The following is a 144,179-nucleotide window of genomic DNA, read 5'->3' on the forward strand; positions in this document are numbered from 1 at the left end:
GCTCTGAGTTCTTGAGCCATGTTTTGACCTGTTCGTGCCTGTTACATATGAGGAGCAGAGCCTTAGATGTTCACCAGGATGAGGCTACCCAGGTCACTGGTTTGTGATGCTGTATGTGGGAGTGGGGTCAGAAAGGGACAATGGTGGTCCCCTCATCCACTTCCCACTGCTGGGGCCTGGGCAGTCATCTCACTGCTAGCTCTTTCACCAGTTTACGGTTTATCTGTGAGAGAATGTGTGACCGCCATCAGCCTGTCCCCTTGCACCCTCAGTGGGTCCACCCACTACTCCACACCTGGCATCTTCCCACGGCTGTCAGAGTGCCTGGGTCGCACGCCCTTGTTGGTCTGCTAGGTCTTTCCTGCCCGACCCCACTCTGATGTTGGCTCTGCCCCTCTTACCGGTTTGGCTAAAGGGTTCATTGTTGTCAGACTTCCATTTAGTTCAATTTTCTGTGGTTTGGCTGCGTTTATTGTTGCTATAACTTTGTTGTTTTTAGATTTGGTTGGGCAAAAAGGTAAAGTGTTTCCACCTAGGCCTCCATCCTGGCAGAAGTCCCTATTGATGAGCTTCGATAAATATATATAACACACAACCAAAATCAATACATTGAAAATTTTCATTGTCACAAAATTTTCTTCATGATCCTTTGTACTTAATAATTTTTACCCTGGGGACTTGCAACCACATATATGGTTTTGGTTTCCATATTTTTGTAATTTTCCCAATTGTACATTAATGGAATTATACAATTGATAGTTTTGTGTATCTGTCTTATTTCAGTTAGCAAAATACTTTGAGATTTGCCAATATGATTGCATTTTTTTCTATTCTATGTATTATCCTATTGAATTAACATATGAAAATGTGTTTATTCATTAATCACTTGATGACTATTTAAATTCTTCCAAATATTTGGCTATATGAATGAGTCTGCCACAGATACTGATGTAGAGGTCTTGTTGTGAACATGTGTGTGTTTCTCTTGGACATAAACCTAAGAGTAGACAGAACTGCTGGATCATATAATAGATGTACTTTAAACTTTAAGAAACTAAAGAATTTTAAAATTCTTTTTTAAAGTAGATGATTCACTTTGCATTGTCGCGCACAATATATGAGAGTTCCCTTTGCTAAATATTTTGTCATCTCTTTTTATTGTTAAGTTTGATTTTGCTTTTATTTATCTTTGGTTTTTATTTTTATTTTCTTCCTTTCCATTAGTTATATAATAGTCTGACAATGCCGATAAATTTGTATTTCCCAAATGACCAATAATATTGAGCATCTTTTCTTGTGCTTAGTTATTATTGCTATTTATTCAAATTATTAAGTCATTTAAAATTTTTCATTATATATTTTTGCCCATTAAGAAAAATTATAAATTTTCTTAATGTATGATTGTATGATTTCTTTGATGTCAGCTTGATGTATGATTTCTTTGTGTATTATAGAATATCTTCTTTCTCAGAAGAGTGTTTTGAATTATTTTCAGTCTGTTTTCTGCTTATTCATTTTCTTAACATGATGTTTGAGGAAGTTGTTTTATTTTTTCCTATGAAGTGTAACTTATCATTATTTTCTTTTACAGTTCATGGTTTTTTACTTACCTACAAATCTTTAACCTAGTCCACAGAGATTTTTGTATATATTTGTTAAATCCTAATTTTTCAGATGTTACATTTAGACCTCTGGGTCATCATAGCAATTTTGTTTAAGGTTTAAAGTGGGCATTGATTCTCATCTTTACCCAGGCTTATCCGGGCAGCCCAGGATGAATTTTACCTTTAAAGTAATCTGTTGGCACTGTGTTAACTTGACACCTTTGTCACTGATTAATCGACAATATATGAATGTTTAGTTTTGTTCTGGGCTATGTATTTTGTTTTATTGATCTATTAGTTTATCTATAAACTAATTTCACACTGACTTTATTGGAATGTTTTTTTATTTATTTTTAGAAAGAGGAAAGGGAGGGAGAAAGAGAGGAAGAGAAACAACGGTCAGTTGTCTTTCACACATACCCAGCCAGAGAGAGACCCACAACCCAGGCATTTGCCCTGACCTGGAATTGAACTGGCGACCTCTTGCTTTGCAGAATAATGTTCAACCAACTGAGCCATGCCAGTCAGGGCTACTGGAATAGCTTTTAAATCGATAAACTCACTAGTTTTTGATAGCTCCATGTGCATTTTTTGAAGTGTTCTAGAGTCATTATGATGTTTCTGTATTGATAGTTTTATATGCCATGTAACCTGAAATATCCATAGGTTTTAGACAATAGGATATTGACATGTGGGGAGCTGTTATATTTTCTACTTTAACTTTTCAATAGAAAAAAACAATTAAAATATAATGTGGTTATTGTGGACATAATAAAAAGGACTAACCAAAAGCTAAAAGCCATAAGATAAGAATGCTAACAGCAAAAAAAATAAAAATACTTAAAAATATTATAAATTGAAGAGGAATAGAGAATGTGAATCACTGGAGAAGCATGAAACACATAAATGAAAACACTTTTCAGTTTAAGTATTATGAAAGACTTAAAACAGTTCAAATTATGTCACATTATATACTTTAAATATGTATAAATATTTGTATGTGTATATATATATATATATATATATATATATATTTACCTTTCCGTGAAGGCTTAGGAGTAAATGCTAATATAAGAATAAAGATGACCTAATAAACTCTTAGGATTACCCTTTTTTATTGCTTTCATAATGATAACATTTATTCAATTATCTTTTAATTTATAACATTCTACATATTTGCATGCTATTGGCACTCTGACTCTCATTCCATGACTTATTTCTCAGATTTCATAAAAGCTCCCCCCCAAATAAAGGAAAAGTATTTCCTATAACTGTCATTCGTATTGTATATTCATGCAAAAGATATGGCACTCTAAATCCGTGCTCCAAATTTACTTTCACCAAATTACAGAACTTAAACAAATCCCTTAATTTCTTCTGGTTTCTGCTATTGTATTTATGAATAGGGGACAAAGTAAATTCTTTTTTATTTTAAATCCCCACCCGAGGATATGTTCACTGATCTTAGATGGAGGGAGATGAGGAGAGAGAGCAAAAACAAAAAATAAATAAAACAGAGAGAAAAGGAGAGAGAGAGTGAGAAAGAGAGAAACATTGATGCAAGAGAGAAACATTGATAAATTGCCTCCGATATGCACCCTGAGCAGGGAATGAACCCACAGCCTAGGTATGTGCCCTGAGTGGGAATCCAACCCACAACGTTTTGGTGTACAGGAAATCACTCCAAACAACAGAACCAGCTGGTGAGGACAGTAAATTATTCTTGAATCAATGAAGTTATAGGAAGAAACTCACTCAAATTGGGTAAGTCAAAAGAGATTAATTCATTGAATAGTTGTCAACAGAGTAGATGGAAACCCAAAGTATCCTATGACAAATACTTGGCTGGGGGAGGGGGTAGCATTGGGGAAGCAGAGGAATCTTTCTTATTACAGGTAGGCCTAAAGAGACCAGATGGCACAGCAAACTGACACATAGACAGAGCTGAGGTGGAGAGGGCGACCTGCCACAAATTCCAGAATGTCCTTTCAGTCCACAGTCCCATCCAGCTCCCAGTAGATGGAGAACCGAGCAAATCTGCAGCCTCGCTGCACTCCTTACCTTCTGTCTGCCGGCCTGCAGATGCTCACCACCTCCAACACATAACAGGTTGTGATCTGTCCAATCCACTGCCAATTAACCTCTTTGAGACCTTAATTTTTTATGGTAAGTTTACTTTGAGTTAGCTTTAAATGTCTTCAAATCATTAAAACTATGTTTGGCATTTAATAAAAGCTGAGGAATTGTTGATCACAATTTTTATTAGTATTATTATCACATGCTTATTGGTTGTGGAGAATTAATTCAGAATAGAATAATAAAATTGGCATGGTAGGGCAAAAAATAAAAAAAGTGGTAAATAATTAAAAGTAAATTAGTTTATTTGGCACTGAGTAGTTAATATATGCTGGGAACTTTTCTAGGCATTGGAGTCAGCCCATGGCAGTAGGTATACCTTATGTTAAAATTCGAGATGACAGAATGTGACAAAATTGAATTTTGAATAAAAGCAGTTAAACTGGAATATAAAATAATCAATTTTGTATTTTTCTAAGGTAACTGCAGAAGCAGTTTATATGATGAATATAATGAGGGGGGAGTGACTTGGAAGAATCAGCAAAATATATGAAAGTCAGATCACATTTCTTTCTAACAAGAGGACAAATCTTCGACTGTCTCCTATCTGACAGTCAGCATCTAAAAGAAAGCATCAGAAAAAAGTTAATCAAAACAAGTGTCATACATTTTGAAAGTATAGTTTTTTTCCTTCAGAATTACTAAAGCTGCTCTATTGCCTTGAGACTCCCACACAAAATGAAAACACAGGAAGAATAAGATATAATCCTTGATTTATTTTATGACTCATATAATGGGGAAGAAACAGTTATATGGACATTGTATCATTTTACAAGTTGCTCATTTGAACATTAAAAATAAAAATGGAAAATTTTAATTAAATACTCTCACTTGAAAAGAAATGTGAGTAATATATGCTATTCTTAGCATTATAAATGATCTATACAGTTTTGTATAAGAAAGACTGTCCTTGAGCAAAAAGAAAAATCATAACCAAGTGTGAAAGGGGAGGATTTTCCTGCTTCACTCTTTACTTGGCTTCTGCAGTTTTTACATGAAACCAGGTCACATATATGTAACATAAGTTTTCTAAAAGAGACACAGTATATATAATTTTATTTGGAAGATTCCATATAATCTGTGAAATGTTATAATGACATTCAAGGGAAATAATTATTAGATGGTACAGTATAAGTCAGTATTATGTAGTGTGGAATAGTGAAAGCAAAGAGGTGACTTGATATAATGAAGGGTGTAGTTATTGTTGGTGCTTCAGGGTTTTAGCCTGTTAGTTTAAATACATGGACCCCCAAGCTACATGATGGAATTTGAATCGTGGCTCCACAGCATGCAGCCCATGTGTGACTACCTGGGGGAAGTCACTCATCCTGGGTGAACCTAGTAGCTCCACCACCAATATTGGTGTCACAGTCAGAATTTAATATAAAACACATAAAAGAGTGTTTTGAAATATTTAATGTGTCTTCCATGGTTGATCTTATTGTTGTTATTATTAATGTAAAGAATATACTGTCCTACTTAGCAGTTAAGAGTTACAGAATGCCTCTCACCCTTTTACGTCCTATCTCACTCTCTGTTGCTCACTGGCTTTGTCTTCTTAGACACATCACATAACCCTTAAAGCATGCTTCTTCATCTGTAAAGTACGTGTGAGTGATTGATAATGTTTACTGTCCTTCAAACTGTCAAACTCTCTAATGATTGAAAACTAAAATGAAAAAGAGACTCTTTATCAGCAACATTGTTGATACTCTGAGAGGCACTTGTAAAGAATTTGTGAATCTAGGAAGACATCTAAATGCTCACTGAGGTTGGCAAATCCATTTGGACTTCACTGTCTGCTCAGAATAAACGCTGCTTTTCTGGCTTCCTGTGTCATGGTATGCACCTGTTGATGGGCAACCCAATGTTAAATGGTAATGCCATTATGCAGCCATTATGCACACACACACACACATGTACACATACACAAAAGAGGAATGCTTTTTTTCGGCCTTTGCTGAGTCGGGAGGTTTTGTAGAACCCGCCCTATTAAAACTGAAAAGTTAAAGGTAAAATGTAACAGTTTGTCACAATTATGTTTCATATTGGCAGGTGTTCTGAACTTTCTGTTTGATAACTAGACATATAAATTTCAGTTCTTAAAGCTTTGCAGCCAATTTAAGGGCTCATTTATTTCGCTGACAGCAAGATGTATGTGCAGCCCGGCGTACTCGATGTCTGGGGCCAACACTGGCACTTTGTTGCCTGCTTGTCTCATGGGGAGTAAATAGTAGCAATTTTTCAGCCTAGGCATAGGAGCACAAGGTGTTTAGCAAATAAACGAGCATAAGATGACCTGTGGTGTCCTGAAATTACTAAAATTCATGAATAATAAAATGATCTATAGATTGTTAGCAGAGGGCTACAGCACAGGCTAATTTGCAGCCAGTGAAGCTTTGCAGGATAATTTATAACTTTTGAAAATTTAATGACTTCATCAATTTTTACCTATTTTTTATCAATATAATCTCCCTGAATACCACTTTCAGCTATGATTTCATGTACGAACATGGCTAAGGTAGCTGCATGTCTAGGTTATTTACATTAAGGTTGCTATATTTAGATTTCTTGATTGGTTTAAATATGTAATTCAGAAAATAATAGAGACAAAACTTTAGGTTGTATGTGTTTTCATAAGAAATTTTATGAAAAGAACCTCAGTATACAAAATTAATTGTGTATTTTGATGCTGTTAATTCAAGGGCGTTTCATTTCCCTTTTGATAGGTAAGTCTTTCACTTTAAATTCAACTAGTAATGCCAATTCATTTTTTTCTTTACAAATGTCATAGAAAAAGTTGTTACAGAAATATAAAAATACACATACATGCCTTGTTATAGTCAAACCACTTGGAGAGTATTTTAAATAATTCTGTAAAAATTTAAGTAATGCTTGAACTTTAGTTTGATGTTCTCTCATCCAAAGGCAAATAGTTTCTCTTTTTTTAAGATTTTATTTATTTATCTTTAGAGAGGAAGAGAAGGAGAGAGAGAGAAATATCCATGTATGGTTGCCTCTCATGCATCCCCTGCTGGGAACTGGCCTACAACCCAGGCATGTGCCCTGACCTGGAATTGAACCATGACTCTTTGGTTTGCAGGCCCTCACTCAATCCACTGAGCTACACCAGCCAGGGCCAAATAGCTTCTTTAATATCCAAAATATATCTGCATGTTTTCTCTTATAATACTTTCACTTTATAATTGATTTACTTAGCTTGATTATTAGATTGTATTTAGACTATGGCTTAATAATGCTATTTTTTCCCTGAATTTTCTGATGTTTGGAATTAAGAACTTTATATCAATCTGTTGTATATGTATGATGTAACTTTTTATAGACATCCACATTCTTTAGATTTTTCTGAATATTGTTGAATCTGTTTATTCAGGATGATCTGGTTATTAGCAAAAACCAAACCTATTTTCTGTCAGTGTTTAAACATTTAGTAAGCAAGCTGGGTTACATAGGCACTTTCAAAATGGAATGTGAACATAAAGTGAGAAAACAATTTTCATTTAAAGTAGAGTGCAATTCAAGAGGAAGTATTGCAACTGCATTTGGAATAGTGGTATCATATAAACCTGGCATGATTATGATATGTAAATCCTTTGAATTTTAGTGATTTTTATGAAAATATTTATATATTTCTTATTACATTACTTTTATTACCTTATTTTTAATCTATCTAGATCAATAGAATGTGTATTTATCCACAATGTTTTCTTACTGAAGGTTTCTCTTCTGTTTCACAAAACTACTTCCTGTGAAATAAAAATCAAATCATTTGTAGTTTTTGATAAATGTTTTATGTCTTGTTTAAATAGAAATAGTAGAATTCTACATTGCATGAAAGTTTAATGACTAGAATTTTTATTCTAATCTGTATCAGTATACATGTAATTACTAATAATATGTTATTGCTACTATTACCTATAAACTATGGTAAACTACAAGTAATACATATTGTTTCATTGGCTCCTCATGACCTTGCATTATATGAATTAATATTGTAATGCACATTCCAGCTACCTAAGACTAATAAGTAGAATAAATGTTTCAAGGCCCCGCATATCTTGAATGAAAGAACCAACATTCAAATTCAGTAGGAGTGTATCTAAGTTGTGTGCTCTTTTCAAAATACCTCAAGTTGTTCCAAGATCCATCTGAAATAAACACGAATTTATTTTAATGTGGTTTTAGGATGTGTACTAAAAATAGTAACTTTTTTGAAATTTAAATTACCTGATTCACAACTTATTGTGGTAACCTATGATTTTATACTTATTTCTCAGGACACTTTTATTTATCTCAATCAATTCTATTGTGCTTCCCCAATTTCCCTCTTATACTATTACTTGGTACAATGGAAAGAATATAAGGAATAAACTAGTTTATAATCTTGTCCATGTTCCTGCTATTTAATTCCTGAGCTTCTATTTTTTCATCCATAAACATGACAGGCTAATAAAATTTATCACAACAATCCTGGTATTGGTGAGTACTGTACATGATAGCTTTGAAGTACTCCAACTGTAACTCCTATGAAATGAAGAGACTCAGTGAGAATTAGAGGATTGAAATATAACTATGTTGCAAAAATATTAATAAATGACTGAAATGGAGAAAGTGAAAGGGAGAAGAAGGGAGAGAGAGGTCAAGAGGATGGGAAAACAGGAATGAAGAGAAAGGAGAAACATGCCTATCTGGAGATAAAATGATTCATTTCAAATGGAGTTAGAGAAAAAGCAATTAATTTCAAACTTATTTGCAGTTGCCAAAAGTTGTGTGTTATAAATGTGGCATCAGAAAAGAATTTTAGAACCAAGAGGGTCAGAGTGAATCATCAGCAGTCAATAACTTACTTAGTTTGGATATTTATTTGATCTTAGCTCATTGTTTTCATGGGCAAGCTGAGTCACTACAAGGTTCTGAGTTGAGATGGACAAAAAATGAATAATGTAATTGAGCGAGTAATACATATTGAGAAATGTATTCTGTAGGAGGAGTGGGCATGCTGATGCACTAAAATGAAAATGTGCAGTGAAAAAGAAATGCTGTCACAATCAATTTGACATATAAATGAACTATCATCAAACACAGTTTGGTATGTGGGGACCCTTAAATTCTCACCTGTTTTTCCTGTCAGTAGTATTCATTTTCCTTCTTTTTGTTGACTGACCATTAAACTATATGTTTAGACATTTTCTATTATGCAGGCTCCAGCACAAGTAATGCTCTTTTTTATTACAATTTTTATTACAAAATCATAAGCATGTAATTCTGTGGCATAACAATACCACATTCAAGCACACCATATGACATTTTATGTGAAATGTTCAAATTAAAACTATAAATTATTACACCTATATTATTACCCCACCAACCACATTCAAGCAGACATCACTTCTGCTGGAACCTGTACATTTCAAGCATTTCCTGTGACTAAATGAAATACTAAAATGTTTCTCAGATTGAAGTGAGAAAGCACTTGTGTGTGTGTGTGTGTGTGTGTGTGTGTGTGTGTGTGTGTGTGAGTGTGTGTTTGAGAGAAAAGGGAAGGGAGGGAGGAAGGGAAGAAGTGAGAGAGAATGTATGTTGATTTTTGGCTTGGAAGGTGTGGTCAATGTTTTGACATCTAGGCAGGATCTTGGTACCATGCAAACTTATATCTAAGAGCCATTTAAATTCTGCCTTCTCTAGAACTTGAGAGAAGAAAACAAATCTGTTATTCAATAGGCTGAATCTAGTATTTACAACATGATTCTTTGCCTGAGCTTTGATCCTGCTATTTTGCTCTTTAAAATTCTTGGATAGAAGGTAGGATAATTCCAATTGTAAAGCTTGGATGAATTTTCTGTTTGTTTAATAAACTTTTTGATTATGTGTTCCCTTTTATCACCTAGGCATTTGGTCACTTTAGGCAATGATAAGATTACTCTTAACAATTTGATATGTGTAAGAACTAAAAATGAATTAATTGATTACCCCCAGAAAATTATCAGTGTTCCTAGGGTCATCCTTAGGGAACATTCAGTTGTCTTCATGCAGGTCAACCACATTGATGACATACAGGTACAAAAAATACATATTTTTAATTTTTATATTATTTGAAAATTAATTATAGATGTTCCAAGTGAGGATACATGATCAACTCTTCCCTTAGCCACAGGTTTTGATAATCTTCTTCATACAAAATGATGTTGGGTCCCCTTGTCCCACCTATGACGCTCTTCAATGAAATTCATTTTCTATATACAAGTGTCTATATGCATTTTATTAACTTATAATTTGAGTCCTTATGTTAGAATTCACTCCTGATATCTGAGAAACATGTGATTTCCTCCTACCATTAACTAGGTGCCATTCACTGTTTATGTATCTCTCTGCTCTGGCAGAGGGTTATGGAGCAAGTATAAACGTTCCACTACAGTCCTCCCAACATAAGAATTATCCTTGTGTTTATACATTTTTATATTCCCACATCAGAAGTCTCCATATGGCCCTTCTCACTCGGCTTGAAATGAAGCAGTGGCATTATGTTTCACTTCCATTAAAGGCTGCTGAACATTACACTGATGATTGTCTAAAACAACTGCACTTTCTTCAAATTTTCGACTACTGTTTTTTTATATGAGATCAAGAGGAAAGTGAAATTTAGTATAGGTGGATAGACAACTATAATTTCTTACTATGTCCTCATGATTACAGAGGGTGGGATAAGATGAAACTTGCTACCTAGTTATTTTTCTCAATGCTTTGTCTTTTGCTAAAAGTGAGACTGTAACTGTTACACACATACAATGATAAATTATACCATATGACATTATGCTATTAATATTTAAAGGCATTTTAATGAATTGTATATAGTTTTAGAAACATCTCATGCTATTTCTCTTTTTCTAAAATTTGCGATTTCTCATGTACCTAACAAAAGATCTTGACCTTGAGATCACTTAGCTATTACAGGATTGAAAAGAATTTTTAGTTTAGCTGAGAGTCACTTCCTGGGGATACCTATGTCCAGTGAGTTTTGTATAGGGTGCAGGAGGCTGGTCTCCTTGTTCCACTGAAGACGGTTTTAACAGGCCTCAGCTGCAGAACTTTGAGTCACATCTGAGAGCTTTTCAGAGTCCATGATCTGCTCATTCCTCATTCTTTCCCCTACTGTTCTCAGAGGGAGGGGAATACACAGTACCCTCCGTAGTAAACATCTCACATACTAACCTGAGTATCAGAGTCAGCTTTTCAGAGAATGCAAACAAACTCCAGAGTTAATGGTCACAAAACACAATCCATGTAACTTTGAAAGAATATTTGAGATTATTAATCAAAATGAATACTGTGACAAACGAATTCAATAAACCTGTCTGTGTTAAAAGCTTAAAATGTTTTTTTCCCCTCAAAAAAGTACACTAAGCAAGCATGAACAATTTAATACATGAAATCTTCTGGGAGATAATGTTGCTAAGAGCCACCAGTATTGTAATACTAAATACATAAGAATACATTTCCTGGTATGAAATTTTTAGAAAAATTTTAAGAGTCACAAATGGCTTATCAACATAAAAACTTATTCCAAAAAACAATTGAACACATGATGATTTTAATGAATAGCCTTATATTAAGTGTACAGTTGTCCCTTAAATAACATCATTTAGTTGAAATATTGATTTGAAAGAAATTGATTGCCAGGTCAGTTGTGTAGTGTTTGAACTTTCTCCCACTGTCTGTGTGAGTCTTCTCCAGACACTTGGTTCCTCTCTCATCCCGGAGATGTGCACGTTAGGTTTTTGTCCATGTTTTGTCCTAGTTTTTGTCCATGTGTCCTTTATACTAGTTCCTGTAAATCCTTCCTCCTTTTTCCCCTGAAATTCCCTCCTGTCTCCCCTCTGGTCACTATAAGCCTGTTCTCTATTTGAGTGTCTCTGGTTATATTCTGCTTGCTTGTTTTTTGTTGTTTAGGTTATGTTAAAGGTGAGATCATATGGTATTTGTCTTTCACCACCTGGCTTATTTCACTCAGCATAATGCTTTCCAGTTCCATCCATGCTGTTGCAAAGGGTAGGAGCTCCTTCTTTCTTTCTGTTGCATAGAATTTGTTGTGTAAATGTACCATAGTTTTTAGATCTATTCATTTACTGATGGGCACCTAGGTTGCTTCCAACTCTTGGCTATTGTAAATTGTGCTGCTATGAACACTGGGGTGCAGAGGTTCTTTTGGATTCGCGTTTCAGGGTTCATATAATGCTAGCAGTGGAATTGCTGGGTCAAAAGGCAGATTCATTTTTAGTTTTCTTAGAAAATTTCATACTGTTCTCCATAGTGGTTGTACCAGTCTGCAATCCCACCAACAATGAACTAGGGTTTCCTTTTATTAGTCTTTCTTAAATGCACACATAGCTCACATGCATTTCAATCTGTAATATTGGAAGTGTTGGGGTCTTTATTCAGAAGTTTGGTGATGATTCATGACCAAAAACTTGGTCATGATTTGGTCATGAATCACCATAGGAACTTAAATTTGATGATTAACCTACGGTATAATGAGTTTTCTTATATATTGTTTTGCTTAAAGTCACAGCTTTCAAGAACGTATTAATGGCATTAAATGAGGATTTACCATATACAAAGAAATTCTACAATGTTTAAGATGGTTATTAAAACTATAAAGAAAACTAAAGAAGGGAAATGGTGAGGGTATTGGATATCTCATATAGTACAGTAGGGGTCTTACCCTCTTTCAAATTTAGTTTGAATGAGAGTTTAATTTTTGTTTTATTTTTTTTATTTTCATTTTTTTTGCTGTTCAAGTACAGTTGTCTCCACTTTCCCACCACCACTTACCCCCACCCCAACCACCCCCACCTCCACCCTCAATCCCCACCCCTTTGGCTTATATGGATGTTAGGGGAGACCTAACCTGAAAGACACCACTGAGTAAATACCTAGAGATCATGAGTGCAGAAACCATGTGAGGATCTGAGGGAAAGATATATTTTGAGGGCCTAGGAACAAGGCTATAGAAGCTTTGAAGCAGGAGCAGGCCTGTAATTTATTATGAGAACTTGGAATTAAAAAAATCGATTCTAACTATTACAAACCAATATTAATGTAAAAATGGTCCTCAAAGTACTACTTATGCTATTTTCATGCTTAGGTTAAGCTATGGTAGGGATACATATATAATCAGATATACCTTTTATAGTGGACATAATTTTCTGAGGAAATAGTATTTCATGAAATTTTACATGATTCAGAGATGTTTAATTTTCACATATTAAAGTTCTGTAAGAGGTAATGATTTTTGGAAACCTAAGTATTTTTCATAGGTTCTCTCATTTCTCTCTCTGCCTCTCTTCTGAGATAGGAGTGAGAAGTACTTACACCATATACCTACTTTATAGTCATGGTATTTAGATTTGTAATTTTCTGATCATCACTTCATAGGATTGTACAATATGACTTAAAAGTGAACAATGTTTATACATTTATATTGAAATGTAAGCAATGCATAATATATCAGATAAGTGTATTGGATAAGTCTTTTATTAGTCCAAATAGCATATAACCTGTCTATGCTTGTGTCCTTTAGGATTTGATATAATTTAATATACAGTTATGATAAAACCATAAGGATAATGCTACTTTCACTCATTATTTGTCCCCTGATGTTCAGTAACAGCAAAATTAAGTCCTCACAATTTTGACAACTGTAAAAGGATGTGGTTGGCTTATCTACAGCAAGCGGTAAAGGTAAAAATGCTAAAGTAATTTTCTACCACAAAATGGTTTTTAAGTCATTTGCTTTTATATGTAAAATTAATTAAACAAGCAAGATTGAAAGTTGACACACTTAGGATTTTATTGCTTTTGCCTAATGTAGCATATTATTTCTGTCTGAAAAAAGAATACTTACTTGTAATTTTTCTTCTCTTAAAATATCTGAAAGTTTAGTTAATGATATTCAGTATTATGGGGAAGAGTTTTATTCTTTTTATCTTAGTGATGTGTGTGGTATACAGATCAGGTACTTTTGCACATCATATAAAATGCATCTGTCATAACTAAACCAGAAAGATTCTTCTATGATAAAAACATGCTATATGCAGTTGAAATTTTTGCAGACATTAGAGGGACAATAAAAATGAATTTAGTTGTAAGGCATAAATAGCTTTTATAGGAACCTTGAAGGTGCTATTAAAGCAGAGGAAGAAAAATAATTTTCTGTGACAGGTGTTCTAATGTTATTTGCACTGGAAAATATTTATTCATATATCATTATTTATCAAACTTTAAGCTGATAAGCACAGTTAGGGCAGGATACCATAACTAATTATGCAATTTAAAAGAAACATGATTTATTTTACATTTTATCATTGTAAAAACATTTCTTCTGCTTGAACATTGTTTTGTAGAAAATACAGGGCTTTTGCTGATAAAATGATTTGCTGTTAAAGCATTTGTTTTATTAGCTAATAAAAGATGTAGTCCTATATGACTATCATATTGTTTTACAGATATACGTGTTTTGGTTTTGATCATTTATAAACATATTTATGGCTATTTATTGAGGTCCAGCAGCTACATAAATTACATTTAATTAATATGCAGAGGAAAACATGTGTTAAATTCATAGAAAAAAATTAAACAACACTAACACTTTGCATTTATTAGGAGATACAACTTCAGATAGCTCTTCTAAACTAAGAAATAAAAAAAATTTCCACAGAAAAGAATTGTTATAGATATCCAGAACTCATTTATATGAGTTTTTAAAATAGCAGATTTTATTTTCAGCATTGAATATAAACCTTTATAGAGAGATCATATAGGTATATTTTTAATAACTTCATAAAGCCTTTGAATATCATTTCAGTGATCATTTTACTTTTAAACTTGCTTTGTATCACCACTAGGTGGAACCATTAAACTTTATAATTTCTATCAATGCATTTTTGTCATATATATGCTTTAAAACCCTTCAACGACATGGCCTTGAAATAATTCAACACGTAAATTTCTTATCTCTGTGGATGGGCATCTAAAATTGAATAATTACCAATTCAACAATAAATACTGTCAGCAAACACTAGTGCAAAACAAACAAGTGTTGTCAATGACAGCAAGGAATCTGAGTAGTTTAAACATATCAAGGGAGAATATGACGTTTTCTTTTAAATAAATAGGAGAAAAATAAATCATAAGCAGAAACTACAATCATGTCTGATGATAAATATTAAATTGTGTCTACATAGAAGTCTTTTAAATATATCACAATAGCTATAAACAAATTTTTCAACTGTTGGTAGTCATTGGGACCATTAAATCATAAGTACAACCTATTTGAAATGGTTCCATGTAAAAATTATTGGTAGTGATTAACAATAATCAGCTAATTGGCAATGTGTGGTACTTTATTTCTCAAATTAGTAATTTTTATCTTGTTCTTTGTGAAGGACATAAATGAAGGAGCCGATAAGAAATGCATGGCTGTCTTTACATCATCTTATACTGTGCATGTTTGTGTCTATCTACAAATTTCCCCCCTGTATTAGAACATGAGTCATGTCTTGCTGAGAATTGGTATTGTACCCTCGACTTGATTGTCTGTAAAGGTTTTATCTTCAAGTAATGTCATAAGTAGGAGAGGTTAGAAATTCAACATGTTTTGAGGAAGGCATAATTCAAATAATAATGCCATATTTTTAAGTAGTGCTACAGCAATATTGTGCATACCTATAATGGAAGAGTGTACTTAAAGTTGTAGGCTTAGTGAAATTTGTCAAATGCCACAGATTTTCAACTAAGGGTAAACCTAAAGTATCTCAGTTAAATTCAGCAGCAAGGTTATTGGTTTTAGTAAGAGTTGTGTTGAGGAGCAAAGTATATCTAATAGAATCCATTTTTGTTAGTTGATTATTAAAAAAGATATTTTCTCAGGAACCTTGATTTTAAATGAAAGACAACATTTCACTGCTTAATATAGGAAAGATTTGTGCAAGTTTAAACTGTTATAGGAAAAATATGAGCAGAGAATATGTGTGCACATGCTTAATATTAATGGAAAAAAACTTATTTAGTGAAAGTACTAGAACAGTATGAGGTCACTGAGTCAAAAACAAAGTTGAATTGATTTACCTTTATTTTACACAGTCTTTAGAGAGTATGAGAATGGTACTAGCACATCAGGTGTTCTAAAACTATAGTGAACTTTGGTGTAATAGATAATGGTTATTTTACAGAAGCGTATGGTGGAATCAGCTTTTGAATGGAAGTAGATATTGGAAAGGACATGGTTGAGAAGAGTGTTGACATTTTGAATTATTATGGTGGAGAGTAAATGAGATAGGTGACCAGAGAAATATGATATGATTGCTCTAAGTTTCCAGCAATATTGGCCATTTTTTTACAAAGATACAATTATATTCAATAACACAAATAAAATTTAAAAAATCACAAAATTAGAAAGATTGAGGTTAGGCCTTGAGGGTAAATAATGTAGCTAATAATAGTTTTCTGGGGTGGTGACAGAAGTAAATAATAAGACTTAATCAATGGTGACAGGTATACATAAGAAGGAAAAAAATACAAGAATAGAAAAAAAAGTTATATAGTTATATAGTTAAATAACATTAACCCCTTTTACTCTCTGAACATTTAAAAAATCAAATTGAAACATATCTATTCATGCTTTAAATGAAAGATTTTTAATATAAAAGTATGCAGATATATCCAAGTGAAATTTTGGTTTTGTTTCAAAATAATTACACAAATTATTGAATCATTTATTGACTTACAGGTTTAGATCAATAAACATACTATTTAATTCTGAGTTAAATGAGGAAAAATAAATAAATTGGAATTTGGGACTTGTGGCTTTATTAAACATGAAAGAATATGAAAATTTTATTTTTCTTTAAAGTTATAATTTATGAAGAAAATATCCAGAAACATTATTAACTATTTTTGGTTTCAATCAGTATTTACAGGCATATGGTCACAATAGAGACATGTAATATTTTGTTAGGATTCTCAGAGTATGTAAAATAGGACACATTAATCATAATAGTGAGTTGGTCTGATGTGCTAAAACTGGAAAAGTTAATGGGTTCTTCATGTAAAATAGTGTTGATAAGACATAGTGTCTCCATTTAAGCTGAAAGGTTTATCTTTTGCTTTCTTCCCTTTTTTAATGAAAATGTCAGCCAGCTAGAAGTTGACCTCAGCACACAAAAGTTTATCGACAGAGGTGAAACTTCGACTTCTTGTTAAATTTGTAATTATGTTTAGGCATCCAGAGACAAGAACACAAGTAATAAGAGGCAAACTCATTATTATCACTTGCACTACTAGCCCTGCATTAAGGAACTACAGACTTTAATTATGAAACCAAGATATCATTGTCACAACGGGTTGTTCACGGTTCAGGGAAAAATGCAGAGGAGATGGCTATACATAGTAAATATAAATAAAAACTTAAGAGATAAAAATGAAAGAGACAGCCAATAATCTTCATTTATCAGATGAAAATAGAAAGCAGCAAAGCTAAGGCAAATTCTTTTTTGGTATGGCATTTAAGGAGAAGGCATTATATTTAACATTTCAGAACTGAACATAAAACACTCAAGACTTCAAACGAGATATTGCAGTAAGGTTTGTAGATTTTAAAGGAAAACAAAACACACCCTTCCTCCCCCCCCCCCGTTCTCAATTCAATTCCAGTCATTTAAAAGCGCATTCCATGAAAAAATATTTGGAACATGTTGAATAAGATATAATTATTTGTCTTTTAAGCATTTATGACTCCTACTTTTACAAATATCAGAAAACATAACAACCCAAATCAGAAAGTGATGGATTTATTATGACCTATATTGAAAATCTGGAGGTATTGCTGGCATTAGTCAAAATACATTAGGGTCTGGTTCTATTTCTCCGTGGTACTTTCAACTGTATTTTTCTCTCTTTTGAATTGACCCCATTACTTTACAACAAAGCGGCTGAGACAGCCCTAGCTGGTGTGGCTCAGTTGATTAGAGCGCTGTCCCATAAGCAAAGGGTTGCCGGTTAAATTCTGGTTGGGGCACGTGCGTGGGTTGTGAGTTTCATCCCCTGTCAGGGCACCCATGGTCCCGGTCTGGAAGCACATGGGAAGCAACCAACAGATCTTTGTCTGTCACATTGATGTTTCTTTTTCTTTGTTCTTTTCTCTCTAACAGCAATGAAAAAAAAAAGGATGTCCTAGGGTGAGGATAAATTTAAAAAATCAAACAAAATGGCTGAGGCAGTTGCAGGCTTCATGTCTGCAGACCCCATTACCTTAAGCAAGAAAATGGTACTCTCTTCAACACAAATTCTGTTCTTCAGTCTCACTGGATCGTCCTGGGCTGGTAACGATACTATGCAAATCAGGACGGGATCAATTTGATCTTCCTAAACCAAGATGGTTCTGACTCCTTCAAAGCAGAGGTTGATTCAATCTCATCCTATAATGTTTTGTCCTCCACAAGAGTGATAAATCAAATGCATGTGGGATTATGATGTTAGAGTAAAGATATACTATGCAGTTCTTTGTTGGTCATTTCAAGAGTGGGAGACAGAGATGAGCTCTGAATTTAATCTTAGTAGAACTAACGTATTTATGGCAGTTTACAATTGAAGAAATCTGTGCTACATCTCCTGTATCAACACTTATCATTGTGCATACCTCCATTAACCCAACAACATGCTTATTGCATTCTAATAATTTGATCTAACGCTCATCAATGAGAACAGATAGTAGCACACATCTGCATTTGTGTGCTATGAAAAGTCTTCAATTGGTGCAAAACTCTCATGTTTTCAGTTCTCTGCTCATATCCCCACTACTGGCTAGTTTACCCCCTGCTGTTACTAGGGCAGTGGAGAGGGGGGGTATGTCTGCGGAGCAGGGATAGGTAACAGGAATTACATTGTCTCTAAATAATTTAAGAACAATTATGAAGCCAATTAAAAGTTTCTGTGCTTCTCTTTACAATCACGCTCTGGTAATTCAAAATAGTATCAATGTTAAAATACCAATCCCTGAAAAATCTTCTTTTTTGATCTGTCTACATTTTATTTCAACATGTGTGTCATTTACATACAATAAAATGCACATATTCAAGGGTACAGCTTGGTGAATTTTGACACTGTATATAACTACATAATCACTATGTGTCTTCATGGACACATAGACCATTTTCATTAACTCTCTGAAAGGCCTCTTGTATACCACTTATAGTCATTGCTGAACCTCAAGAAACACACACTGTTATAAGTTCTATTGCCATAGATTAGTGGTGCTTGCTATTGAACTTTACATTAAAGGACTCACATAGTGTGTACTCTTTTTTGTCTGGCTGTTGTGTGAATATCATATTGGTGACCATCATCACTTTTTAAATTTGATTTCTGAATAATGTCCCATTGTATGAATACAGTGCAATGTGCTTACCCATTTTGTCTTTCAACATTTGATTTTTAAAGCTGTTTTAAATATTTTTGTATGATACTTTATGTAGATATGTTTTCATTTTCTTTGTGCAAGGAAAAAGTACAGCATAATTGCTTGACCATAAGGGAGGTTGATTTCTAATTTATGTAAAAAAAACTCTGGCTATTGAAATTGAGCCAGCCATATTGTACACATGGATACTTCACTGTGGTTTAAATATGCATCTCCCTAATAATGAAGGATGCTGAACACAATTTGGATCAACCTTTTGGATATCTTCTTTTATGTGGAGACGTTTTCTCATTAATAACCCCTGAAACTCTACAAGTGAGGTTTCCGTAAAATAAAATGAATGAAAAAAGCGAACTCACCTCCATTCTCAGGGGTTTCTTTTTATCAGAATCTTGGCTTTTTGACTTGTAGTTGCTTGAGCAACTTTCTAATGATTTTAATCATGTCTTTTAAATTTTAGTTTATTTGCTTACTTGTTAATATTAGTTGGTGAGAGGAGATGGAGTAGGGAACAATTTATTGCCTGTGATCTTCCTTGTCTGAAGTATTTCTTCCTTCTTATTTTCTAATTGTTAAATTTCCAGTTATTTTTAGTTTAATTACAGAATGTTTTTCAATTTGGATCTCTATGCAGGAACAAGTATAAAGGACCCATGGACAAAAACAAGGGGGTGGAAATGGGAGGGAGGTGGGGAGGCTGGGGGTGGGCTGGGATGAGAGTTAAAGGCAGAAAACTGTACTTGAACAACAATTTAAAAAATAAAATTGTGTGCATTTATCTGTTCTTTCCAACTGTTCTATTTTACTACATGTGCTCACTTGCTTTAAATCTCTTTTACTATCACTTTATCAGAGAAAATTTAGTTTATTTTGTTGATTATATTCCTCTTATAGGTAAGATCATATGGTATCTGGCTTTCACCAACTGGCTTATTTCACTTAGCATAATGCTCTTCAGTTCCATCCATGCTCTTGCAAGAGATAGAAGTTCTTTCTGCTGGGTGGGCATGAGCTCTGACTGAGACTACAAGCTGCACTTCTTTGATTCGTGGGCTGGCACTCAATTCACTAAAGCCATGCCAGCCAGAGCTGCTGGTCTATCTTTATTCCAATAGCGCAACATGTTTTTTTCTTAGTTTTATTTTCTTAATGACACGTTATGTTCAATATTATTTTGTATTAGTTTCAGGCATGTTGCATAGTGATTAGATAATCATATATCTTATAAAGTGATCCCCCTGATATTTCCAGTAGTCAGACTGCACAGTTCATAATTATAATATTATAGACTATGTTACTTACACTGTACTTTATATCCACGTGATAACTTGTAACTACCAATTTGTACTTATTAATCTCTTCACCTTTTTCACCCAGTCACCAAAACCCCTTGCCTCTGGCAACCATCAGCCTATTTTTTGAATCTATGAGTCTTGTACATTTATTTATTTATGTTAGTTTTTAGATTCCACATTGAAATGAATTCATATAGTATTTGTTTTTATTTACTTTCACTTAGAATAATACCCTCTAGGTCCATTTTTGTTTTAATCATTTTAGCTTTGTGGTATACTGTAGTTTGAAATCAAGAACCAATAGTCTTCCAGTTTTGTTCATTTTTTTCAGGATTGCCCTAGTTATTTGGGTCCTTTAAGAATCTGTATGAATTTTGGGATAAGTTTTGCTATTCTGCAAAAAACATTGTCAGGTTTTGGAAAGACTATGAAAAAGTTTGCATTAAATCTGTAGATCACTTTGGGTTGTATTGACATTTTAACAATATTAATTCTTCCAATCTTTGAAAATGGAAGTATTTATATTTCTTTAATTATTTGTTTGTTTGTTTAATTCTTCCAGCAATATTTTCTTTTCATTAGTTTTTTTAATGGAATATCTTGGTTCTAACAAGAATCTCTTGTAGACATTGTAGACTATTTGGATCATGTGTTTTAATTCATTCTGCCAATCTCTGACTTTTGATTAGAGAGTCAAATCCACTTATACTTTAGTTACTAATAAAGAAGACTTTTGTCGTTTTGCTATTTTGTTCTAATTCCCTTAAATATTTCCCCTTATTTCCTGTATTACTGTCTTCTTTTAGGTTTAGTTGATTTTTTGAAGTGAAATGTTGAAATTTCTATTTTATTTCTTTTTATGTGTATTCTATAGCTTTTTATTTTGGGCCACCAAGGATATTATAGTTAACACTCTAAAGTTAAAGCACTCAAATTTAAATCTACATCATTTTAACTTTAATGATTTATTAGTCTCTGCCCCTTTATAGTTTCATTTCTATACTTTTGTTTACTGATATCACAGATTTCTATTTTTAGATTCAAAACATAAGTTAACAACTTTTAAAAACATATTGGTTTCTTAAATTAGTGTTGTAACAAATACATTTACAGTACTACTTGCTTTTGGATTATTAATCTTTTTAAAAAATGTCAGTCTTTCATATTACATGGACCAAAAACATAGCATTGCAAATCATTGTTACAAAAACACTAGCTTTCATAATTGCTAATGTATTAACCTTTATTGAAATATTTAATCATTTGTATAGCTCAGTGTCTTTGATCTCACCTTGCAGGACTCCTTTAGCATTATTTGTTGGGCAAGTCTACTGGTAGCAAACTTCCTCAGCTTTTGTTTCTCCGGAACAGCTTAATTTTGGCCTTATTTTCTAAAGACAATTTTTCCAAGTGTAGGATCCATGAATGAGGTTTTTTTTACTATTACTGATACAGGGTGCAGCCAGGGAGGCCCCCAAAAAAGATTTGGAATGGTGTCCAGAATTCAAAGTGTATAGGAATACTGGAGAGACATATAAAGATGTCCTCATACCCCCCCCCCCCCACCCACAGGGGGAAGAAAGAATGGAGCCAGGGCCATTGAGAGCTATTTTGCATAGCAACAGTTTTGGAGCTAACCTCGGGAGGAATGGTTATTTAACATATCTATAACCTTTAACTGGTTTCATAGATATGTTAAATAGCAGTGGCCAAGTTTGGAGCCAAGGAGAAGGTAGTGGATGGGGACTCAAGATGGAACTAGCAGGGACTGAGGATGGAACTTGGGGGACTCAAGATGGGAACTAAGGGCTGGGCTCCTGAGGGAGAAGGGCTTGGACTCAGAATGTAACTAGGGGCTGCGCTCCGGAGTGAGAGCGCCTAGGTGAGAGCTTGGAAAAGACTGGCTCCAGGACATGAAGGGTCCCCGCTTGGCCAGATGGGAGAGAGCCACGCGGTTTCAGCAGAGTGAGGACCCCTTCTAGGTGAGGTGAAAGAGGGAGCCACGTGGTTTTGGCAGGGTGTGGACCCCCTCTTTCCCAGGTGAAAGGGAAAACCACGCAGCTTTGCCAGAATGGAGATCCCTGCAGCCAGGTGAAGAAGAAAGCCACATGCTTTTGGTGGAGTGCGGACTCCTGCAGCTTTGGTAGAAGAGGCCCACGCGGCTTTGGGGTGCCCCCTTTGGCTGCGGGGCCTGAAAAGCAAGAGAGACTTTGACTGGGACTGGGTACAAAGAGACTCTTGCCAGTGGACCATGAGAGGGTACCACAGTACTTTGGATTAACTCGAGATCCTGCACAGTGACACAGCTGACGGTGCCAGGCGGCCTGAAACACAGACGTGTGCTCTTTTCCTGATTTACGGTACCCGGAGTTGGGACAGTGGGAGAAGGGAGCGCTGTGTGGGTGTAGGTGTATACCCTAAAGGACTTTGATATTTTAGTGGAGGCATTAAGGCTGAATAGCATTAAATAAACATTTTGTTTCCTTTTCACAAATCTCTGGCATTAAGAGATGTCTTTCCAATTGGCGGCGGACAGAAGGGCCCAGTAGATATCAGTATTTTGTTTTTGGGAGGGGCCCCTGTTGTATAGCAGTTTTGGGCATCCCTAGGTGGGCCAAATATTGTATTGCCCCTCCCTCGGACCTCCTCTTGTTCCGTAACATTACTTTGAATATATCAAAGCCCACTGCCTGCTGCTTTCAGTTTCTGATGCAGAATTGGCTGATATTGAACATTGTTATATGTGATGATTTTCTTCTCTTGCTATTGTCAAGATTCTCTTTTTTTATTTGTCTTCTAGAAATTTTTATTATAATGTGTCTGCGTGTGGGCTTCAATCATTTAATCTTGGATTAAGCTTAGACTTTGCTGAGCTTCTTGGATGTTTGTGTTCATGTATTTCATCAACTCCAGAAAGTGTTTTGCTATTATTTCTTCAATTATTTTCTCTGCTCCTTTCACTTTTTTCTTCATGGTTTTTCCACAGGCCTTTTGGTTCCTGTTACTTCATTTTTTTTCCTTTTTTAAGTCTCGATAATATTTATTGCTTCATCTTCAAATCTGCTTCTTTATTTTTTACCTGGTCAAATCTTGTACCCCTCCCATGACTTTTTAATTTCAATTATAGTACTTTTCATATTTAGAAACTCTCTTTAGTTTCACTTTTAGGTTTTCTATCTCCTTATTAATATTTTCAGTTTGTTCATATGTACTATTTTCTTGACTTTCAAAAATGCATCATTTTCCTAACTTTCCTTACATCCTCCTTGTTTTAAACTTTTTATCTAGTATTTTAACATCAGGTCTTTTATAGAAAAAAATCGGGTTGATTTTTTTTCCTCTTTGAATACAGTACATTTTTCCCTTTGTACCCTGTGATTATTTTTTTGTTTGTTAGTTTAGAACTGGACATTTGAATTCGATAATGTAGTGGCTCTGGAAATCAGATTATCTTTTTCCATGATTTGCTGGTTTTTGTTATTATTTTTTTATCTTCTCTTCATTGTTATATGTTATCTCTGTGTCCAGGATCAGCCTGAACTATGGAATTACCTTTCCCTGTGCATGCACAATCACTTTCCAATTTTCTCTACATAAGAATTTGTGGCTATGCTAAGGGATAAAATTGATCAAAAATAATGGTTTACTTTTGAAGCCTTACACTAGAAGGTGCAAGTCCTAAATAGACTTCAGGGATCCATAATGGTTACATTAGGCAATTCTACAAATGTGTTTGTTGTCTTATTAAAGAGACAGTCCGGGTGCATCCTACTCTGCCATTCTCCCACTATAAATATTATTTTGATGAGAGAGTGATATCATATTGAGGGTAACTTTTAAAACATGAAGGACTCAGAGCATGTCATGAAGGACAACTTACCAATATTTTTAAAGTATTACATAGGGTCTTCAAATTAACAAACTTGAGATTTTTGCTGTCATAACCAAGTCATCACTGTGAAGAACACAAAATATGATACTGCAAGGGTGAATTTACTACCAGTATTTATAAAAAATTCAAGCTCTCATTGTTTGAATATGTATTAAAATAAATTAAAAAAGGAATTGCTGGAACTCCACATCTAATAAGGCAAGGAAGTGTCTAATAATAATAATAAACTAGATTTCAGACTATTGTTGCAAATTCTGTTATTTTTATTTTTAAAGTAAACTGAAGTTTTGTTAGCACATTTAATAATAATATAAATATAACCAGCAAGGAACACAGGAGACACTTTTTAGAACAAAATCAGAAGACATCTCAATTTGCAGTAAATTAATTATGTAAATTTGAACTAGTTGTCTTATTTTCATGTTCCATGACATCTTCTATCAACTTGCAGAGAAAAGTAACAAAAGTTGAAAAGAATAATTTTTATTTTTATATATTAAATTACTTTTAGTTTAACAGTCAATGTCATTATTTTGTAATTAAAACTTTTATAATCTACTTGCCTAATACCACAATGATGCATAAGCTTGCTTGGTTATTTGAGATTTTTAATTTAGGAGTTTGTTTTAATGTTATATTGTTTAAACAAGGTAAAAATAATATTTATATCTGCTGATGACTATAAGTAAGTGGTGAAAAATTTTAATATGACTTGTAATTTTTAAATATTTATAAAATTTTTCTACTAATAAGAAGAGGTGTTTTGGGTTCTGACGGCTTAAAAAGCAATACATGAATAACTATACAGAGAGTAAAGCTACATTCATAAGTATTTTATGATGTGATATAAGAACATCTATCCCAAATAAAAATATCTAAATTTAATCATATTACATAACATTATTTTCCATATAATTGTATTTATAGTTCATTATTTTATCTATATACAAAAATAAGTATAATCTCAAGATACAGTACATTATTATTTTCTGCTGGTGCTCCTTTAAGTTCTTATTACATATTGAAAAATCAACATAAACATAATTCATATTTCAAAGCTGTTTTCCATCACTATATGCTGGAACACACATTGCTCAGTCCATCAAAATCTCAGATATGCTCCTTAAAAACCAAATTATTGGTTCATGATGAGACTTAAAATATAATCTTACAAGATATGAGGAGTAGTATATTTTAAGATCAATTATAATTTTATTATAATTCTAATATATTATGCTAGAAATATTTTCAACTTTGTGATTGAACTTATAGCATGCTACAAAAATATCTTTAAATTTTTTAAATTATAATTTCATCTTAAGTGCAATAAACACCTATTTTTTTAATCTACAAGTAATCATTATTATGTATCTTATAAGGCTATAGTTTGAGTTACTACAAAATAAGTTAACAAAAAATAAAACACATTTAGCTACACGTTTAGAATCACATACAAAAATAAGAAATTAAGAAATATAAATATCTAAATTTTACTTCATATTTTTATTTATATATACTTAATTTTGCTATATAAAATTAATGGTATTAACATGCATGAATTAACTCAAAACCTATATAAAAATGCAAGACTGTGAATTAATGGCCAAAGAACTTGATTATTAAAATAGATCACTATCTCTCTGGAAAGGTTCATTATTACTCTACAGACAAGTAATTTAAAATGCCACACCTTCAGCATAAAAGTGAACTAGTAATTTTACCTTTTCCAAGCCTGATTGGCATAACTATTTGTAAAAAGTCAATATTATTAAACTTTCCCTTTTTATCAAAAAACATTGAGACAGAATGAGATTTTCAAAATGTAAAATCACTGATTAGTTCTAATATCAATCATCTATTAAAATTTTAGCAAAGTATAAATGAAAATTCATTGTATAGTTTTTTATGAAATCTCAATTTGAGATCGTATCATATATATATAAATCTTTATGCTTTTTAAAACTTTAAAAAGAGACAAATATTTAATTTCATAGCAAATTACATATTATTCCAAATGCATTTTATGACACATTCCAAAAATAAGCTCTAAATAGCTATATATTGAGCCAGAAATAATATTTTATTTTTTATTTAAAGATATGTAGTAATGTACCATTATTCATGATAAAAATGTCTAAAATCTAAGAGAACAAGGAATAGAACAGCAAGTCATTGAGTCATTATTTCATTTATAAATTACCTTTCTTCAATTTTCATTGTTTGTTATTAGACAGTTCTTAGAAATAACCCTGGATGATCATTTGCTATCATTCATGCAAGGCTCTATGCAGAGCAGTTTGGTGATATTTGTTAGGCTACTTCCACATACAAACCAACTAGCTACAAACTTTTTTCTAGAACCTAATTGTAATTAAATCAGTGTTTATTTTGGATATTTGCCAATTCCATCTTTACCCTAAGAAGAACATTGGTAAATATTTATTGCTGATTTAATTTGGTTTAAAAAGTGTACAGTTTATAAGTATATACCATTAATTATGAAATAATAGCCAGGATTTAAATTCAGCACTTTGATCAATAAAATGTATGTCCCTATTAATGGCAGATTATTCTCTACAGATTTCACTTAGATCATCTTCAAGGACAAATGGGACCAAATATACAATATATTAACAAAGTTTTTCAAAGTGCAAAAATATATAATGTATAGAAATTTTATAAATCAATATAAAGAAAACATGAAACTCAATTAAAGATGGATAAAAGATTTGAGCAATTACTACGTTGGGGAGAATTCTACATAGCATATCTACATATCTTCTATCAGCTTTTGCTCTGGATTATATTTAAACATATTTAGATGGTAAAAAGCTTACAGTTGTGCTTGTCTTAACCTAAAATGAGTAGAGTAACTGATAAATGAATATCCTCTTATTATTACATGTGTATAAACTCAACATTAATAATATGTTTTATCATATTTGCTACTGCTTATAGTTTATTTGCATATGTGTATAATATTCTATTATATGATTATACCTTAATTTGTGCTTTCTAATTTGAAGGGAAATTAAATTATTGGTCTCTCTGGGTGAGAGGAGTAGATTTGTTTCCTGCCAAGTACTATAAAGGTGTTTTTGTCCCAGAGAAAGCAGGGCAGCCATGCTGGTAACAGTGTACAAGAGTGTGAGGTTCCTGGGCTGTGATATACAAGCACGGTGTGCTCAGTATCCATCCCGGCCTGTCACTGCATTGCCTCGAAGGTACAAGGGGAACAAATGCAACCAAAGCCAACATGAAGTCATGCTTTCTGTTGTGCAATAAACAATATAGTCACTTTCGTATGATCCAGGAAGCTTGTTGTCTTTTGCCAGAATCTATGAAACTAAGACACTGAAATAGAGAACAAGGGGATAGTGACCAGAGGGGAGAAGGAAGGGAAGTTAAGGGGAAAAAGGGGGAGGGATTTAAAAATAGAAGGACACAGGGACAGAACTAAGGGGGAAATGGAGAGGGGACAAGGGGCAGGGGAGGCTGATGGGAAAAATAGACAAAAAACTGTACTTGAAAAATAACTAAATAAAATTTAAAAAAAAAAAAAAAGAAGTGAATCAAAAAAAAGATTATTTATTAATCATTCTACTCATTTAAAGTTAAAACATGTAAAACATTCTATAATATGTATGTGGTATTTAACAAATTAAGAAAAGAAATATCTGAGCCACTTGAATTATATAGTGACCATCATATGATATCAGGGAGAGTAAAAATAGAAGAGCTGATTATCAGTACCATAAGGGAAAACACCCTGGGCTGGGTATAAAATGTGGGGTCATTAACATATATGTAACAAGTGACACTATGAGACAGAATATCATCATCAAGAGAGTATACATAGCGAATCCCTGACCCCCAGGGATTTTCAACAATAACCCTCAGAGCAAAGAGAGAGACCCATTAGATAACACTGACAAAGACTGAAAAGTGTGGTCCACGGAAATCAGCAGAGTTGGGTATCCAGGAGTCAAGTGAGAAATGTTAACAAGGAATAGAAAGTGCTGCTCTTCATCAAATGTAGCTAGTAGTCAAGTGAGATGAGAACCAGGTATAATATGTAAATTATAGTCTAAAATATAAAAACTTCATATTGACCATGATAAATGCCATTTTGGCGGAGTGCAGAGAACAAAAGCCTCATTGAGAAGATAGAAAGAGAACACTTTGTAACAAAGTATTTGGAGAAGAGCTACCCAGATAATGGATTCAAGAGAGTTTATGTCATAAGACGGGGTGGGGGAAACACTGCAGGTAATTACACTGAAGAACATGAGGCGGTAGAAAGCAAGCAAGCGCAACAATGGGAGTGACAGCATCAAAGGTCCTCCGTAAAACTCTTGCTATAGAAGCAACATAAACTTCTAAAAATTCCTCAAATTTTTCAGAAAACTAGAAATTAACCCAAAATCTTGAAATTAAACCAAATGAAGACTACAGAGAGGTAGAAGAAAAAATGCTTAAGTCGCCTAAAAACACATAAACTTATAGAAAAATATGTAAGGCGCAGAAAAAAAGTAACAAAATGGCAAACAACTCCTGTATTGTGAGTAATGGTATTACATGTAAATTGATTAAACACTTCAGTTAAATGCACAGTTTGGAAAAATGCATGAGAATATATGATCCAACTATTTTATGGGATATAAATGTGAGATTAAAAGCATGAAATAGTTTGAAAGTAAAAGGATGGATAAGGATCTCATATGCAAAAAATAAACAAAAAACAAATTAAAGTGGGTATATGATGAGACTGCTAGACTTGAAAGCAGTAGTTGTTACAAGAGACAAATAAGGGCATTTACAATTATAAAAGCACCAATTCATCAATAAGATATAACAGTTATAAACATATGTGTAACTAACAACAGAGTCTCCAAGTACATGAAACAAAAGCTGAGACAAAGAGAGAAGTAGACAATTTAACTGTAAGTTGGTGACTTTAATACCACACCTTCAATAACAGAATAAGTATAAAAAAGAACAACAAAAATTTAAGGCACAAGCAGCACTGTAAAACAACTGAACCTCATAGGTATCTATAGAAATATTAATGAACAACAGTACAATGGATATTTTTCTCAAGTGTACTAGAACATTTTGCAGGATAAACTGTGTGTCAGACCAAATAACTCTCAAAATATAAGAAGGATTGAAATCATAGAAAATATATTATGTAGCCAAAATAGAATGAAATTGAAAATCAATAATAGAAATTAGAGAAATTTATATATACCTAGCATTTTTTAAAAATCTGAAACAACCAAGTGAAAGAAGAAACCAAGGGTAGTAAATACTTTGAAATAAAAGGACTGAAGTTGAAAACACAATATACTAAAACTTATGAACTGAAGTGAAATATGTTCTTAAAGGAAAAAAAGTATAGCTGTAAGCATTTATTTAGCTAATCTATTTATCTATCTAGAGAGATTTCTCAAAACAGCAACCAAACCTTTTTGCCTTAACTCATTGGAAAAAGAAGAAACCAAACCTAAAGCAAGAAGGAAACAAAATAAAAGTTAGAACTGAGATAAATGAAAAATAAAATAGGAATGCAATAGATAAAATCAGCCAGAAGTTGTTTTTAAAAAATATGTTCTTTGAAAAGATTAACTACAATAAGTAATGGTTTAATGATTTAAGTAAAGTAAAAGTTATTAAGATGAGTTTCTCTTATCCCAGTTAATTTCCCACTGCCTAGCATTGCCTTATATATAATGTGCATTAATTATGTTGTCTTGTTAAGTTAATAGCTAAGTCCTTAATATAGCTAATTGCATAGTAATAAATTGCAAACATGGCCCCAAGTTTTATTTTTTCACCATCATTTCCCATATAACTTTGTAGTACATTTTTATACTGATTCTAGGTTTGGCCTTGGGACATTTTGATCAGTGAGATGTTGGCAAACAGAACATAAAATAAAGGACTAATTGACATATACTTGATTAAGTTGCTCTCATTGCTCCTTATCAGGAAATTCTGCAAGAATTTCCCTAAGCTATCCCGATGGAGAATGAAAAACATGAAGGGAACAGACATGTAGTCCAGGTGGTCTCAGACAAAGCCATCTTAAATTGGACCAGAAATAGCTCACTGACAGTATGTGAGTTAGCTTAACCAACAGCAACAGAGCTGTTTAACAACCATTCTAGACATGGGATCAGTAGATTTTACTATTGTACCATGCTGAAGTTTGCAACTGAAATATTGTGATTAAATATATATGAGGTCAGTCCAGAAAGTATACATCCATGCGCTATTAAAAATAGAGACATTTAGTGAAGACTATACAAGATATAAGAAAGATTGCACATTAGGCTAATGACACCTCAGTCCCCTTCAGAGTAGGCACCTTGGGACCTCACACACTTCTCCCAGTCACCATCAATTGCCACTTCTCCCAGTCACCATCAGTTGCCACTTCTCCCAGTCACCATCAGTTGCCACTTCTCCCAGTCACCATCAGTTGCCCAACTGTACTTTCCTGAATCTCATCAACAGTCTGAAATCTCTTCCCTTTCAAAAGTGATTTTAGTTTTGGGAAAAGCCACAAGTTGCAAGAGCTTACATTTGTTATTTCCCCCATAAAACTCTGCAGGAGACATGATGCATGAGTGGTTACACTGTCATAATGAAGTTGCCAATCAGCAGTTGCCCTTAGCTGCAGCTATTTTTTTAAAGAGGGAAACAGCCACCAAGACCATTTAAAAGCAAGGGATTTGGACTCTTCCAATTCTAAGCCATGTGGCTCAATTCCTTTGAGTAACCTTGATTAAATTATTTAGCTTCTCTAAGCTTCAGCTTTCCCTCCCTGTAATTAGGAAACCATTACAATCTATGTGAATGAATGAGTTAATGAATTACCACATGAAAATGCTTCACACAGCTCTGGAAATATAATCAGCTTTACATAAACATTTTCTCTCTTTATTATCCAACCCCAACACTCTAAAGTTTCTTATTGTTTTCCATTATTTGTTTTGCTGAACTTTAAGATCCTGCAATTTTTACCACCCATTCGTATATAGATCTACAAATATGTCTTCACCATAGAGAAGACAACCAATGTGATCAGTAGATAGTAGCTAAATGCTGAGAGTGCATACTGAAAATAAAAGAAGCAGCCCTTCTGCAGGATAACATGTGTGAAATTTTAGCATCTAAACTGAAATGAAATTATTTGAGACGTTTATTTTCTGTTTAATAAACTATGTAAATTGAGAGATGTAGCTTTTACAAAACTAATACTCACATAAAATTATATTAACTTCAGATGAGTCATCCTAGAACTACTAATAGTGTTTGTTATATAAGCACACCTCATGTACTTCAGAGTAAAATATTCAGATATACCACTCTAATTTTCTTGTCAGATGTATCAAGCTGTTGATTAAATTTCAGGTAACTGATAAGCAGTAATTTTTTAAAAGCATTACTTATTTCAGTAAGAGAGAACAGCAACATATCTGCAAAACATTTCTCTGTACATTTTGTTTATCCGGGTGGCAATAGGTTGTTCAAGGTTTAAAAAATAAAAGCATAAGAAATGAGATAAATTTGGAGGAAAATTAATCATTGAATCCTTAGTTGGGAAGACAGTGAATGCTTCACAAGTGTTTTCAGCATGGTGAGGTTCTGGTGGTACCTCTCAGTCATTTGGCAGTGTCTAACAGCTATGTTTCATTGACTTGTACTTCATTTTTGTTGTCATTCCCACAGGATTCCATGTTATATCTACGGTATAAGGAAACTATTTTAATTTTCAGTGAGGATTATGAGTTTGAAAATGACATGGCTGGAGGGTGACTGTCTGGGCCAAGCCAAAGCTTTGAAGAAAAACAAACACATGTAATAGTATTGAGTTAATTTACAGTCCACTGGATTAGGACAGTTCCTTGCCAATATAACATTGTTGAATCTCTTTCAAAGATTATCAGAAATAGTTTACACACCATGACTACTTTTAGCTTCTTTATTATTCTTTACGCACTTTAAATATTAAAAATTCTGCAGGATATTTTCGCTAAATATATAATGAGTACAGAACAGGCAGAACAGTATTGAAAACAACCAGTACATGTAATCATTCATGGTTATTACATTCTTAGTTCAAGTGCACACCAGTCTTGTGCAACTATGCATTAAAACTTTATACTGTCCTTTCTATACTTTCTGATGTACTACCTCACACAATTTTCTATGTCCTACATAATTAAAATACATTATTCCACTTTGGAGATAGACTGATACATTTGAGAAAAAAATAATGGATCTACACTTAAGGAGCTCATATTGGGTATGCAGTGGTAAGAAGAATCTAAGGATAAATACACCAAAACAATTACAATAAAATATATAACATGGTAGGTAAATAGTGAGAAATGCTATGAAATTAAGGAGGAAAGTTAGCCCTGGCTGGAGTGGCTCAGTGGTTGAGTGCTGGCCTGTGAACCAAAAGGTTGCTGGTTTGATTCCCAGTCTAGGGCCCATGTCTGGGTTGTAGGCTAGGAACCCAGTAGGGGGCATGTGAGAGGCACCCACACAATGATGTTTCTCTCCCTCTCTTTCTCCCTCCCTTTCTCTCTCTACAAAATAAATAAATAAAATCTTTAAAAAAAAAGAAAGGCAAAATTATAAAAAAGCGATGGGGGTGTGTACTTTTTTTGTAATGAATGTTGATCTACTCGTCTTTCTAGAGCATCTGTGTCACCTGTGAAACTGAATGGAGAAAAGACTGATGAAAGTATTGCTGAGCACGTGACTATCAAAGTAGAAGAGTGTTCCAGAAAAAATCAAAAGTAAGTATAAAACTTTAGTTAAGGATGTGGCAGTGTCTCAGGAACAGCCAAATCCTGATAAAGGTGAAAAGATAGGAAGGGTGTTAGGAGAGGCAACCAATTAATAATCAGCATGAACAAAGGAATATGGACAGATTTTTTTTAAGTTTTCTATTTCAAGACATATTTTAGTGTGGAGATCAAATGCATTAAAAATAATAGGTAACGTTGAAGAAGCTAAATTTGTAATTAGATAGATATTGGTGCTTTAAAACACCAAACAAACAAGGAAAGAAACCCTATGATCAAGCAGACAGAAATAGAGAAAGAATGAGGTTGATGGTAGGCTGTTCTGCACCACTAAATGTCAGAAGACAAGGGCTCATTATCAGCATTAAGTGAGAAATGTTTGCGTGCCCCCTGTGACATAACCCTTCAGGCTGTCTTTCACACAGAAAGACAGAGAGAAGGGCATTCATTGACATGCAAGGAGTCAGAAAGTATGCTATTTCTATACTCTCTTTAGGAAAAAATTAAAAACCACAGGATATGAATCAGCAGCAATGGGGAAGAGATATTGAAAACAAACATAGAATATCAATGACTGTGGTAACATTCGCAGGAAGTCTAAGTGGTGCTAATGCAATTATGAAACAGTAAGATGATGAAAATCCTTAAAATACAAGCTATAGTAAAAATTTCATTAAAGTTTGAGGAAAAACATTCTGATAAAATTTTGTAGATTATAAAGGCATGAATATGACTAAAAACATATGCAACTGTGGGGGAGATGCTATTTGTTTGTAACAACAATAATAAATAATATGAACTGTAGCTTTATTGCTGTGGTCTGGCTAAAATACATTTTATTTAGGAACACATTTAAATCTCCCAACACTGTAACATAGTGTTGCCTTAAATCAAAATTTTAGTTTTTAACCAGAACTGACTTATAAGGAAGACAAATTACTTTTATAGAGGAAAAAAACCACATTAATTGGATAGCAGTTCATACGTTCAATATTTTAGCAATGATTTTGCAAATGCAAAAGCGATTCTTGGGCATAGTTTGAAAGAAAATAAACTTAAAGGTGAGTAAAGGAGAAATGGATAGATGGTAAGGGATGGGAAAGGAAATTTTGGAATTATAGTGAGAACGTCAAGACCAAGAGGAGTAACATACTCAGTGAATAATCAGTGATCAATATCCAAAAAAGACCCCCAGTGATAGAGATGACAAATACTCAATTTTAAGTTTTGATAGCCAGTATGATGGCTATCAAAGCTGCATTTGAGATGATGCAGCTTTCAATGTCATGATTACAAGGGTATAAAGTTCTATTACACATAGCAGGCTTGAATTTCTGATTTCTTTGGAATGGGATCAGTGTGCAAATACAATAGTGGAACAGTTGAGAAGAGCATTGCAGTGAATTGAGAGGCAGGCGACCTTTGGACAAGAGGTGACTGACAATTTGGTAGGAACACTGGACTGTCTGCTATACAAAAAGAATGGAAACTTAGGTCCGTTTTGTCTGGATATTAAATTGAGAGAAATAAATGAATCATGGTGCAAATAATTAGTACTTTTTAATTAAAAATTTTTAGTGAACAATCATCAATAAAGATGAACAATCACTACAGCATCGTTTATAATGGAAACTTCCAAATAGAACTTTCACTACAAAATAGGAGATTAGTAAAATAAATTAACCAATATATATATATACATATATATATATTGGTTAATATATACATATATATACATATATACATATATATACATATATATATGAAAATTATTCAGCCATTCACTTTAAAGATCATTATTATCATGCTAAGATTTTTCAAGGTGGATTAAGAAAATAAAAAGAGTTGCAATACAGTATGATATGGTATGATAGTACCAGAGGGAGATATAGTACAGATAATACCACATCTGTATGGTTTAAGTATATCAAAAAATTGTATTGTTTACACTATCTGATTCATTTTCTCTGGTGGATATGTAGGAAACTGAATTTCTCAGCCCCTTTGCAATTGGGTGGGGCTGGATGATAAATTCTGGCTAATTGGTTATGAGTGTAAACAGCTTCTAGGCCAAAACCTCATTTCCTAAACGTGGTGTTTCTCTCCTGGAGTAATCCTGTAGGATGCCATTTAATAAAGGGCAGTACCACGAGCCCGTATCCTCAAAAAGTTAGCTGGAGTCACAGACATCTTTGCATGGATAGAGAAATAAAACTTTGTCATAATAAATAATTGCCATGTATTTTGGTTGTTATTGTTATTTGTTCTTAAGCCTTGACATAACCTTAGTCTTCCAGAGTAACATACAGAGAGAACCAGCAGTCTGCTGCATGTCCTTCGTTAAAGTTCTTCCATAGGAGAAGTTATCTTAAAAAGACCATGTCATTTCCACTTCTAAGATACATTTTAAAGTTTAAAAATATTTGTAGTGTTACTTTTGAATTATAATATATATTTATTTTCATTTGTAGTATGTCTCAGCTTTAATTTTCTGGTCTTGCCTCTGCATTCTCCATCTGTGCACTAGCTAAACTATTGATTAGTTACTATGGAGCTCTCAGAGAGTTATTTATCACAATATTACCTATCTATTGGCTTAATCTTAATACCTACCTGACTATTTTTACTGCCTTATTCCATTTAGTCACAAGTTTAGCAAGAGCAACAAACTTGATTCCATAATAAAATAGAATAAAGTTATTTCAAAATAAAGTTAAATTCCTGTATATCTTGAAGAGATTCATATTTCCTCTGCAGATTAATATTTTGTTTTTAAAAAAGGCAAAGCACAGAAGAACTGTTACTTTTTTATTTATTTAAAAAGTTGAAAATAAACAAGGAACAAGAAAGAGAAACGTAATTTCAGTTATATGAATATATGTAGATTGTATGTATGTCTGCATGAAGAAATGTCTATCACCAAATTTTCATCATTGCTATTCTAGAGGTGGCACTGGAATGAAACAAGGCCATTCGTGAGAAAATGGTGATGGTATGTTATTAAACAGGAACTAGGATAGTCATTTTCAGTAATTCTGGGTACTACATAAGAGGGGACAAAAGACTGACAATTTGATGGAGCATTATCTTACTATTTAGAAGCCTGGAAGACATAAAGTTTTTTAGTACATAAGTCATATTTATGGTCTTTACAGAAGTTAGCCCATATTTTTAAAATATCTTTTCCAAGAGTGTTATTTCACTTCATTCTTGGTCCCTGTACATGCATAGCTTCCCCCATTAACGACATCTTCCACTAGAGGGGTACATGTGTTACCATTGATAATCCTACATTGACACATCATGATAACCCAAAATATTTAGGAAGATGGATATGTCAGTTTTTTTATTTTTAAAGTACATTTTATTGATTATGCTATTACAAGTGTCTCATTTTTTTCTCCCCTTTATTCCCCTCTGCCCTGTACCCCCAACAGCTTTTTTCTGCCTCTCCTGAGTTCATGTTCATGGGTTGTACATGAAAGTTCTTTGGCTTCCACATTTCCTATACTATTGTTAACCTCCTGCTCTCTATTTTGTACCTACCAATTATTCCCTGTAGCTTTCCCCCATTCTTCCCCCTGCCTCTCCCTGCTGATAACCCTCCATGTAATCTCCACTTCTGAGATTCTGTCCCTGTTCTAGTTGTTTGCTTAGTTTGTTTTTGTTTTTGAATTTTTTTTAGGTTTGGTTGTTGATAGTCATGAGTTTGTTGTCATTTGACTGTTCATGTATTTGATCATCTTCTTTTTCTTAGATAAGTCCCTTTAATATTTCATATAATAAGGGCTTGGTGATGGTGAACTCCTTTAACTTAACCTTATCTGGAAAGCACTTTATCTGCCCTTTCATTCTAAATGGGAGCTTTGCTGGATAGAGTAATCTTGGATGTAGGTCTTTGCCTTCCATGACCTTGAATACTTCTTTCCAGCCCCTTCTTGCCTGCAAGGTTTCTTTTGAGAAATTTGAGAATCTTATGGGAGCTCCTTTGTAGATAACTGTTTCTTTTTCTCTTGCTGCTTTTAAGAGTCTCTCATGTGTAATCTTGGGTAAGGTAATTATGATGTATCTTGGTGCGTGCTTCTTTGGGCCCAACTTCTTTGGGACCCTCTGAGCTTCCTGGACTTCTATTTCTTTTGAGATTGGAGAAGTTCTCCTTCATTATGTTTCCAAATAAGTTTGCAAGTTTTTGTTTTTTCTCTTCTTGTTCTGGCATTGGTATGATTTGAATGTTGGAATGTTCAAAGTTGTCCCAGAGGTTTCTAAGCCTCTTCTCATTATTTTGAATTCTTGTTTCCTTATTCTGCTCTGGTTAAATGCTTATTTCTTCCTTTTGCTCAAAATTGTTCATTTGAGTCCTGGTTTCCTTCCTTTCACTGTTGGTTCCCTATATATATATATTTTTTTTATTTCACTTTCATAGCCTTCACTTTTTTCTCTATTTTGTGACCATACTCAACCATTTCTGTGCACATCCTGATTACCAGTGTTTTGAACTCTGCATCTGATAGGCTGGCTATCTCATCATCACTTAGTTGTTTTCTGGAGTTTTGGTCTGTTTTTTCATTTGAACCGTATTTCTTTGTCTCAGTGCACCTGTTACATTGCAAGGGGCAGAACCTAAGATATTCACCAGGGCAGGGCAACACATGTCTCTGCGTTGTGATGCTGTATGTGGGGGAGGGGTCCTAGAGGGAACAGTGCCACTTTCTCTACTCTCGGCTGGCTTTCACTCACTTCCCTCACTGCCCACAAGCAAATTGGGCCCTTCTGGTGCTGATTTCTGAGTGGGTAGTTTTGTGTACATTCTACCACCCTGTGGGTTTTTCCAGTGAACTCTCCTGTGAGGCTAGGCATTTATCCTGAAGGTTTTTACAGCGAGGGATTTTGAGGCTTTCTTTTCTCATGCTGGAACACTGGGATGTTTGGTCTATCTTGCTCCCCAGTTGTTTTTTCCAGTTTATCCACATGTGAATGTGGGACTACCCAGTACTCCATCTACAGACTTGCTGTGTGTCCTCTCTTTCTTGGGTGCCCATTTCCACTCCTCCTACCCACCAGGTGAATGTTTCTTCTTCAACTCCTTGGTTGTTGGACTTTCATACAGTTCCATTTTCGGATTGTTTTTTGTTTTTAAATGTGTTCTTGTCCTTCTTTCAGTTGTGTGAGGAGGCAAAGTACATCTACCTATGCCTCCATCTTTGAAGATGTATGTTTTAACAGTAGATGTTCTTCCATTCCTTGACTATAAGATGTTTTCCCATTGATTTGTATCTTTTTCAATTTCTTGCATCAGTTTTTCATGTTTTTCAGTATATGTTTTTTCACCTCTTTGGTTAAGTTTATTTCCAAGTATTGTATTCTTTGCAATGCTATCGTAAATGAGGTTGTTCTTTTAATTTTCATTTTATATAATTCTCTTTTAATGAGTAGAAATGCAGTGAATTTTTATGTGGATTCTGTATCTTACAACTTTGCTGAACTACAAATTTTCTGATTTTTTTTAGCATAGCTCTTTTTTAATGGTCTTTTGTGCTTTCTACATACAGAATCATGTCATCTGCAAACACAGATAATCCTATTATTTTCTTTTCTATTTGGATTCCTTTTATTTTATTTTATTTTTCATTTTTATTTTGTGTGTATATGTACATGTAATTGCTTTGGTTAGGACTTCTAGGACCAAGTTATATAGAAATGGTAAATAGATAAAACCAATAAAATGGCTGTTATCTTATTGTTGTTTTAATATGGGGGTGACATTCAATTTGGAATATGATTGTTTTCCCCTGGTGAAAACTCTGAGGATTAATTTTATTCAGTTCTGAAGGAAAATCTGCAACCAACCAAAAGGTCTCTGTCCATTTATAGTTAAGGAATCTAAGGTGCCCTGGATACATAAAACATGATACTGTGTTAGGGCTGACATTTTAAACACTTATGTATCTTATCATTTTTATGTAGTATGTGGTAAATTATATGTACCTATCATTCAAGAAGGTTGTTTTTTATTTTTGTTTCCTCAACTATACTATTGAATATTATTTCACTTCATTTTTTAAAAATCTTTATTGCAAGAAGTTCCAGTGATGAAAAAATCTAAGCTACTTATGTAGGTCACAATACTCATAGTCTTTATTTGTACTAATAAATTTTCTTGTGTTATATATTTTATTTTAAACTATCATAATTGTTATTTGCATACTTATATTTCTTTTTCATTTGTCTCTTATGAGTTAAAATTATGGCTTTGTGACATTGGATAAGTAAGTTCATTTTTTATGAAATATAAGAATTTAGCCCTGGCTGGTGTAGCTCAGTGGATTGAGCACGGGCCTGCGAACTAGACAGTCGCGGTTCGATTCCCAGTCAGGGCACATGCCTGGGTTGCAGACCAGTTCCCTGCAGGCCAGTTCCCAGCAGGGGACGCACAAAAGGCAACCATACATTGATGTTTCTCTCCCTCTCTCCTTCCAAAGATAAATAAATAAAATATTTTTTAAAAAGAATTTAATGTAGAATTTAATACACATATGGCACATATATGTACATAATTTTTTAAATCAAAAGTTCATTTTGCAGGGGAGGAAATAGAGGTGATAATAGTGACTTTACTGAAGGTAATCATTGGAATCCAAGATACAGTGTCTATCTAGTTTTTAACTAGTAATCATTAAGTTTTATACTATGAAGTAGATATAGCTGTAGAAAAACCCATGATAAAAATCAAATGTCCCTCCCAAAAAAACAAACAAAAAAGCACTACTGGGCTTGACTGTTTTAGATTCCTTATGTAAGAGCAGATTTGTTGCTCTCAGAGGCAATTGTGGGTGGATGGTGGGGAATTGTGTGAAGGTGGTCAAAAGGTACAAACTTCCAGTAATCAGATAAATAATTTCTGGGGATATAATGTACAACGTGATAACTGTATTTAACAATACTGTATGCTATAGTTGAAAGTTGCTAATAGACTAGATCTTTAAAGTTTTCATCATAAGAAAAACAATTATAACTATATGATGTAACTCTACTATGGATAATTATTTTTCAATCTCTACATATTTGAAATTATATTAAACACCTTAAACTTACCTAATATTTCATGTTAACTCTATATTAATAAAATTTAAAAAATAAATAAAAGGTGGAAATCTCACTACATGCCACTTTCTGGACACACTTAAGAAATAGACCCAGAGCACTAAAAAAATAAAAGACTTGAAATAGAAAACAAAACAAACAAAAAAAGAAACAGAGCATAGAATGGTGACCAGAGGCTGGGAGCAGGAGTAAATTGGAAATATTATACATTGCATGTAAAATTTCAGTTATGAAAGATGAAAAAGTTATAGAGTTTACTATGTTGTAGCAGCTCAGGTTTATAGAACTATATTGAGTAACTAAATTTTTACAAAGCGGATAGATGTTTTGTGTTTTCACAAAAAAATAAATAAAGAGAGAGGGGAGGAAATCTTGGGAGGTGATGGATATGTTTATGGCATAGCTTTTGGTGATGGTTCATGAATATATATTGATCTTCAAGTTCATTAAGTTGTATACCTTAAAAATATATGGCTTTTAGTATCTCAATCATGCCTCAATCAGCGATTTAAAAATTATTATTGGTTTGCTGAATGCCAGTGTTATCATTTTAGCATCACTCAACAAGAATAAATTTGTCCAAGTTGCAACATTTGTATAATAAAAAAGAAATCAACAAATGAATTTCAATCCAATAAACCAAGCAAGATTTCAAGTGTACAACATCCAGTTCATAGCTACCAAACAAGAATCACATCTGTGAAGGATCAGTTACAATTTTAATCTACTATATAATGTCTCTAGGAATTGTTTCACGGATACAAGAGCATCTCCTCCCAGGAGTGATATGATAGGTGGTCTTAAATGTTTGGCTGCCTGGCCTACTGTGGTCTTCGCCATCTCATATAAAAAGGTGTTTGTTTGTTGAATAATGAGTTCAGAAATCAACTGAGTTATTACCAGGTACTGACGCTGAAGGAAAGCTAGTGGATCTAAAGGATAGTGGGTGAGAATTCAGGAGTCAAAGCCAGATTTTACACCCAAGCCAAGAAATGACTAGAGATCCAAACCAGAGTATTAATAATAGAGGCCTTACTGAAGCATAGTTAATGGACGATAAGTGACTGTCAGCAGGTCAGACACAGAGACAGAAGAAAGAACTTAAAATTTCTATGAAGAAAAACAAACAAGATCACATGCATCAAAGCATGAGTATCTGTGGTATTAGTCATCTGTATATTGTTCACATCTTGAAAAAATGGTGTGTACTTCATACGATTATTCAATGGTATGTAAAAAATGCCAAAAAATTTACTTTTTTGTTATTCAAATCATAATAAGTGATAAAATGGTTAAATATCTGTTATTGATACTGAGTTTTAGTTTATTGATGATTTAGATCTTTGTGGTTGTATATAGTGAATTAAATTTTCATGATTTTATAGGATAGACATTAAAATTTTTCCAAATAAAGAAATCTCACTATATCAGTACTTTCTATATTGTTTTATGAATGCAAAAATGCTAAGTAGGAATAATAATTTAAAGTTCTATATATATAGTTATATATTCTCAATATTTTAAGGAAGTTAATTAAAAATAGAAAATAACAGAAAAATTAGCTATTACTGTCTTTTTAAAAATTGAAAATGAATGTTTGCTTTTTTAAGTTGAAAATACAAGTTAAGGGTACATTAAAGTCATTGATGTAACTTTTCTTAGATTGGCCATTAGTAAATTTAACTGTCTTTGCTTATTTCATTTGTTTGGATAGCAAAATACTTGAATAGTATACTGTTACTTATTAAAGTGTAATGAACCAAGATGATATGAAAAGGCTATTTGAGAATATTTTTGGCAAGAATCAGGGATTACATACATTCTTTTTATATTAAATTTGTTCCTGAAATTCCTAAATATATACCCAGAAAAGAAAGCAAATAAAATTGCTGTTAAATACAAACTGAAAATTTTGTTATCAGCTCCAGTGTAGGATTCTAGTAAGCTAGAAAACTTTGAGACTACATAATGATTAAAGGAGCAATCAACAAAAGGATATAATTTTTGTAAACATTTATGCACCCAACATAAAAACACCTTAATATGTAAAGCAAAACTCAATGGACACAAATGAAGAGATTGACATTAATACAGTCATAATAGGGGATTTTTACTATCCTGCTGACATCAGTGGATAGATCTTCCAGACTGAAAATCAACAGGGAAACAGCAGCCAAAAATTACACATTAGATCAGATGGATTTAATTGCTATCTTCAGAGCATTTTACCCCAAAGCAGAATATACATTCTTTTCAAGTGCGCATGGAATATTTTCTAGGGTAGACCACATGTAAGAACACAGAACAAGTCTGAATAAATTTAAGAAGATTGGAATCATATCAAGCATCTCCCCTGCCCATAATGGTATGACACTAGAAATGAATCACAGGAAGAAAACAGAAAAATGCACAAAGATATGGAGGCTCAACAACAACATGAAAATACAAATACAACAACCCAAAATTTAGGGACCATGGCAAAGAATTCATAAGTGGATAATTCATAGCATTAGCATTGATATAGATATCTATTTGAGGTAATCAAATAGATTACCTCATTTCTTTTGGATATATACCCAGAAGCATGATTGTTAGATCATAAGATCACTTTTTAATTTTTTGAGGAATCTCCATGTATTTTTCCATAATGATTGTGCCAATTTACATTCCCACCAACGGCAAACTAGAGATGCCAGATCTGCCAATATTTATCGTTTTTGTCTTTGTGGTAATAACCATTTGAACAGTTGTGAAGGGGTAACTCATTGCAGCTTTTATTAGCATTTATGTGATGGTTAATGATGTTGATTTTGAAAAGCTGCTTGCAATGTTCTCAAAATTTAAATGTTTGTGGATGACATTGTGGATGGAAGATCCAATGAATGCCTTGACTGTCTTCTCATTGTTGAATGACATGCATAAAGGTACATCATTGTCAGACTCAGAATGACCCAGAAAGACAAATACATAATATTTTCTTTCAAGAGTTACTATTGATCATTATGAGCTGATTGTGTGTATATATATATATATACCTCCAATGGAATACTCCTAAGGTATTCACAGAGATGGAATACTGACACTTGTGCCAATGTGTATGCATTTTGAGAGTACATTTTTAAGTGAAATAAGTCAGATGAAAAAAGTTAAAAATCATATGACTTAACTCACATGTAAAATGTAAAACTGAAAGCACCGTATAAACAAACAGGACAAACAAAAACTGATAGAGAATAGTATGGTGGTTACTAGAGGGAAAAGGTGGTGAGGGACTATAGTAAAGGGTAAGGGGGGTCAAATATATGGTGATAGGAGATTTGACACTTAGTGGTAAATCCGCAATGCAATATACAGATGATATATTGCATATAGAGAGACAGATGATACATTACAGAATTTTACACTTGAAACCCACATAAATTTATTAACCAATGACACAACAGTAAATATAATTTTTTAAAGAAAATAAAAACAGGGTCAAGTTTTTGCAAGATTTAAAAGTCTAGCATATACCTTTTGTATCAGAAGTAAATAGCTTTTCACTTTGTGTCTGGTGGGTTAATAGTTAATTATGTTGAGGATGATTTGGATCCATACACCAATTGGTAGCAAGCAGCCTGGGAAATGTAGATTCAGTCAGCACTTTGACTCCATTTGATTTCATCAGAGGATGAGCTTTTACTATGAATCTATAGGACTGACCAAAACAATTCACTCAGCATCCTTGCCTTGTTTACACAGTATATGGCCCCAAAGATTGGTGTATTTACTCTGACCTTATATCAGACAGATAGGTCATTGGCAATACCCCAAGGTCACTACAAATATCACAAATCCATCATGAAAAGTTTTAAAGAAAGCAAAAAGAATGACCTTACTATTTTCCCAATGAATGGAGCAACTACCTCTGCTTTCAATTCTATGTAGTGGCCACTGAAATTAAACATGAGCAGAGTCCCATTTTGCACTATTGGGTTTCAGCTTAGTTGAACCATCAGTGAACAAAGCCAAGTTACTTAGAGAAACCTTTGAGAATGGGGCCTTCATTGAGCCACTGTATTAGCCTAGAGATTTTCTGTTTTAAAAAATATATTTTATTGATTATGCTATTACAGTTGCTCGATTTCCCCCTTCATTCCCCTCCACCCTGTACACCCCCTCCCCCACCATTCCCCCCTTTAGTTTATGACCACATATCTCAAGTTCTTTAGATTCTATATTTCCCCTACTATTCTTGCCCTCCCCCTATCTATTTTCTATCTATAGTTTATGCTACTTAATTTCTGTACCTTCTCCCCCTTCTCCTTCTCCCACTCCCCTGTTGCTAACCCTCCATGTGATCTTCATTTCTATGGTTCTGCTCCTGATCTAGCTGTCCTTTTAGTTTGCTTTTGTTTTAGGTGGTGTTGTTAATAACTGTGAGTTTGCTGTCCTTTCACTGTTCATCTTTTTTATTTTCTTTTTCTAAGTCCCTTTAACACTTCATATAATAAGCACTTGGTGACAATGAACTCCTTGAACTTGATCTTATCTGAGAAGCACTTTATCTGTCCTTCCATTCTAAATGAAAGCTTTGCTGGATAGATCAATCTTGGATGTAGGTCTTTGGATTTCATGACTTGGAATACTTCTTTCCAGCCCCTTCTTGCCTGGAAGGTCTCTTTTGAGAAATCCGCTGACAGTGTGATGGGAACTCCTTTGTAGGTGACTGTCCCCTTATCTCTTGCTGCTTCTAGGATTTTCTCCATTTTAATCTTGGCTAATGTAATGATGATGCGTCTTGGTGTATTCCTCCTTGGGTCCAGCTTCTTTGGGACTCTCTGAGCTTCCTGGATTTCCTGGGAGTCTGTTTCCTTTGCCAGAATGGGAAATTCTCCTTTATTATTTGTTCAGGTAAGGTTTCCACTCTTGGCTGTTCCTCTTCCCCTTCTGATACCCCTATAATTCAGATGTTGGAACGATTAAAGATGTCCTGGAGTTTCCTTAGCCTCTCCTCATTTTCTTGAATTCTTGTTTCTTCATATGTTTCTGGTTGGTCATTTTTTTTCTTCCTCTGGTCCACTCCCTTAATTTGAGTCCCAGTTTCCTTTCCATCACTACTGGTTTCCTGTTCATTTCCCTTCACTTCAATTAGTTTAGCCTTCATATGTTCCTCTAATTTGTGACTAAAATCAACCAGTTCTGTGAGCATCCTGATCACCAGTGTTTTGAACTGTGCATCTGAAAGTTTGGCTATTTCTTTGTGGCTTAGATTTATCGGCCCCGGGGCTCTGAGTTGTTCTTGAGCCATGTTTTGATCTGTTCGTGTTGTTACGTATGAGGAGCAGAGCCTTAGGTGTTCACCAGGGTGGGGCCACTCTGGTGGCTGGGTTGTGATGCTGTATATTGGGGCAGGGTCAGAGAGGGAGCAATTGCAATCCCCTCTGCTCCTTCCCATCGCTGGAGCTGGCTCGGTCTGTCTCACTGCTGGCTCCTTCCCTGGTTTATCTGTGCGAAAATGTGTGAAGGCAGTCAGTCATCCACCTTGCATCTTCACTGGATCTACCCCTTGCTACCTCACACCTGGGATTCACCCTTGGCTGCCTGGGTTGGGGGATCTTTTTTGCCCGACCTGCTCTGCTGCTGGCTCCACCCCTCTTACCGGTCTAGCTGAGGAGTTTGTTGTTGTCGGACTCTGTATTGTTCAATTTTCCATGGTTTGGCTGTGTTTATTGTTGCTAAAACTTTATTATTTTTAGATTTGGTTGTGTGAGAAGGTAAAGTGTTTTCACCTATGCCTCCATCTTGGCAGAAGTCCCCAAAGCTTGCTATGTCTTAATCATTCATTTCTTCTCTGGCCTATTCAACATTCTGCCTTGTACATAATAAATAGGCTCTAAATAAATATTTATTAAATTTAATAGTTAAAAGAAGAATAGTTAAAAAAAAGAAAATAATTAGAATCTTAGCACTATTTATGCTTTCATTTATTTATGGCAATTTTCAATGAAAATATCACCAACAAATTACCTTATTTCCATCCCTCTAATAGATACATGAGATGTGGAAAAGAGTAACAGATGGGATTCCCAGTTTTTACTTTAAAACTAAAGATCCATGTAAAGTTTGCAAGCATCAGGTTCCTCTGGTGTTTTTATGCAGTAAAGAGAACTAGTTGGAACAGCAACACATTTGATTTATTTTCAGAAGAAAGCAAACTTCTCTCAGAGAAAGGTGTCAACATGATTTGGAATCGATAACAATCACTGAAGAGTCAAAGTTTGCTCTAGCATGTCTCTCATGAGGCCACTGGGGGGAAAAGTTTCACTAGGTCGTGGAGATACACTGCAAAAAACTTGGGAAAAGTTATCTTATTTGTTTGCATATTTTAGTGGATTGTAAGTGAAAAATGATATTGTCATTTCTGAGGTTTAGCTAAATTAATGTCTTGTATCCTATCACTTGCTCTACTATGTAGAGTTTGCAAATGAACTTTCACAAGTTGTGTTCCACATATGCTTCCATGCTTTTGATCATCTATGTAAAGTGACCGACCAGGAGTATGCTTCTGCACAGTATGTCCCTGAGTGACTGTACACATAAGTGGATTGTTTTGAATATCAAACTGAAGATTATTTTCTCTTGGGAGAGCAAGAAGAGAAGGTGACAGGTTATTAGACATATGGGAAAAAAGGGTAGATACAGGTCAAAGAAAAACTTTATCCAATTGCCTGATTAACTTCACACTTCTTTGAAGTAATAACCTCACATCAATGAAATTGTTTGATAATACACAAAAATCAGCCAGATAGGTACCCAGCAAAACTGAATTTATTGGGGAGCAACAGGAATTATAATCCAATACCTCCAACAATGATGAATCATGTGCACATCAGCTAAAACACGGAATAAGTTCCGTCATGGAGGGGAAAGGAAACTGAGAAGGGCTGTTATGCACACAGAGTTCTCGACTTGTGCTTTGAGACCAGCATCCAGTGTGAGAGCTCAGCTTTATATTCTTCCTACTTTTCTTAGAACCAGATTTCTGTTTACTCATTTTTTTAAATTAACCTCATTTCTTAACAATCCAAACAAAAGACCTACCTTTATGGTGTTATGGTGACTAAAATAAATGTACATTTTAATACAATTGTATAGAAAGCATTAACTATTATTTTGTATACCTTCGACAACATATTTCCTAGGTGATTTGTGTATATTATTTGTTTCTTAACAATGATCCTGTAAGGTCAGGATAATGAGGTGGAGGTGAAAATAATTTTACAGCATGTGTTAGTTCAAGGAACCAAACATGGTCCACCTTTGACTACAGTTTATACTGCCTCAGTAACATGACATTGATTTTCAAACAACATGCTTATATTTTACCTGAAATATGTATCTCAGTGTACATATTTCATGTTATCCTTTTATTACTTTACTATAGACTAACAAAATTCATCACAAATTGTTTCCCATTATTTCCAGGCATACACCTTAAACTAATGATACTGTTGAGTTAAACATATGTTAATGCAATTATTTTCATTACAAATTGCTTTTCTCTTTCTCCTATAGGAACCTGAGCACAATGATTAAATGATCTATACTACAAATTTTCTATCTATCTATCTATCATCTATCTATCAAGATGTGTCCATTTGTTTATCTATCTACATTCCTTATTACCTTTAGTGGAAATAATTATGTATAAAATTATTACAATAATTAATTAGCATAAAACTAGGTATTCTGATGCATTAAGGATGGCTAATACTAAAGTAATTATTTTGTATTATTTACTTTATGCTTAATAATGTGATCACTTTTATATATTAGCTTATTGAATTCCCCAACATACCCTTTAAAGTCAGAAGCATTTATTCAGAACTTAAATCAAAGGAAATGTGCACAGATTAATAGATTGAGGCTAAGGTCACACACAGTAAATGAGAGATGGGATGTGAACCTATAGATCAGTTTTCAAAAATGTATTCTAACCACTAGACTATAAATTTTAGTTGACTTTTTTCCTTCCTAAACTAACAAGTAATTTGATATGATACTCAACCTCATATCTACAACTAATGCATAATATTTTCTGCCTAGTCTAGCAAATAAATGTGTTGTAAGAATAAATGTGAGGTGGCTAACAATAAATACAATTATATTCTAGGTACAATATTGAATTCTTTTCCGATTGGAAAGTGAAATTTGGGGAACTGATGATTTTTTATGCCACACATGTACTCAGGGACATATCTGATTCTAAAGTCTATACCACTTCTTCGAGTACCTGTCGCCCAGTAAAATAAAGCCAGGTATTATGTAACATGAAATATAAATATGACATATCTTTAAAAGAATAAGAGAAAAAGGAAACTTACATTTTGTGAAAAATGATGAATTGCAGCTGTCGTAACCCATATAGCAGTTGTCAAATTTTTTTCTGTTAAGAGCTAGAATGTAAATATTTTAGGTCTTGTAGGCTGTAGTCTCTTTTGCAACTTCTCAGTTCTTCTGTTATAGTGCAAAAGCAGTCAAGATAATACAAAATGAGTGAGCATGATCTGTGTTCCAGTAAAACTTCCAGTAAAACTTATTTCACAAATACATGATGAGCCAGATTGGACCCAGGGCTGGTTTGCTGGGCTAAGTAAGTATCTCACATTTCAAGTCTGTGAAGAAAACAACATATGTTAAGAAAAACATCAGATAGAAAAGCATTTTCTTTTCCTGAAAATAATATTTTCTAAATAATAATACTAATAATAGTTAACATTTGCATAGCACCTTCTACTTGTCTTAAAAACTCATATAAATCTAGTAAGGTTTTTCTGAAGCAGGTGCATTTTATCAGTACAAAGTTAAGTGAAATTTCCAGAGATACACATCTAATCATCAGTGAAGCTAAAGTCTGAACCCAGTCACTGTGTCCCCTGGTTCTGTCATTTTAACTATTACACTCTCCACTACCTTTACTAGGTCTATTGACCTCTTACTTCAACAGGTAAGGTTGGTTAAACATTGATCTCAGCACCACAGACATTGTCCAAAGGAGAGCACCAATATAGTCCCCACTACCACAAATTATGCATTCAAGTTTCCCACATTTGGGGAAATCTCATGGGTGTGTACATCCAGAGTGCAACGGATAACTCTTGCCCTGGGAAGGCCACCTTTGTGATCATGGTATCTCCCCTGCCAAGTAAGTATCACATCTTTTTTTTATGGCAGCAAGTTTCAACTGGTGTGCTGCAAGAATTTTGAAACAACCAATACCTGAGTCTTTAGTCATAGGCACTGACCTCTTTTCCCTCATGGTCAAAAAAAAAAAAAGACAGCCAATGCAACAATAGCCATCAGGTGTGAATGAATCAAAGTTATAGGCAAATTTTTTGTGAGGTTGGCAAAAAATATATATTTTGTGTGTACAGCAGAATTTCAGTAACTAGTTTATAAGTGCTGTGAGAAGAAAATGGTTGAAAATCACTGCTTTATGGCATACTTTGCTTTAATGAAATAAAGAGTATTATATATATGAAAATGTTGTTTTCATAAGGAAGGATCAATAGTTAGTCAATAAAACTAAGTTTATTGACAAAAAGTCTTAATTTACATTGTAAACATTATAATGTGTAAAAGATACATAGCTTTAAATTATTAACTCTGAATTGTTAAGTTCAATCCTATAAATTGTTCGGCGTTTAGGTTTCATAGGTCAATACCTAGGTTGCACAGTGTTCGTTCTTTACTGTTCTATGTAATGGTGTAATCATGAATAAAATTTACCTGTAGGATAAAAATAATCATTTGATCCTTGTGAATATTTTTCCATCTTCAAATGAAGTTTAGTTTGTATCAGTTTATATACAAAATAAGACAAGTGAATATTATTATTATTAAGGTTGGTAACAAAAATTAGGTATTAAGAAGACATTTTATATGAAAAGTATTAAACTTAATATGCTTTTAATATTATAATTTGTATATTAATATATATTAAAACACCAAAAAAAGAAACTCAATTAAAATATGGGCAAAGGACCTGAATAGAGACTTCTCCAAAGAGGACATAGAGATGGCCAATAGACATATAAAAAGATGCTCAGTGTCATGAATAATCAGAGAAATTCAAATTAAAACCTCAATGAGATATTATCTCACCCCGGTCAGAATGGCTATCATCAACAAATCTACAAACAACATGTTGGTGAGAATGTGGAGAAGGAGGAACACTTTTGCACTGTTGGTGGGAATGCAGCCTGGTGTAGCCACTGTGGAAAGCAGTGTGGAGATACCTGGAAAAAGGGAAAATGGATCTGTCTTTTGACCCACCAATCCCACTTCTGGGATCTTATCCAAATAAACCCAAAACACTAAATCAAAAGAACACAAGCACCCATATATTCATTGCAGTGTTATTTACAATCACCAAGATATGGAAGTTGCCCATGTGTCCATCAGTAGATGAGCAGATAAAACAACTAGGGGACATTTACGCAACAATGGAATAGTACTCAGACATAAAGAGAAAGGAAACTTTTACCTTTTGTAGTAGTATGGGTGGACCTAGAGAACATTACACTAAGGGAAATAAGCCAGTCAGAGAAAGACAAATACCATATGGTTTTACTCATATGTGGAATCTAATGAACAAACTGAACTACCTAGGAAAATGGGAACAGACTAATAGATAGAGAGCAGGATGACAGCTAGTGAGAGGAAGATTGGAGGACGGAGTGATTGAGCAAAGAGGAAAAAGGACTCATGAACATGGACAACAGTGTGGTGATTGCTGAGGGGTGGGGGGTATGTGGAGACTAAATGGTAATGGAAAAATGCAATACCAATTACTATTTCAAAATTAAAAGGGAAAACATTTTCATCTGCAATTGGCATGGATTAACATGTTTTCTTTGCTAGATTCAAGAACAATTCAGTTTTTGTGAAGGTTTTTAGTAAGTCATGTCCAAATGTATAATTTATATTTTAAGAAGGCTACATAAAAATGTTTAATTTAATATCAACACATATTACATTTAATTGAAAGTCCTGTAAAATTGTAAGATATTCTAAAATATGTAGCCTTAGAAAACAATAATGCTTTATTTCAACTCGGATCATGAACTAGCAATAACTAAAATAAAAAAAGATTTTGAATTTCTACTTAATTTTATCAAATTAAGTGATGTAAAACCTTTAAAAACATTTTGTCACATTACTCAGTATTTTCTAAATACATGTTAATTATGCAATTATGTTAAAAATTCTCAACACATTATGCTGGAAAGGCTTGGGGGGAAATCCAATAACCTCTCCTCAGTTTAAATCACCATCAAGGGATCAGAAATGTGTGTGTCAGTGTGTTCCCCACTGTAGCCCAGGGGGACATAACACTTGCTCTGTGTGGGGAGGAAACAGCAGGACTTTTCAGGAGACAAAGGGAAAACTTGTGATCACAAAACAGAAAAGTATATTGCTGATAAGACACAAGTGTTAGAAGTTTTCTACAACCTCAAGCTGTGCTTCTCCCAACTAAAATCTCATTCTAATTTACACAAGGCAATTTTAGTTGCACAGTTAGAAAGAACTGTGAAAAATGAAATTGGTTGTTCTTTTACTAGGGATGATTCATTGCAAGCTTTTGAAATGCTTTTATCTTTTGAACTCTTAAAATAGCTGACTCTAGAATTGTCTTCTAAAATTATTTATTTTTAGAAAGGGTCAATTGTGTTTTCTAAAAATACATCTGGATGCATTGTCACTCTTCTTTATAATAAAAAATTCATAAAATTTATATACCTGGATGAAAGGAAGATTAACCCAGATGTGTGATTTTGCTTAAAACTTACAGCCTGAGCCTTGTTCTAATGAAATGCCACTATCACCTGCAGAAAGAAAGACAATTATCTTTTGTTTATTCTGGAAGTGGGGTATAAACAAGAGAGCTCATGAAGGAAGTAGAGTGTAAACAATATATTACATCCAAATCATCTCATGGCTTGGCTTATCATTTTTCTGTTGTTTCTTGGCCCAGAATAAATAGATTTGTCACACTGGCATGCAAAGAAAAGCAGATGTTCTCTTTCAAAGTCTATGATCTTTGTAACATTATGAATTTAAATTAAAAGGAATAAAAACATCGAATTAAACCAGTTGGGTTAAAATAACCCTATAGACTGCAATGTGGACTGTTTCTACATATTTATTATTTCCTGGAAGTGATTTATGATTGGCTACAGTAGACTGACATAGATTATCTGTGGCTCATCATAATTCCAGCTAGGCACATTCTTTCCCAAGGCCAAAGATCCCAGAGAAACCTTTTGTCTAGGTAGGTCAGAAAATTGAATCTTTTAGGTTTAAGTGAGTTCACAAGAGAAATCAGGGGGTGCTATTTGCTTATTCATTCTACTCAGAATAAGTTGTATTAATTGTATTTTTATTATTAGAGTTTCAATTGCACAGGATTTTTAAAGTGAAGTTCTGCACCCTTATGTACATTGTAGCATTTGAAAGCAGCTCAAGTGTACGTTAGTAGATGAGTGGATTAAAAAAAAAAGTGTGGTACATTTACACACTGAAATACTACTTGGCCATTAAAATAGAAGGAACTCTTACCCTTTGAGACAGCAGGATGGACCTGCAGAGTATTGTAATATTTTAAGTGAAATAAGCCAGTCAAGCACCATCTGATTTCATTCATATGTATAATTTAATTAACAAAATGAAGTAACAAGCAAAATTGAGACATACTGTTAGAGATCAGGCTGACTATTCTTGGGGGGAAACAATCTGGGGGGCTGGCTCAATGTAGAGAGATTGAATGAAAAATAATTTTAAGAACTCATGGACATGGACAACAACGTGGTGATAGCCAGAGGGGAAGAGGAGTGGAGGGAAGCGGAGGAGGGTACAGGGGGATAAATACTGATGGACAGAAACTTGGCTTGGCGTGGTGAGTACACAAGTAAATATTTCATGATGCAGTCTTTCCTATAAGTCAGCCCTTGATTCCAGCTCGGATCTTCTAACCTGGGTCTCAGGAATGGAAAGCACCTGGCCACCTATATGGCCACCAGCCCTACCAGGAACACACACCGGGACCAAGGAATAACAGTCAACACAGGTGGTTATGCCATTCATTCAGCTTTTATTAATGCAGATTCAATCCAAATTTATAATAACCTAGTAACAATAATAATCACTCAGAAACAACAATAACATCCCTTAAAAGAATTAGGGGATAACAAACCAAAGTCCCAAGAGTTCGAATCATGCCCACACAGCTAGGAGGCAACTGGTTAACACATCTTGCAAAGTCAAGGGGATGGGATGGAGGAGGAGTTCTTTCCCACAGCGCAGAGGGTGCAAAGTGCAGGACATCTCAAGGAGCCTCGTTCTCCCAATGCATCACTCATGGTCTGAAGTCCTTTGCTTTTGTGCCTATTTCATTACAAAGTCATGCTGTTTTTGCACAATTTCTCATACACATGTTATTTTTTCAGTTTCAGTAAATGCATGCTGTTTTCCTCAGCCCAGAAAGGCACGTGTTGTTTACATCAGCTTTTAAAGCCATGTGTTGTTTGCCTCAGCTCCGATAGGACCATGTTGTCTATGTTGCTCTCTGAGAGGGTGGTGCGCCCTTCAGATAGGCATGTGCTGTTTGACATACTGTACCGTGCTGTTAGGGGTGGTACCATCCCTCTGCATCATGAACCACCGTACATGCTCTAGACATGGCTTCCTGTCCTGTGATCCACAAGTGTACAGATGTGTTGTGGAATTGTGCACTTGAAACCTGTGTAGTTTTGTTAACCCTAATAAATTTAATTAAAAAAATAAAAGTTCTTGCTTTTCCTTGTAAACTCTTTTCCTCTGCTATTTCCATTATTAATTTTGCACATTTTGCATTTATTTAGATAATATTTTGGGGAGAATTTTTTCTGCCACCTGGCGATTTTGATATCTTAGCTCTAGACCTGACTACAGTTACATCTCTTTATATGTCTAAAAGACACTTCCTCAGTAACAGTCCAAAGATAAAAGAAGTTTGTCTTTTCTCTTTCTTCTTCTTTTCCTTATTCATTTTCCTCTCCCTTTCTCCTCGCATCTTGTTTTACTCCCTATGTTCCTCCCTCCTTCTGTCCTTCCTTTCATTCATCACTTTTAATTACTGAGGCCCATACTGCAAATACTTTGGTCAGAAAAAGCATGTTTTCACCTGTTAATTCTAAGTAAATCGCATTAGGTCTTTTGTTCAAAAGGGGGCAAATTTTCTTCTTCTACCCCTTTGCACTTCTAATGGCTGGACTAGCAATAAAATAATAAAATCAACATAACAATCAACTAACAGGAAAAATCAATTTATGTAATACATGTCACCAGAGAATCACACTCTAAAGCTCAGATCATGAAGTGAGCCTCAAATAAATTATTAAACTAGGCAACTTTTAATACTTGTTTAGACAAAGAAACAATAATTGTGTGAGAAATTACACAGGACAAAAAATTAGTGCTCCTTAGAAAGGAATCTAAGCAAGGTTTGGATATTTAGCAATGAGGAATTTAAACAAAATAGTAAATTAGAAAAGAGATAATAAGATTTAATTACATAGATTTTGGGGCTCTGAGTTATTTAACTCTAACAGTAAGGGGTGTCTTCTAAGTAATAAGGATGGCACCTTTCATATGGGAGATTTACTTCCTGCATTCAGAAGGATAAGGGAAGATCGAGGTGTCCTTCTGGCACTGACTACTGTTAGGTAACTTTAATTCAAAGCAGTCACTCTGTCATTGTCTCATATTCTGGGGCAGCCTTCTCCAGTCTTGGGCCTCAACACTAGAGAAGCCCTGATACAAAATAGCCACATGGTGAGGGGAACATGATGGTAGATTGAGGGAAATCACAGCATGTGTCCAAATCAAAATAACAATGAGATATGATGGCCAGGAAGTTAAAAGACAACCTCACATAAAGGCAGCACAGAAGTACAGTGATGAAAATATCTTTTTAATAATTGATATTAGTTAGTAGGACATGGAGAGATGAAAAAAGATGAAAAAACTGTTCTACCACAACTATACACAAAAATTAATTTCAATAAAAATGGAGATTTAAGTATGAATGGTGAAATAATAAACATGTAGAGGGGAAACAATTTTGTCAAGTTGAAATAGGCAAGGGATATTTAACAGGATAAAACATACATAGGGGTGATAGAGATGAAGTATGTAACATTCATACGTTGCTAGTTAGCTTGCATATTGATAACACTTTTGGAAAACTCAGTGTCTGACATAGATGATATATATACATAAATGTTTGCATGTGTGTGTCTTTTGACTCATTTCACTTCACTCAGTCTTCTGTGTTGCCATCTGCTAAAAGGTCTTTTTCCTTTTACCAAACTGTCTTATTTTTCTACATTTTTAACATTAATACTCTTGAGATGGACTTCTTTTTTCCTGTGTATACACTGGCTCCCAGAGTAACACAATCTATCTTATGTGGGTAAAATTAGATGTTTATGTTCCATCAGTAACCTCTTAACACCAGACTATTGCTGAGAGTTTACTAAGTAGTGTAACATATACACATATATCTGCTTGTCTAGTACAGTCCTGCATTATGTTTATTATCCTAGTGTAATTATGAAGTTATTGTGACCATATTCGAATGCTTTATTATCCTATGCAAATTTCCTCCTTCTAAATGACGTCATATTTTAATAAACAACTACTTCACTAATCTTCTAAGTCATAACCTAATTTTGACTCCTTACATTCTCTCAATTCTTTTTTATCTAATATGCCTAAAAATTCTGTTCACTGTATCAATAAAATATAAATGAAATATGAATATTATTCTTCATATTAACTTCTAAGATGCTGATCTAAATTATCATTACTTTTTACTTAAAATATGGAACTCACACCTTCTTTGATCATTCTGCTCTCTTTTAATTCCATAGAATCCATTTTCACTCAGAGGCTAAAATAATTATTTCAAAATATAAATCTGAACTCAAAATGCTTTTTAAAATATCTTACTTTTTAGTTTATTTTTAGAGAAAAAGGAAGGGAGATAAAGAGAGAGGAGAGAAACCTCAGTGTATGAAAGAACATTGATCAGTTGCCTCCTGCACACCCGCAACTAGGGACCTGGCCCAAAACCCAGGCATGTGCTCTGACTGGGAATCTAACCAGTAACCTTTTGGTTTGTGGAATAACATCCAAATCCACTGAGCTGCACCAATCAGGGCAAGAACTGGACTTATTAAATGTGTACAATTTGATGAGTTGGTATATATGCAATCACCCATGATACCATCATTGCAATCAATATATATATATATACAATAAGTAATAGATATATACAGCACATCTCACAGTTTCCTCATTTATTTATTTATTTATTTATTTATTTTTATGTGCTAATAGTTAACATGAAAAAAACCTAATATATAGCGATATAAACAGTCTTCATTCTAAAGTGTTTCACAAGGCCCTTATTTTTAAATATAGTGTTCAAACTCTTGCCCTTGAATAGTAATCGCTACACAGGAAAAGAAAGACATTAATAATCACACGCAACTTGAAATCATTTGCAAGTTCAAGGTGTTCTAGGCTAATGTTCTTTGATTAATCAGAGAAGTCAGTCTTGGTTTTCTTGAGGAAATAATTATTTAACTTATATATGATTAATATTTAAGAGTTATTAATGCAAAGAGGTAGAAGAAAAACAATTCTGGTTAAAATGGTGGAAAGAAGGGGAAGGGACTAGCCAAAGAACATGTATGAATAACCCATGGACATGGACAACGGGGTGGGGATTGACTGTGGGAGTGGTGGTTAGGCTGGGTAGAGAAGGGCAAAGGGGAAACAATTGGGACAAGTGTAATATAATAATAACGAAAATTAAAAAAAATAAAAGGGTGGAAATTTGAGATGTTCTGTGATTTTTTCTCACTTCAGATGCTCTGAATTCTTGATTGAGATGTGGAGAAGGGTTCATTGAAGGCATAACATAAGGAGCAGGCACCAGGCTAAAGGAGGGTAAACAAGTACAAGTATTTGTTGGCGAGACTAGGATTTGATGGCACTTGTTTCTCATTCTAAAGTCCATGTGCTGGTGGGATGCCTGTACCCCTCTTCACCTTAGTATTAGATCTTTGGGGTTATGGACTGAGCTTTGGTCATCTTCGTTTCTCCAACTTCTAACACAGTGTCATCACTATATAGTAGGTACTCAAAAACTGTCCACTGAATAATAGTATAAAATATGAGTCTCTTAAAATCCACCATTAAAATGTGTGCAATTAGTTTCTGGTGGTACTAGATCCAAACTTCAGGCTCTTGGCAAGAATTAAGGCAAATTTTGAAATGCACAAATAAAACTGGTATCTTAGTCCTATGCTCTAGCATTTAAGTTCTTTCTACTTTGCTGCCCTGTATATGAATGTTTAATAGTATTTCATGTCTATAAATCAAGTACTGATCTCCAGTAAGTAAATGATAAGATTAATGTCACCGTTATTAAAATAGCCATATATATCCCTTTACGAGTAAAAATTGACTTAATTTATACAGCTCAGAAGGAGACATGATTACATCTTAAATTTAGTTTTTAATTATATAAACATATATAAATCTTATATAAACACCTTTCTCTTACTCTCTCTTATTCTTTCTCTCCCGCCCCTTTCATCACCCTTAGTCCTCAGAGCAATACCTACCACAGTCTGTGTAATAAAGAAATTTAAATATAATGTTTTTTAATAGCTTCTTTATGAAAATTTACTTTTCTCGTACATTCTTATGTGAGAGCAGAAATTCATATATTTCCAAATGGTAACATAAAGTAATACAGCTCAGCAGTATCTGTGGTGCAAAACTTAAATGACTATTCATTTAAAATATTTACTTGAATTCCTTCAGTGTTCAAATTAACCTAGCACTCTGTTCACCTGATCTATTTTTTTTTTTGGTGCCAATCCTACAGGTTAATCTAAGAATAAAAACAATACATTAATAGCAAATAATATAAATTTTATTTATATCTAAGAAATAATCCTTGTTGACATCCACAAAATAGAGATCTGAGTTTGTTATTAATTAATTCAACATTTAAAAAATCACTATTTTAAAATCTGCACTTAGTGGGGTATATTATTTCAAAATAATTAAAACAGAAAATTGAAGTTGTTTGAATAGTATTGATTTTGAATAAGTTAATTTTACCAGGGCTCATTACAAAGATCATTCTTCATTTTCCAAGAATCATTGAATTATTGCATATATGTTCAATATATATATACTTACATTGTGGGAATTTTGTCTTCACTAGTTAAGCATAAAGTATATATGGTATTTGAAAGAAGAAAAAACAATGAAATATAAGAAAATCTCACTTTTTAATAATTTGTATTTTAATTATACTTTCAAAATTAAATTTTTCGCTTGGCTTTGATTTTAAGTAGATTATTTGGTTTCATGCACTGTACCTTTGGTAGTGAAATTCAAAAGCTCTTATTCACTAAAGCTCTGTGTACATAAATTACCTTGATTAAATAGGAATGCAATATTCCTCTTATATTATGTTTATGAGTTCAAGAAAACAATGTATGGTTTAAGTGTAGCCAGTAATTCTTCCTCAAAGTCAACTAAACTAACATTTACCAGGATGATTGTAAATGAGCATAGTTGAATAAAGCCCATATATGATAAAAAATCAATTTCTGACATGAATTATGGAATTACACTGAATTAGTACTGCTGTGGAGATGTTACATAAAAATATAAACTTGAATCATTGTTACTTTGATTTTACATTTGTTTAAAAAGGTATAAATAATAAAAGACATTGAACTGTATTAAAAATGGCCACAAAATCTCTGCTTATACTTTCATCAATTGATAAAATTTATTTTTTCTTTTCAGATCAGAGTGGTCCCTCTGGTTAATGCAATTAAATGACATTAGGTGATTTCTGAGGCTCAGTGACAAGGAAACTCCCAGTATTCACTCATGTCATTTTGAGACTCCGAGACTTATGTATTTATAAGGCCCAGACTGAAACTTCACACGGGAAAAAGGCTCAAATTGTTCTGGCTGAGGCTACACACACCTGCATACAGAGTGAAACCATCTTAGACATCTTGCTGCACCCAAGTGCAAGGCGACCTCAGCCAGAGAAATGAACTCAGGCAATATTACCAAAGAGTCACGTCACCAACTGACAAAATTTTGAGAAATATTTAATATTTATCATTTTAGGTTCATTAGTTTTGGTGTAGCTTGTAAAATAGCTATATATATTACATATATGATATAGATTACATACTATAGATTACATGTATACTATGATAAAGGGAAAGAAAAGCAACTGACATTGGAGAAAATTTAACTAAGCAAAATATATTGGAAAGGAGAAAAATTTCAAAAATAACTGTTAAAGAAGAATATATAATTTAGCAGAGAAACTTTAATGGTATTAAACATTTAATAAAAACAAATATACTGCTGATTGTTTATCTTCTTTTTTTAGTGATGAGATTATGTTATATGTGCTATTTATAATGTAATACTTTCTACTCAGTTAATTTTTGTAAGTATTTTTTTCCATTTTATTGAATTTATTGGGGTGGCACTGGTTAACAAAATTATATAGGGTTCAGGTTGCACAGTTACACATCATCTGTATACTGGATTGTGTGCTTGTCTCCTAAGTCCAGTCTCCTTCCATCACCATTTACACCCCCTCTTACATCTCCCTCCCCATTTTTTAAATCCCCACACTGTTGTTTGTATCCATGAGTTTTTTCTTTTTCTTCTTAATCCTTTTACCAATCTTCTAGCCCCTACCCCTCAAGAGTTGTCAACTTGCTATCTAAGAGGAGGGCACCCCTAAAAATCACAGAAGTATCTTCTGGAGAGCAGGCTTCTTGTATTTAGGCTCCCTACACAAGCGAGTGTTCTAGGAACCCATCTTTATCAGTGTACTAGCTGGTGGTGTTGTGAGAGGCTGCATTTGGCTTCAATGAATTGTTTTGAAGACTCTTACAATGTATTTGTCCATTTCATGAGAGTGCACCTGCCCACACCATACTGAGTGTTCAGCATTTTTGACTAAAAAATAGAGTGAACCCTGTGCCCTACCCTCCCTATTCACCCAATCTTGTCCTGAGTAACTGTTTTTTTCCTAGATTAAAAAAAAGTCCTCAAAAGGAGATGTTTTGCTAATGTGGAAAAGGTGAAACAAAAAAAATGGCAGAAGCAATAAAAGGCATCAAAATCTAAGAGTTAAAAAACTGCTTTGAGCTATGGGAAAAACATACTAATAAGAGTATTGTATCAAATGGATAATATTTTGAAGGTAATGAAGTTTTAAAATGTAAAAAAAAATACACAATTTTTAATAAATAAATAATTCCCCCCACCCCTTGTATGTGTCTGCCTGTATTTTGCTTGCTAGTTAATTTTGTTCACTAGATTCCATGTGAGTGAAATCAAGGAGAACTTGTCTTTCTGTGACTGGCTTAGTTCACTTAGCATAATGTTCTATAGGTCCATTCATACTGTTGCAAAGGGTAGTATTTTCTTCTTTTTTGCATTCAAGCACTATTTCACTGTGTAAATGTACCACAACTTTTTTGTCCACTCATCTACTGAAGGACACTTGGACTGCTTGCAAATGTTGGCTATTAAAAATAATGCTGCAATAAACATAGGGGTGCATATATTCTCTCAAATTAGTGTTTTGTGTTTCTTTGGATACATATCCAAAAGTGGAATCGCTAGCTCATAATGCAGTTTCATTTTCAATTTTTTGAGATAACTTCATATTGCTTTTCACAGTGGATGCATCATTCTTCGTTGCCAACAACAGTGCACAAGGGTTCCCTTTTCTCCACATCCTCACCAACATTTGTTGTTTGTTGATTTATTGATGATAGCCATTGTGACAGGCATAAGGTGATATCTCACTGAGGTTTTAATCCCCATTTCTCCAATAATTAGTTATGTTGAATAGTTTTTCATATGTTTATAGGCACTCTGTATGTCCTCTTTGGAGAAGTGTCTATTCACATCTTTTGCCCATTTCTTAATCAGGTTTTTTGTCTTCATGGCATTGAGTTGTATTAGTTATTTGTATATTTTGGAGGTCAACCCCTTGTCAGATGTATTGTTGGAGAAGATGTACTCCCATATAATGGGTACACTATTTGTGCCATTAATGGTTTCTTTATGCACAAAAGCTTTTTATTTTGATGTAGTCCTATTTATTTATTTCCTGCTTCATTTCCAGTCCCTTAGGATCTATAACAACAAAAGTATTTCTATGATGCATATGTGATTTTTACTCCTTATGTTTCCTTCTACGATTTTTATGGTTTTGCAACTTACATTGAAGTTTTTTATTCATTTTGAATTTATTTTTGTGTGCAGTCTAAGTCGGTGATCTGGTTTAATTTCTTTGCACATATCTCTATACATTCTTCTCAAACGCACATGCATCATTCCCAAAGATAGACCATATGTTAGGCCACAAAATAAGCTCAAAATTTTAAATTATATAAAGCACTTTTTAGATCCCAATGGCATGAAATTAGAAATCAACCTTAATTAAAAGAGTAAAAATATTCAAATACTTGGAGGCTAAATAGCATATTATTAAATAATGAATGGGCAACCAATCAAATCAGAGATAAGATCAAGAAATTCCTTGAAACAAATGAAAATGAACTCACAACAACCCAAACACATAACTAGGCATAAAATAATGTATCCAATATGATTTTAGTAAAGTAAAATGTGAAACAGATGCATACATAAATGAAAAACTGAAAATAATTAACATACTAGTTGTCTTTGGGAAGGATGAAAAGGGTGCTAATCATGAGGGAACACTCAGCAGAGAGAGGGGCAAGACATTTCTTGAGGGTTACCTTCATTCTCTTTCTTACCCTGGCCTCTATTTACCCAAGTGTTTGCTTTCTATCCACCTCTCTGAATATGTCATATATTACAATAAAAATGTTTTAATAATCTGTTTTGCTGTATACTTTCACTTTAAGAAAAAATAGATAAATATACATAAAGAGGGCCTTATGATTAAAAGCCTCATAACTGTGATAAAACATATTTTTAAAATCTTGTTTATGATACATTTATTATCTTGATCTGTTTTCAGATATTTAAACATCTCTTTCACAGTTTAGAGAGGATAGCACATGGGTAAACACTTTAAGTTTGTTATGTTTTCACACTTGATCTTAGCCAAAAGGCCAAGAAGTGATGTTATGTTTTCAATAAACATCACTTAACATGAAAAATCATTGTTAATTCTTCCTTCTGTGGGAAATGAAATGATTAAACAACTTCAGTCTAAAGAGCTTTCATACACAAAGGGACGGAGCTGACTGAAAGAACAAGGGTGGGGGGTTGGGCCAGGCAGGGGAGGGCAATGGCGAAAAAATTGAGACAACTGTAATTGAAAGATAATAAAAAAATAGTCTTCATAATCTTTAAGGTGTCCTTAATCTAAATTGTGATCCTCTAAGAATATTTGTTTTACTGTGATTGTGCATCACCATTATAGAGAACTGAGGTTTCAGAATAGTATAGGGGAAAAAAGAAAAAACTTCAGGTACATCAATAATTCTAATATCTGATCAAAAATAATAGTCGGAATAAGAATGTTTTCCACAAATGTAATTTTTGTAGCATGCTGCATCTCCAAGTTGCTTTTGGCAGCATGCATTGCCAAAGAAGAAAGGGCCATTCTTGTTTCTCTTGTTGGCTCCAGTAAGTTATATCTTTTGAGCCCTGTGTGCTTTGATTTCGCTTTTGTTTTCTTCCCCTGTGAGTTGTGTGTCAAATATAAATGGTTCTTTTTACAGTTCCACAAAGAACAATTACTAGTATGCTCTGTGTGCTACATAATCCTACTGCCAAATTGTGATGTGAAGATAAATCCATAAGAACAGAAAATCCAAGTTATGACATATCATTCCTGTAGATTGATAGAATACCTTAATATGAGACCTGTTGGGGAATGTGAATGGGCAACTACTATAACAGTGACTTGTTTTACATAAAAGTATCACTGGAATACAAAACACCCATCTAGGAAAGTGTTCTAAAATACTTTCTACATTCAGCTATAAAAACAGGAAATGTACTTAAGATTCTGAACATTTTTAGACCTAAATGAAAGTCAGGGAATACATCATAATGGGTCTTGTACCAGTAAATCTAAAAGCTTTTGATTACAATAAACTCTCTTGAAGAAATTTTTTTCCTAAATGTGACACATAAAAGTGAACTTCACACAATTTTAGAAAAGGAAAGTGAACTTGTTAAGACTAGGAGAATAAAAGCAAGGGTGACATTTCAATACTTCTTAAGAAAACTATTGGCTGAAACAAATTATGCACATTGACTCTGTCAGTGTACTTTGCAATTTCACAGGTGTTAGATGGAGAACTTTAATGTGACTAGTCCCACCCCCAGTTAGCCAGTGTGAAGAAGTATTTGAGATATTCCCAAGCACTTATCTCTTATATTTCTCTGTGTTTCATGGTGTGCTTAACACAATAAAACAAGAGGCACTGATTTTCTCCACACTTCATTAGAGCAGGCAATCTTTATGACATAGTGCTGCAGGATACAGTGCTCCATCCCTCTTTACAGTGAGAATCTCACCCAAGTCATGACGAGGCACAAGGGCAGGTGGCTCTGTGCCATCTCAGCAGATGTGCTGCTTGAGATTTTCCCATAATGAATTCTAATCAGGTGGATTATTTGTTCTGCATACTTGGTTTCCCTGAGACCATGATTGGAGAACTGTTGAGAAATTTTAAAAAGTGCAATTGGTTACTGCTTCTACAGAGCAGTTTCTGTGCTTCTGACTCCATCTTAACATGCCTCTGAAGTTCCCACAGAAAACACTGATATTTAGAGTCAGTTGAATTGTCAGTAAGAACCCATGTTTTCTATTTGATAAGCCATGATTACAACGTGGGGTGGGGTGGGCGGTGAATCACAGTCAGCAACAAGTTAAATCCCCCAAATGCCTCTCTCGGTGCCATAACTATAATTAATTTTCTCATAGGTCATGTACTAAAAAGTTTGAATTTTCAGCAGAATTTTCTTTTATTTTGGAGAGCATATAGCCCTAAGAGAGTTTAATTTTTTCTTTTTTTATTAATTTATTTTTTAAATTAGTTTTCAACTACAGTATTCTTTCTTTTACTCCCTTTCCAGCCCACCCCCCATGCCCTCCACCTCCCTCCCCTTTCCACCCACCTTAGTTGTTGTCCACGTGTCCTTTATACTTGTTCCTGTAAATCCTTCCCCCTTTCCCCCTGAAATTCCCTCCCCTCTCCCCTCTGGTCTCTGTCCCCCTGTTCTCCATTTCAGTGTCGTTGTTTTTATTTTATTTGCTTGTTTGTTTTGTTGTTTAGCTTCCTGTTAAAGGTGAGATCATATGGTATTTGTCCTTTACTTCCTGGCTTATTTCACTCAGCATAATACTTTAACAACAAAAATTCTACTTTTGGCAATGCTCTTTTTTTTATTGTTTAATCTCAAAATTAAGTATACTATGTAACTTTTCAGATACAAATAAATCATAGGGCATCTGATATACAGGGTTATCTTTAATCAACAGACTATAGAACTTCTTATGTCATTTAGGATTCAATTTTAAGCCATGTTGTCTCTCCATTAAATTTCTTTAATATTATTGCTCACTTCTTATTACAGATGAGAAAACTGTAGTGTAGAGACATTAAGCAATTTCTACAAAGTTGCAAACATAATAAACAATCTGTGCAATATTCAAGCCTAGACAGTGTGACATCAGTAGTAACATGTTTAGAAATTATACTACCATGTCTCATCACTGTGGCTATTGGTTTTATGTTTTTATTAATATTAATGTACTTAACAATTATCATTCATGACATAACTATTTCAGTATATCAGGTAGAAACATATTAGTAAAGATATTATGAGTGGTATTTGCTGTTAAAATTTGATATGAGAAGAAAAGATCGCCCTGACTGGTGTGGCTCCATTGGTTGGACATCATCAGGCAAACTAAAAGGTCTCCGGTTTTATTCTGGTTAGACACATCCCCCTTCGTCCCCCGGACAACCAACATGATGTTTCTCTCCCTCTCTCCTTCCCTTCCCCTCTAAAGATAAATAAATAAAATCTTAAAAAAAAAAAAGACACATGCAGAGGCTGTGGGTTCTGTCCTTGGTCAGGGTGCATATGGAAGGCAACCAGCTGATGTTTCTCTCTCACACTGATGTGTCTCTCTTTGTCCCTCCTTGCCCACTCTCCAAAATCAAAAATAATTTTTTAATTAAAAAATGCAAGATAAAATATTTATCAAGGTTTGTCCTTACTTAAGTGGGTCCCCTTTTATTTGAATGTGTTAAATTAAAATAATTGATTGTATCATTTAAAATAGGTGGTGAGCACTCTAGCCATTGTGGCTCAGTTGATTGGAGCATCGTCCTATAACCAAAGGGTTGCAGGTTTGACTTCTAGTCATAGCACATATTTGGGTTATGGGTCTGATGCCTGGTCCAGTAGCCTAAGAGAAGCAACCAATAAGTATTCCTTTCTCACATCAATGTTTTAATATCTCTCCTTTACTCTCTCTCCAAAAGCAATGAAAAAAAAGTCCTTGGGTAAGGAAATAAATAAATAAACAATCAAACAAACTTGGTGACTAAATTAGAATTAGAAACGTATTGATTTTTAAACAAATCAAAGAAAAAGAAGAGAAGTGATACAGGGAGAAAAAATGGTAAAAATAAGTATTTTGCAAATAAATTAAGACTAAATAATTATGCAAAATAAAACTTCGAAAATTTTCAGCTCATGGTGTCACAACTAAATGTAATTGTTTTTTAGTAACTTTTTTATAAGGAAATCATTTTCCCAAACTTAAAATGAAAAGAATCTAACTAGATGTGGATTAAAAATGTACAAAATATCTGAACAGACACTTCAGCAAAGATGATAAACAGTTGGCAAATATGTATAGAAAAAGACATTAAAACTATGTCTTTAAGAAATTGTAAATTAAAAGAACAAAGTGAAATCACAATAAACCTATTAGAATTGCTACTGATAACATGAAATGTGAGCAAGGATTTGGTACAACAGGAACTCTTATTCATTGCTGGTGGGGATGTAAAAAGATACAACCATTTTGTAAAATAGTTTCATAAGGTCCTTATAAAACACATCACACACTTACCTTATGATCCAACAATCATGATCCTTTACATTTACTTAAATGCACTTAAAACTCATGCTTGGAAAAAAACCTGCACAGTAATTTTCATAATAGCTTCATTCATAATTGCCAAAAATTTGAAGCACCCAAGATTTTCCTTTGATAGATGAATGAATAAATACCTTTTAGTACATGCACAATATGAAATAGTATTCAGTTTCCAAAACAAAACAAAAAGCTACCTGGACATGTAAAGACATAAGAGTCTGAAATCCACATTACTAAATAAAAGAAGACAATATAAAAAGGTTACATATGGTATTATTAAACCTACAAAAGATTCTGAGAAAGGCAAACAATAGACACAGAAAAAAAATCAATTGTTTAGCCACTTATTTGGTAGGGGATTAGGGTGGGATGAACAGGAAGACAACTGGAGACAGTAAAGGCAGTGAGACTATTGTGTATCATACTTTAATGGTAGCTAAATGTTATATATTTGTCAAAATTAATATAATTTGCAATACAAATATCAAACCCTAATGTAAACTATGCAATTTAGTTAAAAATAATGAGTAAATATTGGCTGGCCAATTGTGATAAATGCACCACACTAATGCAAGATATTAATAATGGGGTAAACTGGGAGAAGGGCAGTGTGAGGAGGTATTGTAGAAACTCTGTACTTCCCACACATTTTTTCTGTAAACCTACAAATGGCAACACATAATAAAGTTAATTAATTAAAAACAAATTTTCCAGTGGGACCTTATCAAATGTGAACTGTCAAATGAAAAAAAATTGCAAATGTTGGGGATAAATCGATACTGATTATGCAAGCCAAAGAACATACTCTGAAAAGGATAAAGGAAAACAAAATGGGCCTCTGAGAAATATGGGTAACCACCAACAACACCAGTAAACACATAATGGAAAAACAGAAAGAGAGGGAAGAAAGAAAGCCACAGAAGAAACTATTTGAAAATATCATCATGGTAGAAAACCTCAAAGGTTTTGAGAAACAATAACCTACACATGCAGGAAGCTCAATGAACACCAAGTAGGATCGATGCAAATTAACCCATAAAATGCTATATAGGGAAAATGGTAAAAGTCAAAGACAGAAAAAAATCTCAAAAAGAACAAGACAAAAATTAACTGATCACTTACAAAATAAGCCAATATGATTAAGAGCTGATCTTGCAGATACATTAAAATAAACCAGGGGGAAAATAGAATAAGAAATAAAAGTGGGAATATCACTACCAACTTTACAGAAACAAACATGAAGAAATAATAAAAAAGAAATCTACAACAGTTAAATGCTTACCTTAGATGAAATGGACAAATTTCTTAAAAGACAAAAAGTGCAACAGACTGAAGAGGAGTTATTCTGACTACATCTATAATAATTTGAATTACAAATTAAAACCTATCCACAATGAAAATACCAGGCCTGATAGTTAGTTTCTCAATTCAGCACTCATTTAGAAAATTAACTTGAACCCTTCATAAATTTTTCCAAAAAAATACAAATATACCTTCCCAAATCACTTATGCAACAAGCATTACCCCTAAAATCAGGAAAATGACAAGGATATCTTCTCTCACCACCTCAATATTGTACTGAAAGTTATAGCCAGAGCAATTAGGCAAAATTATAATAATAATAATAATAATAATAGGCATCTGGATTGCTAAGGAAGAAGTAAATCAATCTCTTTTCACGATTACTTGATCTGATATATATAGGAAAGCCAAAGTAATCTACTAACAGTATGACTAAGAAATTATTTTAGAAAGATTAAAGAACAAACAATTAACATAGGAAATCAATTGTATGTCTATATACTAGCAATAAACAATTCAAAAGAAAATTAAGAACATAATTCTATAAAATAATTTCTAAAAATCCAACATTTAGCAATGAATCTAACAAATAGAGTACAAAAGATTAACTCTGGAAACTACAAAATATTGGAAAGTAAGAACAAAGTAAAAGAAAAGATACCTCATGTCTATGTATCAGAAGACTTTATATTTTTCTGATAACATTACTAACCAAACTAAAGTACAAATTCAATGCCATCCCTATCAGAATCCTAGATGACTTCTGCAGAAATTGACAAGTTGATGGTACATTTTCGCAGTGGAATACTACTTGGTCACAAAAAAGAAAAACTTACCTTTCACGACTGTACGAATGGAACTGGAGAACATTATGCTAAGTGAAATAAACGAGTCAGAGAAAAACAAATACCATAAGATTTTACTCACATGGGGCATCTAATGAACAAACTGAACTAACCATCAGAATAGAGAGAGACACAGAGAGAGCACAATGACAGCTAAGGGGGGAGAATATAGGGAGTGGAAGGATTGAGCAAAAAAGACAAAGGCCGTATGGACATGAGCTGGTGATTGCAATGGCGAGGGCCACATAAGGGGACTAAATGGTAATGAAAAAAACAATAAAAAAATAAAATTCAAAGAAAGAATAAACTCTGAAAAAAAATAAAATTTATGTGGAACTGTAAGAGACCCAACATGACCTTGAAGAAGAACAAAATAGGAAGACTCGTGTTGCAATTTCAAAATTTACTCAAAGCATGAAAGTTCAAAACATCATGTTACCCACATGAGGACTAACATATAGATCCATAAAATAAAATAGAAAGCACAGAAATAAACTCATGCATCCATGATCAACTGATATTTTCTATAATAGTGCCAAGACCATTTAAATGAAAGAAAAGTTGTCTTCTTAACAAATGATGCTGAGATAACTGGATAGCCTCATGCCAAATGATGAAATTGGACCTTACCACATACTACATACAAACTGGATTAATAACTTAAACATAAGAGCTAAAATTTTAAAAATTTGTAAAAGACAACAAATTACATGTTTTTTATATAAAGATTATATCTATTTCTAGAAAGAGGGGAAAAGAGAGGAAGAGAAACATCAATGTGTGGTTGCCTCTCACCTGTCCCCTACTGGGGACCTGGCCTGCAACCCAGCCATGTGTCCTGACTGGGAATCAAACTGTCATCCCTTTGTTTTTCAGGCCAGCACTCAATCCACCGAGCCACACAAGCAAATACAAAAGATACATCTTAATGAGCTTTGATTTAGCTAATATATTTTTAGTTATGACACCTAATGCTTGAGGCACAAAATTAAAACAAATCAATAAATTAGATTTCACCCATATGGAAATTTTCACATACCAAAGAACTCCGTAAAGAAAGTGAGAAGAGCCCTGGCTGGTGTAGCTCAGTGGATTGAGCACAAGCCTGCGAGCCAAAAGATCGTGGTTCAATTCCCAGTCAGGGCACATGCCTGGGCTGCAGGCCAGTTCCCAGCAGGGGCCATTTCCCAGCAGGGGATGCACGAGAGGCAAACACACACTGATATTTCTCTCCCTCTCTCCTTCCCTTCCTTCTACAGATAAATAAATAATTTTTAATTAAAAAAATAAATAAATAATAAAGTGAAAAGATAATGCACAGAATGGGTGAAAAAATTCTGAAGTCATATATCTGATAAAAATTTTATATCTAAATATATAAAGAATTCCTGAAATGCAATAGTATAAAAGACTGATTATTTGATTTTAAAAATGGTCAAAAGTCTTAAGTAGACATTTCTCTGAAGAAGATATACAAGTGGTTAATAAGCACCTAAAAATGCTCAACATCTGTAGTTATCAAGGAAATGTAAATCCAAACTATGATGGGACACTATTTAACACCCAAAAGAATGGCTGTGATAAAAATGTCAGGTAAGTGATGCTTATAATGTGAAAAAATCAGAACCCTCCTCCACTGCTCATGGGAATATAAAATGGTGCAGCTGCTTTGACAGTTTGTCAGTTCTTTAATGATTAAATATAGTTCAGAATGAAAAGAGATATCCATACAAAAACTTGTACGGGAACAGTTATTGCCATATTATTTATAATAAGCAAAAGGCAGAAAGAGTTGACATACTCATAACAGATAAATGGATAAGTAATATGTAATGTATCTATACACATAAATTTGGCCATAACAAGGAATCAACTTGAAGACAAGCAAGATTCTAGCTCTCTCCATCATTTCAAATCACTACATCCTTCTTCTCCCTAAAGATAAACATTATTTCTTTTTATACACACGAAATAGAGTGGATTTATTAAATATTTGTAACTGTAATCCTATAGCCTGGGTTCTTCTATTTGATACATAGAACACTTTTATATTTTTAGAACCTTCCATTTTGCTAAAATTATCATATATTTTTATTTTTTGGACAATGACATTTATTGTAATAACAGATGAAATTTGACATTTTATATTATTGAGCTTAATTTTTAGTGCCAATATCCTTGTATTTTAATTGCCATAGGAAGAATAGTCATTTCAATTTTGATTTTATCACCAAACCATAGCACAAATTATAGGAGTCATTAGGTAAATTACTGTTGTGTTCATGTAAAATGAATAGCAAATACTTGTGACATGTAAGGAGGTGTAAGAATCCAAAGAGGAGCCCTGGCTGCATGGCTCAGTTGGTTGGAGTGTCATTCCTGCAGGAATGGAGTGGCATTCCTGGAAAGTTGTCGGTTTGATTCCTGGTCAGGGCACATGTCTGATTTGTGGTTTTGATCCCCAGGATCCACTGTTTCTTCCTTCCCTCCTTCCTTCCTTCCTTCCTTCCTTCCTTCCTTCCTTCCTTCCTTCCTTCCTTCCTTCCTTCCTTCCTTCCTTCCTTCCTTCCTTCCCTCCCTCCCTCCCTCCTTCCTTCCTTCCTTCCTCCCTCCCTCCCTCCCCTTCTTCCTTCCCCCCCCCCCCCCCCCCCCCTTCTTCTCCTTCTTCTTCTCTCTTTCTCTCTCTCCCCACCCCCTTCCTTTACTCTTTAAATTTAGTGAAAACACATCCTTGGGTGAGAATTAAAAAAAAAAAAAAGGCTACCACTGAAGTGGAAAATGTATGAACAAACAGGTTAGAAGGATTGGAGGGAGTTAACAGAGTAGGATTTCAAATGGGTAAACTTTTTAGTTGTATCAAATGTCTAAGTCATCCTGGCAGTGGATTCTTAAAATAATTTAGAAGAGAATAAAAGTCACATAACAGATGACGAACTCTGAGCCTTGTATGTAGGATGGGTCATTTATTAAATGACATAATCAACCAAGTGGATGGCAAAATGGAATTCAAAAGAAAGTCTTTAAACTAGTTGCTGAAGAAACAAGTTTGTTGCCAGATGGCTTGAGCTTAAATGGTTTAAAATTTGGGGGAATCAGAAGCTAATAACAAGAAGAAACACATTACCTTAAGCAATTTGGAGCCACATTAATAAAATTTTTTTCCACTAAACAGACTTGTAATAAAAAAGTCACCATCTTAGGGTGGACATACTAACAAACAGCAAGCTTTCCATTGAGGTTTAGAGAAGGCAATGTTTTTAAAGGAGTCAGCATTAGAGAATGTTTTTTTCTTAAAGTAGAGTGGTGTTCTGAGAGCACAAGGAAGGACTATGGCAGGGACAAGTGCAAATTTCCATAAAGAGAGAACAATTAAAACATATTAATGAAGGGGGAAATAGAACAACTCTAATGGCATAATTAATACATTATATTAAAAAACATATTATGAGTGTAGCAGTTGAACAATGAAAAAGTATGCCTTGATTGGTACCAAAAGAATAGTTTTGCAAGGTGTTGTGAATTCAGCCTCAAATGTTTGTTGGGGGGGAGGGATGAAGGAAAGAGGACAGTCAGGAAAAGCAGAAGTTACCTGTACTTTCATGATCATGTTTAAACTATACTTCAAATATATTTTACCTGGATATTGTAGAATTGTTTCAAGAAGCCTTTAAGTTATCTGCACATAATTAACAATGTCTCTTCAGCTTGCACTGGTTAGTTTGATAATTATAAATTCTGTAAAAGTGAACACAGAAGGGTAGCACTAATAAAAAAGCAAAAGAGAAATAACATCTTCATGGGTGAAGAACCTTATTAAAAAGAAGTATTCTTTAATATAATAAAAATAAAGAAAAATGAACACTGGTAGAATTGTAGAAGTTTCTCTGGTTGGCTGTGCCCTGGGCGCACTTCTCTGTAACCCATGTGAGCAATCTATGGAGAAGAGCATGACTAAATAAATGGAATGTCTGGAGAGAAATATGAATTAACTTTTCATACTCAGAGAGTCTCATTATTTTTGACTGAATGGATTCATTAATTTTATATAAAATATCAATGCAAGACACTTGAAATTTCTTTAAAATGCATTGTTACCTTGCATAGCAAGTGGGAAAACAAACAATTCAAAAATGACCAGGTTTTAATACTGTCATCGGGCATGTGATTATTCGCGTGGTTATTAATTATAAAACTGGCTGCAACATCATGTTAAGGACACAGTGACAGATGGGGATTTCCCCACAGAGGAATCTAGCTTCACAACGCAACAAGATTTATTTGCCTCATCAAGAAAATATATTCGAGGTCAGAAAATACAGTCCCTTGGGGCTTCTTAGTCAGTTTTTAAAAAATTGAAATTCACCATGGTAAGAATTCCAAATAATTGTTTATTCTAAATTCGTTTAAAAAATAGTGAAATTTATGGGTTGGGGAGTAGGAAACAAGAAAATTTCTTAAAATACTCAAGAAGCTTCTGTAGTATTTCTATGGGGGAAAATCACAAAATAAAATCCAGTATCTATAGGAGTGGTCTATAGTTACTTTATTTTTCCCTGAAAGGATATAAAACTACAATTGAAAACTCTAAGAAGACATTACTTTTGCTATTTGCAAGATTTCTAAGAGTAGACATTCCAAATTATATCACATACACTCTAAAATAGGAATCTACTTTATATTCCAGTTTCATTTACTATTTTAAAAATTACATAAAAATCACTCAGCATAATGCTTCCCAGTTCCATCCATGTTGTTGCAAAGGGTAGTAGTTCCTTCTTTCTCTCCGCTGCATAGAATTCCATTGTGTAAATGTACCACAATTTTTGGATCCATTCATTTACTGACAGGCACCTAGGTTGCTTCCAGCTCTTGGCTATTGTAAATTGTGCTGCTATGAACATGTGGTGCATAGGTTCTTTGAACAATTTGGATGGAACTGGAAAGCATTATGCTGAGTGAAATAAGCCAGGTGTTGAAAGACAAATACCACATGATCTCACCTTTAACAGGAAGCTAAACAACAAAACAGACAAGCAAGCAAAATAAAAACAAAGACACTGAAATAGAGAACAAGGGGACAGCGACCAGAGGGGACAGGGGAGGGAATTTAAGGGGAAAAAATGGGAGGGATTTAGAGGAACAAATATAAAGGACACAGGGATAATAACTAAGGGGGTGGAAAAGGGAGGGAGGTGGGGTTCATGGGGGAGGGGTGGGCTGGGATGGGAGAAATAAACAGAAAACTGTACTTAAAAAATAACTAAATAAAAATTAAAAAAATAAAATAAAAAAAAATAAAAATTGCATAAAAATCAAAATAGCCAATCTAAATTAAGACTTTACTTTTGAAATAGCAGGAGGGATAAAATTTTAAACATTTTGTTAAAATTTACATGGAGAAAATGCCAATGTGCATGATAAAATGGGTTGATTCTGAAGATCAAGCTACAATTCATGACCTGGTGCATGTGGATGATCTCCTGCCCTCATGTACTGACCGCAGCATTGCTAATATGTCCCAACACTTGTACATTTTTAAGTGTCTAAAGACAGATGAATTTACATATTCAGTTAAAGACAATAGGGCTTGTCACCAAGTATATGTAAAGATGCTCAGCATCACTAATCAGCAGAGAAATGGGAAAACCATAATGAGATAACACATCCCACCTATTAGGATGACTATTACTAAAAAGAAATGAGATGAATGTTGGTGAGGATGTGGAGAAAAGGGAATCCTTGTAATCTGTTAGTGGTAATGTAAATTCATGAAGCCATTATGAAAAACTGCATTAAGATTCCTCAAGAAATTAAACTAGAGCTACCATATGATCCAATAATCCCTCTTTCACGTATATATCCAAAAAAATGAAAGATTGCAAAACTGTTTTGCACCTCTCCATGTTCATTGCAGTATCATTCACCATATCCACAATATAACAACACCTTAATTGTCTGCCAGTCAAATGAATGTATTAAAAATTGTGGTTGATACACACACACACACACAAACATGCACACAACCATACAATGGCATATTATTCAGCCATAAAATGAAGATAACCTTGCCAATTGGAACAACATGGATGGACCTAGAGGACATAATGCTTAGTCATATAAACCAGACAGAGAAGGACAAAGACTGTGTGATTCACTTGTATGTGGAATATAAATAAGTCATATTCACAGAAACAGAAAGTATAATGGTGGCTGCCAGAGGTTCTGGGGTGGGGAAAATGCGGAGCTGCTGGCCAAAGAGTATGGACTTTAAGTTAAAGGTGAGTGAGCACTGGGGCTCTAATGTAGAGCATGGTGACAGTAGTTAACGATATCGCATACTGTACCCAAAATTTGTTAAGATGGCAGATCTTATGTGTTGTTACCACAAAAGGTAAGTGGGTAACTAGTGATCTATGTGTTAATTGACTTAAATGTGTTAATCATATCAAAAATGTGAATATTAAAACATATTTTTGAGTATCTTAAATACATAATTTTATTGTGAATTACACCTCATTAAAGCTAGCATACAGAGAATATAAAGCTATTTTGTCATCTGGTTCTCTACCACAATGTCTTTTAAAGAATTATATCAGTATATCAGTTTTACACCTCATTCTCCATTATATATATATGTCACTACACATCAGAGGTTGGAAAACCTTTTACTTAAAATGCCACATAGTGAGCAGTTTAAATCTTCAGGCTATGCAGTCCGTGCTGAGGCTACGTAAATCTGGTAACCCTGTCCTTGTTTTTTTAAACCTGTGGACAGTAAGTACATGAAAGAGCATGGCTGTTCCATCAGAACTGGTGGTACAGGTGGGTTGGGGGCTGTATTTACACAAACAGGCAACTGGCCTGTACATCACAGTTTACTGATTTTTTAAATATATTAATGTGTTTGGACTCTACAATGCTTCTGTTAAAGGGGAAGATGAATGCTTGTGTTCCCAATTATCAAAATAAGGTCTCCAGATTTCTACCCAAGTTATACATATTTGGCATTATTTTTCTTTCCCTAGCAATAACTGTCCTGCACTAACAAATTTGATTTTTTTGTTACTATATTGTAACTTTCTTAACTCATGTCTTTGTTGGGAGAGGCAAATTGCTAGGATCCTTGAGTATTCCTGCACAAGGTCCCATTTTAAGGAATGAGGCTTTGCCTACGCATACATAAAGAGCATGCTTGCTTCAAATTACAATAACAATGGTCATTCCACAAGATCTGTGCTCCCTCTCCTTCAGCCGACTATGTCTCCCAGCCCCAAGCTTTAAATCAATATGTTAGCAATAATGACAGAGAGTTTTGAGTGAATCAGAAAACATGTTCATTTGTTGATCTCCAGTGTGCAGCCACCTGAACCTGAAAACACAACAAATTCTTGCTCAGTGTAGCTGAGCCTATCTAAATGTAAATATAAGAAAATAAGTGTGTACAGTGCAATAATCTGCTAGAGCTGCCAAAACAAAATACCACAGATGTGGTGGCTTACACCACAGAAATTAATTTTCTCACAGTTCTGAAGGCCAGAATTCCAATATTCAAGTGCAGTTGGGGTTGTGTTTAGGTGAGGCCTCTCTTCCTGGTGTATGGACAGCTACCTTTTCACTGTGCCCTCACATGGCCTTGCTTCTGCTGCATCTTCCTGTTCTTACAAGTACACCAGTTCTATCAAACTAGCTTGCCCCTATTTGGACTTCATTTAACCTTAATTTCTCCTTAGAGGGCTTATATCTAAATATGCACCTGTTGAGAGTTAAGGTTTCACATATAAATTTGGAATTGGGGGAATGAAATTTAGTCCATAGCAACCAGATATAAAATTATTTACAGAAAAAAATATTTGCCATTCTATTCATTAGATAAAACACAATACTGGTTAACTTCAATTTTTTTGACAATGCAATGCCTGGCCTGATACAGATGCACTTGGCTAGTGAAAGCAAAACAAATCCACATACACACAGCATCATTTAGATGGTTTTCACTTCATTTTTGATGTTCAGTGGAGTTTACTAACTCACAATACTCTTACTCTGTTTCTTAGTCCACTTAGTTTCTCTTTGTTTAAATACCATCCCTTCTTTCTTCAAAGTCTGAAATCCTTTCCCTCATTTTCAATTCCAGCTGACAACCTTATTTCTTAACTTACAGACATATTAACTTATTAGAGGTATCTAACTGTGTCTGTGGTTATAAACATGCCAAATCATCCTTTTTGTTATTATAGATCATAGATCTGATCCTAGAGAGGATCAACCTCTGTTGTTTTCTAGATTCTATCATCTTTTGCTTCCTTACCCTAGAAATTCTCCTGTACTTTTTCTTTCTTTTTACAGAATTCCCCATTAGGGCATAAAGCTAAAAATCCCTTTTGTGTCTGCCTCTCCTTCCAATGACCTACTTATTTCTATCATTCTGACTTGAAAGACATATAAACTAGACTTCAATTCATTAAAATATATTTCATGTGCAACATTCTAGTCAAACTGCTCTGATCAAGGTCAGCAATTACCTCCACTTTGCTAAAAGGAACGGTAATTGCTCTGTCGTTATCCTCCTTGAACTATCTATAAGCATTTGGTATAGCCAATTATCTTTCCTTTGTGAATAATGTATTTCCTTGACTTCCTGGGCAGCTCAATTTATGCCTACATTTACAATTTCATTTTGGTGACCTTTCTGTTTCCTCTTTATTTCTCTCAACTGTAAATGTTTGCATCACCCTGGTGACCAGCCCTTTGATTATTTTTCTATCTGCACCCACTTTAGCTTATCTTATATAGTCTCTCAATTTTAAACCCCACTGATGTGCTGATGACTCCAACCTTCTTTCTGAACTACACGGCATTTCACATCAGTATGTCTCACAACCTATCTGACATTTCCCTTTGGTTGCCCAATAGGACTCTCAAACCTAGCATGCCAAATCGGAGCTTCTGTGCTAATTGTCCACCCCATTCCCTGCTATAGTCTTCAATCATCACAACTAGTGGTGACACCATTTTTCTGTTTGCAAGCACTTACAATGGATATTGCCCTTGATTTTCTCTCTTCCTTACTCCATGTATTATCTGGTGTGTCAGCAATTAGTTTTCACCTGTATAATATAATTAGAATTTGGCCACATCATACCAATCCCACTGCTACTGATATGACTTAAATCACCAACTTCTATTAAAAAACACTATTTTAATCACCTTATGACTCTTCTCCATGTTTTAGTCTTGCTGCCTTAAATCTTGTCTCTATTAATAGCCATGGTGACCTTCTCAACACATAAATTATATCTTGTTTCTTTGCTTCTCAAAGCATTCTACTGGTTTCCAATTTTTCTCAAATGTGACATGATTCCCACCCCAATTACTTCTGAAAATACAACACTATACGTTGTCTCACTCTGTTCCAGCCACATGGGTTTTCTCAATGTTCCTCAAACTTCCCAGTGGTGCTATTGCCCGTACTTTGTTCTTTGTTCTTCCTAAGATAGCTTTCCCTTGATAACTAGATGACAACTTTTCACATTCATCAGTTCATTTGGCAAACTCACCTTCTCAGTCAAGCATTTTCAGGCCACCCTATATTAAACCAAAACCCCCAAATGTATTTTTTCATTTATTTTCTGTTAGCCTGATGGACCAAGTATTATCTGATCAGAGAAATATTTTATGTTTTGTTTGCTGGTTTATCCCTAATGCCCAGAATAGTACCAGAAACATAATAGATGCCTAAAAAGTATTTGTTAATTTAACTAATTAATATAAAACATATCAGGGAATATATAATTAGTGATTCCATTTTTAAAGGTAAGAATACATTTTTTTATCTACATTGTTACAAAATTAGTAGCCATCTAATTAAATTCTTAAAAGTCATATTGATATGTATGAAGGAAGGGTCTACATATGGGCATCTTAAAATAGTCTTACTATCATAGAAGAAAGCATGAATTAATTTATGAAAGCACTCTCATGGAATTTCAATGTAAGAATATCAATTTTCTCTAAGGTAATGTAAAAGATACTTGAATCCTAGTTAATATTACAATTTCAATATTTGGGATGGTATGGTAATGAAACATAAAGAGAAAGACAATGGAACAGCATTAAGTTCTTAACTAGAATTAGATAGATGATAGATAGATAGATAGATAGATAGATAGATAGATAGATAGATAGATAGATAGACAGCCAAATCTGTGTCTGTTTGATGTTGGGCTTCAACAAGACATGTAGCCTATGACTAAGCTGAATGCTTAGTTCAGTTAATGTATATTTTTCATGGCAAAACTCCCTTAGTGAAGGGAAGAGGTCTACATTCTGGTGCGCACTCTTTAATTTGTTTTGGACTTACAGCAAAGGACTTAATTTGTTACATGGACCTGCTCTTTGAATAACTACTATAGAGAACTTATTTCATCCTGCTTTGTGCTGGAGTATACTTTGATATATTCTAACGATATTTTTGAAGTATAATTGCCTTACAATGCTGCATGGATTTATCACATAAAATCTGATTAGATATGACATATGTTCACACTTGTGACAGCACCATCACAGTAGACCCTATGAACACACCCATTATCCATCAAATTTCCCTCATGTTCTTCTGTTATTCTTCCCTCCTGCTCTGGCATCCCCAGTGGGTCATTATCTTCTCTCTGAATAGTTTGCATTTTTAAGAAACATATATAAATGAAAATATACAATATGCATTTTATTTTTGTCTAATTTTGTATACTCAGCATAATTGCTTTCAGATATAACAATTGTTTTAGGGTATTATTAGAGTTAATGTATACATTTATATAATGAAGAGTATTTGGATTATTCCTGTATTTTATTATAACAAATAAAAGAGCTTTCAATGCTCATGTGTAAGTCTTTATATACACATCTGGAGATGTATAATGACATAAACACTTTGAAAAAATGTTAGTGATTTCTTAAAGTGTTAAATGTATATCTAAAGATCGCCAACTATTTCACTCCCAGGCGTTTACCCATAAAAAAATGAAAGCATATATATATGTGCTCATCACTTTTGATCCAACCATTCCAATTTGAATATGCTATTGCTGTAGATGTACACATAAATGTGAAAATTTTTGTGTATACAAGCATAGTTATTACAACACTGTAATTAATAGATTAGAAACTACCTATGTGCACATACGTAAGAGATAAATTAATTTGGGATACATTAGTATAGAGAAATGTTGTGCATCAAATTTATAATTTAAAATATTTTATTTCTAATGTTCATTTTATTTTTAATATTTTATTTTTAATACTTTAGTTCCATTTATGTAAGTTGATTTCCAAAATCTGAGGATTCTGTACACCGTTTCAACAAAATAAAATAATTTTATTAAGATAAAGATGATTTCCCTTTTTGTTATTATTGACATTATTATACTATTTCCCCCCTACTTTGCCCCCTCTCCACACAGTCCTTACCCCTCTACCCTGACCTTCACCACATGGTGGTCCATGATGATGAGCTATGCACGTATGCCTATATATATTCTTTGGCTAATCTTCTCCAATCCCACTAACACAGCCCCTCCCCAAGATCTGTCAGTCTGTTCCACATATCCATGCCTCTGGTCCGATTTTGTTTGTCATTTTGTTCATAAGATTCTACATATACAGTATTTTTCAGACTATAAGACACGCACTCCCCATTTAGGAGGAATAATGGTTGTTAATGCTGCTGTTGAGTTTGTTTACATTTACATTGGTGAAATATTATGTTATTTATATTATTAAATATTTTACCACATTTTTTGCTTCAAAAACGTTTTCCTACTTTTTTCCTCTAAAACCTAAGTGTGTCTTATGGTCCTAAAATATATGGTAAGTGAGGTTATATGTTATTTTTACTTTTCTTACTTTCTTATTCTGCTTAGCATAATAATCTTGAGGTGTATCCACACTCTCATAGAGTAAGAGCCACGTAGTATTCCATTGTGTAAATGGATCACATCTTTTTTATCCCCTCATCTATTAATGGGCACTCTGTTTCAAAATCTTGGCTATTGTAAATAACGCTGCTATGAACATAGAGGTAAATAGGGTGTTTTGAATTGGTGTATCAGGATTCTTAAGGTATAATACCAGCAGTGGAATCCCTAGATCAAAAGGCAGCTCCATTCTTAATTTTTTGAGGACATTTCATAGTGTTTTCCACAGTGGCTGCAGCAGTCTGCAGTCCCACCAACAGTGTAAAAGGGTCCCTTTTTCTCCACATCCTCACCAGCACTTGTTGTTTGTTGATTTATTGATGGTAGAAATTTTATCCGGTGTGAAATGATACCTTATTATAGTTTCAATTTGCATGTCTCTGATGATTAATGACATCGAACATTTTTCATATGACTATTGACTGTGTGTATGCTCTTGAAGAAGTGTCTATTCAGGTCCTTTGCCCATTTTTAATTAGGTTGTTTGTCTTCCTGGTGTTGTAATATAATTCTATACATATTTTGGAATTTAACGCCTTGTCAAATGCATCATTCATGAATATGTTCTCTCATATGGATAAAGATGATTTTTCAGTAGTAAAATTATTTTTTATCCTTTGGTAAAGATAGAATGCTAAGTTTTATGGGCTTACTGAATGACTTCTTTATGCATATGTTTCATCATAAAGACATTACTTGGCACATCAACAGATAAACTATAAGAAAAGATGCAACCAATCATTTCCTCTGTGTCTGTGTACAAATTTTAGATGGGTTAATAGTCAGATGTATCTTCATTTTTCTCTCTACAAAATTAAAATATCTTTACAGTAGAAAATTAACAATAGAGATTTACTAGTGTTTCTATTTGTTTTGTAGTTAAATGAACATTAACCAAGAATCATCAGATCTTAATTATTCCAGATATAATATGAGGAAAATATTTATGATCATAATTATTTCAAGGAAGAAAATGCTTTAAACTGTAGATTTTTAAAAAATATTTTAAGTAAAAATGATTGAGACTTTTTTTAGAATTAATTTTTAACTTCAAAATACTGTAACATCTGTGACATATTCTAGTTTTTATTTTAAAGCAATTTTAGATTAAAACTAATTGCATGAATATATCACCACTATAAGATTTTGCATATGATTTTAAATATATTCTACTTTGAAATCTGAATAACTTACAGAAGAAATTTACCAATCTTGCCCATTCTAAGAAAACATTATTATAAGTGTTACATTCTTAATTAAAATAGTAAGCAATAGGTCTTATTATTTGAAAGAGATTGAAAAAACTCTCTCTCCAAATAGTTTGAGGAGAGATTGTATAGCTCTTATACCAAGCTTAGTGTGAAATTATAACTTTATAATGGACTCAAAAAATCAGAAATTTAATGTCATGCTGATATATGAGATGGAACAGGAATTTGCTGAATTACAGCACCATTAACCATAGCACCTGTTTTACTTCTTGCAAGATATCTTTTTAACAAATAACCTCCACATTTTCCCCAACATTTAGAATCCTGAAATAGATGACTAACTGAATCTTATGATTCTGAATGGGGCAAATTGGGTGCTAATTTATAGCATTTGTTATATAAAGAAACATCTATTTGTTATCTATTTCTTCCTAAGTTATTATGCAGCAGTGTTATTAGTTCCAATTTATTGATAATGTACTTTGGGTCTAAAATGGTGAAATGAGTTGGCCGAATCTATGAGTGAATTAGCCAAGCACTGAGGTTTAGAACTTAGATAACAAGTTCACAGCCTTAGCTCAGCTAAGCCCATTAAACACTCACACTTGCTAGGTCAGGCAAATAATACTTTCACATCAGCAGAAATTAGTTCTAATAGTAGGAAAAATAATCTCTGAAAATAGATTTGCTTGACTCATCCATTTTTACACAGTATGGACTTGCCAACTCAGAGAAAATAATGTTTGAAAATGCATGTACATGGGAATATAAACCAGCATCCATCCCTAATATTTATTAGATTCTGATATTGACTAAATTGTACTGATAATGTAATGTGTCAAATGTAGACTTTGAAATTATGTTTAATGTCAAGTGTAACCTACCTTTAATAGACAATAAAGATTTAAAGTGTGAACTCGCTGAAGTAGGATTTGACTGGTCTTAACAGTCTTTAAGAAACACTCTTTAAAGGTGGGTGTGGGATTTCTAAAGTGAAGAAATAGGCAGCTCTGTATAAAGAAGTAAATTTTTCAACTGGTACTCCTGGTAGCATGCAATCTGAAGAAAAAATTCATTTTAAATCTCTATATCTATTAGATAAACTTATAAACCTTCCTCTTGAAACATAAAGAAAAAATAAGAATCAGCATTTCAAGGTAGTTCTAATTTCTTCAAAAAAACCCAGCATTATAGCATCAAACAGCGCAGTGCACAGAAAATATGTTGTCCTCAAAATAAAAAAAATAAAGAGGGATTATAAAAGATATTATATGTAAATGAGTGAGGATATATCAGAAAGAACTAGAGAAAAGAAACGTAACTCCAAAAGTCTTGGAAAACGTACATCCTGGGGGTAGGAATTATTACTGAAAACAGAGTTACAAAGAGATTATAATATTCTTATAAAATGCATTTGCCAATGTTACTAGAAGATGACAGGTAAAAATGAGATTTAGATGTGTGTCTTGTAGCTACACTGTGTTTGAAAATTACAAGAAATACTTACGTGAAATGCTAGATGTTTGAAAGTAATAACCTGGCCCTGGCTTGGTAGCTCAGATGGTTGGAGCATCATCCCAATGTTGTGGGTTTGATACCAGATCAGGGCACATGCAAGAATCAGCCAATGAATGCATAAATACGTGGGAAAACAACTCAACATTTCTCTCTCTCTCTCAAAAATCAATAAATTAAGAAAAATTAAGTAATATCTGTAATTATTATAGACTAATATATAGACAATAATTATTGAATACTACCTATTTTGTGTTTTTCAAAGCCACTTATAATTGTATGTACATGTTTATATAAGTACATAAGGAGGCCACCACCAATTCTGGAAACAAAAAGGCATTGATTATATCAGAAATATTTGAAATTTTGTAAACTAGCATATGCTTGGTTACTATGTTATGTCAGTGAGAAGGTTGGACTGTACTGTTATAGAATAAAGAAAATATACACAAACTTCAAGCCTGCCTCAAATTTAAGAAAAAAAAAAACTGTAAAAGATATAGTAAAACTATTCCTAATGTGTTTTTTCCAAGTAACTAGTTTCTATATCTGGATAACCATATTACATGTACTATGATATTTAGTTTCCTCTTAACCTAAAACATACATTATTAGTTCACTTCAATAATACTAATGTGTTTCTTAACTCATTTGGGAAAATTCCATATAAAGCTATAAAGTATGTTGGCAACATATTTGAGAATTATAAATATATATATATTTTTTATTTATTCCCCTTTAGTTATTGCCTGGGAGAATTTAACTGTTTTCTATAAAGAAAAATATAATATTAACATTTACTTATTATCACTTAGAAGTTAATATATTTATAGAATAAGTATGTTATTTTTTGAAGGTATTTATTAATAAATCTGTAGAGATCCTTAAAATCAAATGTATTTCTAAAAATATATGCAAATTATCAGTCGGAAACCCATGTTTTTGAAACTCATGAAAAAAGTACACTTCAGTCAAGACATGTTAGTATAGAAAAAATTGGATGAGTTATATTTTAAAAAAATAAAAAGAATACATTTTTTCTTTTTTATTTATTTTTTAATTTTATTGATTATGCCATTACAGTTGCTCTATTCCCCCCTTCATTCCCCTCTGCCCTGCACACCTCTCCCCCACCATTCCCCCCTTTAGTTTATGACCATGTGTCTCAAGTTCTTTAGATTCTATATTTCCCATACTATTCTTGCCCTCCCCCCTCTCTATTTTCTACCTACCATCTATGCTTCTTATTTTCTGTACCTTCTTCCCCCTTCTCCTTCTCCCACTCCCCTGTTGCTAACTCTCCATGAGCTCTTCATTTCTATGGTTCTGCTCCTGATCTAGCTGTCCTCTTAGATTACTTTTGTTTTAGGTGTGGTTCTTAATAACTCTGAGTTTGCTGTCCTTTCACTGTTCATATTTTTATCTTCTTTTTCTTAGATAAGTCCCTTTAACATTTCATATAATAAGGGCTTGGTGATGATGAACTCTTTGAATTTGATCTTATCTGAGAAGCACTTTATCTGCCCTTCCATTCTAAATGAAAGCTTTGTTGGATAGAGCAATCTTGGATGTAGGTCTTTGGATTTCATGACTTGGAATACTTGTTTCCAGTCCCTTCTTGCTTGTAAGGTCTCTTTGAGAAAGGTAGCTGACAGTCTGATGGGAACTCCTTTGTAGGTGACTGTCCCCTTATCCCTTGTTGCTTCTAGGATTCTCTCCTTCATTTTAATCTTGGCTAATGTAATGATGATGTGCCTTGGTGTGTTTCTTCTTGGGTCCAACTTCTCTGGGACTCTCTGAGCTTCCTGGATTTCCTGGAAGTCTATTTCCTTTGCCAGATCGGGGAAGTTCTCCTGTATTATTTGTTCAAGTAAGTTTTCCACTTGTGGCTGTTCCTCTTCCCCTTCTGTTACCCCTATAATTTGAATGTTGGAATGTTTAAAGATGTCCTGAAGGTTCCTAAGCCTCTCCTCCTTTTTTGAGTTCTTGTTTCTTCATCCTTTCCTGTTTGGTAATTTTTTTTCTTCCTTCTGGTCCACTTCCTTGATTTGAGTCCCAGTTTTCTTTCCATCAACATTTATTTCCTGTGTATTTCCCTTCATTTCAATTAGTTTAGCCTTCATATGTTCCTCTAATTTGTGACTAAAATCAACCAGTACTGTGAGCATACTGATCACCAGTGTTTTGACTGTGCATCTGAAAGTTTGGCAATTTCTTGTTCTCTTAGAGTTATCGGCTCTGGGACTTTGAGATCTTCTTGAGCCATGTTTGGTCTGTTTGCGTCTGTTACGTATGAGGGGCAGAGCCCTAGGTGTTCACCAGGGCGGGGTCACCCAGATCGCTGGTTTGTGATGCTGTATGTGGGGACAGGGTCAGAGAGGGAGAAAAGGTGGTCAGCCCTCTGCTGCTTACCACTGGTGGGGCCTGTGAGGTCTGTCTCACTGCTTGCTCCTTGGCTGGTTTATCTGCACGCGAATGTGTGACTGCAGTCAGCCTGATGCCTTGAGCCCTCACTCGGTCTGCCCGTCGCAACCCCACACCGGGGATCTGACAACCGCTGCCAGGCACCTGGGTTGGTCTGGCTGAGTTTTTCTGTGCAACCCTGCTCTGCCAGCCGCTGGCTCCGCCCCTCTTACCAGGCTAGCTGAAGGGTTCCTTGTTGTTGGACTTCGGTAGTTTAATTTTCTGTGTTATGGCTGCATATTTGTTTTACTAAAACTTTGTTGTCTTTAAACTTGTTTGTGTGAGAAGGCACAGTATTTCCACCTATGCCTCCATCTTGGTGGAAGTCCCCCATATTTTTTTGTTTCTTGTCTAAACTATCCCTAAATTTAATGAATCATTTCCAGCCTTGCTGCTTTTAACATGATGAAAAAATAAATAAAACATGACATAGGCATTGCCATTTATTCTACCCAAACTTTTACTTAACATGGACTCAAAATTGTATCATATCTTTGGAATGATAGGTATCTACCTTTTTTCTAAAGAATAAACATGCTTACAATTTTAAATATATTTTATTTATTTGATGTATCTCTATAATTAAAATCTCCATGTAAAAATTAGCTTTTAAACCATTGATGCCAATAGATATTTTTTAAAAATGTACATGTTGCAAAAGGAACATCTATGATGGGATAAGGAAATTAGAGGAATGTAAAACTTGAGTTTTTAAATTAGGATAAAGCTGGGTCAAGATGATTAATATGAAAGCAATCATAATTAGAAAGCAGAGGACAGAACTCAACTTGAAACATTATAATAAAATTATATGTGACATAGTTATGGCAAGAACAATTTTAAAAAATCAGTAGGTTACCGATAACAGTAGTGATCATTGTCTGATGTTATTAAGGAAGTAAGGACTCAGAATCAGGTTTCCAGTTACAATAATAGAATTTAGAGGCCAGACTTCAATCCTAGAAGAAAGGGTAACATCAAGTGCAGAAATGAATTACATGTGGTAGAGATACTGATTTTCATTAGATCAAAAAAAAGATATGACATGACAGAGAATGATGGAACCCATGAAAGTTCTGTTTTTCTTTTTTTTCCAGAAATTAGTAGAAACCTTCTTATAACAGTGAGTCAGTCAAAGCAATATCAAATACAGAATTACTAATGTTTAGGTAAATCCCTTCAGTACAAATTTATTTAAAGCATTCTTAAGAAAATCAGTTTTAATATTAGAGATATGGTTGGCTATAGAACATCTGTGTGACGGTAATGAACATTTTCTAGCAATTGAGAAAATATTTGTTTTGCCTTAGAGTTTTATCTGGTAATTTCTTTTGAAGTATAGATTCCTGCCTATTATATTGCTTAAGTTGACTTTCAAAGAAGAAAAAAAAATTCTAACAATAACCACAAAGTAACAGTTGGAACATTGAGAAGGATTTAGGACTGTTAAAAATGTCCACTACTTGAATAATTTTTATATTTCAAGATACATAATTTTTCTGTAATAGTTGTAGTGGCATTTATGGCTATAAGAAAGTCTTTTTGTGTTCCAAATGTATTTATGAAATGCATTGCTTTTTGTTCTATGATTTCCTTTTTTAAGTGTATTTTATCGATTATGCTATTACAGTTGTCCCAATTTTTTTTTGTTTTTCACACTCCACCTGGTACCCCCTCCCTCCAGCAATCTCCTGTTTGTTCATGTCCATGGATCATGCGTATAAGTTCTTTGGCTTCTCCATTTCCTATACTATTCTTAATATCCCCCCTATCTATTTTATGCCTACCAATTATGCTTAATCCCTGCATCTTTTCCTCCATATGATCTCCCTTCTCCATTCTCCCCCTTCTCCCTCCCCGTTGATTAGCCTCCATATGATCTCCATGTCTATGATTCTATTCCTGTTCTAGTTCTTTGCTTAGTTTTTGTTTTTTTTTAGATTTAATTGTTTATAGTTGAGGGTTTATTGTCATTTTAATGTTCATAGTTCTTATCTTGTTTTTGTTAAATAAGCCCTTTTAACATTTCATATAATAAAGGCTTGATGATGATAAAATGGTTTATCTTTACCCTGTCTGGGAAGCACTTTATTTGTCCTTTCATTCTAAACAATAGCTTCCCTGGAAAGGGTAATCTTGGATGTAGGTCCTTGCTTTATATAACTTTGAATACTTCTTACTAGTCTCTTCTTGCCTGCAAAGTTTCTTTTGAGAAATCAGCTGATAGTTTTACAGGAACCACTTTGTAGGTAACTCTCCACTTTTCTCTTGCTGCTTTTAGATTCTGTATTTATCTTTAACCTTTGGCATTTTAATTATGACATGTTTGGTGTGGTCCTCTTTGTGGTCCACTCTGGGTTCTTGTTTAGGACTCTCTGCTTCTTAGACTTATATGTCTATTTCATTTGCCAAATTAGGGAAGTTTTCTTTCCTTATTTTTTCAAATAAATTTTCCATTTCTAGTTCTTCTTCTTCTCATATGACATCCCTATGATTTAGAAGTTGGCACTTTTAGAGCTGTCCCAGAGCCTTCTTAGTCTCTCCTTGTTTTTTTTTTTTTAATTCTTCTTTCTTCATTCTGTTCTGGTTGACTGTTTATTTCTTCCTTATGTTCCAAATCAATTTGAATTCCATCTTCCTTTCCTTCACTGTTGTTTCCCTGTGGATTTTTCTTTATTTCCATTAGTAGAGCCTTCATTTCTTCCCTTATGCTTTTACTATAATCACTGAGTTCTCAGAGAATCCTTATCACCAGTGTTTTGAATTCTGCATGTGATAGGTTAGCTATCCATTTAATTTAGTTCTTTTTCTGGGGTTTTGTTCTGTTATTTCATTTGAGTCATATTTCTTTGTCTCCTTGATTTGGTACCCTCCCTCTATGTGTTTCTGTGTATTAGGTAGAGCCACCGTGACCCCCTGTCTTGGTGTACCTGTCAAGTTGTATGGGGCAGGGCCTTATGTTTTTGCCAGGGCGGGGCAACCTGCTTCACCATTTTTTGGCTCTGTATGTGGGTAGGTGTCAGAGACAGGACAGTGCCACTGCCTGGCTGCTGGAGGCTTACTCTGCTCTCACCCCATTCATTACGAGTCACTTCACCTGCTTCCTGTATGTGACTAGCACCCGTTTAGCTGTTGCATTGGTGGTGGTTCCCAGAGAGGGTGGGTTTGCATAGGTTCTAAGAACATACCTGATTTTTAATAGGATTCTCTTGAGAGACCGGCAATTTCTTCCCCAACCCCACCCCTTATTGGTTTCTACAGCAAGAGAGTATGAGGCTTTATTTCTGGTGCTGGAACCCTGGGCTGTGTGGTCTGCCTGGGACTGGGATCACTTGCTCCCCAGGTATCCCTTTGGATTTTTATCCACCACATGTGAATATGGGACCACCTGTCCCACCAGCCGCCACATCTGCTACCACCTCGATGCTGCCTTGCTGCCACAGTGCCAAGTCCTCTCCACCCTGGCTCCCTATCTCTGCCCCCCCACTTGTGGATGAATATGGCTTCTTTAAATTCTTGGTTGCCGGGCTTCCATACAGTTCAATTTTCTGGCAGATCTGGGTACATTTTGTTTTGACATTAGTTGTGACCCTTCTTATGGTTGTGTAAGGCAGTGAAGCATTTCTACCTATGCCTCCATTTTGACGGGAAGTCTGATTCTGTGATTTCCTTACAGAAATATTATTAAGTGCATTTTGGACATCTGTCCTTTTTATCCTTAACCGGTATGAGTTTTTTCAATGGGCTCCACTTATAATATTGATTGTTGTCTTATCTTCAATTTCCTGACTTTTAAAGGAGAGGATGTTTTGATTTGATTTAAGGTAATTTGATTTAAGGTTGTTTACTTTCTAAGGCCTTTCAACAATGTTTAAACATATATGCAAGATTCATAAATTGGTCCTATTCTATATTACTTTATTTTTTGAAATTTTCTATTTCAGATGGGTCCAATTTTTTTAAATTAAATATGAAAAAACAAGACTATTCAATTTTGCTGCTGGCTATACCTCATATTATTTAAAATTTCCCTGAAATATATTTTTAGAGTTCTGTATTGATGCCTTTTTATTTTATTTAACATTTTAAATCATTGTTTTTACCACTAGGGAAAGAGCTTATAGAATACAATCAATTCCATTTTTAAGTTATGTACTATTTGTTTTTTTTTTAAGTTTCTTTCTGATTTTTTTCATCATTACTTTTACCATGTTCCCTTTCCAAGAAGCTCAACACTTTTGTCAACTAATCAGTACAACAGAGCATCAGTCGCCAAAGTTTTTGACACCAGGGTCTGGTTTCACCGAATAAAATTTTTCCACAGATAAAATTGGGGGCAGAGCAGGCAGAACTCAAAGAGGTAATGGGAAGCTTCCCTTGTTAGCCTGCCCTTCACCTCCCATTGTGTGGCCCGGTTCCTCACAGGTCACAGACCAGTTGGTGCCTGGGGGTGGAGCACCCCTACGATAGAGGACCACAGTTACTCAGAAGTGTGCATTTACAAACAGAGACTAGGAAAACCTCTAATCACTGATGTAAAATTCAGCTAAACAAACTTACTCTTTTAGCTATTGATAAGACATGCATTTCTACATAGTTAGTGCTTTGTCTTTAGTAGCTATAATTGTTTGTCCTCTAGGCCAAATTGAATCTGAGTCTTCCTTATCCTGTTCTTAACAACTTCTCTGAGGCTACTATGTGTAAATGCTGTGCTAGGAAAAAAGTATTCTATACACATCAGTTATACCAAGTTGGTTGATAAGAGTTGTTCAGGTCTTATACATCTTTTATGATTTTTGCCTACTTGTTCTATCGATTCTAAGAGACATTTGTGTATTTTCTCTTTCTCCTTTCAAAGTTCTAGCAGGTTTTGCTTCATCTACTTTGAAACTCTGTTGTTAGTTGCATACACATTTAAAATTGTTATATCTTCTTGATAAATTGATCCTTTTTATCATTTTAAACAACTTTTTAAATTTAATTCTTAATTGTATTTTTTCCCATTACCATTGAGTCCCCTTATACCCTCCTCCCACAAGCAATTAATAACCTTTTTACCCATGGTAATGTTCCTTGTTTTAATGACTGTGTTGGAGCTACTATTAGAGCCATTCTAGGTTTCTTTGATTATATTTATATAGTCTATCACTTTTAGTTGTTTTTTTTACTTTTATTTTAACAATATAATTTTCATTCTTAAAATACTTAACTAATTTGTGTCATGTGATTAAGTCATATTTTGAAACCACCCTGAAAATCTCAATATTTTAACCTGTGTGTTTATTTCATTTTCGCTGATATACTTATTAACAAAGTGGGACTTTGATGACCATTTTGGGGATATTTTTTGCATTTGTCTTCTCAGGTTTTGATTTTCTGTTTTTTTTTCTGCCTTCATTTGAAATTATTTGAATATTTGTAATTTTCCATTTCAACTTAGATTTCGGCTTATTTGGCAATATTGCTATATTGTTTTCCAGTAGCTACAAATATACCCAGCAGACCTTTGAACAACCCAGGGGTTAGGGAAACACCATCCCATAGTTGAAAATCTGCATACAAATTCTGACTCCCTGAAAAGTTAACTCCACTGTTTCCTTCGTATCTGTTGGGGGAATGGTTCCAGGGCCCCTTCACACACACACAGCCACACACTCACATACCAAAATTCATGGATACTCAAGTTCCTTTTATAAAATAGCATTAGAACAATGCAAAAGTTGTCCCTGTGTATTTGCAGATTGCCAACCTTGCATCAAAATACTGCTTTTGAATCACACTTGCCTAAGGCCTTGGATGTAACAGATCTGAAACCCTAGAGGTATAGAGGGCTTACTATATATTTATTGAGTAAAATCCATGGATAACAAGAACCAAGTTTTTCAATGGTCAACTGTGTTTTATATACATATATAGATACATGTATAGCATACATAAACAAATGGATATATGTATAATACTTATTCAAACTGTTGTAAAATTACATAGAAAAATTTGCCATTGTTATATAGTTCTATGAGTTTTGACAAATGCAATCATCACCACTATTAAGATAAAAAACAGTTTCATAATTACCACACCAATGACTTCTCCATGCTACTACCTTTATAATTTACCTCTTCTCCATCCCAAATCATTAGTAACCGCTGAGCTTTTATCAATCACTAGAGTTTTATGTCTTTCTGTCTGTGACAAATTTGGAATTGTAGAGTATATAAGTAGTCTTTTGAGCCTTTTTGTATTGAGCAAAACTCATTAGAGCTCATCTATATTGTTATGTTAATCAATGTTTGTTTGTTTGTTTGTTTGTTTGATTTTGCTAGCTGAGGAGTGGTCAACTGAATATACCACAGTTCATTTAACTGTTCTCTTATAAATGGGAATTATAGTTGTTTCCAGTTTGGGACAGTAATAAATAAAGCCATTAGAAACACTGAATAATTGTGTATGTTTATGCATGCACCTTGTGAAAACATAAGTTTTTATTTTACTTAAAACTAAAATAACTTCAAGTGGGATTTCTGGGTCATATGGTAATGTATGTTTACACTATAATTCCAAACTATTTTCCAAATTTGACAAACCATTTTGTATCCTCACTAGCAATGTATGAGTGTTCCTGTTCTCTGTATCTTCACCAGTACTTGACATTATCATTCTTTCTCCTTTCTAATGGGTTTCTAGTGATATCTATCTCATCATGGTGTTACTTTACATTTCTGAATAATGGTTTGACCATTTTCTCATAGAAATATTTGCTGTCTGTATGTTTCCTTGGATGTAGTGTTTGCTCAATTTTTTCACCATTTTTGTATGCATTATTTTCATTATTGCATTGTGAGTATTCCCTTTATAGCCTGTGTATAATTCCTTTGTCCTTAGGTCATTTGAAAACATTTTACCCTATTTTAGCACATCTTTTCATTCTCAGCATTGTATTTTTCAGAGCAAAAACTTTAATTGTTGATGAGAAGAAATTCATCTTGTTTTCTCCTTTTATGGACCATGGTTTTGGTATTATATCTAAGAACTAATTGTTCAATCAAGTCTTCAAGTATATTCTCCTATATTTCTAAATCATTTATATACTTTTACTTACTTTATGTTTTGTTGTTATTTTAATGACTTTTGCAGTTATTACATTGATTATTGATTATTACTGAACTAAAAATATCTTGACATTTTTTATGTACTTGTTTAAAGTCAATTTACTAATTCACCAACTTTCTCTAACAATGCAATAATTTATTATCTTGGTTTATATAGGTTATTTATATAAATAATGACTTCTCTTGCAACATTTATACTTTTTATTTCTATTTTTGTTTGAATTTAATGAGAATACTGTGATATTTCACTAGTAATTTTAGAGATGCTTTTGGTTTTCTGATAAAGATAACTTAGTTTTTATTCCTGTATTAGTTTAGACAGAGTCTTTTATTTTCACCTTTAAATTATCAATACAAAATAAATTTTATATTGAGTCCATTTTACTACTTTTTGTTATTTTCTGAATTTATTTTGTTCTAGGTATGGGAATATGGAGGGGAGAATAGGAAATCTTTATTTGGTCAGAGTTCTTGGTTTTTCCTTCCTTAACCTTAGGCTCTGCCATTATCTTTGTTTTTTGGGAGTTAACTCTATTTTGTTGGGATAACTATCAGTACCTATAGCAATTAATTTAAAAATGCAGTTTCTTTTCACTTAAAAATATACTCAACTTATTCACATTGCTTTCAAATCTGTATCGTATCTTCTTAGAACAACAATACTTAAGGTTTTTCTGTTTCAAATAATCTTTTTAGCATTTTAAAATTAACTTATAGTTGTTATAAAACATTTGCAGATTCTTTTCTATTTTGTTTAGGATTTATTGAATCATATAAAGACACTGGAAACCATATGGCACTTTTGTTAAAGAAACAATATATCGTGTGCTCTTTCAGTGTACCAACTACTTTTCTAGGCATTTGATTTTAAAAACTTGTATCTTGTACCTATTATTTGATATATCTTTACTCCTGCGATCAGGTAATATACTTGAAAAGAAATAGTACAGCCAAGGGCAAGGTCAGGTTTCAAATACTTATGTAACTGACATCACCAGTTTAACTCTTTATAATACTAGCTTTGTTGAAGAAAAGATGTCAATGATTCTGGACATCTACCTGAAAAATTTGAATACATTTATTCACAAAGATATATGCATCTCTGTGCCCATTACACCATTATTCGCAGTGGCCAAGCCATAGAAACAATCCAAGTGTCATTTGATAGATGATTGGATAAAGAAGATATGTGATATATATATATATATATATATATATATATATATATATATATATATAATATGTTATATATAATACCATTAAACAATTGGAAAAGATTAAATATTGCCACTTGCAACAACATGGATGGACCTTGAGAATATTATGCTACGTGAAAATGAATCAGTGAGAAAAGTCTGAGAACCATATGATTTTACTCATATGTGTTACATAAAACTGAAACTCAAAGATGCAGACAACAGTATGGTGGTTACCAGATGGAAGGGTGGTGGGGTAGTAAAAAGTAAAGGAGGCCAAATACACGGCAATAGATGATGATATTTGACTTTGAGTAGTGGGTATACAATGTGATGATACACAGATCATGTATTGAAAATGTGCACTTGAAACCTATATAATCTTATTAACCAATCTCACCTTAATAAATTTAATTTTTAAAAAGTTTAAAAATCTTTCTTTTTCTGTCTCTTTCCTTTCTCCTTCCTTCCTTCTTCCTCCTTCCCTCCCTCCTTCCCTTTCTTTTTTACCTTCTTCTTCTCTTTCTCTCTTCTTTCTTTTGTGTTAGTAGCAGTAAGGAATCATGGTAAGTTGGGAGCACAGAATAATTTGCACTTTAGCACATGAAGTTAAATCTGTATTATTGATAATGATACAGATCAGCAATAGAACAAATCAATCAGTATACTAAGAGTTAGTGTATAGAGGGGTATGTTGTTAACATGGCATAGTGAATAATTGTCATTTGTTACTGCTGTGTTTTAATAGATGCTGCTGCTCGTCACTCATAATAGTATTCATTTAAGTTTATTGTTTTACTTTAAATTGTATAATTTTTGAGATGAAGCAAATAACACCTAATTAAAAGTTTTGAGAAACCACATTGAAAAATATATACAATTAATATACTGAGGCCTGTTTTATTTACATATTATTCCTCCTACTCTGTATTAGTAATCGTTTAATAAAAATAAAATTGCATAGAAGAGCTGCATAAACATTATAGCCTAATTCAACAGTGTTTTCATATTGTTGGTTGAAATAAACTTCTAATGGATAGTCTGTTATTTTTTTCCTCAGGTTTCGTAAATAAATTAACAAAGTAGTGACACAAAACAAAGGCAGCGGTGCTCTCCTATGTAAGTTATAAAGAGACTTCTTTAAATGACAAAGTTTGGTTTGGAGGCAACCCCCTCTTTGAATCTTTAACATTGTACTAATAGAAAGCCTTGTGCAGTGTTGAGCATGAACCTTATGAAGTGATAACATCTATCCACTAAATGTGCTGTGCTATTCTAATTGAAAACAATATTCAGTAATACCATTAAGGTAATTAGAAGCTCTATTGTAAATTAACTTTAAGAAAGCTAATTTTCCAGATAAGACTGCATGGATAATTAAGGCAAATATGTACCTAATAACTGTAATTTTAAAAGTATGCTTATTCTCTAAAGGAACATTTTAAGACTTAACATTTTTCTAATTGTTACTAACTTTCACATAACTTTCAACAGTTAAGCTTTATATCTCTTAAAACCACATTGACTTCAGAACACGTAGTTTATGGTGCATCAATTGCTTATTTTACTCTAGATTGAAATGACATTGCAGTACTTTTGAATTATATATACTACTGTGATTTGCACTAGATAAATTTTAACACGTGCAAGAAAAATGATACCTAAAATGATATGACTAATTTTGAAAGAAAATCATCCATATAGAAGTACAAATCAGCAGTTAACATACATTACCAGTAATAAAGCAGAATAAAAGGTATAAAAACAAATGAGAATGCTTTACTTCCATCACCAGTATGTCCCTCTTTTTCAGTAAATTTGATTAACCATCAAAAATAATTTTTGTACTCTTCACTACTGTTCTAATCTTCAAATGTAGCAAAGACAACTCCACAGAGAAGCTTAGTCACATTCAACAGTAGTAACTACATAGAAATTTGTCCATAGAATCAACGCTGTGTCCCTATCTTCTGTAAGGATCACAATTTCTGGCTCACATTTGTTGAAGTCAAAAGCGTAAGTCATACTGAATTAATGACATAGAAGGAACAATATAAGGAAAAACTGGTATGGTTTCAGTCTTTTATCTGAGAGATCTTTTATTAATTTCCAGAATAAAGTAGATATCACCAATATCTTCTCCATTGCACCAAATCTAACTCTCCTTAGACATCAGTTATAATTCATATATCACTCTTTGTTCTCATTTATGCCTTTTGAGATGTAGTTTAAGTATTATCCAACATCATACATGCAGCATCTAACATCAACTTGGTACAAAGTAAATACAAAATACTAGACAAAATGCACAAGTATTGTAAATATATAGATTTAAGCAATTATTCCTCTAAGTTTTGAATATTTTAAATAAATAGTTATTTGTTCTTATTAACAACCTTCCGTATACAGAGATGAAGTAACTTGGTGTAAGTTTTGCTTACATGTTCCTTTCCTCTGGCCTATGAACCTACCTCTATAACTCCAAAGTCTATATGAGTATCTAGACAAACTTTTAATTCACTAGATATGAACAAAAGTCCAGAGGCAAGTCAGGAAAAATTAATCAAAAATCTTTTTTTCACCTTATGAGAATATGACCTTATTTCTTTGAAAAACTGAGGAGTTTAGGACTATATTTTTCCATAAATCTATCAATCTATCCTATTCATTTGGTGTCGCGGAGACTGTTCTGCGTGGTGTGGGCCCAGCTCCCACTCGGAGATGCACAGGACCCACGCCCACAGATAGGTTCTCCCGTGGGGGATCAGGCCTGGTACGTACCTAGGCCGCTTTGAGCCTTGCTTTTTGCTCAAAGCTCCCTCACCAGGATTTGTGGCAAATTTACTGCAAAGTAACTTCCTAAAAACCATGCTAAACTGTCCCTGGACCAGTGTAACTGGTTCAACCACTCTTGCCTTTTCATGTGCAAATATCCGTCTTCTGTGATGTGAGTAGCAGCATCTGCTCCTTTGTTTTCTGTAAAAGGTAACCTCCTAAAGTGAACCTGTGCATAGTAAATGAGGACCGGCATGTAATTTGCCGAGAAACCCAATAAAAGCGGGTCCTGGCAAGGGCCACGGCTGTTGCTCCCCTAGAGAGAAAAGCCACGCCTGCCCTTCTCCTCCATTGGACTCGGTAGTCAGTGTGAATGTCTCCTTTCATCCATAATGATGTGGACACTGCAGACCAGTGTTCGCATCGATGTGGTATTATTTGGTATTTTTGTAATTATTTGTAATATTTATTTGAAATACATAACCATAATAATTGTATAACTACTTGCTATTATGTATGAACATCACCTGAAGAGAAAATATAAAACTTCTGCTAAATTGTGAGCTATGTGAAACTTTAGGTTGTCCTTCTAACTGTGTAAAACCCATTGTACAAACCAAAGCAGAGAGCATGGCCTGTTTTAACCTGACAATTAGTTCCTGTCATTGTTCTGCATTTTTGCAAACTATTATAGAAAATGAGAATATTTTTATTACAAATATGAGAAGTCACCTTGATTTGAACTGTGAGTTGACATAGGTAACTATTTTATTCATTCAAATAACAGAATCAATGTGCTATTTGGTCAGCAACAACTTGCAAAGCTTCTTTGAGTGGCAAAAGAAAGAGTAAAGGATTTTATCAACCAACAATATGGAAGATATTTCAGGCAAAATTTGTTTTAGTGACAAGTGAAAACTAAGTTGTATTTTGTTTTGTTTTTGCCCTAAGAAGTCTCTTAATTAGGTCTCTGAAAAAATATAGGGAAAATAAATATATAAATGATGATAGTATAATTCAAACTCTGGGTAACATACAATATTATAAAATAGCAATATCTTATAAAATCTAATAAGCTTTATTCATATTTAATAATCATGGAAATGATTGAATTTTTAAACTTTAAATTAACTTTGAATAATTGAAATAATCAATGCTAACAGCCTTATTTCTTGCTGTTCTATTGATTAAAACATACGTGTCAACCCCATTTGTGCACTGGAATATTATAGATCAGATTCATTTTGATCGGTGGTCCACCACTAATGATTGGGATGAAAAATAAAACTATGCCCTCTGTTGTTCTACAATTTTGACAGCTTTTTCTCACCTCATGATAATTTAGAAAACTACTGTATAGACAAAACTCAGTTTGTTCATCAGTCATACCGGATTAATTGGTATAAGGATCCCAATTAAAGAAACAGAATTAGAAACAAGAAAAGAGATTCTAAAAAGAAAGAAAGAGACAGAGCTATCATAGACATCTGATTTTAGAATGGAGGTGAGAAAGAAGGAAGGAGGGTAGAGTGACCTCATGGTCGATGGTTGTGCGATTCCAACCAAAATTTCCACAAAGCAAATGAAGGATCCGTGAGCTGCTAGCCAGGGCCTGGCATCCCGCAGGAACAGCATTGCTTTACTTCCCCTGCCGCACTCAGCCACGGGTAGGTGGGCAACCTTGAGGCAGAAGGCCTCACAGCAATGGGCTTCCAGAGCATATCAGCTGGACTGTCAGTTACTGACAATTACATTCTGTGCAACCAGAGATATGAGCAGTATCTGCTTAGGGCTGCTTCACTCACCCTCTGACAAAATTTTTACTAGACTCATTCTAAAACATGTAGATTAATCTTTGTATTTTCTGAAATAGAACCACCAGAAGTCTACCTTCAATTGGTATGTCATGACAGGATTGGAAATACAGTTGTTGCTTCAAACAATTTTATGCTAATGAATGTAAATCTTATTAGGTATAAGCCTTTGGGGCTAAGTCAGGGTTCTCGCAGATAGTCACTATGGATACTCAGGGTATAGTCTTGTTTCTGCAACAGGTTAAGACCAGATGAAATGACTGCCACAGACCTATTGATACAGGGTACAATGGGGGGGGGCAAAAATGGAATGGTGTCCAGAATTCAAAGTGTATAGGAATATTGGAGAGACATATAAGATGTTCTCACCCCCACCCCAGGGGGAAGAAACGAATGGAGCAGGGCCATTGAGAGCTATTTTGCATAGCAACAGTTTTGCAGCTAACCTCTGGAATGATTATTTAACATATCTATAACATTTAACTGGTTTCATAGATATGTTAAATAGCTGTGGCCAAGTTTTGAGCCAGGAAGAAGGGAGTGGCTGGTACTCAGGATGTAACTGGGGGCTGTGCCCCTAAGGGAGAGCGCCTGCATCCCGGAGAGAGAAGGCCTGTGTGAGAGCTTGGAAAAGACTGGCTCCGGGACATGAGGGGATAACTGCCCAGGTGAAAGGGAAAACCACGCCATTTAGGGCAGAATGGAGATCCCTGCAGCCAGGCGAAGAAGAAAGCCACATGCTTTTGGTGGAGTGAGAACCCCTGCAGCTTTGGTAGAAGAGGCCCACGCGGCTTTGGGGTGCCCCTTTAAAGGGCCACATGGCCTGGAAAGCAAGAGAGACTTTGACTGGAACTGGGTACAAAGGACTCTTGCCAGTGGACCATGAGAGGGTACCACAGTACTTTGGATTAACTCGAGATCCTGCACAGTGACACAGCTGACGGTGCCAGCGGCCTGCAACACAGATGTGTGCTCTTTTCCTGATTTACGGTACCCAGAGTTGGGACAGTGGGAGAAGGGAGCGCTGTGTGGGTGTAGGTGTATACCCTAAAGGACTTTGCTATTTTAGTGGTGGCATTAGGCCTGAATAGCATTAAATAAACATTTTGTTTCCTTTTCACAAATCTCTGGCATTGAGAGATGTTTTTCCAATTGGCGGCAGACAGAAGAGCCCAGTAGATATTAGTATTTTGTCCTTGGGAGGGGGCCCCTATTGTATAGCAAATGTTGGCATCCCTAGGTGGGCCGAATATTGTATTGCCCCTCCCTCGGACCTCTTGTTCTGTAACACTATAACACTCCATGTCTATAATTTTCTTCAAATTTTCAGTAATCCTAACAAAAAAAAAACAATTTTCTAGAGAAATTTCAAACAATGATGACAATTAAATCTCATCATCCAGATTATATTAAATTGCACAGTTATTTTCTCAGCAGACAAATTCTGCAAAGTATATATAGAATTAGATTAAACAATAAATTAATTCTTTAGAAGTATAGGAATTTCTAGATGAAGAGAAAGATAAATAGGTAAAGGCATTCTGCTCTTTTCATTCTACTAATAAAATATTAATTGTTTTTTTAAGCAAATAGGAAAGATTGATAGGCTGATTAAACATCAAAAACTTTTTTTGTGTTTTGTTTTTCTGAAAAGCTTCTTTTGGCTTTCAGTTATCTTACTGTCTCAAAGCTATTTATTCACATTTCAAGAGAAATATAAAATTATTTCAACAGCCTGAGAAGTTGACTAGTCAGTTCAAGGAAAAATTTTAAAAAATACCGTATCATTGTGAATGATGTGACCAAAACAAAAGAGATAGAAAGGCTAAGTTAATGGAATGTGAAATTTCTTATTTTAATTTTAATCATTGAGGAACATGATGAAGAGTTTTCAGAATAAGGGGAATTTGATGTAAAGAAGAGAAGAAAGTCAAATATTTTAGAAATTTTAAATTCCTCTTAGATTTTGTCATTCCACTGAGAAAGAACAGCAAAGTCAAGAGTGTTAATAATTCTACAATAAATGAATGGGATTATATCAGATTTAAAAAGCTCCTGCACAGCTAAGAAAACCATCAGCAAAATAAAAAGGGAACCCACAGTATGGAAAAACATATTTGCCAATGATACATCAGATAACGGCTTAATCTTTAAAATATATGAAGAACCCATATGACTCAACATCAAGAAGACAAACAATCCAGTTAAAAAATGGCCAAAGGATCTGAACAGACATTTGTGCAATGAGGACATACAGAGGGCCTGTAGGCATATGAAAGGATGCTCAGCATACTAGCCATCAGAGAGATGCAAATTAAAACCACAATGAAATAGCACCTTAAACCTGCCAAAATGGCTATCACTAATAAATGGACAAACAATAAATGCTGATGAGAATGTAAAGAAAAAGGAACCTGGTACATTCTTGGTAGGGACACAGACTGCTGCAACCACTTTGAAAAACAGTATGGAGATTCCTCACAAAATTTGAAATGGAACTGCTTTTTGACCCAACAATTTCTGTTCTAGGGACATGTCCAAAGAATCCTGAAACACTAATTCAGAAGAACCTATGAACCTCTACGTTCATAGCATTTTTATTTACAATAGCCAAGATTTGGAAGCAACCTAATTGCCCATCAGTAGATGAGTAGATAAGAAAACCGTGGTACATTTACACAATAGAATACTACACAGCAATAAAAAAAAAGAATTCCTACTTACTGTGATTGCATGGATTGACCTGGAAACTATTATGCTAAGTGAAATAAGCCAGGCAATGAAAGACAAACACCATGTGATCTCACTTAAAATGGGAATCTAAGGAACAAAATAAATAAACAAGCAAACTAGATTTAGAGGCACAGATACAAGGAACAGACTGATGCCTGGTTGAAAGAAGGTGAAGGGATTGGCAAAGAGCACATGTGTCACTATAGGTGTGACCTGTGGTGTGGGGTTGACTGTGGGAAAGGGTAGCTGGGGGAAGCAGTGGCAAAGGGAGAAAAAATGGGACAACTGTAATAGCCTAAACAATAAACAATAAACAAAAGAATGTAATAGTTCAATTAAAGAACTTTTCCACAGTATGATGAAAAAAGTGGCACCCATGCCATGATACTAGACATGTGTAAGGAAAGCTTGAAGAAATCAGACCTCAAATTAGCCACTCATATTCCTGGAAGCAATGCCCTTTTTTTCATTGTAAAACTGCAGTTCATCAAATCTGTTTCCTGAAGGGCAATGAAGCTGTCAATATTATATTGCATGAAGAAAAAAAAAAACCACTGACTTTTTTTCTAAAATTTTCCATGCTGATGTTTTCTAACCATATAGTAAATTTCCATCTGTTAACTTCTTTATGCCTTTAAATCTATTTCATTATGTATTTCTTCTTATTTACAGATTAATCACATTAGTGTGACCATTCATTTGAAATGTGTTATCTTTAGGTTATTAGTTGATATCTATGTAAATATCTTCTCTGAAGAGTTAGCTGAAATGTTATTCACTTTAAAGTTAGAACTGAAGACATAGTCTGTTTTTCCGAAACAAAAAAATCAATTAAGTTTATCATCAAGTTTTAATCATTCTAATTTAAGTGACATAATTTTTATTTGTAGAAGTCCACAGCATCCTTCTATCTTGTCATTCTCAGTATCATCTTTGGAACAAGCTGGTGTTCAATGATTTTTTTCTTGTAGAAGGGCACTGTAGTTCTTACAAAACCACAATTTTTCTAACTAAAAAAAAAAGTGGGAAGCAAGTGTACCTATTTTTCACAGATCTTGTAGGTATAATTAAAATAGTATTTTCATCTATTCTTTTAAAAATATTTTATTTATGTATTTTCAGAGAGAGGGGAAGGGAAGGAGAAATATTGAGAGAGAAACATCAATGTATGGTTGCCTTTCATGTGTCCCCTACTGGAGACCTGGCCTGCAACCCAGGCATGTGCCCTGGCTGGGAACCGAACCAGCGACTCTTTGCTTCACAGGTCCATGCTCAATCCACTGAGCTATACCAGCCAGGGCTATTTTCATCTATTCTTGAAGTCACTAAATAAGCCCCTAACCTCACTGATACTTCATTTAAAAAATTAGTACATGTGTGTGAATATTTTCCCTTGATAGCTCATGTGTCTTCGCTTCTATCTAAAAGACAGAATTTTGTGCACCATATGACAATAGGGTTTGTGACTCCTCATTCTCTGTTTTGTTTCTGTCTCTCTCTGTCCATGAAATAAATTAGACTTGATGTTTTTATTCCTAGGTTTATATGAATTCTGTATATTAATCATCTCATATTTTGTGCTGTTTTCATACATATTCCCATAATGATTCTCTATCTATGACTGCTTTATTAAGCAAGCCCACAGATCAAACCAGCAATTTCTGACTCTTTTAACTGGGGTGAATATCTATGGTATGATCTCTTTGTCAGTATCTTCCTTGTCAGTGATAACATTATCTAGCCATAGCTGGGCTACAGACTTGCCACCATAGCACATTTTTTCTCCCTTAAGTGTATCTTGGCTACGATTCACTTGTCAAGCCCTTACAAAATCCAGCTAAATGAGCCTCCCTTTGATTCTCAAGCTAATTCAAGATATCTTGCTTTTTTCCAGGTGGAACATGGTTTTCACTGTCTTTCTTATTCTCAGAGTATAGAAGAAGAAGAAAAATAAATGGAATTCTTAGGGGAAAAAGTAAGCTGAAATCTTTGGAGACACATGAAACCCTAACACACGTGAAAAATACAAACCTGCTCTGAGATCTGATGAACTATTTAAGTGAAACCCACAAATCTCTCAAAATGAATAAATGGCATTCTAACAAGTTTTCTCAAAATCACTCCAGGCACAATTTATTTGGAGAAATGTTAACCTTTCGTGGATTTGAAAAGCATCTCAAGACTTCTCTAAAAACTCTGACATTAGTCACTTTTTAATGACTCAACCCAGATTAAAAACCACCCACAAAACCTTTTTGGATTCATGTTGTAAATAACCTCTTCGAGTTCTTCTAAACATCCCCACCATTACCCAGTGTCAGAATCTAGGGTCCACAGTGAATACATCTGTCTCCCTGCAAAAAGGTATCAGTGCCAGACAATAATGTAACATACCATTTCCTGTGCACACTGGGTTCAGCAAGTTGATTCTGTTGTTTGGAACACATGTTTCTGTGATCGTCATTGGTCATTTTACTTCTTTTAGGAAAGATTATTCTGCTATTACACTCTGGAACTTAGTTGTATGTGTTCCAACTGAGCTGAAATTTCTATTTTCTTGTTTTGTACATTTTCCCCCATAGATCAGGGATGTTGAACTCATTTTCACCAGGAGTACATCAGCCTCGCAATTGCCCTCAAAAGGCTGAATGTGATTTTAGGACTGAGTAATTGTAACTACTCCTTAACAGTTAAGTGAGAGCTGGACACCGCCGCCAGGTAGAAACAAGGTGCTGGCCAGATAAAACCAGGTGGAGGGCTGGATTCAGCCCTTGGGCCTTATGTTTGCCACCTCTGCCATAAATGATTGACAATTTTCTGGTCCCATAAAGTACTGAGTTAATCAGTACCATTATCAAGAATATGCAATTGTAGTTCTCATCATTTTTTTCTTTCTAACTGAATGTTTGGGGTGACATTGTTTAATAAGAATATGTAAGTTTCAGGTGTACAACTCTATAACATATCATCTGCATATTGTATTGTGTGTTCACCACCCCAAGCCAAGACTCCTCCTAGTATGACTACTGGCTTTCAAGTGAATAAAAAGGCCGCTCATTGGCACAGAGTGGGTTTGCATTATCATGTATTCCATACATCCCTCTTTCTGAGTCCATTACTGCTCAGAATGTTGACCTGCTCATTTTGTCATTAGCAGCTATATTTTGCTTTAGGAGATACCATCTGAATTGTCATTCTAAGCCTCTTTTAGTGGCTCTTTAAAAAAAATCAAGCTGCCATATATTCTCAGCCATTTTTCCTTTCCAGTAGAACCAGTTTATGTGATTTGAGTACAGTGCCATCTCACAAATCAAATATTATTAAATAAAAAATCCATTAAGGTTTCTTTCACCTTAAAAGCATGCCCATCACTGAATGGATTTAGAGACTCATTTGTAGCACTGCAGGAAGTTGTTCTAGGTGCTTGGTATGTGTACATGGACTTATCAATATGCATCAAGGCATGATTTCCATCAGTATTCCCAGCAGCAGACTACCATCCAGCAAACACAAAAATTGGTACAAAACAAAAAGATGTTATCTCCAATTGTGGCTTCTGGTCAAGATGGAGATGTGACTTGTCTCCTCACAAAACCATAGCAAAATGACAGCTAAACTACAGAACAACCATACTCAGACCCATCAGAAAATTGAAGTCCAGCAACTAAGGAATTATAGAAACCACATTTTTCCAGAAGGATAGGAGGAGTGGAGCGGCAGAGACACAGAGACACAGAATGGGCTGGTCCTGAACTCACGTAAGGTGAATGTAAAATGCAGGGACATTTGGGAGGAGGGATCCCAGCTCAACTACAGATCCCCCAGCCCAGGGTTCCAATGCCAGGAAGATAAATCCCCATAACTTCTGGCTGTAAAAACCAGAGAGTGTTGGATCCGTGCCCAAAACTCTGGGATTCTTAGGCATCTCCTCTTAAAGGGCCCCACACAAGGATTTACTCAGACTCACTACCTCTGGGCTCCAGCATCAAGGCAGCACCTTGAAGGGCACCAGAGGCATATAAGAAGAATGGATAAAGCTGAGACTGAAATCAATGATTTGGAACATGAGGAAGCAAAAGACATCCAATCAGTACAGCAAGAAGAAAAAATATATAAAAAAATGGAGGATAGTTTAAGGAGCATCTGGGACAATCAGGCATTTCAACAGTAATATCATAGGGATGCCAGAAGGAGAACAGAAAGAGTAAGAAATTAGAAACCTATATGAAAAATATAATAAATAAAAACTTCCCTAATGTAACAAAGGAAATAGACATACAAGTCCAGGAAGCACAGACAATCCCAAAAAAGATAAATGCAAGGAGAACTACACCAAGACACAACATAATTAAAATGCCAAAAGTTAAAGAAAAAGACTCTTAAAAGCAGCAAGAGAAAAGCAGACAGTTATGTACAAAGAAGTTCCCATAAAACTGTCAGCTGATTTCTCAAAGGAAACTTTGAAGAAGGGAGTGGCAAGAGGTACTCAAAGTGATGAAAAACAAGGACCTATCCAGCAAAGATTACTCTATCCAGCAAAGCTATCATTTAGAATTAAAGGACAGATAAAGTGCTTCCCAGACAATATAAAGCTAAAAGAGTTAATCATCACCAAGCCCTTATTATATGAAATGTTAAAAGGACTTAAAAATATCACTATCAACCATTGAATCTACAGAAAACAAAGTAAGGAAATAAGCATAACAGAAACAGAATCATAGATATGGAGAACATAGGCATCAGGGCCAGTTGGGAGGGGGACCTGGGGGGATGGGGGAAAAGTGAAGGGGTTAAGAAATACAAATAGGTAGTTACAGAACAGGTATGGGGATGTTAAGAGCAAGTATAGGAAATGGAGTTCCCAAAGAACATGTATGCATGACCCATGGACATGAACAAAGGAGTCTGGGCCATTAGAATGAGTGGGGATGCTGGGCGGAGTGGGGCAAAAGTAGGAAAATGGGGACAGCTGCAACGGCATAATCAACAAAGAAATTTAAAAGGATATTATCTTGGGCGAGGCAAAAAAGGAGAAAAACACCTAAGCCGTAAATGTAACCATAGAAAAGTAGAAAATGAGTGCTATATTTGAACACCACTATGATTAGTATGGAAGAATGACACTCATAAGGCAGATTTGTGAAAAGTATTCTCATGAACATAATCACATCTTATAAGTCAGGTCACAAACAATGAGACACTTTTATTGAAGCAATGTTTTATTCTAAATCCTCTCCCTTAATATTTGAAACATGGGAATGAATTTATTCCTTACCTAAAAATGTAATTTTTAGATGTAGCTGCATCTCTCAATGCAGCTATTTACTAACATGTGTTTAGTGTCGGTACAATTTCATTCAGAACAGTTTCTCCTTGACAATGTGAAAATACTGCAATACTGCTTTTACTTACTCAGTGCCATGTCATCAGGCTTTGAACTGGCTATAACCACTGGCTTTATAAAGTCTTGCTCCAGAATTTAAAACAAATATTATAATGAGATTTTGTGTTATACACAAGTCATTGAGAACAATCAGGTCCGTTATAACCATTCAAAGATCCAGAAGAAATAACAAAAACTCAAGCTTTCCTCAGACTATGTGATTTATGATATTTAGTATCACAGTTAAAGCAATGAAAAAGAAAATTCTATATATTGTATCCCAGTTATTTCTGAACAATTAAGCAACTTTATCTGGAGATTGTATCATGAAATTTTAAATAGAACTTTCAGGCATAACAGCATACATATCTGAGAGGCCATTTATTTCATATTGAAACCAATATAAAAATATTTTAGGATGTCAACAAATCTTTGAATCTTACACTAGTCAGTTCTACACCTGGAATTCACATAATGTCTTAGGGAAAAATGTCTTTAAAGGAGATACAGTGGTCATTCTGTTGATTTTATATTTATTATTTCCTCTTTTCTAATAATAAATGCTACCTTCAAGCTCTCATAGAAAATATTTCAGAGGAGCTTCAAAAGCATTCACAAATAGGAAATAGAAAAGAAGAAAGTTATACTTTATGCAAATCAAGTTATTAGTATGGAGATCAGCGTGAGCTAGGAAAGCTCTTTTAAGCAGAAAAATCACAAATTTTATAAACATTCAATGACTTCCTCTACTCTACTTTAAAATATATTGCAAACATGTCAACGGAATTGGTACCAAAAGCTACCTCTCTTGTCAGATTTTTTCACAGTTAGAAAATACAAGAAGTTTTTTATTCTTTATTTAACCAGACTGTTAACAGTAGCACTCGAATTTATGTAATAATCACTATTTTGAAATGTGACACTTTCTGTGATTGGTTCCTTCTGTGATACATGTAGCCAAGGCGGAGCCTGAACTCGGGCTTCTGCCATGTGGTTATGATAAAAATCATAAATCATGCTTTCCTGCCTGTTCCATGGATGGTGGTGCATATTTATTTTGTTTATAGACTAGCTCATGCTGTGAGGTGTGCCTGTGGGCTAGGACTGCTGCTTCCTCTGATTCTGTATTTGGGGAAGTCCATTCATCTTCAGAAGTATCTTGCTAGGAGTCACACAGGTGCTGCTCCCGGTTATGGAAGTGTCCCTAGGGGAGATTCTTGTTCCTTCTGCCAGTTTCCACAAACACCATCGGTTCAAAACCAAGTTTTACATTACACCTCAGTCAGGGGTTCTCATCCTGATTGGGTAGGGGGATTTAAACTCTGTCCTACAGTGTATATAAATAAAATTTAGTTTGCAAGTGAATGGCTCCATTATTCTCTTATTAACAAGGGTGGATGACCAACTCCAACACTGTGCTTCTGTTTTGACAAATGGAAGAAAGCTTCCACTTAGCTTTATGTAACAAGCTCACTTCTTGCTCCTTGATGCCCCAGGAGTTCATTCAGTCAGGAGAAAATTAGCATCTGGGAATAGATGCAGTACCAAAACCCCACTGGCCATGTTTGGCTTTAACCCCTGATTACTGTTCTGGCCATGAGACTTCTTCATTTCCAAATGTCTTTTCTTATTTAAGTGTTAAGTATGTGCATTATGAAATATTTTGAACTATGAATATAATAAGTAATATTGGTAATTTTCAATGTAAATATGATTCCATTTAGAACAAGTTGTTGGTTGTTTTGGGCATTCTGGGTTTGTTTGTTTCTTTCTTCCTTAAAGGCTTTTTAAAAAGAGTTTATTTATTTATTTATTTATTTATTTATTTATTTATTTATTTATTTATTTATTTTTTGTTAGTGAGAGGAGAAAGCAGGAAGAAAGAGAGGGAAAGCAATAGCATGTGGTTGCCTCTTGCACTCCTTAAACTGGGGACCTGGCCTGCAACCAGGGCATGTGCCCTGACTGGGCATTAAACCAGTGACTGTCTGGTTCACAGGACAGCACTCAATCCACTGAGCCACACCAGCTAAGGAATTTGTTTTTGTTTTTAATAGTTATATGACTATACCAGAATGAACACTACTTTTTGTTTATTATAAGATCATGCAAGTAAGTAAATAGATTGATGTTTAGAGTCTGAAATCTCAGTATAAGAAAATAGACATATATAACAGTCAAGGATTGGAATAAGGTTGGAATTCAATTATAAGTATGCAATCATAATTACATTATCAATAATTGACAAACTATTATTATGTGCTAGCTCTTGATGTGAAGACACAATGTCATAAATATTGCATTTCTGCCAAAAATGAACAATTTAAACATAATCATGAGAAGATAATAGCCAAACCTAAAGGACCTTTTACGAAACAATTGGCTTTTAATATTTGGAAATCTATATTTGAAAGTATAATTTTTCATGAAAGATAATAAAAAAGTTGAAGAGCTAACTTCTATTAAAAAACTTTAAAAAAGAAAAAGAGGAACTAAAGGGAATGGTGACTCTAGGTTAAATCTTCAGTCAGAGGACATAAATAAACATATTCATACTAATGACATTGCCTTGAAACTATGGGACTTCAAAATAAATGGAAGCACCTAAGGTAAGCAATGAAAACTATGTGAGGGGGTGCTAAAAACAGAAAATTACAATCTTATTAAAACAAAACAAAACCAACATGATTTACAGATTTAAAAGGTTTCAGAAAATTATCATATCCCACCTAGTATTCAGTTAATCTGCCATCATTGAATAACATAGGTGAATATTTAAGTATTGCATATCAGGTACATTTTTCATCTACCCTTCCAGAGAAACAACACATAAAGTATGTTGTTTAACAAGAAGGAAGTTAGACATGAAAGAAGAGAAGAAAATAAGCATCAGAGAGAAAAAGTACAATATATTGTATTTCATATTGACCATAAAATAAAAGATAACTAATGTATCAATAGGATGATCACAAATAAGTTGCAAATAAAATGCAATTTAGCAATTAGGAAAAATAGAGTTTGAAACTCAAGAAACTGAGAATGAATATTATCAATAAACAATTTATATTACTTAGAAAAGTCATTGAAATTAGCCCTGGCTGGTGTGGTTCAGTGGATTGAGTGCCTGCCTACGAATCAAAGGTTCAAAGTTTGATTCCCAGTCAGGGAACATGCCTGGGTTTCAGGCCAGGTCCCCAGTAGGGGGTGCACGAGAGGCAACCACAACTTGATGTATCTTTTCCTATCTTTTTCCCTCCCCTCCCCTCTAAAAATAAACAAATAAAATCTTTTTTAAGTCATTGAAATTAGAAGAAAGTAAACTTAAAAAAAATTGACAACATTTAAAATTAAATTAATTTTTTTAAGTTATGAAGATGCAAATAATTTCCCTACTAAACTGGATTAATTTTTAAAGTCAATAACTTAGTTCTTTCATTTAGCAACTCATTATCATCTCATATTTCTGAGTTTTCCAGCTAGGCTGCTCTGGCTGAGGTTTTCTGAAATGCTTGCAGCATGTGGCAAGACCTGAATCTTCTAAAGGATTCTAAACTGAGATTTTTCTCTTAAGGTCGTCTTTCTTATAGCTAGCTCGCTTCAGCTCTCACATAGTATGTTGGCCATAGGGTAATTAGATTTTCGCCATGTTGCCTTTTAGACTGGCTTCCCCAGGAAAAGTGTTCTAAGATGCAATAAGCAGGAGCTTCCAGGTTCTTAAGACTGAGACTCACCCACTGTCACAGGGTCATAGTTGCCATGTTCTGCTTGTCAAAGCTCTTGCCTGACACCTTCAAATTCAAGGTCAAGGGAATCAACCCACCTCACAAGGTAAGTGCCAAAGAGTTTATGGCCACCCATAATTTAGCAAAGATGTGCTCTAGTGTTATATTATCTGAATTCTTCAAAGGTTTTCACATTTTTCTTTCCTGGATTTTTTTTATACTTTATCCTTTATTCAAGTGTTCTTTATAGTCCTGTGGTTGCTTCTCCTCTATTCGATTGACTGCTTTGCTTTACCAATCAGCCACATTTTAGAGTTTCCAGAGTTTATACTGAATCTTCTTTTATTTATTTTTTCTTTGTACACTGTGGAATTTGTCTTATGCAGGTCATGTTTTAAAATAAAAATTTTATATTATATTTATTACTCCTAAATAACAAGCTTCAGTCTGAACCTTTCCATAAAACTTGAACCTCGTACAGCATATTGTGTACTTCTAGTTGCACCTGTATCTCCCATTGATAGCTCAAATGTACCAAGTCCAAAAAGAAATTTTTGAAATGTTCCTCCCCTTTTTCTCAGCTAACTCCTCAGTTACCCTTTGAACAAAATGATAGCAAATCATATCTTATTTTTGAATGTGAAAAGTAAGGATATGTCTTACCACATACAGATTTTCAAACTAGAATCTCAAATCTACTCTTCATCCCACCCTGTTCCTTGATCTTACAAAGAATCTATCCATAAATTATGTCATTTCCACCTCTGAGAACAAATACTATGTCTGGCCACTTTGCTACAGTTGTTTTCAAGTAATAATAGTGGCTAGACTTGCCTACTGAAATAATTCCCTAACTAATTTCCATGATTATGTTTTTGTCTCTGTATACACATTTTACATATATTTTTTTATCTTTTACTACACAGACGACTATAGTATTTCGAAAATTAAATAAGATAATATTTACCCTGAATCTTCCTAACTTTTTTATTTTGGATATGTTCAAGAAACCTGTACTTGATATTTTGACAGAAATATTATATCATCACCATTTCCTAATAAAAAATGACTTCTATCAGTGTTTTCTAATGCATACTACAATATTGTGATGGTGGTAATTTTACCACTGAGTGTTTTAGTCATGTACAATTACATTTACATGTTATCACTTTTCATTGCTGGCAACTGTTCTGTGTACCTTCTGCCTACAGCAAACTTTTTTCTTCTGTCCCTCTAGTTTTGCTTTTAGAGAATGTTAAATAAATATAATCGAACAATCCATATATTTTTGGTCTGGGTTCTTCCACTCAGAAGGATTGATTTAATATTCCTCTACATTATGGCATATCTGTTTCTTTGCATTGCTGAATTGAATCTAATTGGATGGAAGAACCATAAATTGCTCATTCATCAGTTGTTAAACATTTCCAGTTTGGGGCAATTATGAATAAAAGTGATATAAATATTCATACAGAGTTTTTCATGTGAATATTTATTTCATGTATCTTAAGTAAATATCTTTGAGTACATATGGTTAGGTATACATTGGGTGTATTTTTAAATTTTTAAGAAACTGCCAAAATGCTTTGCACAGTGGATGTATCACTTTATATTCTGAATAAGTCCAGATAACTCCACATTCTTGCCAACAATTCATATTGCTATTTTTGTTTTGGAAATTTTGTTGATGGTTATATATACTGCTATTTCTCTATGGTTTTTAAGGTGTATTTCTCTCATGATTAATGAGGTTGTACAATATTTCTTTTTTGTTATGTGTGAATCTTTTTCTCATTTAAAACAGGATTGTTTTTCTCTTGTTTTTAATTATGAGACAAATTTACACATTTTAGACACCAGTCATATTAAATATGCATTTTAAAGACATTTTTCCTAATCTTTGGCTTGTCTCTTCATTTTAAAAAGTCTTTTGAATAGCAGCAGTGATAATTTTGTTGATATTTATTATTTTTTAACATTTCATGCTTTTTGGATCATATAAAACATCTTTAACAAATCCAGGATAGCAAAAAAAAATGTTTTCTTTTTAGGATTTAGATTTAAGACTATGACTTACTTCCACACAATTTTTAATATGATACAAGATATGGTTCAACTTTCCTTTTCTGTTCATTTTTTTTACATATGGAGATTTAGTTGTTCCAGCATCATTTGTTGAACAAACTATTCTTTCCCCACTGAGCTGTCTTTTTAACTTTGTGGAAAAACAATTGACCACACACAAATGGTTCTGTTTCCGGGCCCTGTGTTGTTTCGTTGATTTATGTGCCTATCCTTTCATCTGTACCACTCTCTGCTCAGTGGTAGCTTTATAGTGATTCTTGGAATTAGGTAGTATAAGCCTTCCAACTTCATTTTATGCTTCTCAAAATTGCTTTGGATATTGAAGCACTTTCCTTTTCCATATAAATTTTGCAGTTGGTTTGTCAATTTCTACTAAATATTCTATAGAGATTTTTTATTGGGACTGTATTAAATTTGTAGATTAATTTGGAAGAATCAACATGTTAGTATTGTGCCTTCCAATCCATTAGCACTGTTTGAGTCTATTTATTTAAGCTTTCTTTAATTTTCCTCATATTAGTTTGTGGCTTTTTGTTTATAAATATTGCATTTATTTTATTATATTCCTATGTATGTATTTTAAGATTCTTGGAGCAAATGTGTGATACTGTTTTTTTCTGATTTCAGTGTTCAATTATATTCTACATGTACTTTTTTCTTATTAATTTTTATTTTTAATTGAATTTATTGGAATGACACTGGTTAACAAAATCATACAAGTTTCAAGTGTACAGTTCCACAACACATCATCTGTACACTGTACTGTGTGTTCACCACCCCAAGTCAAGTTTCTGTCCATCACTATTTATCCCCATACACCCTTCTCTAACCCCCTCACCCCATTCTCCCAACAATCACCACACTCTTATCTATGAGTTCTTTTTCTTTCTTTTTTTTTTTGCTCAATTCCTTCCATACCTACCTAGGCCCCACCCCAAAGATATCAGCCTGTTTTCTATGAATCTGTCTCTATTTTTCTTGTTGGTTCATTTTTTTCATTAGGTTTCACATAAGAGGGAAATTATATGGTACTTATCTTTCTCTTACTGATTTATTCCACTTCTCTGCTAATATATTTAAATATAATTGGTTCAAAATGGCTTTATGTACTGCAATATTCTTAAATTCAGTTTTATTTCTAATAGCTTTTCCCCACAATGCTTTAGGACTTTTTATGAAAATTATCTTCTAATCTTCAAATAGAGGTTTTGTTTGGTTTGGTTTTTTCCAATGTCTATATTATTTCTTTTCTTTCATTATTGCACTGGTGAGTCTTTTGCATGATATTGAGTAGAAATAACATAAACTGAAAAACTTACCTTGGTCCTAACACTAGGGGAGAAATCTTTTAGTCTTCACCATAGAGTATAATATATATAGCTGTTTCTTAGATTTTTTTCTTCATAAAAAAGAAAGTCACAATCATACTTAGGTTTCTGAGTGATTTGAACATTGAAGGCATGTCAAGCTATGTCAGCTATTTTGTATCCAGTGAGTTATTATGTGGTTTTCCTTCTCATGACTCCAGCCGCAGGAGGGGTATTTACCCCTGTGTAAGAGAGGCTGGAGGCCTCTTCCCTCCAGTCGCCTATAATTGTTTATTCCCTGAAATTTATTGTTGAAAACAACAAAGTTATTTAATGATTAGATGCCTTTTATTTATATGCCAAAATGGAGACATAAAAATTTAAATAATATCAACTTCACCTATGTTTAGGATATACCCTTACCAATCGCACCATGCACAATGTTCACCCTAAAATTGTCACAAGCATCCGACTTGCTCTTGAGGAGATTTACCTTTGTTTTTACTACTGTGGATACTTCTGTGCAAATAATTCCCCGTGATTCCTTCAACACTCTAAGCGTATGCCTCACTTCTTTTCTTAGAAACATTTAGGAGCATTTTTTCAAGAAATTCAAACTTTTTAGATGTATCAGAGTATAGGCCTTTATGGGCATATGAAAATTTTCAGTTGTAAGAACAATTTAATTAAACATATACTAAGAATTTATGATAAACACTCTCAGCAAGCTAAGAATAGAAGATAACTTTCTCGCCTTCATATGGACACGTACAGGTAGTATAAATGCTTTTGTGAAAGGCAAAAATGTCAGTTCTTATCACATGCGTGTGATCTTTCCTAGATTCTCTAGCCAATGCAAGAAAACATGAAAATGATGAATTAAAAGTAGTTAAACACCATTATTTATGTAAAATTGTTAACAAAACCACAGAAAACTTATGATACATAATGATTAACATACATAAAAAGAAATATCCTGGAATATTAGAGGATGAAAAGACTATATCTATCTATCTATCTATCTATCTATCTATCTATCTATCTATATAATGTGTACTAGGAAGGAAGGATTGGAAAACAAAATTAAATTAGTTACTTTCAAAGCCTCAGTGAGAAATCCCTCAGTAAATGAGGAATTAATTTAATAAAAGTTATATAAAGCTAATACACTGAAAACTACAAAAGACTTTTTAAATAAATTAAATGGGACATAAGTAAATTTAGGGAAAAACAACATTCTTGGATTGAATGACTCAATATTGTTAACATGTCAATTTTCTCTGAAAATCCCAATCAGAATCCCAGCAGCCTTTCTTGATGGGAATTGGCAAGCTGTATCTAAAATTGCGTGGAAATGCAAGGAAGCTAGGATAGAATAATGTTGAAAAAATGAATAACTTATATTTCTTGATCTCAGGATATAACTTTAAAGCTAATGCAATATAAACAATGTGAAATTGGTATAAAGATAAAAAGAGATTAATGGAACAAAAAACACAAATAGATGCACGCATATATGGTCAATTGATTTTAGAAAAACATGACAAGTCGATTCATGGGAACATAATAGTTTTTCAAGCAAATTATGCTGAAACAACTGGATAGCCATATGGAAAATAATGAACCTCAAACCCTTTCTCAAACAAATCATTAAAATTATCTCAAAATGGATCATAGGCTTTAGTGTAAAATCTAAAGCTAAGATATTTCTAATAGGAAATCAGAAAGATTGTTGTGACCTCAGGTTAGACAAATATGGACTAGAAAATTCACAAAAGCTGTGTGATAAAGGAAAAATTGATACATTGAATTTTATTGGTACTAAAACCTTTTTTAAGGACAAATAATACAAACAGTATAGAACAAAATATATACGATGTAAATATATCAAAGTACTTGTATCAAAAACATATTGATAAGAACTATAGCTCTATAAGGTAATATAAATGTTATTAAAAGTATATAAGAATATCAGTGAAGTCACAGTCTCTCAGAATGTTATTAATCAATGGCTTATTAATAGCTATATTTTCACTATTATCATTTTAATATTTGCTACTTCATGAAGAATAAAATATTTCAACTTAGTTTTTATATACACTTCTTGAATTAGAAGTCAAGTGGACTTTTTTGGTTTGCTATTATTTATTCTTTACTACTATTTATAATACCTTTTGGAGGAAGTTGCATATTTATTTTTAGTGCACATGTCTGGGGTCTGCATCTCTTAAAGAATGTTTGCTGTAATAAATCTAACAAAATGTTATAAATGTGCCTCACTGAAAGGTAAGTTACTGAAATAAGTGATAAAATGAAAATGAATTTCTATTACTTGAAAATGTATGACAACCATTTGCATAGAGTGTTCAGTTAAATGTTTGACTCAATGGAAGAAATAAAATGTTTTATACTATAAATTATTTACCTTATGTGGATGCAGTAGCATGACTAATAAACTTATGAGAAGCTTAGCCAAGAAACTGGATTTTAACCTAAAGTTCAGCTATAGCGGTAAGTATGAATAGGTGTTAAGATTGTCATGTATTGTCCTGGCAGGGTGGCTCAGTTGGTTGAGGCATTGTCCTGTACACGAAAAATTGAAGGTTTGATTCCCAGTCAGAGCATATACCTAGACTGCAGGTTCGATCCCTGGTAGGGGGTGTATGGAGATAACTGATTGATGTTTCTCTGTCACATTTATGTCTCTCTCTCTCTCTTCCTTTGTCTCTAAAATCAATATACATAGTCTCAGGTGAGGATTAGGAAAAAAGATAGGCATGTGTTAAGATAGATAACATGTTTTGGAACAGAATAAGTGGCTATCTGGTAAGTCAAATTCAGGTGAGCAATATTCAAAAGTACTGTTTGTTCTGGATTATATAAAAATTAACTGTAAGATCAGAGAGTACCTTAGGAATAAGTTATCTGATTCTTTTGATGAAGGCACAGTAAGAAGATTATTTTCAATGATTTGTCTCTTATTTCAAGCCATGAAGATATAAGTTTTATAATAAACATAGTTAAGTATATGCTTTAGGTTTGCTGGAAAGGGGAAAGAGTTGTAATCAAATCATCTTGCCTATTTTGATTTCTATATGGATTCTCATCTCTTTATCTGATGTGCCAAATTTAACTGTGGACAGGATAATACTCTTCTTCATTTGCTGTTTTTACTCTCTTATCACATCTTATTCTAATTAAGATGGTTATGTCTGGGGTAAAGGGAATAATGGTGCTAAATATATTACCTAGGAATTTTCCCTGCAGTTCTATAACAAGCAAAAAAGCATTTTTCAAACATTCCCTTGTATGCATGCATACATACTCATGGGATATGAGTATATATAAATCTATATAGCTTTGTACTAAAGAGTGGACATTTTTAACAAGGAAAATAATCCTAGGTTTTCAGGGCAAAGTGCTAGTGAAATAAAAATAAAAAAATGATTTTGCCATATTCCTTTAGCACATGAACAGCTGAAAATATTACATTTTCATTTAATTGGGTGAGTAGTTAGTTGTATAGAAGCTATATGGAGTTGTTGCATTCTAATTGGGCACAAAATATATATTTTTAAAAGTAATCACAGTTTAGGAGCCAAAGTTGTAAAGTATATGGCCTCTCAATACAGCACACCATCACCGTAGTTCCTTCCGGGCACCCTCCGAATCTGGTTGCTTGATCAGTAAGATTACATTGTGAGAAAGAGGATGGTCAGTGAGGCTGCAAATGTCTCTATCAGACCTCACGGCAGCACGCACTATTAGTACCCTTATGGTGACAGTTGTCTTTCTGACATACATAAATCTCTTATTAAATGGCAAGTTTGCTGCTATTGTATTTACACTGCTAAAGTCTGTCACATGGACGAAAAGGGAAATGATGTTGAAGGCACAGATTCTGTCATCTCCCAGCAGCTGACCAGAAAGGAGGAGACAGCCCGGGGCTGTGAACGGGGCCCACACACCGTGCCTGAGATGTTTGCAGACCCCCAGCATTTCCGACTTCTGCACCATCAGTAGCCTTCCAAATATTTAAATGCTCTAAGTCTCTTCACTGATAGAGACTGGAGATGAAAATATTGTCTGCAGATGTATACTCCAGACAAAATGTGCAAGTTAAGACAAAGATAATAAAATCCTGTAAGTTCACTTATTTTTATGGCATCAACATGTGATACGAATATGAAAGTCACTGTGCTGATATTAATGAAGGCAAGAAACTGTTGACATATGGACATAAAATTTAGACATTTGAAGTTTCTCAGAACATTTAAATTTCTAAATATCATTGACCTTTATTTATCTATCATATAAATCTTATGTAAATCTTCAGCAAACATGTGAATTATGAACCTTTGGGGAAAATTCTATATATGTAGAAGCAAGTTAAACAGGGCCAAATCTTCAAGTTCCTTACTCTTTCAAGAATGAATTCATTAGCTTACAAATTACATTATATTTATAAAAGAGTATAGTAGATGAACCAGATAGATTTTTTCCTAGAGTATAAAATAAATTCACACTTAACATTAAATTATATTATGCAAATGTAAGTTACCATTTTCTTCTAATATATTAAAATGTATATAAACAATATCATGATATGTTAGAAAGTTTCAAAAATTAAATAAAAGGAACTTCTTTTATATCTATTGAATCACTATGTGTAACAGTTGCAGAAGGGTGATTAGAATGCATTCAGTCTTTCCTTGGAAAGTTGATCATGTGGGGACCCAGTTTCTTTCCTTTTAAGAAAAGATGTTCAGGTTAGAATCAGAAACAATGTTAGTAATAAGTGACAAAGCAAGAATTTGAGCTCACATCTAACTGATTCTAATACACTTCAAGACTCCTAAATTATGCTACACATCAATAAAATAAAATAGCTAAAGTTTTATGTTTTAATAATTCCATAATGAATTGGGTTTAATAGCAACAATTTAACACAAGAATACATTATTAATTGATTGACTTATTTTTGACTCTGGAGAAAAAGTCTTCAGCCAGAATTTTGATGCTGACAATATTGCTTAAATTTAAGTAGCATATTTTCAAATAGACTAACCTACTGGTCACACATGATGGCATTTTATGAAACTTGTTTCCATTTATTTTCTGATTTTATATAGAGAGCAACAGAGTGAGGTAGCTTCTGTAAGAATGAATCATCTGAAATTATTGTTCTTGTAGGTCAAAAATGGTCAATAATAGACTATTTCATATAGTTTGACCCAACATCATTCAAGTTTTATATAAAGAGCAAAGAGATTCATAAATCATCAGTGAGTTGATCCAGTTCACACGAGGAAGAACAAGCAGGTCTGTAACCCAGGTCCTTTGAATGTCAAGCGCAATGAAGTTTTCACTGGGTTATGTCTGCCTTTAGTGATGATAGGTCTTTCTGACGATGAAACAAGAAAGGCACCAAACAGGATTGTCAGTGGGCTCCATGCTTCGTGTTTTACCTTTGATCTGCTAGAAAATCGCTCTGCTCACTGATTTACTATCAACTTGTTTTGAGTTGTAACAAACGGGTAAGAATATGAAAATAAGAGTTTCCTTTGGGAGCTGAAGCAGAGGAAATTGAAAAAGACAGGTAACTGCAAAACAAAATCTGTGGTAGCAGTTCAGATATAGTAGTTTTCATGAGAATTATTTGTAGTGTCCATAAATAGCTTAAAGGTTATATTTTACCACAGACATTTGGCACATGGAATCTATGCCTTAAAAAGTTCTTAAATTTGCCAACCCACACAAAAGCATTTACTGATGTATTTTATTTCTCTCATGCATTATGAACAAAGAATCTTCTTCCAACTTAGAACTTTAGTAGTTGCTTAGCTCCATATATTTCCTAGAAATGAATGTTTAATGATAATTAAGATGGAACAAAATATAAACATCTGTATGGTGATTTTTATATATTCTTAGAGAATAATTATGTGTTCTTACATAGATCCTCTATAAATATTGCCTAATATTGATTTGGATGAGCATATTTGAAAATAAATTTCTATATATTTAGTTGAGAAGTAATTAAAAGGTAATAGTCATGAATATTAAATAAATAAAACTGGAATAAAATATTTTAAGCAAATCCAAATTGGTTTTGTAAAATGTTAAATTAAAGAGGGTGTGCAAAATGTTATCTTTCCCAATCTACAATATCAAGAATGTCATATTTTCTATTGTTTTCAGTAAATACAAAACCATCTTTGAATATCTCTCTTCTTTAGACAAAAACAAAACAATGCAAACATACAGATGTACACAGAGAACATGGCAATCTCCCTTCAGCCAACAAGACACTCTTATTACTGCATTTCTGAATAGTTTCCAACTGAAACAAAAGTTACGAGTATCTATCACATAAAGAATCTTAAAGAAGCAGTATTTCCTCATATTTTAACTGCTCACACCATCCTGTATCAATGCTTTTGTATGCAATCTTTCTCCAAAACTAGTTTTTTTTTGCCTATCTCTTTTTTTTCTCAAAAAGCTTTTGAGGTTCTTTCTTTATTTCTTAGTCTCTACAGTACACACTAATGTTCCTCAGTGTAGATTTTGCCATATTTATTGGGTTGGGCACCCAGCCATTGGTACTGGTGATTTTTGTGTTATGTGTTTAATTGTTTACTACTCGTGGTTTTATGTGTTGTCAGATGTGAAATCCCTGCATCAATGCATCTTTCTAATAACTGCTATTCTCTATCTTTTCTTTCCATTCTCTGGAAGATTTTGTTATCTTTGCCTAACACCTTTCTCACTGTTTTATATTTATGTAATCATGTTACTCTTCATACTATCCTTTCTTGTCATAGCATTCTATTTTTGTATCATATATTTATTATATTTTATTATGTAGACTATTTTCTGAAGTTACTTTTTAATTTATATTTCACATTTTCCTGCAAGATGTCTGTTTTGATTTTTGGTTTGTTTTTTTTTTTTTGGTCTGTTACTTTTGCTTTTTCACTCACTGAACACTTGAAAATGTCATTTCATTGGCACCTCACTGTGCATGGCTTGAGACTTTCTATTAAAAAATCTTCCTCCAGCTGGTGTGGCTCAGTGGATTGAGTGCCAGCCTACAAACCAAGGGGGCGGCAGTTTGATTCCCAGTCAGGGTATATGCCTGGGGTGTGCGAGAGGCAGCCATGCGTCGATGTTTCTCTGCCTCTCTTTCTCCCTCCCTTTCCCTCTCTCTAAAAAGATAAATAAATAAAATCTTTAATAACGTATCTTTTCAGGGAAACTGGATGGTCACCCATCTTTTGTAAAAATGGATAACCAGATGTCATTGTAAGTAGGTCACATTTTTAGCTGTTTTATTTTCTTGAAAATAATAACTTGCTGTCTTGTATGAGGGTATTTTAAGAAGCGACCTGCATTGTGAGGTGACTAAGAGAAAGACCTAAAATTTAATTAAATATTAACTCATCGTGACAAAGTCAAAATAGTTACTTTCCTGATTTTAGGAAGGGATGGGAACATTGATTGAAATAGGGAATGTGGAAATTATGTGAAATTGTGGAAGTATTTAATATTGATATAAGTGGAGGTTTGGGGTCTGTATAGATATGTAAAACATTATTGAATTGTATACTTAAGGTTTGTGCAATTACTGTACATAAATTAAACTTGTACAAAAGTAAAATAGATAATATTAAGAACTGTCAAAATTTATTTTATTGAAGATATTCAGAGCATTCCAGATGACGAGATTTCACTCATCAGTGTAGAAATCCATCGTGGCAGAGCGCCAGGCACAGTGTAAAAATTAGTCACCTGGGGGCACGCGGGGTCTGAAAAAACAGCCTCTACCCTCTGTCTCCTGGGGAGAATGACAAAATATTAGAAAAAAAGAGAAACTGAAAGAAGATCGAGGGGCTGGAGAAGCTATGCAAAGAAGAGCAGAAAAAGACAGGATTGTAGGGTGTTCTGTTAGAATACCCCATTCTACTTCCCACCCCCACCTCACCACACACATGCTTCTCTGGACTCCCTGGACCAGCCACCTGACAAGAACGAAGATTACGATGAACCAGCGTCATGCTGAGCGAGGCAGAAAAGGCAAACCCCACTGAAACTGCAATCTAGGCCCTCAACTCGTGCAAAAATGAAAACCATACCTTTCAAATATCTTCATTAAATACATTATTAGAAGAAGAAGAAAAAAGAAAATGTCTGATAAGCAGCTTATATTTCCTGACCACTGAATCCCCTCCCCAGGGCAATGAAAGTAAAGCCCTCTGCAATGGCATAGCACAGAGAGAAAGAAAAATAAAAGATTCACATCACAAAATGTTCCCTTAATAAAAAATGGGTATCTTTGGCCTCAGAAATTCCAAAGCAGGAACTGGACTATGCTATTTAATTTACATCTTCATGCACATGTAGTGAATATCTTCAAACAAAAGAGATGAAAGCATTTGGAAGTAGTATTAATGAAAACATTTATGTTCAAGTTAATTAAATCAATGAAATAGATCTAAGGCAAGAGAAACACTGTACTTTTTTATTGTTTTAATGCTGAAAAGTTCAACTACATCCTTCATGTCTCTCTAAGATTTCTTCTTGCTCCCTGCTAGGTGTGTGTAGCTAAGAATGAAAATGAAAACATATAAATAATTGAAAGCCTCCTGTGACTTTTAAAATGCTCTGGTGTTAAGTTTTCATGCTTGTCATGATACAATGTAATATACACAAATACATTGTGAAAATATTACTGTAATTCCTTATTTGCTTCAATAACAATCATTATACGTATTTTTGGCATTGATGTTTAAAACATCTGTAGACTCACTCAAATTAAAACATAAATTCAAATGTATTCATAGAGTGAACATAAATCATTTTCATGGGATTTTAAGTTTTCAGTATTTATATTAAAATTATCCTGAACAAAAACACAAGGTTTCTAGAACAGAACAGATTGATCCTATTTCCTTAGAGCAAAGATATCTCTATGGGTCCCCTATGTTTCTACTCTTACCTCTGGCAGGACATGATGGAATCCAGATATTGCCCTACACATACAGGTTCTGCCTTATAAGTAAGAAGCCACCCCAAAGTGATTTTCCTCTGCACACATAGAGAAAGAAGCAGTTGTCTCTATTTCGCCCCTGCCACCCATATAAGAATGTTTCCTTTGATACATAACTGGAAACATTGTTGTTTTCTTACTCTGTGTCTTTGTTATATAAATCAATCCTTTGAATGAAAAAAAAAAAAGATTACAGTTATCAAATTTGCAACTCCAGAGTATAACCAGAGTCTCATCACTCAATGGAATGTAAATATGTACCTTTGGGGAGGTAATATCTTTGGCATTTTCCCACTAGGTAATATAAATTATCTCCCAAAGCTTGTTTTTAGCCCAGGTAACAAGTTTCAGCAAGAACTTCTCAGAAAAGCCTAAGAGTGGAGAAATATAAAAAAAATTGTCTATAGATCTACAGATTTCTAAAGTTAAGTCATGTTGACATGAGTAAAGAATAGATAGATATTTATTAAGAAAAATAAGTTTAATTTTATGAATCCAATGATAGTCCTGGCATTAAGCATAATTTTTAGGATGAGCAAGTCATAGCAAGAATAGTGCTAATACAATTATAATTAAACATTATTAGATTCTAGTTTATAATTATCACTTTGTCCTTGAAAACAATGTTGGTAATTAGTGAGGCTCACATTAATATATCATTGAAATTTTATTCATAGACAAGTTAATTTAAGCCAATACAAACTGAGTTTAATTGTGGGACAAGGCTTTCCCTGTATCATTCAATGTCCTTTTCACGATATCATGTTTCTCTCAAGAAATTAACATGTAATCTTCTAATTGGCCCACTAAGTTTAAAAGATGATAGATAGATAGATGGGTAGATGCATAGATGCAGAGAAACAGAGATACACAGGGAAATGTAATTAAAAACGCTATCTTCTCCCTACCTAGAAATCCTTTCCACAAAAGAAGTAGAAAAAATGCCTTTATTTATTGAATGAGCATTAAAGCAGATTCTGGGATGCATCCCAGGCAATATACTAAGGGATTGCAAAGACAAAAATAAATCATGCCCCTTTATACCACCAAGCAGATACAACCAACTACATACATATTCTCCAATAAGCGATGAGTGGTTAGATGTTGGATGAGACCACTTGACAACACCATTTGTCAAATGCAAACCATCCAAGTTCACTTGGTAATTAATGGTCTACACACAAAAGATGAATAAACTCCCATCTTAATGAGAGGAGTAGTTTGCAAATTGGAGTAAGAGGTTCACTGACATTAGGCTCCTGTCCATCCCCAGAAGCTGGAAGAGGGTGTACTATCTTCCCTGATGTTCCTTTTCAAAGAGATGGAGCCCGAGTCCTTGAGAAAGACCTTCCTTCCTGAGTCAGAAAGCTATCAAAAGTCTTTCTTAGTTTCTAAAAGGTTTTTAATACATCTCAAAGAGATGAAGCAATGAATTACAAGTTTTCTAAAGTAAATGCTAAGAAAATAGAGGGAGAAGGCTCTTTATTTTCAACAGCAAGATTTAGTCTTCTATTTTTAATTTATCTTTTCCTTACATAGTACATAAGTTCACAAAACAGATACTAGCTTCAGAAACTTTTCCTGATGATTACACATTTTATCTACTAGTATTAAAAATATTTTTATTTTTCTTGCACTATCACATATGATTTTTTTTCAATTTTAATAAACACCCACAAGGCTATGATATATTTTGCCTTATCACAGAAAATGCTTATGGGGCATCAATATAAAAAGATCCCAAAAAGTAAAAATAATCACAATATGATATTGCATATGAAAATGTGAACAATTGCTTACTGAATCTGATAAAGAGTTCTGGGTTCTGAGTAGAATGAGATTTTTAAATTCAATGTGGTTTTTGAATACATCTACTTATCTAATGTTCAATAAGTTTAACTATGAAAGATAAATATAACTTGTCATTGCACTAATATTATCAAGAATAGTTTTCAGAGTTAATTTCAATGTGCATATCTAAAAATCTGCTGGAAGAAATATTTTTCAAACTCATCAGTTAAATACTTTTCCAATTACTAAAGACAATGCCTAGAGAATTTTGGATCGGTCTATAATTTCACCAGTCTGGAATATTTATACAGGTCCTGTAGTGCCTTGCCATACTTGTTGATGTAGTGAAGACAATTAAAAATTTGCATTTGGAGAACATAGAATATCTAGCTGTGGTCATTGATTTACAGGTAAGGCCCTACTTTCTTTTTTTTTAAGATTTTATTCATTTATTTTTAGACAGAAGGGAAGGGAGGGATACAGTGAGGGAAAGTAACATCAATGTGTGGCTGTCTCTCATGCTCCCCTAACTAGGGACCTGGCCCATAACCCAGACTTGTGTTCTGAGTGGGAATCTAACTGGTTGATTGAGGCCAGCACTCAATCCACTGAGCCACACCAGCCAGGGCTATTTCACCTATCTTTATATTACTCTATCATCAATATTGTATCCTCATTAGTAATAAACTATATAGGGCATAACAAAGAAGTGTTACAGAAAGAAACATTCATGGCTGAAGGAAAGTATATATTGAGCCAAATGCTAGCCAGAAGGTCTAGGTCCAGGAACATGAAGTCTACACCATCAGCAGTGGGGCTAAATGGAAAAGGCAACATGTCCACCATCCCCAAGTTGATAGGCTCTTTTACATTTTATGTTTGGGGGAAGAAATATGTAACTCATGTTTCAAAAGAATTTACATTAGCTACAAATAAGGGGCATGGAGAGAGGTGAAGCCAAAGTAGTTCTCAGGATGAGTATACAGTCCGTGTGGAAGACATATTTACTACCATACTTTTGATTAGTGGTAGGCAACAATGATAAAAGTTTATGCACAAGCTGTATGTTGTGGCCTCCGGAAGTTGAAACAAAAGTTGATTCCAAATTCCAACATACATTCAAGAATGACAGCAGTGTTTTTTATTCAACCCACAGCTGATAACTAGTTAATTATTCTTGTCTCTTTCTCTTACCTTCTGGCCTGCCATAATTTAATTCAGGACATCTCAGAATTGTTTTCCTATCAGGTGTTTTATATACTTTTTCTTCTAAATTCTTGATATGTATATATCAATTCATTACATCCTCATAATATAATTTTCAATCCACCTTTTTACAAAGGAATGAAGCAAAGTGTTAACTTCTTCAAAATTATACAGCTAGTAAACAGCAGAGCCTGGCTTCAAATTCAGGCTCTACAGTTACAATGAACTTATAAAGAAGTTTTAGGCTTTTCTCGTTAGCACTCTCAACCTCACACTTCACATCAGTGACAAGAGTTTAAGCTCCTATCTCAATTCTGTCCTAATGGGAACAGAAGGCAGCCTTACTAGGTGTGTGGAGTCCCTAAGTGTATTTCCAAATCTCGCGGTGTTATAGGGCATACTTACCTAAGGGCTTTTATTTAACCTTAAGCTTCAGAGCAGACTCCTTTGGTCAGTGCTAAAAATAATCCTGCCAATATTATGGTCCAAACATGGAAAAGTAGATTAGAATATATTTAAAGCTATGAGTTCATAATTTTTTTCTGTTTTTTGAAATGGAAATAAATCCTCACATAAAATTAGCCCATCTTTGAGCCATTTTGCTTTTTATGCTAGCAACTAGCTATTATGCTTTTTAAAATTTACTGACAAGAAATGTCCTTCCCATTAGTGTTCTATATCTGTCTTGATAAATTTAACATTGGGCTGTTCTCTGATACTTGTACAGAAATGGGGTTAGCCCTGAGTCACAGAGCAAGGTTTTACAATTTCAGGAACATAACACCAGTCACTAACATGTAATCACACTGAGGTAATTACGATAATGCAACATTATCTCGTTAAATGTAATTTTGAAATGGAGAGCAGGTCAGTTGCTTCATGGGCAGATTGGGTATTTTGAGATAAAATTGAACTTACTCTACTAAAAACATCAATATATTTTGAAAATACTTTTATATAAAAATAGCAAATTACAATCTTGACAGCTGTACATAGTTTAAACGCTCACTTTGACATTTCTCAAAGGTGTTGCATGCTAAAATAATTTCATATACACATATTCATTTTCTCCATTATGATCTAGAAAACTAGAATAAATATAGAAATGTGTTTCTATAATTGATTTGCAAATTTTATAATGATGCCCTCTTTAAAATGAGATATTTTTTCTTAATTTATGAGAATAAAATGTAAAAGTAACTTTAAAGATGTCTAACATTTTGAGGCAATATATGTAATTTTTATATCAAATTTACTAATAAATTCTGTTACCCCAAAGAAAAGACAGCAATAAAATATTTATTTCATCTATAGAAAATATTTAGTGGTAACATATGTTGACTATAATTTTTATTTTTAGATATATTTTAGTAAATTTCTATTAATAAAACACGATATTTTTATTTTAAGTGTTTGCAAATGTTAAAAACCTTGCTTTGTAGAGTGACTATAAAATTATTACATTCTACATGATTATAATAAATAAAATTGATAACAGATGATACTGGAAAAATAACTCTCTTACATTAGTTTGCGGGAGTGTGTAATTGTATTGGTCCTTTGGAATAGAGTTTGACACTTTCTTAAAAAACTAACACAAATTTACCTCAGATCCATCACATCCTTGAAGGGGTGTAATTGATCATTTGAACTTACTTTATGGTTACACAGACTGGCAAATTCATTAAAATCAGTCTTAGAATTGGGCACTCTGTTTCTATGTCTATATGCTATAAAATTATATTGAAACTTGTTTATTGTACTCAATTTCCCTTTTTAAATCTCCTCCTCTAAATATTTTAATTATTACTACTTTCTGCTTTTAACACAAACACTGGATTATGGCAGATATTTGAGAATTCCTACTGAATTATTATAACTCAATAATATTAATTACTTTTAAATGAAACGTATAACTATCAAGAGACAGAATATTCAGAGATGTTCAGTTTATTTTGTTCCCAGCAGATAAGCCTATGAAAATATTAGTATCATCACATGTCTTAGAAAATACTGAATATCAGTAAAGTAAGGTCGATTGTATTCAATGGCAACATTATCTAGCAAAATAATCAGTCAAGTAGATCACTTAGTACTTTAAAATATATTATTCAGGGCCTGGGAAATAAAACATTCTTTTCCAGTATCAGCAAAAATTTATAAAATTGCTCAAATTCTCTTTGATATTTGGGATTATTTTTCTAAATTGGAGAGTTTTAAACAGCAAGAAGTGTAACCTATAAACTACTCCTTTTTAACAGTCTTTTTTTTTTCTAGAAATGATGATCATGACCATATACTGAAACATTTTTAAATCCTTTCAATCTAATATTATAAAATGTTAAAATGCTGACAAAATTTACTGATATTATATTCAAGTAACTTCTAAGAAACTCTGTAAACTTATGAATAATATGATATGACTGCTTATGAATACTGAGTATATTATCTGACACATTCTTAATGGGAAAATATGGGACACTCTAAATAGTGCCTGGATATTAATTAGATTGTTTTTTATGGTTTTTTTTATTAGCTTTGTTTTGTGATCTAAATTTATTTACTTAATTAATTTTGTCCAATCTTATTCAACTTAACCATACGTAAAATTTCCTTAAGCTTTCTTTTAATAAACATCTTACAACTTTCCTAGTTCCTTCTAGTTCGCCACTTTTTAATTCATTCAGAAACAACCAACTTTAGAACAACCTATATTCTTCCTACTTCTTTCAAAAATGTATCTCCACACTTTATACTTTCTATTACCCAAAATATACAGTTTCTTTCCAACCTTCTTAGAATTCTTAACTGTTGGAAACCTTAATTTTACAAAGGCAGCCATTAGCATTCTTCAGCGGGGAACCCCAGGCTATTTGAGAATTGGCCCAGGGCAGTGTCCAGCCCAATAAAGATCAAAATCTTCACCCTTAAGAGAGAACCTCTTATTTTGAAGGGTATCTCCTACCCTCATATGCTAGAGTGAAAGCCTTCAGCAGTACTTTGGGAACCCAGTGCCACAAAACAGAGGGAATCAACCTTCACACTGTGAGAAGTGAGCTACCCCAGCTCCCAAATTGCTGAAAGAACACCATACTCCTGAGTGGGACCACCCACCTGTACCCCTGCATGCAGGGAAGGGTATACTCATGACATTCTGGGACCCTGGGACCCAAGGCATGCCTGAAAATCTCCGCCATGGAGGGTGGTCATGCTGGGCTACTTTACGGTCCCAGTGCCCCAGAATGGGGAGCCATGCCTAGGCCCTGGGAGAGAAACCCCTAGCTATGGAGGAAACCTGGAACTCTAGAGTCCACATCTCTCCCACCTCTTGCCCTACCAGAGAGAGAGAACCCTGTGCTGCTTTAGATTCCCTCCCACTTGGGGGAAGGCCATGCCCCCACTCTGGGGAGAGAGCTACCCAAGCAATGGAGGCAATCCCCTAATAAGTTTCAATTAAAGAAGTCTCATTGCTAATAAGACAATAATATTCTTTATTTTGTTATAATATTTTTTCTTAGGTTATGGAGATTAACATACTTGGTAGATTAGTTTTCTATTGCTACTATAACAAATTAGCACACATTTGTGGCTTAAAGCAACACAAATTCGCTAATTTACAGCTCTAAAGATCAAAGTTGAAAATGAGTCTCAGAGGCTAAAATCAAGGTGTCAGTATAACTGTATTCACTGTAGAGACTAGGAAGCATCCACCCTGGCTGCTTTCAACTTCTTAAGGCAGCCTATGATCCTTGGTCCATGGACCTTTGTTTCATCTTCAAAGTGCATCACCTGTGGCATCCAGTCGGCTTCTGTCATCGTTTCTCTCTGATTCCGACCCTCCTCCTTTCTTCCTGTGAGGACCCATTGGATTATATTGGGCCCACCCAGGTAATCCAGGATAATCTATCTCAAGAACTTTAATGTAATATAACTAACTGCAAAAATCTTTATATTACCATAGTTTGTTTGGACTGCCTTAATAGAATACCACACACTAAATCACTGAAGACAGCAGAAACTGATTTCCCCCCAGTTCTAAAGACCAGAAGCCAAGATGGAGGTATCTGCAAGTTCAGTTTGTTCTGAGGCCTCTTCGGCTTGCAGATGTCCATCTTCTCACTGGGTCCCTCCATGGTCTTTCCCGTGGGCTTGTATCTTTGGTGTCCTCTGTTCGTTCAACAATCCTCTTTTTATAAGGACACCAGCCAGATTGGATTAAGGCCCACCTTTACTGGTTTATTTTAACTTAACCACCTCTAGTTTGAAAAATACTCATGTTCTGAAGTGCTGGGGTTAGGACTTCAACATATCAACTGCAGGGTACACAATTTAGCTGATCACATTCGTCTTTGCCATGTAGGTTAATATATCTATAGGTTTCAGAAATTATGACATAGATACTTTAGACTATTATCTGATTTATGACATGTGGTTGCCATACTTTCTTAGAAACTATCAGCTAAACTTACTAAACTACTCAAGTCTGGAAGAAATACATAACCTCTTGAAGAAAGTAGAGGTATAAGTCTCCTCTGTTTTTTTTCTATACCATTTATGAATGTATGTCTCTTTTATATCAAGTATTTTGTTATTATTATTTGCTTGCTATGGGGGTGACTTTGCCCACAAGTCCCCCCATCTGCCACGGATGAAAGTAACACTACCAAGCATGATCTTCTTGGGGAGGAAAAGTGGCCAATCTCTCAGAGGAGAAGGGCCAGGAGCCCTTTCCTCAATGGCTTTTATTGGGTTGTAATACACAGGAATACAGGTGTCAAAGATCAAACAGTAGATAACATTTCAAAAAAATCTGAGTGTGTTGACTGAGTCAGTGTCTGTCAGGAAATGGGGATGCAGAAACTTTGGGAGACATACTTATTTTCTGCTCAGACCCTTATCAAAGCACTCTTGGCAAAGCAGGCTTCACAGGACTTTGTGAATTCTTTCTTATGCCGGATCACCCTGGATCCCACTGTAGCTGGCAAGGGGCTACACCACCCTCCCAATCATAGGTTTTCAGGTTTAAGTGGATTAGAGCCAGGAAGCGCTTCTCCCAGAGGACATGGGGACTCGAGCTATGTCAGAATAACCAGGGGGCAAGGGTCCGTCACTCCCTCTTTGTTGCAGCCCCCCAAGTCTTTCCATGATGGCCTCCCAAGTGATTGTGTCTGGCTTAGGTTGACCCTCCTCTGAGGGGTCTTACCTGTCATGGACTATCTGATCAAGCATTGGGGGCAGAGGGATGAAGCAGAAGCGGCTTTTGCTAACAGAGACAAGCTTTGTCTCCTTAGTGGCTCATATTCCAGAGGTCGCTCACTCAGTCTTAACCATGGGGGGCAGTTACAACTCCTGAAACCAGGCAGAGTGGTTCCCAATAGCTTGCAATATATATATATATATACACATTTATAGAGATGTACCAACAATCAGTCAATAATTTGGTCAATAATTTGTTGGTTTAATGTTGCTGTCTTAATTCAAAGCCTAACTACAGGTTTGTGGATAATACACTTTCTAGTGCATGTTCTTATACTTTTAGCTTCTAAATATAGTAGAGACACAGTATTGTCTTAAATTTTTGGAAAATCTAATATGGAATTTTTTCACCTTTTACTAACATGTTAAGCAAACTAGCAAATTATTATAATAAAAATTTTGTTCATGTGATTTTAGATCTCTAAAATGAGTTGTTTTAATATTTCAAATCATCATATTTTTACTAATAAATACATTTAAAACTTGGTGATATATCTGATTATTTTCTAATTAGAAATTTATTTGAATAAAGGACAATGTTCAACAAGTTCTCATAGAGTCTTTCTGCAAGTGTTCTCATTAATATTTCAGTTTAAGTTGTTAAATTGTTGTCTGGTGTTTAGAAATGCCATACTAACACTCATTTATCTCAGTGGAAAAAATAAACAAATGAATAAAGCACTCCAGTTGTTGAAAATGTCATCTCATCCAAACAGGCATAACATTATTCATTTATTTTCTCTTTTCAATAATATGATACCTTGCTTGCAAGGCAAGCTTGAATCACCATAATATAGTCAACTATATGACCAAATATAGTCAACTATAAGACCAAATATAGTAAACTAAAGTTTAGCGTCAAAAATAAAATTTAGCACCACTAAGAATATTATGTGCAAACTATGGTGATATTTAGAGTTCTATATCTGACATTTTTTTATTTTGTTAAATTTTTTATTGTTGTGCTATTATAGTTGTCCCAATTTTTTCCTCCTTTGCCCTCCTCCATCATCCCCACCCCTCACTGCTCCCACATTTAACTCCTACACTGTTGTCCATGCCCCCGGGACATTCATACATGTCCTTTGACTAATCCTTTCCCCTTATTTCCACCATTATCCCCGTTCCCCCACCCCTGTGGTCACTGTCAGCCTGTTCCATGTTTCAATGCCTGTGGCACAATTTTATTCATTAGTTTATTTTGTTCATTAGATTCCTCTTGTAAGTGAGATCATGTGGTACTTGTCTTTCACAGACTGGCTTATTTCATTTAGAATAATATTCTCCAGCTCCATCCATGCTATCACAAAAGGTAGGAGTTCCTTCTTTCTTACTGCTGCTTAGTATTCCATTGTGTAAATGTATCACAGTTTTTTGATCCATTTAGTTACTGATGAGTACTTAAGAGCTTTCCAGCACTTGGCTATTATAAATAGTGCTACTATGAACCTAGGGGTGCATAAGTTCTTTTGAATTGGTGATTCAGAATTCTTAGGGTACATTCCTGGCAGCAGAATTGCTGGGTCAAAAGGCAGTTCCATTTTTAGTGTTTTGAGGAAATTTCATACTTTTTTCCACAGTGGCTGCATAAATGTGCATTGCTAGCAACAGTGCACTTTTCTCCACATCCTTGCTAGTACTCATTGTTTGTTGATTTGTTGAAGTGATATCTCATTGTGGTTTTAGTTTGCATCTCTCTGATGGTAGTCAAATTATACTATAAGCCCACTATAGTCAAAACAGCCTGGTACTGACATAAGAACGGACACATAGGTCAATGGAACAGAATACAAAGCCCAGAAATAAACCCATGTCTCTATGGTCAATTAATATTTGACAAAGGGGTCATGAGCATACAATGCAGTAATAATAGCCTCTTTAATAAATAGTGTTGGGAGAACTGGACTGGTTGGTACATGCAAAAAAACGGAAACTAGACCACCAATTTATACCATACACTGGAATAAACTCAAAATGGATTAAAGGCATAAATATAAGTCACAGTACCATTAAAGTCCCAGAGGAAAATATTGACAGTAAAATTTTATATATTCTTGTATCAATATTTTTGCCAATATATGTCCTAGGGCAAGGGAAATAAGGAAAAAATAAACAATAAACAAATTGGACTACATCAAATTAAAAAGTTTCTTCATGGCTAAAGAAAACATCAGCAGAATGAAAATAGAACTGACTTAATGGGAAAATGCACTTGCCAATGATACATCAGAAAAGAGTTTGGTCTCTAACATATATAAAGAACTCATATGAATCCATAGCAGGAAGACAAACAATGGGCAAAATACCTGAATAGACACTTTTCCAAGGAGGACATACAGATATCCCATAGATGTATAAGAAGATGCTCAACATCACTAATCATCAGAGAGATGCAAATATTTCTTAGACAATGGCAACAAGTTAATACATTCAGTTCTCAAAATATTTAAAATAAATTGTGTAATCAACCTTTTCTTTGTACATATATTAAAAAATAGAAATATCTTGTATATATAAATTGATTCTAATAATTAATACTTATTGACAATGAATACAATGGAAATAGCTAAAAGCCCCTGTAAGAGTCTAAATTTTCATTTTGAAGTATATTTAAAAATGACACAGGGGTTTTGTCTCAACTTATTTAATTTTTTAAAAAAATTACTGATATTTATATTATAATCCAACCTGCATTTCCTTAATTCTCTAGAAATACTGTACTATGTATTGCTCCCCATTAAGCAAATATTGCCACATTATGTGTACATTGTTTTTGTGATGTATCTTACTTGAGAACTGACTATTTTGGAAAGCCTACAGCAAAACGTGCTGACACTGCACTGGAGAATTTTCATTAGTTTCTTCGTCAGTGGACACATTTGAATCTATGAAAATGTTACATGAGAAGACACCTGAATTGCTAAGAACACTGAGATGAACCAGTGGTCTCCTTTAATATTGTTGTTTGCAGGACAACATAGGACTAGTAGGAGTCCTAGAAGCTGCATGGTCAAAGAAGTTTGGATTTTGTTATCATGTCTTTATCAATTTTGTAATTTAAATTTGTACATTAATATAATCTGTACCTAAGCATGGGTACACATTCTCAAGAAAATTATGTTCAGTAGCTGGGTTTTGAATCTGAATCTAATAAAAATTTTAAGGTCAATAATCAATAAACCTAATGTTAGCTTGTAAAAATTAATAAATAATACACTGAAATTTGAAGCAGTATATTTTGGTAGTTTTATTGAATTATATTATTCTGTTGTTTATAAGTTAGTTTTTGAAGTGCACACTGCTAATACAGAAGAGAGGGGGGTTTTAAGGGAACTAAATGGTAATGGGAAAATATAATGAAGATTATATTAAAAAGTAAATTGATATAATATAATAAATAAACAGTCTTTATCATAGGATTAAAAGAATGATAAATATATATTCATAAAATGGTAGCTAATATAAGAGGAATGTACAATTTCCAGTGCATGACTAATTGTATTCAATTTATTCTTGCCACATTCATTGACTACAAGCTAAGTACAAGCAGTTTTACAGGCATTAGTGGAGTGGGGTGGGAGAGCAGTGAATGAGATGAACTCTTGTTTATCTATGTCTTCATGGATGTTATAAACTCATGAAAAATCTAGAAAGTAAATAATTAAAAGAAGAATAAGTTATAAAAATGTGCAGGCTGCTTTGAATCACATGGTAGAAAAATTTTGACCTTTGAACAAAGAATAGTTAAATTGTAATCTAAAAGCTGAGCAGATTTAGCTGAACAAAGGTTGTTACGGAAGTGAAGCGTCTAATTTGAACAAAATGAGCTACATGTGGGAATGTACCTGTAAGGCTTAAATAAAGGAAGAAAGATTGAGTATGGCTAGAATGTGAAAAGTTAGAGTTGCTTAACCCAAGTCATTGCAGCAAGTGGCCATTCCAAAGGTCAAAATAAATCCACATAAGTTTTTTACTTAGATCTTTTCCTAAGGAAAGAGTAGCTATTGATGTGTTTTGGAACAAGGAATAGTATAATTATATTTTTAAATTACAAATATCCGTCTGAGTTCAATGGAGAGAATGAGCTTAAGGGGGCAAGAGTGGATGTAGAAAAAGTCAAATTTGTAAGCTATTGCACAGTGCAAATGAGAAATGATGCTAACTTAGATTATAAAGTTTCGCTTAAAATATATCTAAGGAGAATTCATGAACACTTGAAGAACTATTTGAAAATAATTTGCCACATGCAGCTGAATCAAAACTATATATATCTCCCAAATGAAATAATAGATCACAGGTCCAAAAATAGAACTAACTGATGAAGAGATAGCCAACCTATCAGATGCAGAGTTCAAAACACTGATAACCAGGATGTTCACCAAAATAGATGAGTGTGGTTGCAAAATAAAGGAAGAGGTAAAGACTATACAAAGTGAAATAAAAGAAAATATACAGAGAACCAACAGTAAAGGGAAGGAAACTGAGACTCAAATCAACAATTTGGAGCAGAAGGAAGAAATAAACATTCAACCAGAACAGGATGAAGGAACAAGAATTCAAAAAATGAGAAGAGGCTTAGGAACTTCTGAGACAACTTTAAACCTCCAAGTATCTGAATCATAGCGGTGCCAGAAGGAGAAGAGGAAGAGCAAGAAATGGAAAACTTATTTGAAAAAATGATGGAGAACTTCCCCATTCTGGCAAAGGACATAGACTTCCAGGAAGTCAAGGAAGCTCAAAGAATCACAAAGAAGCTGGACTCAAGGAAGCACACACCAAAGCACATCATAATTACATTACTGAAGATTAAAGACAAGGAGAGAATATTAAAAGCAGCAAAAGCAAAGGAGACAGTTACCTACAAAGGAGTTCTCATAAAGCTATCAGCTGATTACTCAAAAGAAACCTTACAGGCAAGAAGGGACTAAACAAGTTATCAAAATCATGAAAGGCAAGGACCTATATCCAAGATAAGTCTACCCAGCAAAGCTATCATTTAGAATGTGAGGGCAGATAAAGTGCTTCCCAGATAAGGTCAATTTAAAGGAGTTCATCATCACCAAGCCCTTATCGTATGAAATGTTAAAGGGACTTATCTCAAAAAAAAAAAGAAGATCAAAACTATGAACAGTAAAATGACAACAAAGTCACAAATATAAAGAACTGAACCTAAAAATACAAAAACAAAACAAAAATAAGCAAACAACTAGAACAGGAACAGAATCACAGAAATGGATTTCACAGGGAGGGGTATCACTGGGTAGGGGTGGGGGTAAAAATGTGTAAAAGGAACAAGCAATAAGAAGCATAAATAGTAAGTACAAAATAGACAGGGGGAGGTTGCAAACATTATGGAAAATGAAGAAGCCAAAGAACTTATATGTACAACCCATGGACATGAACTAAGTTGGAGAAATGCTGGTGGGAGGATGATTGAGGGTGGAGGAGAGAAAAAAAATGGGACAACTATAATTGCATAATTGATAAAATGTATTTTTAAAATTAAAAAATATTAATATAAATTATAGGGCTTGAGTAAGTAAATGTGGATTAGGCAGCGAATGAGGTCAACTATGACCTTAAACCTTTAATACTGAAAGATTAAGTGAATGGGGGAGCCAGTTAATGAAACAAATGCCTGGAAAATGAGAAAAATATTCCCAGGGTGCTGATGTTGGTTTCAATTTTAGAAAATAATTGAGGTATTTTATTAAGTAAAACTAAATCAGAACACATATCCTATCTGAGCACCTAGCAATCATTAAATAATGTTTATGTTTGCTTTATTCCTCTGTATTTATTTTCATATACTTTTCATCTCTTTTTTATCAGAATACTATTCCACCTATTTTTTCTTTCCATATAACATATTTTTCTTTAAATACTATTCACTTCTGCCTACAAATTAAAAATATAAATTGTCCCTGCAAAAACCATGAATATTTCTCCCTTGATTATCATGTTCATAGGTCTTAAATCCTGATTGACACACATTAGGTTAAATTTTCCAACCATTCAATAGCATTATTTATTTCAATCCTCTGTGTTTTAATTCAATATAACAATTTTGCAAAATTATATAATATTTATTGTAATTATTATTGACATTTTTTATTGATTTTAAAGAGAGAGAGGAAGGGACAGAGAGAAACATCAGTTTCTTATTCCATTTGTTTATGTGCTTATTGTTTGATTCTTTACATGTGCCCTGGCCAGGGATTAAACCTGCTACCTTGGCATACCACAGTGCTGCTCTCAACCAAGTAACCTACCTGATCTGGCACTATTGTATTTACTATTGAAAAACTCAACTAGTATTCATACTTATTAAATATAATGCTTTTGAATGTTCAATTATTATTTATTTGAAAATTTAATTAATTATATAACAAAACTTGAATTTTCTCACCATTTTAAGTTATCTTTCATTATATGTCATCAGGTCTCCATTGTGAAACTATTTCTTTTTTCATTCATAAATGCACAGATGCATTTATCTACTCATATATCTGGTCCATACCAGTTTACTGGCCATTGAAAACACAAGATTCACAACTTTATTAGGTAAATATGTATTGAGCACCAACTTTGGGTCCACAACTATTTTACGTTTATGGAAAAGTCTACAAAACCAAAGCCTGGTAGAGTTAAGCCTACATTTTATTACTGAGAGGTTGAGCCACATTACAAATAACAATTTTTTAGAATCTAAATGCTGTGGAAATAATAGATCAACAAAAGGGAATCAAGAAATTGAGGATATAATGCTGATGGGGTTATTTGCAAATTAAAGAAAGTCCAAACTAGCCCACATTAATATAACAATTGAGCAGAGACTTGAAAGAATTCAGGGATTTAAGTCCAGGATCATCTAAAGAAAAATCAGTCCAGACAAAGTAGACATACAATACAAAAATTCTAAAGAGGAGTAATAGGAAGACAAGTTTGCCTGGAACAGCAGAAAGGTAATGGAAAATCAAGTAACGAAAAGCCTTCTAGACTATTTAAAAGTTTGGAGCATTTAGCATGACTGAGTGAATGGGAAGTAAGTACCCTAAGTTTTGAGTGGAGCAGGATTCAGAAGCTTTTTCTGTGAAAGGCCCAATAGTAAGTATTTTTGGCAATTACAGCCTACAAAGTCTCTCTCATAACTGTTCATCTCTGCAGTTATGACATGAAAGTAGTCATAAAAATATGTAAATGAATAGGCATGACTGTGTTTCAATAAAGCTTTATTTACAAAACAAACATCAAATTTGGTCTCTGGGGGTTAGCTAGCCAACCACTACCCCCAGAGTACAGGAACAGTGTGATCAAATTTTTAAATTAAAGATCCACTCTCAATGCAATGTTGAGAGGATACTCTAGAGGGTGGGAGTGGAAGTAAGAAGACCTGTGAGGATAGTGTCTTTATAGTCAAGTTGAGGTAGTATGGTAGTGGTGCTGACAATGGGAAATGGTAGGTCCTATATATAAATACATATATGGAAGATAAAGCACACAGGGATTTGTGGCTAAATTGGATGTAGGCTGTAAGAGAGAAATGTCAGTGATTAGTTTACATAAGTGGAAATTTAGAAATGCCATCAAATGAGACTGGATGAAACTGGGGTTACGACAGACTGAGGGGTAAAAATAAAAGTTCCATTTCGGACATGATCCATGTCAGATATTATTAGACATCAAGTATGATATCAAGCAGGCAACCAGATATTAATATAATAATGTAGACTTCAGGACAGAATCTGTTCCAAAAAGAGAGATATAAGTCGTAAGGTTGTGAATGGTTTTTAAACCCACAGAACTGAATGCTATCCCCTATACCTTGAAAATCATAGAGAAAAAAGTGGAGCTAGGAGTAATGAATTTGACATGCAAACAGGTAGATCCAAGGAAAAGAGGGGAACCCACATCAGAGACTCAGTAGGAGAGGCTGATTTTATAATGAGACAACTGAGATGAGGTTTTAACAATGCCAGGTAACAAGGAGTCAAATGCTGATGGTATGTGAATATTATGAGATTAAAAAATGTTATTCACCACCAGATTAGCCAATTTGGAGGCTGTTGCTGATGCTGTTAAAAACAATACCCTTACTTAGATGGATGGCTGCAAATCTGTGTTTGGATGGATTTAAGAAAATAAAGAAATGACCAAAACTGGGGAAAGATACAGAAAACTTTTTTCACAACTTTGGTGGCAAAGGAAAAATATAAAGTAGAGTTTTAAAAATCAGGGCAAGTTGGGTGAAATGAGATTGTTGCTGTTGTTACTTAAATTACAGAAATAAAAACATGTTTCTTCATCAATGAAAATAATCAAGAAAAGAGAGAAAAACATATGTCAGGTGTTCTGAGAGAGAGAAGAAAAACTTGATTTAATAATGTCTTTCAGAAGATATAGGGGAAGAGAAGATTCAGTCCTGACAGAAGAGATTGGCTTTATGCAAGAGGAAGGATTATTCACTTACAGCAGCAATTTTCAAATGATGTGCTGCAAGAATTATTGAAACATGCAATCTTTACTATTTAGTCATGGACACTGACCTCTTTTCCTTTAGATTGTTAAATAAAAAATGACAACATACAACACAATAGCCATGTGATGTGAATGAATTGGAATTATACCTTTTTATTTGTCAGATCAGCAAAAGATATATTTTTTGGTATGTGGAATTTTAGTAATTAGTTTATGTGTGCCATGAGATGACAAAGTTTGAAAGTTGCTGACTTACAGAAAGAGGCAGCAAGGAGGAATAAACAATGAGAAATAGGAGAAAGAAGTTACTTTAAGAAATGAAATTGAAAGCAGGAAGAGCAAGTAAGTTTTTCATAACAGTACTTTGAAAAGCATTATGTACTCAAGTTGATATTTTCTATTTCCACCATTAACAAACCAGTGTGCCACAAATGGGTTTCAAAAGCATGTAAAACAGATGTCAAGAAACATTTCCTCATAGAGAGACCCATAAACATCAAGAATGACCCACCAAGGAAACTGGATTTGCAACCATCTGAGCCCTCTAGAAAGTAATTTCAACACATCTTTAGTGATTAAAAGGTTCATGAAAAAATGAATCTGATGAATTGTATGGTATTTAGGTTTTTTAAAAACACTTGCTGTATTTTATGCTCTTTCCCCAGGGTTTTGAAGGAAGACGCATTTTTTTTTCATTTGTTATTTACCATTTTCAGTGCTATACGGTAAACTGAAGAATGCAACCAGAAAATTCAAAGAACATACTCACTGATTAACACTGGAGAAATTTTAAGCTACTTACAAGCATGCAAATCTATAGTCTCCAAATGCTTAATTAAAAATCAGTAATAAATTAAATAATGTATATAACAATATTTTCCTAGATCAACTAAAAAAATACATGATCTCTGAACTACTTTTGACAATTTCATTAGCTATATATGGGAATATTTTTAAGTAAGGTTCATTCAAAAACTGTGAATCTCAAATTTTTATTTCTATTAATAAAAGTAGATTTAGGGAGAAATATTATTAGGCAATATTGTAAAAATGAAGAAATTATTATTATTGGCCATTAGCTTGTTGAGTATTATTACTTTTAGTCATTTCTTCACAGATGCCATTTTTGTGTGTTAAATACTGTTTGTGTGGGTCACCACAAATGATTGGAAATAAGATTTATAAAATTGAAAAAGGTTTTGAGTGATTTAAAATGTATTCAAACAAAAAGGAAGTTTTTATATCATAATGAATGAAAAATAGATTTTTGTGTGCATATTATTTAATTCCCAGTTTTTTCTACCATCAAAACTAAAGAAAGTGCATTTGAGATGAATATTGTTTAAATGTAGGAAGAGGCCCTGGCTGGCATAGCTCAGTGGATTGAGTCTGGGCAGCAAACCAAAGGGTCGCCAGTTCGATTCCCAGTCAGGGCACACACCTGAGTTGCAGACCAGGTCCCCAGTATGGGGAACAGGAGAGGCAACTGAGGCAACTGCACATTGATATTTCTCTCTTTCTCTTCCTCTCTCTCTAAAAATGAATAAATAAAATCTTTAAAAATGTAGGAAGAGTATGCTGGAAGTTATCTTTTCATTATTAGTTATAATTATATTAGGTATTAAATGGAGAACAAAATTTACATTGATTTGTCAATTGCCAACCACATTTAGTTACTCAGTTCAAGTGCAAGTTTATTCTTCACATTATGAGGCCATAATCTGGCAGGCTCAGCAGAGCTTTATCTACATGACTACCTGATTAAAAATTAAATTGATCAACAAAATGTATTAATTATGTGCTTCAGCAAATTACAGTGCCTTCATTAGTGCCCACATCATCTGATCCAGCTGAATAAAAAATGCATACTTTTCAAAATACAAATTTAAAACTTTCTTAATACTTTGCATATGCTTCTTTAATTACTGTGTATATGCTTTAGCATCGTTACATAGTACAATACTCTATACTTCTATTTCTACATCTCTCTAATGAAACATTGTAAGATGCATTTAGAAATGCTAATCTCAAAATAGAGCAGTCATGTGAGCAACATTTCCTTGACTTCCCTTTTTCTATTACTGCCTGATCTCTATTCATTTATCTACCTGTAAACTTCTAATGGGAATTCTGTACAAATGTTCTTCCATCCAGCTTCCCATTGACCTACCCCTTTAAAGCCACTAATGTTACATTTACAATGACTAATCAAGTGAATGTATGTTAACTAATCAAATGAATACTCATCATTTCTGAAGATCTTTTATATCAACCACATTAAACTCAGCATATCACTGCCATCCTTTAAAAACAACTTTATTGAGGTGTAACAAACACACAATAAAATACGTAATTTTTTATTGTAAAATTTGAAAGATTTGGCAAATGTAGTAGGGGTACTCATGCAAAATAATACAACAATCAAGATAATGCATATACTCAACACAACCATATGGTTGCTTGTCCGCCTTCATGGTCTCCTCTTTCGATTTCTCCTTGAGCCAGTGCTCCATGTTTCCCATCCCAGGAGGACAGATGCAGCTTTCTGACACAACAGATGAATCTGCACCCTCTAGGTTATTACATAAATAAAATTATACAATGTTTCTTCTTGTATGGCTTCTTTTATTTGGCATGATTACATTTTGATATTCTTCCATACTGACATGTATATCAATATTTCAACTGATTGATTTTATTCCGACTGCTATTCTATTATATAGATAATAGTGTTATGGATGGGGAGAGAGTGAGAGACCCAAGTCAGGAGGCCTTTCTTCCCTGCCTGGGTTCCTGTATCACCACGAGAGACCAATCCAAGTGAGAGACAGCATGTATAATGGAAATGAGATAACAACTGTATTTGAGAAACACATACAAGCACAAAGCTAAGAAAGTTAGTAAGTTTGTTAGTAAGTTTGCTCTATACGCTTGAGCCAAGGTTACAAGTGGGTACTTAGCTAATCTAAGTATGCCAGCTATTGAGGTTCAGATGATATATACCTCAGCTGGATTCCGGCAGTACCCCTCCTTCTTCCCCCTCAAATCTCAGGAACAACATATAGCTACAAAGGCTTCCTTTCTCAGTTAATAAAGGCTCTTTGTCTTAGAGAAATTGTTACAGAGGTCCCCTTTCCTAGCATAAGCCTCCGCTCTTTCTCCTGTGTAATTCCCACTTGTGATGTTCAGAACACCGGGCAATCTCAGTAAGATTGTTACAGAAGCCCCTTCTCTCACCACAGCCTCAAGGGCTCTCCCTTGCTCCTGTGCTATTTGCTTGTAATCTCCAGGGCACCTGGCAACGGATCAACCTGAGCTCAGGACTGCTGAGTTATAATTGGTGAGACATATTTTCCTTTTGCTTCTAGCCTCCTTTTTTAAATTAGATTGTGATGGCCAGGGCCCTGCCTTTATTTTCCCTCTGGCCACTCATTTCTAGCTGCTACCTAACAATATAGCACAGTTTATCCATTTGTATGTTGACAAATATCTGAGTTATTCCAGTTTCTCACTGCTACAAATAAAACTGCAATAAACAGTATATTAAAAGCTTTGTACATCCCTAGCTTGTGTGGCTCAGTGGACTGGGTGAAGGCCTGCAAACCAAAGCATTGCTGGTTTGGTTCCCAGTCTAGGTCACATTTCTGGGTTGCGGGCTGGGTCCCCACGGGGAGTGCCTGAGAGGTAAACTAGTCTGAGGCACATCATAAGAAAAAAGGAAAAATCAACCTGAGTGGAGAAAAAAAGTAGCCACTTAGGTGTGGAGGCAGAGACAGGAGCCATCACAGATTTCTTGTAGAAAGAGTTTAAGCAAATTAAAATGTGGAATGGCGTCCTTATCCATTTAAAAAACAAAACTCTCAACTGAGCATTTCATAACTGACAAACATACCTTTCAAAATAAAGGAAATACGCTTTAAACAGACAAAAGCTGAGTGAACTGCTAGACCATTTGCCATATTAGAAATGTTAAAATAATTTATTTATACAGAAATAAGTGTTATCAGATGAAACTTGAATCTACGGAAATAAATTTATAAGATCCTGGAAATAATAAATACGCCCACACATAAAAAATCTATTTTAAAGATTGTATTTATTTATTTTTAGATCGAGGGAAAGGGAAGGAGGAACAGAGGGAGAGAAACATCAGTGTGAGAGCTCCGTGGACCTGTTGTCTGTCATACAGGCCCCCAACCAGGGGCAGGACCACAACCTACGCGTGCGTCCTGCCTGGGAACTGAACAGCAACCTTTCACTTTGTGGGAAACAGCTACACCTGTCAGAGTGCAAATAAAACCATTTTTTACTTCAGTGTATTTAAATAA

The 144,179-nt window shown here is 34.0% G+C and overlaps 1 non-coding gene across 1 annotated transcript; it reads right to left on the reverse strand.

The window, feature by feature from the left end:
- Nucleotides 1–49,379: 49,379 nt before the first annotated feature.
- Nucleotides 49,380–49,541, reverse strand: LOC119057820 (U1 spliceosomal RNA). Its single transcript, XR_005084149.2, has one exon. It is a non-coding gene; the product is annotated as a U1 spliceosomal RNA (small nuclear RNA).
- Between the last annotated feature and the right edge of the window lie 94,638 nt (nucleotides 49,542–144,179).

The sequence above is a fragment of the Artibeus jamaicensis genome, unplaced genomic scaffold, assembly GCF_021234435.1.
Source record: "Artibeus jamaicensis isolate MK-2021 breed Jamaican fruit bat unplaced genomic scaffold, CSHL_Jam_final contig_415, whole genome shotgun sequence".
Taxonomy (NCBI): Eukaryota; Metazoa; Chordata; class Mammalia; order Chiroptera; family Phyllostomidae; genus Artibeus; species Artibeus jamaicensis.